Source organism: Fringilla coelebs (genome assembly GCF_963513975.1).
Source record: "Fringilla coelebs genome assembly, chromosome: 11".
In the NCBI taxonomy this organism is placed as follows: Eukaryota; Metazoa; Chordata; class Aves; order Passeriformes; family Fringillidae; genus Fringilla; species Fringilla coelebs.
Window position 1 is genome coordinate 18,062,662 of NC_140037.1, and position 139,018 is coordinate 18,201,679.

A 139,018-nucleotide genomic window follows, 5' to 3' on the forward strand; every position below is an offset into this window, starting at 1 on the left:
CACTTGGGGCTCACCAGCAGCAGATGCTAAAGGAAGAATGGAAAGACTGGGCAACTGGTATCTCTCTAGCTGCAGTCCTGGTTTCCAGTTATCTGTGACAGGAACCTTTAGAAGTGGTATCTCCAAACATGAAAGGCCTGATGTGGTTTTCTTTCCTGACTGACAATTGCTTTTACCAGCACTGGCCCCTTGAGCAATGGGAGGGCAGTCTGAGAGCATCACTGCAGAGCTGCTTTCCCCGTTGTATTCCCATGTGGGAGAGAGCCTGGTGTAGCACAGAGACTGTAGCTGCAGAGCAGGAGTGTGCAGGTTCACCACAGGCCTTTGCCTGCCATGCCTTGTACCCTTCACCAGTGCTCTGTACCCAGGATATTCATTTGGTAGGATCTCCAGAAAGTGGCAGCAGAGAAACTTGGCTGATGTGTGGTTTCTGAAAGTAATATGCAGAGAAAAAAAAATTAGTTACTGCATGTTTAGTGATGAGTGTCAGAAGCACAGTTGCTCTCTGCCTTCATTGTATGTGAAAAAGAATTGGCACAATCTTGTCTTTGACAACTTAAATGCTTGTTAAATTTTTTTAATGAAAAAACCCAATACATTTATGAATCCATTATTGTCTTTTTAGAATTCTAGGGTTGGATTCTGTTCCCAGAAGTAACTATATTGATACCAGCAGTGAATAAAGCAGCTCCATAGCTCATGATTTCTTTAAGAGATAATGTCTATCAAGACCTAGAGTAAGACTTTACTCTTTGTCTAGCCATGTAATAAGATTACTGCAAGAAAAAAGATCGTCCTTTGATGGAGCAAATATGGAAAATGTAGCTTTCTTTTTCAATGATGCATTAGAATTAAGGAAATTAAGGAATTAAAGTGGCTGCAATAGAACTTTATTTTGAAGCAAAACCTCTAGACAAAGTTACTTAGCAGCTATGAACAGAGAACTAGTCTCAACTGAACAGGTATGCCAGACCTGGGGGAAAAAAGGAAGTCTGGTTTTTCTCCACTCATATAAAAATCCAAGTGTACTCATTAAAATTAAATAAGAGTAAGTCAAAGCTACGTGAACTTACTTGACCTCTGGTTGGTGCTATTCTGCTACTTCTTTAGGATTAAATATGAACACTACTACTGTTCCCTAAATGCTATTCTTAACAGTGTATGAGGTACAGGATGTCTTCTGGGTCACTCAGTAGCTGTGACAGTTAGTGGGGTTTTCTTATCTCTCATTGTCCGTCTGAAAACAGCTTTGAACCTCTTGGTTGGTGTCTGCCTTTTTTTTTTCTCTCCCTCTGTCTCTCTTTCTCATTTTTCCCCCCCTTAACCAGAGGTCTAAAACAAGTGTGACAAACACTTAATCAGCCATGAACAGAAATATCCGCTGCTTGCTGGAGCCCAGCCTCTGACTCTTGTTGCTGTGCACCTGCCAGAAAAGAGGGCAGGAAGGGAGGATGGCACTGACAGCAAAACTTGTAGGTCCATGTGGTGTGTTGATTTGTTTTTCTTTCTGAATGAGGTGAAGAATGGAAATGGGAACAAGATGTTCACACAACTCAAAGTTCAGGCTGGCCAGTGAGGCAGGGTTCAGCTAAGTGAGTTTTGCTGACAAGACATGGCAGTTGAGAAGTCTTGTTCTAGAGGCAGGCTGGAGTGAGGATGAAATGTCTCTAACCTTGCTGGCTGAAGAGATCCCTACCCAGATGTAGGGATGAAAGACGTCCCAAGGGAGTTCCTCTATCATGCACAGCTTGGCCTTCAAGGAATAATTGTGATATTTTCCTGCACCATTGCAAGTTCGTTTAGTGCCTGGAACTAAGCTGTCATAATTAGCCATCTTCTGGAGGGAAGGAACTGTGGAAATGCTCACCCTATATTGCTCCCTGGAGAATCCAGCACCATGAGTGCTTCCAGAGGCACAGGGAAGTGATGCAGTGGCAGCCCAGGGCTGCTCCTGGTCTCCCCTTTCCTCCTCACTCACATGGTCACTATGGTTGCTCACATAAACACCTTCTTTTCACCCTTTCCCCATGTGCATCCATGCTGGGCTGTCACTGGGCCTCACAGCTTCTCCCAAGCAGCACCTGTAATGCTGACAAGTGTCAAGGCTCACCCACATCTGGACAAACTGAAAAGGGTGGTGTTATAGCTAACTGGTGGAAGGGTCTCTGCTGGCTTTGTTAGACCCTGGGTCATTAACACCTCACTGCAGGGTAAGGCAGTGCCTGCTGTTCTCACAGATAGGTCAGGAGAGTCTGCTAGCAACTGGCTCTCTGAGATTTAGTCTGAAAGCTCTCCAAGAACTTAGGATGAAGGAAAACAATTGAACAGTTAGCCAGTGCTAACAGTTAGCCAGAGTAAATAATAGTATTCTTCACCTGGGAGGAGAAACTTCAGAAGAGGGGTTTGGTATTTTTGAATTTGATGTATGAATAATTTGTCTTTTCATTCCTTGATATGGTGGCTTCAAAACTGATGGACTTAATTATGGATGCTGCTGGATGGCAGAACTGGATTGACTGAGCAAACTGAAATGGAAGACAGTCATTGATGACTGGAGTTGGGCCTAACGTAGTAATACATAGTTTTAATTCCTCCATCAAAACGAGTATATTGGCTTTGAAGATTGTGCAAGGAGCCATCCCAATGTAAAATCTCCTGGTGTGCTGTGAAGGCAAGCTGACCAAGGGCCAGATTCTGCAATCACCTGGCCTTGGTTAAGTCAGTTTGGATCAGAGAAACATAGAAAGTTAAGGATTGGAAGGAAGCTTAAAGATCATCTAGTCCCAGCTCCCCCTGCCATGAGCAGGGACACCTTGCCCTAGACCAGCTCCCTCGAGGCCTTACTCAACCTGGCCTTGAACTGTGACAGTGTTGGGCCTTTCACAACTTCTCTGGGCAATTTGTTCCAGTATTTCCCCACATTTACAGTAAATAATTTCTTCCTAAAATCCAGCCTAAATTTCCTCTCTTTCAATTTGCATTACGCCTTGTCCTGTCACTACAGTTCCTGATGAAGAGTCCCTCTCCAGCTTCCAGTATCTGTAGGTCTTTCAAATACTGAAGTTGCTGTAAGGTCTCTCTACACACTCTTTTCTTCTCCAGACTGAGCAGCCTCAACTCTTTTCCCTGTCTTTGTCAGGGAGGTGCTCCAGTCCTCTTATCAACTTTGTTGATCTGCTCTGCACTTGCTCCAAGAGTTCCATGTCCTTTTTTGTTTCATGTCTGTGTGGATTGATCTGCACAGAGCAACATAGATATTAAATGAGTCCCAGTTTTTCCATGTCCAGTACAAACCTGCTAATCCTTCATGTCCTACCTTATGACAGGTAAAAAGTACAAGAATTTGAGACTGCAGTGTGAGAGTATTTGCTGCACGCTAATCAAACGGATGCACTTTTTTTCAAGTAATTTTCCAAGAACATTTGGGAGCAGTATGCAGAAGTCTCTGAAACATTATTTGATGGCAGTCCGTGATGCCCACAGCTTCTCTACCTCCTTTCTTTCTCTTCCCAGAGCAAGCTACAGAGCTGTGTGCACTGCAAGTGCACTGAAAACAGTCCCTTCATTGGGAAATGCTGAGTGTGATTCCAAGGCTGTTGCACAGAGTAGGGCAGTGTGGTGACATCTGCAAAGTATAGAGGAAATCAGCTTCCTTGGGTCATTAACCTTGGATGTTACTGTGGGCCCACAGGACTGGGCTGGGGTCAGGTGCAGGCAAAGCGGAGTGTCCTGGCTGGGGGAGGATGCTTGATCTCCCACTGCCCCAGCTGATGAATCTCAGGTTTCTGGTGGCATGTTGGCTAGAAAGCCTTCATGGACTCAAGCTCATGCTGGCTTGCATAAAAAAACTACAGAGACTACATGAACAGCCCTACTCCTTGCAGCCAGTTAAAACCAAAGTAAAAACAGAACAAAACCACCCAGACCTGTCCATTCCTCTTTTACTGTATATTTTAAAACACAGGCAAATGAAAGAGGAACTGGACAGTAACTGTATTCCTCATTATCTGACTTTTCCTCAGGCACAGGGAATGGGTTTGACTGTTGGCAGGCTGGCTGGTCTTACTGTGTCTGCACAGAGTCTCAGGAGTACCTCGTGGGTGCTCCCAGGGGGCTCAGTTACTTGGAGGCATAAATAAGTGCTTTCCAGATTAAGGGTTTGGTCAGAGCTGCAGAAACATAAAGTCTGTGGTTGCAGACCTGGCACGCTGATAATGTAACTGAAAGCTGCTGGACTAGGACAGGCCCCAGCCACCAGCACTGGAGGGTGTCTGTGGGGTTTGGTTGAAGAGCCAGACAGCAGTGGGAAGGCAAAACTGGAAAGGAAGGGCTGCAGCTGAATGCTGGGAGTGGGAAAACCAATCTTACAAGAGGAGTGTCCCTCAAGCATGCATCACACCATCACGGCTAGCTGATGGCAAACATGCTTGGGATGGTGCAGACACAGCAACATATTTTTAATGAATCCTGGCCTTACAAAATGTACTGTGTATCATAGTGGCCTAGAAAGATGAGGAATTCCTCTAAAATTGCTGAGTTTTCTTGCGGGGCCAGCCTGTGCTGCTGGCCTGGGCAAATGTAGATTGCTGGTCTCTGTGTGGGCCAGCTGAGGTTCTGGCCAGGCTGGATGAAAACAGCACTGATTCTAGGTGCCACCTGAGACTGCCTCATACTGAGGGTGGTACAGGGAGGGGACAGGAGAGGAGAAACTCTAGGACTTGCTTTGGTTACAGCTCTGAACTATCCACTGGTGTTTACTTTTCTGTGCAGGCATTGTGGATGCTCCAGGACAGGGACTTCAGTGGACACCAGAGGGTGTGTGGAGAGACCAGCAGGGGCACAGAGGCAAGGCCAGCTCCTTGGTCGGGTGCTGGAATTGGGAAAGCAAATCCTGTCTGCTCATGTGAGTGCGAGGGAACAGAAGACCTGAGGCATGGCCATGAGTTCAAAACCGAGCTGAGCCTTGTGGGGCAGCTTTTGGAACAAAACCTCCTGCAAAGGCTGAGGACAGAACTCTGCTTCCCTGCACCTCACTCAGACTCCTCTCAGGGTAAGAGATCCGCCCCTGGGCATGAGCCTGTGTCCCGAACCAGAGCCCTTCTGGCTGTTTGTGCCTTCACAGTCCCCTGTGTGGCTCCTCAGCAGCCAGGACAGCCTGACCGCTGTGAGATGGAGGTGTCCAGACTGGGGACAGTTGCCACATCCATGTGGCTGCTCACAGCTTCCCCGGTGCCGATCCTGTGCTGCCGGGGGCTGTGTGCTGCAGGCCCTGTGTGCCCAGCCCCTGAGGCGTCGTGGCCGCACCGGGCAAAGGCCGCAGCACTCGCCCTCACCCTCACCCCGCTCGTGAGCCTCGTGCAGGATGGGGAGAGCTGCTTTCACAACCTGGATGTGTTGTCACTCACATCCAGACATTTCCTGTTATCTAACCTCAGCCTTATCTTCCCCATTCGCAGCTTCCTCTTGAAGGAGGAGCAGCCCCTTCAAAACCGAGCTGTGTGCCCCGGCTGAGCCCCCACCGCGCTCCTGCACGACCCCCGCTGAGCCCCCGCCGCCGGCCCGGCCTGCCGCGCCTCTGCACGGCCCCGCCATGGTAGGTGCCAGGTCCCCGTCCTGCCCGCGAAGGGGGCTGGGGACAGGGGAGGAGGTGTCCTTGGGGCTTCATCCCAAAGGCCCGGGGGTGTTGGGACACCGAAAGCTGTGCAGTGTCCGTGTTCCTGGCAGTGAAGAAAGCTGTCCTCCCACCCCGTGTTGCACCTCGAACTTCAAGGGGTCTTAATCCTGTTTGGGTTTGGGCTGCTTCCCTTCGGTGCTGGGCTGTGTCTGCCCAAGCCAGAGGGGCTTTTTGGTGGCTTCTTTCAGGGATGAGGTAGCATTCGGCTGGGTGTGCTTGGGGAGGACAGGCTCGGGGATGGAACGCCACTGGTCCCAGCCAGGGAGCAGTGTGCCCTGGCTCCTTGATGAAGATGAATTATGATTAGCAGTGATATGTAGCCCTACTGAGCAGCAGGGTACATGTGTGTGGGCTCCCTCAGCTCACAGACACACATGCTGCCTGTGAGCTGCTGGCAGTGGGAGATGTTGATCTAAATTAGTCGTAGATGAGGCAGCTCACAATGAGCAGGGGAGGGTGTGGGATGGAGGAGGGTGTAAGCAGGGAGAGACCCTGTCCGAGCCGTGTGCGAGCGTTCTCTTCAGCTCCATTTCTCACTGTCCCCATGGTTTCAGTAGAGCACATGAAAGTTTACTGCACTTACTCTCTTCCCCTCTTTGGGTGTCTGGGGATGGGGACAGAGTCCACTGTGCAGGGACGGGGGCTGCAGGGGGTGCAGGGGCTGTGGGAGCATGTGAGGGTGACCTAAAGGTAATGGGGGATTATCAGGCCGTTCCTGAGGGCTTTGAAGTGAGCCAGTGTTTGTCTGGCAAAGCTCCTTGCAGTGTCCACTGCAGGGCTGGGGGCATAGGAAGGTCATGTATGGAGCAGGACAGCATCCAGTGGAAGCCTGCCATGAGAAAAGCCTTATTTGTCTCTGTTGTGACAAAGGCTTCCAGCTCCTAGGAGAAGCACAAGCCAAGGTTTCAGCTGGCCAGGGGTTCAGCAGACCCTGTTGCCACAGATCTGTGGGGACTCTTGCTTACAATTCAGGCTGTGATTTGTGTTTCACCAAGGGGAGAACAGAGATGCCCTTGATTCCAGTTCAAATCCTGCAAAATGAATGTATGCCTTGAAATGGCTGCAGCCTGCATCCTAGGGCTCTGCTACTCAGCATGTGAAAACCACACAGCCACACTTCCATAAATGCTGTTACTAGGTTTAGAGTTGAATCTATCCAATAATCTTACTTTTCATTTATTTTCATTACAAATTGCAGAACAGTCTGACAGCCCTGTAAAAATACCTGAGCGATGATGTACAGCCTGGAGGGGACTTTTTGTGAATTTGGTAAAGGACTGACTTAAGAATGCAGGAAGAACAATTCTTTCTGTTTGGCCTTCAGAGTATTCAGTAGATTGCCCAGTTTTATAACACTGAGCTTTTACTGCTAATACCCACTTTAGCTTGAAACCAGAAGCTCTGACAATGACAAATCCATTCACATCAGATATGATCTCTATGGGTAGAGTTGCAAGTTCCATTCCCATCTGCTGATAGAATTATCTCCATTGTGTCCCCACCCCTTATCTGTCCCTCACAGCAACATTTTAAGTGGCTGTTTTTCCCCTCAGAAAGCCACAACGGGGGATTATTTTAAGCTTCAATTGCAGAAGCAGTGCTGCCTTGTTTTCTTCTTCCCCTTCCAAGGGCAGATCTGCTCCTGTTAGACATCAGCACTGAGGCTGAAGGCAATCTGGTCACTGATACCCGTGGAAGAGCCTGCTTAGTCTTTCTCTAGTGGCTTCCCCACATTTTGGAATGGCTTAGAATCCTTTGGGGGATCACAGGTTCACATGTACTCCAGCAGGCTGATCTTAAATCAGCTCATTAACATAGTTTTCTTATCTTTATGAAGTGCATATGCTGATTTTATCCATTGCCAGATAGTTTTATCTGCCATGGCTGAACTGCATTTGGAATGAGGAGGCAGAGCACACAACTGGTCACTATCTCCTTGCACCCAAGGCAAAGGTGGAGACAGGGGAATGCCAGAATTGCAAAGCCTGGTAGTGACTCAGTTTAGAAACAGATTTTACCTTTAAAGCTGTTGCTGTTTTCTTGCTCTTAAGTCTTACTCTACTCTCTTCTGGTTTTGGAGAACATGTATTTGCTATGCTTTCACCTGAAAAAACCTTTTCCTTTCAGGTATGTTTCTGTATGTGATATTAGATGGAATCCTATGATCATCTGTGTAAAATAGTCAAGTAAGTTAGAGGTAGAAATGGTTGATGAATTGCCCACTGTATGATACTGTTAATATACTTAATCTAATTCTACTTTAGTGTCTTTAATGGTCTACCTTAAAAATATAATTACAAACATTTCAGTCTTTATTTTGATACTAAAAATAGCATGACTACTTTCTCACAAACTGGTGAAGCTGGTCATGTGAAATTAAAATCCGTGGACTGGTAAGGAAGCTAAAACACCACGCTAAAAACTGAGCTATATCTGGACATGTCCACAAGAAGTATGAATGACATAAACAGTGTTATGCCAAATGGGTGTGTGACTTAGGAGCCAGGATGGATTTTTCTGGGAGAGTTGTACAGTATCAGAATTTCAAATCTGTTTCTAGACTGATTTTCTAAACAGTCAGCATCTGAGAAGGACACAGAACAGAATAATACTGTGCAACATAATCTCTTGTGTATGTTTCGTTATTTAGTTTTCTTTAGGTGCATTTCTGCAGTTCCTGCACACTCCTGTTAAAAGAACAAAGGAATAACAGTATATTTGTGCAAGAAGAGTGTGTGTATGTGTGTGTGAATATGATGTTCACCCTTAAAGGCTGGATTATGCCAGTGTTTGGAGGTGGAAAGCTCCACTTATTGCAGGAAAGGCTTTCTCTGTTTGCTAGAAATGAAGCAGAAGGGGGTTCATTTGTCAACGGAAGAGAAAGTTTCACTTCAGTTCTGAAGAATTCATTGTTTCCATTTGTGGAACTTGGTTTTCTTTCAGCATCATAATCTTTATAGTGTTCTGCCAAATGGATGAGCCTCCAACAGAGTCACTGATGAACGCCTATGTCTATGCCCAGGGGCAAAGCTGTACTTCTTTTTCTGACTTTTGAATTAATAGAGTGGATATTTTCCTCGGCAGAAGGCAGTGTCTGCTGGTGTGGTTCTCTCTCACCCAAAAAAGAATGCAGGAGGGGGATATATGGGAAGTGATGCTTTTTGCTAACTGGAAAAAGCCTGTGAAGTTAACAACAGCTGCTGTGCTTCTTTTCCCTCTGTGTGCTCAGGCTGACATCCAGCGAAGCCACTGTGACCCCGGGAGCTGCAGTGTGGCACTGCGTGTATTTGACAAGCTGAGTCCGACACTCAGTGTGCAGAGTGTCAGTTTGTCAAATACCCCAAGTGAGGCACTGCTGAGCAACGCGATGCCGAGGGTGCAGCCCTTTCCTCCTGCTCTGGCAGGAACCTTCCTCTCCAGGATCGGCATTCCTCCAGAAACCCACCGAGGTACTGAGTAGTCCATCCCATTGCTCCAGAACACCTGAAGGATCCTCTGCTGCCAAGTTTCCATTCCACCCCGGTTTTGGAAGTATCTGTTGGGGTATCCCCCCAACAGTAAATCAGAGCAGAAGTGGTGCTGGTGCAACTTCTCTGCACTGTGAAGACAGGGAATTGTGCCCTGGGTCCTTGTTATTTGCATCCAAATACAATGCTGTTCTCTTACACAGCATTAACTAGCCAGCTGTAAATTAAGCTCAGTTAACAAGGATGCTGGCAACTATAATCACAACATCATGGCTAAAGGCAGCATTATCCATAATAAAGAATCTTGCCTTTGCACATGTAGTAATCATTTTATATGGAGTACAAACTAATGAGGCTGCTCATTAACTTCCCTCTGGCCCATTAGCCTGCATGTTGGTTCAAGCTGTTTTAAATTAGGCCATGGAGTCCATTGCCTCTCCTGGGAGCCTTGCTATTTGGAGAAGACTTCTTGTTTTTGCATGGTTAGGGCAGTCAGCACTTGCAGCAAGGTTGCCTATTCTGCTATTTAATTAAAGTAATTCCCTCTAAATCATCCCACTTGAAGATGTAATGATTGCTAAGTGTTTGCAGTAACTGACTTGTAGCATTTCAGATATGTCAGTGTAGGGGAATGATGGGTGCAGCATCCAGCCCAGTTTTACAAGTCAAACTCTGAAAACATTTGACATGGAAAACTCAAGAATAAAAAAAAAATCTCCAGACTCTACTGACTAGTTTTAGGACAGTACCACCATAAAATTTTGCAATATTAGAGAGTATTAATAAACTTGAATACTAAGCTTTTGGGCTTTTTATTGCAACTATTTCTTAGTAAATATTTTGAAGAAGCTGGAGTTTGTACTAAGCTGGAACCCATGAATGTATATCATTGCCTAAGAAAATTGTGTTCTGCTTTTTGAATAGCTTGTGCACTTCTGGACAAACATGGTCCACAAGTGGTCAGAAATGGCCCTACTCCTTGTGACTCACATTCCCATGGTCTCTCTCAAGCACCTCCTCATGACTCACAGACATCACTCTGATCTTTATCACTGAGGTTAGCTTCAAAAGAGAGCAAGGTCTATGATTTCAGGCTTTGCTTTGTCCCCAGTGGATCCTCCATGAAGCATACAGCCCTGTCAGCCCGAAGCCATGCTGTCACTCAAACCTCAAGGTTTCAACAGACCCAGCCTCCTTTGCACTACAGCTGGCCAAGGGTTTGTTTATGCCTTTCATTCTTGTTTTCTCATGCATTTTCAATATTTGCTTCCAGTAGTTTACCCTGCTTTTTAGATAACTCTTCCCTTCAGCTCCCAGATCCTTCCAGATGACTGGGGTGAAGGGGAAGAAAGTAAAGCCCTTCCTCTCTTACAAGAACAAGCATCAAATTACAGTGGTACAAATTTCTCTGGGATTTCATCTCCCACCTCCCTGCTCTGAAGTATGGTACAAACCCAGCAGTGGTAAAAGCCAGCAGGTCCCCTCCATGGGACAGGCACTGCAAGGGGAACTGCGAGTCTCATGACACTGTGCTGGCCACTTGAGTTAGTGTGTTTTTGAGAGGCAGCGTCCTTTCAGGGCAGAAGCTGAGCTTTTCCTTCCCTTCTGGAGCAGAGCTCAGCAGATGAGCACAGTGCAAGGAAAGGAGAAGTTTTCTGGCTTGATAGTGATGCAACACAGCAGAACCCGCTGTGGCTTTCAGAAGAAAAATGTTCTGTTGCCAACAGGTTTTACTAGAAACATGGAAAACATGTTAAAGTAAAATAAAGAAATAATCACACACTTGTTACCCAGGGAAAAACACCTCAGCACTGGAGACAGGCTTCTAATGTTCCCACTCTTCTGCTACTTGTGACCAAAGTCCTGTTGCTGCCCTAACTAGAGGAGTGACAACATGGAGTACATGGGAGCTGGTCCATCTGGGTCCATCTGCTCCCCTTTCATAACTCCTGTTGCCTTCTTCCTCTGTAGCTTCTCCCAGGCTTCATGTCTTCTGAGGAAGGTGTCCAGACCTTGTCAGAGCAGATCAGTGCTGGGAGGAATCACAAGATGGAAAAACCATGATGTTACATAGTCAATGAGTGAACCTGGAGCTCAGAGCTTTTTACAGCAGGAAAACTTGCACAAAATACCAAGCTAATTAAAAATGAATGAGGATGTTATTTGGGGGGAAAAGGAGAGTGCCATGTCATGTGTTTTGGGCCTAGATTTGCTGAGGTAAGGATGGGGAAGCTGAGAAATTTTCAGTTCCCTTCTCACCCAGTATTGACCCTGCACCATATGCTATTGCCCTGCATGAGCATGGCTGCAGCTCTCCATTCTCCTCAACTCCTTTGTTCTGCACCACTCCTGGAACTGCTGATGCCAGCAGCTTCTGCAGCATGGCGTCTTCAGGGCTGGCTGCCATGAGTCCCACAGGGACAGACTGGATCCTGTCTGCCTCCCTGGAGTGCAGCCTGACAGCCAGCACAGCCCTCCCTGCATGCCTGTCACCGTGCTTGTGAAGCAATCACAATATAGGCAGGAGATTTTTTTTCTCTGATCTTTCCCACCTCACATCCTGCAGTTCAGAGCTGTAAAGGTAAAAGTGTGGCTCTACACAGCACTCAGGCCACAAACAGCAAAGTGACCCTGCTGTTCGCCTGCTGACCCAAAAAGAGATGATTCATGGCAGCAGAGATGAGCCTTGTGGGTGAAGTCAGGGCCAAGCAGGAAGGTGTGTGTGTCTTAAGATCAGCTGCTTCCCCATGATTTCCTTGCTGCACCCACTGATATAAAAAAAGCCAGTAATTCTTACAAATTTGGTTTGCTAAAGCCAAGAGGCATTCCTCCTCCCTGCCAAGTTCCTGGAGGACAAAGGGATACTGGCTGGAGGCACAGACAGAGAGGACAGAACTGACAGCAGCACTGCAGTCCAGGCAAGATGCAAACAATTAACTGTGACAAGGCAAATCAGGCTGCTGAGCAACAGTGTACTGTAGGGAATGCACTGCAGCTGGAGGCAGGAATGGCATCCATGTTGCACAACAGGTCAGCTTTTGTTATCACACAGATTGACTTACATCCCCCAGCGTAAATTGGTGTCAGCCTGTTGTATTCAGAGAGGTCTCTTAATCATTATCCAAATGCCTCATAATTTCCCTTATTTCATCATGCCTCCGGCCCGATACTGTAGAAATTAAATGCCAGCATTTCCTTCAATATCAGTTCTTGTTTTCCAGGAGAAAACCAGTGGGTGACAGTTCAGACACTCATTCCCTCTCTCTCTGAGCACTGAGCTCCATTCCGATAGCAAAAATGGCATTCCTGGGACATCAACCTCCCCTCTGTGGTCCCTTTACCATGCTGTAACCAAAAAAAAAAAAAACAAAAAAACAAAAGACTCAAGCACAGGCAGAATGTACAACCAGTATTTGCTGAGCTGCAAAAGCCAGAGGACCTCCATTTCCAGCACAATCCTGGTTCCTTGCAGCCTGGGATGTCTTAACAGGAACACACATTGGAGAGTAACCCTTGCTAGTGTTACTGACTGGCAGCATTGCTTCAACTACACCTGGATTTACAGGCTAAAGAATTTCATGTTCTCACTCCTTCAGATCTTTCTTCCTGCCCTGGGTCCTTCCGGTTGCTCAGAAACAACTTGCTCTATATGAGTGGGTACACAAACACTTGGCTGGGGGTTTCTGCTCCTACAGGCAGGGCCTGGTCTGCCAAAGACCAAAAGGTTATGCAGCTCCTCTGGGTTAAAGCAAGCAGTGAGAGCAGAACAGAGGGGCAAGAGGAGGAAGAGTTTCCTTCTGCTGAGTTCACTGTTCAGTACATGCAGCCCTGCATGGCTGCTCATGTGGAAAAGCTGGTACTTTACAAAATTCCTTCTATTTCATATTGAGATTCCATTGCAGTCACAAGGTTTTGATACTCAGGGCTTTTCCTGTCTTTCATGGTGGTCTTTTCAGTGCCAGAGCACGTTTCCTCCTGTAGGCACTTAACAGGGACTTCCACCTCAGGGTGCAGCAGGGCGACATCTGCAGTTCTGCGGCTGGGACAGAGAGACATGAGTGAGAGGGATGACTAAAGCAGATGGCACTTCATTTACATCTTAGAGGCAAGATCTACCACATAATCTGTGGAACAGCAAAATTCATACTATTCTAGTGAGAGCCTGGAGGGGCTCTGAAAGACACTAGAAAGTGATGTTAAAAGAATTACACAAAAATAAGCACTGGTTAATACTGGTACTGTAAACTCTCATGGCATTATCATGTTATACTCTAAAGTTACCAGCAGACAGTCCAGCCTTTGGAAAGTAAATACCAGCAATAATTGAGAAAAATTGCTACAGATGGCTGTGGTGTGTCTCTGAGTAGGAAAGCAGTATAAAGGTGTTGAAGATTGAGATGAGGATAGGGCAGAAGATGTGTTTGTATAATCACATGCTAATAGGAAATCTGCAAAGTAATACTTGGCCAAGGACTAAGACATGTTTCTTATAGAGAAAGGCAAGTGTAGAGGGAAATTAAAGGAAGAGCTGAAAATTTCTTTCTTTTGTTTTGCTAAATAATGGCAAGAACTTCCCACAGAGAACAGGCTTCCCATGGCATGTGACAGGCACAGCAAAGCACCCAGAGTATCCTTCAGTTCTTCTACCATATTAAAGAACCGTATGGCTATCTCCTGTGACCATGTGTAAAGTCCTCATGTTGTTAACTAAACTGCCAAGGTGTTCAGCTCCTCTCCCTGTAAGGCAAATAAATCTTTGCTTTTCACTGAGCAAAGAGGCTTTTTAGGAGCAGATACCAGTACAGTGCCCTCAGTCTTAATATCCCAAGTAGAAAATTGCACTCACAAAGCAACTTCATAGAGAGGTTCTGGCAAAAAAAAAAAAAAAAAAGAAAAGAAGAATCTAAGATATGCATCGAATTGTTTTATGCGTCACAGAACAAAACCCAACTTCTGTTCCCACATTTAGGGAATAACCCTCCCACAGGCTTCTCTCTGGAAGGGATCAATCGGGGATGGGAGTGTCCCTCCCTCCCGTCACCTCGGACCGGGCCCTCCACCTCCCGCCCGTCCCCTCCTCCCGGGGCTGCCCCCACCGCCCGGCCCCGCTGGGTTTGTCGCTGCTCACCGTCCTTCCTCCGCCGCCGCCGCCAGCAGCCCAGCGCCGCCGCCAGCAGCGCGCCCAGCGCGGCGCCGCCCAGCGCGGCCGGCAGCCCGTACAGCAGCGGGGACGGTGCGAGCCGCGGGGAACCTGCGGGGGACAGCGCTGTCACCGCGGGGAGCGACACGGGGCCGGGAGCCGCCACTCCCCCCCTGCTTTGGACGGCCTTTAAATCCTAACCGAAAAGGGGCCGAGGCCACTCGGGGGTTCAGCCACTTGCCGGCAGTCACAGAATGCCGGGATGGTTCAGTTTGGAAGGGATCCTAAAGGTATCATCTCGCTCCACGCCCTGCCGTGGGCAGGGACACCTTCCACCAACCAGGCTGCTCCAAGCGCCGTCTAACCCGGCCTTGGACACTTCCAGGGATGGGGCATCCCTGCGTGAAAATAAACAGCAAACCTGAGGCTGCAAACACCTGCACCAAGAGGTGTGTGGGGGGGAGTCAGGAGCGCAGCTCCTGCCTGGATAGTGCCAGGTATTTGGCACTGCAGCCGTATCTGCCACAAGCACAGCAGCCAGATGTGGAGCTGGTCTGGGATGATGTTTGCCACCCTGCCCTTGCCAGTGCAAATCTGGCGTTTTCCAGTATGAGACTCCACTCACCTGTGGCTGCGAAAGGCCCCACTGGAGCAGTATCCATCCTGGAGACCCGTGCTGTTGGTACTGGATCTGTCAGTGGAGAATGGTGGATACATTGCACTTCCACTAGGCATCGGGAAAATGGGGTCTGCTCTGCCAGCCTAGACTCACCTGTTATCCTTTGTGTGTCTTGCCAGCAGGCCTGGGGCAGCATTTGGCACTCATGTTCCCCTCCCTGACCTTTGCCCCACAGGTTCCTGGTAGCCCTGGCTGATATGATGCATCGTGCCTGGCTATGGCATGCCTTGGCTTTGCCCTGCTGGCACTTCCCCAGATTTCCAGAGGACACCTTCACTCTCTCTCCCCTATGGTGACTCCCTGGCTGGCCTGGGGGGCTTTGCCAGCAGCTGCACCATAAACTTCCTGAGGTGTGGAGGCCTCAGGCCTCTTGCCCCAGGCGACCGCCTGCTGAAGCTCTGCAGCCTCAACAGTTCTGGTCCCTGAGGGACACAGAAAACATTTTCTTGTCCCCTCCCATCATCAGGCACATTCCCAAATAGGGGTACCAGCCTCTGGTGTTGCCTCTCTGGGTAATACTCAAGACACAATTCATACTTAGTATAGGCATTTGGTCTGGCTGTGGAAGAGCAAACTCCCTGCCTTGGTCTTCTCCTGCCACAGAGGTGAATAACCCTGGCCTGGGCACTCACCTGTCACTGTGTGCTCCATGTCACTACTGTCTTCCTGACCGGTGGTTGAGTGGTGTCCCCCCGTGGTTCCCACACTCCTCTGCAAGGCTGCTGTCGTGGGCAGATCTGCAAGGTGAGGGGGAGGCTCACACAGGGGTGTGACCACCACGGTGATGCTGCTGTGCTACAGAATTCCCCACTGGTGGGAGCAGGAGGAAGCAGCCCCCTCCCAGCTGACAGGAGGGGGATGCTGTGCCAGCAGCGTGGGGAAGCAGCTGCAGCACTGAGCCCTGTTCCTGTGCTGCTCCCTCCAGGCTGGGACTGCTGGGAAAAGCAGCACAGGGCTTCAGCCAGAGCTCTGTGCCTGGGAGCTCAGCAGGCTCTGCCTCTTTCCCAGGCCACTGGGAGGTGCCTGTGCTTGGCTCTGCCATCAGGGGCTTCACAGCTGTGCTGATCCAGTGAGCAGCCAAGGAGAGCTGCAAGTTTTCCACCAGGCACCCATCATGGAATCGTTTAGATTGAAAAATTCCTCTGAGGCCATTGAGTGCAACCTGTCCCACTGTCCTGCAGAGCCTGGAGGGGTCAAGCCTGGAATGAGGTGCAGTGTGTCTCCCTGAGACACGCAGCTGGTGGGGGAAACAAAGGCCAGCTTGGTTTGTTCTGCCACTGAATTACCACTCACTTGTTCCCGCTTCTCAAAATAAAGCCCCAACTCCTTGTCTGAACTTGCTGAATTGCAGTGGGCAGCATTACAGAGCCAGGCAGAACTTCAAAAAACCCACAGAGGAATAAATAAATGAATGTTTGAAGTAAAAATCCTCTTTTGCATCAGAAAAGAGCAGTTCCTCAAAGAGGAGGAAATTGAACACAGGAAATGCAGAAGGACACAGGCTGGAGCCACGGGCAGAGCTGTGTCAGAGTGCTGAAGGCGTTTGGCATTTCCTTCTTCCCGGGCAGGGCAGGGCAGGGCAGGAGGATGCGGTTCCTTTGCCCCGCGGAGGATTTGTGCTGCCGGCACTCACCTGTGACCGTCAGGTGCACAGCATCGCTGCGCTGCACGGCGCCGGCCCCGACCCTGTTGCTTGCCTCGCAGAAGTACGTGCCGCTGTCCGAGGGCCGCAGGCTGCGCCACGCCAGCTCAGCGCCGCTGCTCAGGAGCCGCGCTGTGCCCGCCGGGCCGCTCCGGAACCAGCGGTAGCTGATGGGAGGGGACCCGCCGGCCTCGCAGCGCAGGCTGGTGCTGGCTCCGGCCGGCAGCGTCAGCCCCGGCTCCGCAGCTCTGATGATGGGCTTGGTGGCGGCCACTGCAACGCAAAGCAGAGGGACTCAGGTCACGGAGCCCTGGCTGTGCTGGGGACGGTCCCCGTGCCGCAGCTGCTGTCGCTCTTGCTGGCGGTGCCTTCCCAGGAGGGAACAGCTCGGCTTGAGCATCGCCTCCCTGCACAGGATGAGCTCAGGTAACCTGTGTGTTAATCCAGGTTACACCAACTGTGCCACCATTGCTGCCACCCTTTCACAGTCCTGCTCTCTGGGGTGGGTAGCGCCCTTGCAGAAGGAAGTTTTTCTAGCACACACTGAGGATGCTTTGGAAGGGGAGAAGACAGACTTGGCTCACACAATAACCACCTGCTACAAGAACCACAGGGATATTGGCTGCCTTCACAGAACCAGACCTGGATATTATCTCAAACATGATGGGTTCAACTGGCCCATCAACAGATCTATCTTGGGCTGTACACTAAGTGGCTCCCTTCCCCAGTTCAGTCCTACATGTCCATGTGTTGAAGGTTAGCCATCAGAGCAAGGGAGGCAGATGCTTCAACTCCCAACCTAGTGTGGTGTGAAAGACTATTCACACCAGCACTGGTCCCCCCTACCTTCTTTGGGTCTAACCTGGCTGCACAAGAGCAGGACTTTACTGCTGGATTTACCTTTGACAACTTTAACTGTAGTGGTCACCTCTCTTGTTATCAAGCTGTTATCTCTCGACCTCCAGATGATTTGACAAGTGTAGTGTCCACTGTCAGGCATTTCAAGATTCTGAATGAGGAGTGAGGCATCCCCTGGGTTGTGCTTTGGGACGCTGACACGGCCTCGGAATTTAGAGAGCAGGATGTGGTCACCGGTGCTGTCCCTCCGGAAGATGGTGGAGGTGCTGGAGTCCCACTCCACGCTCCAGCTGAGCGTTTGCTGTGTGAAATCTTCTGAAGGCACATAGGTACACGGTACAGTGGTGGCTCCCATCCATGTGCCCGTGACCTGGTGGACACTGGACAGATCCAGGAAGGCTGCAGAAACAGCAGTGGGAGGGAAGAAATGAGAATGCAGAAGAGGAGGGAAATGTCCTCCAGACGGACGGGACTCACCGGGCAGTAGGTGCTAGCACGTGGCCAGGTCTCAGATGTGCTGCACACCACAGCACCAAGCCAGCCCACATCATCAGACATGGGGAAGTGAACATCTGCCTTGACCTCATGGCTATTTTTATTGTGTTTCTTTCTGGGCACTTGCCAGTTCTTAATTCTTTCTTGGTACAGACAGTCTCCTTGTGGGCAGGGACATTTAGGGGGTATTCCCTGCAGTACTGAACCTGGATTAGGAATGGTGGATCAAAACCTATCCTTTTGCTTTAGCCTTGGAAAACTTCAGACCTGACCCAGATCAGCACCCTGCCAAGCGTTCAGGTAGGCACAGGAGAAAAGCAGGCAGATTTTCTCCACACATTCTCCCAATTTCTCCAGCTGCCTGCCCATGGATCCCACATCTCCTCTGGAACGGGCCTCTTGTAAGTAGAAAATCACCTGCAAATTTCATTTGACTTGGCTCATCTCTCCCAATATCCCTTATTCTTCTCTCCTTTCCCCTCCCCAGAAAGACATTGGTTATATTAAGCAGCTTTAGCTCGCAAGAAGTTGGTTGAGAGGCAGATCCTAGTAATCTGCAAAGCTGGGTTTTTTTAATGAAGAAATGGAGAATATATTTCAACCCAATTTTCTAAATGTTAGGAGCAATCCTGTGCTTTTGCATACAACATGTAAGAGCACTTTTCTCCTATTTCCCAAAACGATCCTCTGCTGCTGCCAGTGTCATACATGCCCTGAGAAAGGATATATTCACTCAGGGGAATAGGAACTGAAGCCAAGGTCCCAGTCCCAGCTTTCCTGATGCAACCAGAGAGTCACTAGGCAGGAGAGACCGAGGGGAATCAAATGTGCCAGCACCTGGTCTCACAGCTCTTCTTCTTCTTCCCAAGGCCATGCTAACAGAACAATGAGGATGAGTTATTAAATTTAGAATGAATATTCCAGCTTCACCAAGACTGCTTTGAGAGCTGGACACCACTGTGGGTCCCTGCCAAGGGTCCCAAAAAAACTGTATTTTCCTCTTGCCTTGGGGCAGGGAAGCGGACTTTCCCAATACTGCCCCGTTAGCTGCACTCTTGAAAGCACCTCATTGTATCTGATGCCAAAGGAGACTCTCATGAATTCTCAGCCTCTGTGGTTAATACAATAAGCTAAAGACTTCCTAACTGACTTGTCAATTAAAAAAAAAAAAAAAAAAAAAGCTATAATTCAAAAGATTTTTGCTATCCTCTTAGTACCCTGATTTTTTTCCTTATACATGGAAGCATTTACTCACCATTGCAGCTGATGAAAGTCATCACAAACACCACTATCCTCCCACCTTCTCCCATTCTCCCAGAAGTGCAGGTCTGTCCTCCTTTCCCCAAGAGACTCCCACCCTCCTGGGACCAGACTGCAAGTGAAGAACACTTCCTTTTATTCTGTTCTTTGTCATCTAGGATCCTCTTTCTGAAACATCACGAGTCCATTTCACTGCTGAGTTAGGTTATGGGTGAAGGAAGGAGAAAGGCTGTATGGATCTTTCCAGTCCCATTCCCTGTCCCCATCCACTTCTCTTGATGCACCCAGGACCCAGCTGCCTTTCTGAGCTGCAAGTGCCCATTGCCAGGTCATGCTGAGCATCACAGACTCTCTCAGCTCACATTTCTGCTGCAATAGTCCAGTTCATGGGCAAAAGTCATGTTCTGAAAGCACACACTGTGTTTGCCAAGGAGGTGACTTCTGACTGGCAGCCAAGAGACATTCTGAGAGTGCTCTGTAGGGTATCTTTAAAAGTACTTCCAAGAATTATCTAGGTGTGATACACAGGATTGATCTGTGCTTGTTAATTATTACCAGAAGGACTTCTGGATAAGAAACACATATAAAGGGAAATCTACTGACCTAGTGAATTCTGTTATAGGTGTTAATTAGTCAGTAGAGCAGCTTTTTGGGATTTATTCAATAGCCATGCCTTAGCACATGGTTCCAACAGCTGCACCAGGGAAACAGTATCTTTGAGCAGGAGGCAGATGTGTCTGAGAGACAGGGAGCTGTTTTCTACTGAAGCTGGGAGAGAAAGGTAGATGGGATAGTTTTGCTACAGCCTCATCCCATCACAACAAAGACCTGTCTGCTGCGGCTGAAACATTCGCCTTGCAGCTGAACCCATCTCTGGAAGTGCAGCTCCATGTCAGTGACAGTTTACTCCCTCTCTGCTAGGGTAATGAGAGCTGGAGATAATCTTCATTTTCCCAGAGTCAGTAGGGTAATGAGAGCTGGGTGGATCTCATTTCAGTCCCAGGCAGAGGCATGCCCACCCGTGGGGCCCTTGCTGACTGTGATTCCGAGTTCCACCCTGCTGATTGCTGTGGTGGAACTTGTCTGGAGCAAAAAGCTAAATGTTGTGCTGCAAGACCTGGTGTAGCAAATTCATCTAGGGCTCTGAGAGCCACCACCAGCTGCCATCCTGCCGAGGAAGAGGATGGGGGCAGTGACATCCATTCTTTGCCCGTTCTTGCAAAGAATGTCTATGTAAGACATTAAAACTTGATTTTTGCTGATTTTTCTTATTTCTGAAGCTGCCAGTGGGGTAGCAGTGCACATGGCCTGGATCCATCTGCCCATGCTGACCCTGAGAAGATTTTAGCAACATTGCCTGCCTAAAAGCAAGCAAACAAGCAAAAAACCACTTGTTAAAGTTGCTAGCTGTGTCACTCAAAGAGGGAAATGTGTCAGCTTTCACAAAGATGATTAAAGCCCAACCCTTTCCACACCCTGATCTATGGTTGGCAGTAGAGCCTTGTCCCAGACAAACAGTCTCCTACACAAAACATTTTAAGAGAAGCTGGGCTTTGGGGAACATACCCTGAGAGAAGTTGAAAACCCAAGCTAAAACTGCTGATAGGATTATTTTTTGAACTGGACATGCAAGACTTCCTGAGGCTCTAATTATGCAGGATTAAAAAAACCCCAACTATTTAACTAAAGCAGACATGAATAACTGTAGTTCCCCAAATGTGATGTAGATGACATCTTTCTCCCCCTGGACACAGACACAGCCCCCTGAGTCACACAGTCAGCCCATTTCTTCCTTACTGAAAGGACTCCTCATAGCTTTGTATCTGAACACAAGAAGAAAAAGCCTTCAAAGTCTCAGACATGTTGGCTAGCTACCTGGTTTATTAAAATGCAGTATTTTATCCCAGTGTCTCTGCTCTGGGTTGAACTTGCTGCTCTCTCCCACACAGTGCTGCAGGTGAGGCACTGCAGTCTGTCCCCCCAGGTACCCACCTTCCTCCCACACACAGCACAGGATGCTCTCTCAAGTGTCATTTCTTCAAGTACCACAGCTCAGGCACTCTTTGTTCTGCCATTTCTGCTACTCATCTTGGGCTATCTGCAGGTGACACAGTAAAGTCCCCATGTGCCCCCATGGTCACTCAGACCCTGCTCATAGGGACCAGCTCTGCTGAGCCTACATTCTACATTCATCTTCTGACAAAAAAGTGGCCAGAGAGGTGTGCTACCATTTTTTCTGGTGATAAATAAGATTCTTAGCATTCAAGGAGATGAAATTCAGTACCCAACTAAGAGCAAGTGACCAAAAAGTAGATAAACGAAGAAGAAAGGTCTTAAAGTGCTTTTTTTTCAACGATGTGCACTCAAAAAAGAAGCAATTTTTGCTTGAGCCTTTCTTGTTTGGTCCAGCCATAGCTAATTCACAGATCTGACTCAACAGAGTGTATTTTACTAAGTACTTTTTGGATGTCACTCAGAAGCTGATTATGTGATCTCCCCCAGCCATTCACACCAGTGTTCTGTCACATCAGATAATCACACAGTCATCAAAACATAACCTTGTTCCACTTCAAGAAACAGAAATTAGTGAAATTAGATTAGCATTTCCCCTTAAAGCTTGTGTGACGGAAGAAACACGATGTACAAGTGCTCTCTCTCAAAAATTCACTTCCCTTCCCAGCAATTCCCAGGCCAATGACATTAGCTCTGGGTTGCTATTAGCTTGGCCAAATCCTTGTAAACAGCTCCTGATTCCAAGAAAGTGCCCCATGTGTTCAATGTCTTCTGAGTTCTCGTTTCTTTCCTGGTGCTGCAGGTGGGCTGCACCCCCCAGCCATCACAGATGTCCCTTACCTGCAGTCACCACACACCACTGCTGGTGCTCTCTGCAGTCTCACTCAGCACCAGCTGATGCTGGCCTTCTTCAGGCTGCCCAGCTCCTCCTCCCAGGGCTCTGTAGAGGCTGGCTGAGCTCTGGGTTCGGTAAAAATACCTGCTGTGACTTCAGCTCATCCTCTGCCACTGCACAGGGTGCACAGCAGCTGCTCTTCTGCCCAGGTACACCCCAGACCAGGTCAGGACCTGGACCCTGTCCAGCTGTCCCACAGTGCATGCAGATACAAAACACATGGAGACCATAATTCATGGAATTATTTTCAGTTTAATGAGCTTGCCTTACAACAGCTGTATTTAATATCATCAGCTGCTGATGCTGGCTGTCCAGCCAGGATAACACTGCTGTTTAACCACTTTGGGAGGGCTGCATTGCCTGTGCCTTTGCAGTGCAGCTGGAATTGAGTGATTCTGGGGCAAGCTGTGGGATTCCTTGCAGCCCTTACCCATGGAGTTCCAGCAGTGAGAGCTCAGCCCCCAGTGTGACCCTCAGTGGGACACCCTTCATCTCTGCCTTCCCTCAGTGCTCCCTGCTCCTCTGGCTGGAGCTCTGGCCACATCAGCCCCCTCAGATGAAGAGCACTGCAGGTGATTCCAGGTGGCCACATTCCCCCTTCAGTGGCCACAGCAGTCAGGCTCAGCTCAGATGGATGGGCTGTGCTCCAGCACCTGCCACATTTCCTTTCCACCCCCTCTGACCTCACACAGGCAGAACACACACTCACACCTATTTTCTCCACCTCTGCAATAAGCTGCATGTACATGTTGGCAGTTTTCTCCATGACAGCACCAGTAGCTGCTATGTATTCCCTTTTCATTCAGGAATCAAGATTTCTGCCCTTGATTTTTAAGTATACTCTAAACAAAGAGAAATAAAACTTGTAGCACAGGAGAAAGTATAAGGTCACTACGTGCCTGGAAAGTGTGCCTGGTAGTTTGTGCATTCTGAGGAACTTTTAAATCATTAATTCCTCCAATTTCCCATTAGACCTCTGGCTTTTAGCCCTGAGTGACACTGTGTTCCACATTTATTTCTGTGTTGCATACAAAGAAGTACATTTCCTTGCCCTTTGAAGGTGCTACCAGATAATTATCACTAATTTCTGCATCCTTTTCAGAGAAGCTGTAAACAAGCTGTAGCCCCTTCACCTTCTCAGCCCTGATCCCCACAGGCACACTTTGCTAATTTGTTTCTTCTCTTTTTTCCAAGAGACTGCACAGATGTGGTTTTGGACCAATAATTATTCTTTACAATCTTTCTCAGTAACTTTTCTTGCTCTGCTAAACCCAAGATGAGGCCAACATGCACACGTAAGGTAGTGACATTCCATGGGCTTTACAGTACCACAGTCCTGGCTTTTGTCTGGAATACCTCTCCATTAGCACCTCACTCCCTTTGAATTCTGGTGAGTTTTGAACTGATGTTCAGAAGCCTGCAGATGCAGAGCTGTCCTGAGTGTGAGCAGCACAGCTGGAGGCCTGTTAATCCTGTGCCTGTGTTACCAATGTCTTGCTCATCCCTTGGCTCACTCCCTGTTTTAGATCTGCCTGCATGGCCTTCAATGGGACACAGAATTGCCTTGTTCATTATAAAAAGGTTCCTCCATAACTCTGTATAATAGATTTACACAGGCATGAGAAATTATTCATAACTTACACTTCAGGCCTTTTAAGCTGGGAGGAAAGTACTTCTTGAGTATGTGGTGAGGGACTGTGAGTGGCTTGCTGGCATTCCAAAGTGAGCCAGTTGTGCAGGAATGCACACAGCAAAATATGTGAGGCACGTGTAAGCAATCCTACCCCAAACTTATGGAAAAGTATCTAATTCCTTTCAAATATCCATCATGCATTCAAAGAGAGAACAGAGAACATGAGCTCAGAAAGAATGTGCCTGGTAGCAGTGCCAGAAGCAGCCTGAGCTGTGGCCAGTGTGCCTGGACCTCGCTGCAGGGCTGTGGAGGGGGCTCAAGGGCAGCAGGGGACATTCCTGCTTCCTGCACTGCTTCTCCTGGGCTGGCAGGCTCCTGAACTTCTCTTGGCTTTAATCTGCCTTCTAGAAAATCTCTCTCATATTAAATCTGTGCAGCATCAGGTGGGCAGGGGAAGAGCCATCCATTCCCAAGCCAGCCAGATCCTGCTCACCCACGGGGAGGGGGATGCTGAGCAGCCCCTGGTGCTGGCTCCCCTCCCAGCACACAGAGGCTGGAAACACTGGTCCTTTTGGCCAGACACAGCAGTAAGTTCAGTACAGTGCTCCTAGCCTGGGACCTGCATGCTGCAGCACTCAAAGGGCTTTAGTGGATAGAGGTGGTGAAATTGAATCAAGGAAAACAAAATCAGACATTCTGTACAGCATTCTGTAACTGAAGTTCCTGCATTTTCACTGCAGGGACTGTGAAGAGAGAGAAACACTGCTTGTCCAACCTATTTGTCAGGGGCAGAAGGGAAAATAAATATGTATTTTGTCTGGGGGAAGGTGTTCCTCAGGACTGGTATCTGCAGAGCATTGTTGGTTCTCAGGAAGTGTCCCCTACTTCATACTCAGATTCCTGGGGGTTTGCAACACAGCCAGACACATTCTTATTTACTTCTTCAGAGACTTTGTTTTCCCCGAGCTCCATCACATAGTGGTTTTCAGAGGCAGAGATGGGTTCCTCATAGTGACCTGTGCTGGAAGAAGCTGCTGCTCTTGAGTTGTGGCTGAAATCAAAAAGCAAAAATAGCAACCAGAGTAAACAAAGCATCTCCAACCATCAGGATTTTGGCAGTATTATGGTCTGACCCAAACCTGTGTTAACTTGGGCCACTGGACTATGGCAATATTCTGAAAGAGAGAATTTTGTCCTTTGCTTTCTGGTGGCAGAAAAGCCTTGGGCATTGTAGCAGCACCACTTCCAACCCTGAGAAAGTTTCCAGGGAGAGGCAGCAAAGGGTGTGCAAGCAATGAAAGCATTACCACCATTTCTTGCACAATCAGATAACTGCTGAAGAGAAATAAATATTTATAAAAAACACTGGAGGAAGTGTAAACTGAGAACTGAAAACACCCCACATCCACTGTCTGACTTATGGTATCTAATATTTTTTAAATGAAGATAGATGCTCTGAGCAGAAATGTAATCACAGCATGTGTTCCATTGCTCAGGGTTCAAATGTTACTTAAACTGCTGCTTTACACACTGCTGGGGAAGCCTAGCACTGGCATGCTGGCACATCCCACTGTAATACTCAAGTCAGCAGCACTTTATACCTAGAGAAGTGGTTCTCCTGTTATCAGGCTTTTCAGTAAAACTTCCACAGGTTACAAGTAGATCAGGATGTGAAACCTGAGTTTAGAAATAGCTGTAACTTCCTTCCTAGCCATGGTTAGAAGAAAGAAAGTCAGCCAGGGATGTTTTGAGGATAAATCGGAGTATAACCAGTGGTCTCTAGAAGGGGAGATCCTTTCCTTTGCATTTGAAAAAAAAACACTGGGAATTTAGCCTTGGAAAAACACAGAGAATTTAGCCTTGGCAATGATGGTAAGTAGCCCTCCCTGGGCTTAGGAGTCAATAAGCAGCTCCTGCTCACTTCTACAATTCTGATATTGCCATGAAAAGGATCTTTCTTCCCACATTCTGTGTTGCTGTGGAAAGCCCACAAGCCATCCTACAACGTGCTGTTGAGGTAACTGACCCTCTTCACCCAGACTGCTTCAGGGGGTTTCCCTTATGACAGCTAATACCCTAGTGCTTTTTGTTTCTGCTCTGATACATCCCCCCAGGACTCATCAATGTGCCAGATAAAGGGTTATACTTACAATTTTACATCATAGGCTTGAGCTGGAAAAGAAAAATCAGAATTTGTGTCAATAATTTGCATTTATGTTCTTAAAAAAAGAATTGCTTTGTTTTTCTTCTTGGTTTAAGAAAGTGACCTCGCAAGACAGAACAAAAATAACAGCCTAGGATATCATGTCAGGTGGGTGATGACTCAGTTTCCCAGGATTCAGTCCAAGAAAACAAAAACAACCCAGCTATCACACAACTGGGTTATTTTGATCCAATGTCAAAGATAAAGTTGAGGTTAGAAACTAGAAGTCCACAGTTTCCCCAGTTTCCCTATTCATTAGGAGTCAATAAGGAAGAGTTTTGAAAGTGGCTATTCTGGATTCCTTAAAAAAAAAGGAAAGAAAAATAAGAAAATGGCAAAAGAAATATCTGACAATTTTATTATTAATTGGTAGCATGGAGCCATAGGAAGGTCATTAGTGAAACAAAGGAGAAAATGAAGTCTGTGGGATCTCAAACCCCAAAGCACATCTGTGTGCTCCCTGCACAGCTGGTGAGGAGGGGGCTCCAAGGAACTTTGGTCAAGGGGGTTTCTGGTGGCAGTGCAGGAGAGACAGAGCATTCAGTGAATGGATCCAGTGACCAAAGACCAGAGAGGAAACAAATTCATGTGGAATAGGGAGAATGGACAGTGACCTCTTCCTTCTGGGTGCCAACTACAGGAACTGCTGAGCAGCACCTGCTGCCAAAGGCACTTCCCAGCAGCAGGACAGGATGGACCCTCTGCCAGAGACTTTAAAGATTTGGAATCATGAGCCTGGCCAAGCAGGTGAGTCTGAGCCCTGGGATGTCTGTGAGGAGCAGTGGGAAACTGCTGCCATCCCAAGGCTCTGTGGCAGGGCGAGCCACACACCCTGGGATGGGCTGAAGGGCAGGGACAGAGCTGCCCCAGAGCCAGAGCAGGGATGGAAGGTGCAGCTGAGGAGCCCCAGGGCCACAGCTGGTGCTTGGAAGACCCTCCTGGCTGCAAGGACTGCTCTGCCTCATTGGATCTCCACCATCTGTTCATCTACTGCCTGCATGATGCAGAGGCCAGAGCTGCAGCTGGTGGCTGCAAGCTCTGCTCCAGGCCCCAAAATCCATCAAAGGTAAAGGCATGCTGGGCATGAGTAAAACACTCAGGTTTTCCAGAACATTCTACTCACCGTCTTTGGGCTTTCTAATGCAAGCGATAAGAGAGATGATAAGGAAAACCACAGCACCACACACCACAGCAATCAGGATGACCAGGTAGAGGGACAAGCCAGGCCTCTGGAAATCTAAAGCAATACAACAGAGGAATTTCAGACAGGGGAGCCCTCCTGGGTGACTGCAGCAGCAGGGACATGACATTTACCATGTCCCCAAGGACAGCAACAGCCAGCCCTGCCTGAGCACACGGGGCTGTGTCCCCAGAGAGCCTTTGTGGCTCTGGGTGGGTGTTGTGTGACCCAGCACTGTGCACACCTCACCAAGGGACCCCAGCTGTACAGACAGTGTCCATCTCATGCTGAGGTGACTAGGGATGTGAGCTGGGCAGGGTAACTGCACTGCAGGTCATGAAATAAAGCTTGCCATTCAAGGATGCTGCTCGGCTCTGTTTGGAAAGTGTCTAAACCTGCCACAAGGCTGCAAAGCTGGAGGATGTTTAGGTCTGCTCGAGGCACACATTGAGGCTTTTTTGCTGTTTCAGCTTTGGCAGTCCAAGATTAAAAATGGACCGACTGCTCAGGAACACAGCAACAACTCTGTGTGCCCCATATGTCAACTTTTTTTTTTTTTTTGTTCTTCCATAAAAACATCCAGAGCCTTTTAAAAAGAGTCACCATTAATTATTTGGGTCCTTTGAGAACAGCTGTTAATGCAATTTGCAGCTAAAAAGGCAGAATACTAATTTTGACTACAGAGCATCTGGTTTGGGTCCTTAATCTTCTTCTGAGCTTGTTTTTGCTCTTACCATGAATTGTTTCATTTTTCCCTGGATATCCCACACCACTCTCAGAAGTTGCTGCTGTTATGGGCAGATCTGTAAAACAAACATGAGTTAAAATCTGACAGTACATTTCCAGCCCTCACTTTAGCACCAGGATATCTGGGATTTGAGCTGTAGGATCAGAAGAGAATGCCTCCAGCCCCTTTACAAGGCAAACTGCAGAAATGTAAACACTATACTATAGAGAGAGTACCTGTGGTACCACATGGGCACTGGATGGCTACTATATGTAGTATATATACATATTTATATATAACCAAACTGCACACACCCACACCAGGTACCTGAGTGCATTTACATGTCTGTACACACACACCTGCAGTAGTGGTGGGGCCCCATGGAGTCCAGGAGATTCCTGAGGTACCTCCAGATACCAGCTCTGTTTGAGGTTTTTCTGCAAGGACAATCAAGACCTGTCAACACCTTCCCTCAGCCTCTGGTGACCAACACCGGCTTCCACAATCCCCACGTGGTTGCTGGGGCACCATAAATCCAAATCAAACATAATCCAACCATAGAAAGTTTCCACAAGCAGACTTGCTCTAGTCCAGGCAAAAATTCCCACATTCCACAAAAACACATGGGAAACCACAAGCCCTCCCTCAAACTGCTGTCCCTGGTCAAGTACACGGTTTCAGTTGGGTCTGAGGAACCTTGGCAACCTTTGTGTCTGCCACTGGAGACACCAGATCTGCCTCCCCTCAGCAGCTTCTATTAAGGATCTGATAACAAGCAAAAATCCCCAATAGAAAAGATCCAAACCCAGAACACCCCATCCCATATGCACTGCAACTTGGGAAATGACATTTTCAGCATTCCTAAGACACGTACAGTCTCTCCAACAAAGAAAACATATTAGCCCTCCATGGACTGGAAATGGAGGGAAGGAAGATCTACCTTCAAAAACATCCCAGTTCAAAACTGAGGCATAAGGACTGAAGTTGAGTAATGCCAAGACTCTGTTCCCCAGCAATAAAACCCCATCCAAGCACGGGTGACACACAGCCCCAACACCCCACCCGTGCCCTCAGCTGCCACGGCTCTCACCCCAACCGGTGGTTGAGTGGTGTCCCCCCGTGGTTCCCACACTCCTCTGCAAGGCTGCTGTCGTTGTGGGCAGATCTGCAAGGTGAGGGGGAGGGAGAGCCTCACACAGGGGTGTGACCACCACGGTGATGCTGCTGTGCTACAGAATTCCCCACAGGTGGGAGCAGGAGGAAGCAGCCCCCTCCCAGCTGACAGGAGGGGGATGCTGTGCCAGCAGCGTGGGGCAGCAGCTGCAGCACTGAGCCCCGTTCCTGTGCTGCTCCCTCCAGGCTGGGACTGCTGGGAAAAGCAGCACAGGGCTTCAGCCAGAGCTCAGTGCCTGGGAGCTCAGCAGGCTCTGCCTCTTTCCCAGGCCACTGGGAGGTGCCTGTGCTTGGCTCTGCCATCAGGGGCTTCACAGCTGTGCTGATCCAGTGAGCAGCCAAGGAGAGCTGCAAGTTTTCCACAAGGCACCCATCATGGAATCGTTTAGATTGAAAAATTCCTCTGAGGCCATTGAGTGCAACCTGTCCCACTGTCCTGCAGAGCCTGGAGGGGTCAGAGCCTGGAATGAGGTGCAGTGTGTCTCCCTGAGATACACAGCTGCTGGTGGGGAAGCAAAGGCCAGCTTGGTTTGTTCTGCCACTGAATTACCACTCACTTGTTCCCGCTTCTCAAAATAAAGCCCCAGCTCCTTGTCTGAACTTGCTGAATTGCAGTGGGCAGCATTACAGAGCCAGGCAGAACTTCAAAAAACCCACAGAGGAATAAATAAATGAATGTTTGAAGTAAAAACCCTCTTTTGCATCAGAAAAGAGCAGTTCCTCAAAGAGGAGGAAATTGAACACAGGAAATGCAGAAGGACACAGGCTGGAGCCACGGGCAGAGCTGTGTCAGAGTGCTGAAGGCGTTTGGCATTTCCTTCTTCCCGGGCAGGGCAGGGCAGGGCAGGAGGATGCGGTTCCTTTGCCCCGCGGAGGATTTGTGCTGCCGGCACTCACCTGTGACCGTCAGGTGCACAGCATCGCTGCGCTGCACGGCGCCGGCCCCGACCCTGTTTCTTGCCTCGCAGAAGTACGTGCCGCTGTCCGAGGGCCGCAGGCTGCGCCACGCCAGCTCAGCGCCGCTGCTCAGGAGCCGCGCTGTGCCCGCCGGGCCGCTCCGGAACCAGCGGTAGCTGATGGGAGGGGACCCGCCGGCCTCGCAGCGCAGGCTGGTGCTGGCTCCGGCCGGCAGCGTCAGCCCCGGCTCCGCAGCTCTGATGATGGGCTTGGTGGCGGCCACTACAACGCAAAGCAGAGGGACCCAGGTCACGGAGCCCTGGCTGTGCTGGGGACGGTCCCCGTGTCGCAGCAGCTGTCGCTCTTGCTGGCGGTGCCTTTCCAGAGGGAGCAGCTCGGCTTGAGCATCGCCTCCCTGCACAGGATGAGCTCAGCTGTGCCGCACAGGTGTCTGTAGTCTCTGTGCCTCTATAAATGCCCCGCACTGGGCAGAGGGATGGCAAGCACACGCTGGTGAAATTTAGTGAAAAAATGCAATACAGTGTCCCCGGGACTTCCCCACTGCTGCATGCCACTGGGAAGCATCGAGCCGCTGACTACAGATAGAGCCAGGGCTGAATTGGTCCTTGAGGGACCACAGGGCCTCCCTGAGCTGCAGGATGCTGTGTCCTGGGCAGAATTTCTCTCTGACCTATTTGCTATTTCTTGCTTGAGGTTGACACTGATCAGCAAAATGCTTCTGCATGCAAACAGTTACTGCCCACCTGCTCTAATTCCCCAAAGCCTTCCTGAGCCAAGCCTTTCCCTCCTGAACAGCCTCCTTCTTGGATTTACCTTTAACAACCTCCAAATTGGTGGTGATCTCCTTTGCTATCAGGCTGTTGTTGCCGTCTCTCCAGGTGACCTGGCAAGTGTAGGTTCCTTCGTCAGAGATCTCCAGGCTCAGGATGAGAAGAGACACATTTCCTGGGGCATCCTTTGGGATGCTGACTCTGTCCCTGTACTCAGACAGGAGAATGTGGTCCCCAGAGTCATCCCTCCGAATGACGGCACCTGAACCCTTGTCATGCACCACACTCCAGGTGAGGGTTTGCTGCACGAGGTCCTCCACAGGCACATAGGCACAAGGCAGAGTGACAGAGTCCTTCCAGACCCCTTTGATCTCACTGGAGCCACTCAGGTCCAGAAAAGCTGCAGGAAGAAAGGAAGATGAAAATTAAGCCACAGAGCAGCCAGGGGGAAGGCAGCTCCCAGGAGGTAAAGCCATGGCAAGAGCACTGGCAAAGAGAACCCACCAGATGAGAAACACAAGCAGGCAGTGGGGAGTGTGAGGGTTGGGCTGCTGAGGGGTGGGTTAACCAAAAATCAGGGTGGCATGAGGATGGGAGGTGGCTGATGGCCGGGGCACTGACTCCTGCCATGGGCACAGCCCGGCTCTCCTGCTCTGCCCGGTGCTTTCCTGCCACCACCAGCAATGAGTAGAGCACAGGCTCAGAGTTATTGGATAACTTAGGCTTGAGGGAAGGAGTTGGTCTAAAGTCCAGGTTACAGCTCCCTGGTCTCAGCCAGTGTCTGCCCCCAACATCACCCTTGGAGCTTCTGAGGAACAGCAAAGACTTCCCTCCTCCACTGCCTATTTGTATTTCTGAAACACACCATTCTCTCAGCCTAAGCCAAACATGAGAAATGTAAATCACTGGGTAAAGAAACCTAAAACTTTTTTTTTGTAAAAAAGCAGATCATTTCCTTTGTCCCAGTACATTTCTCTCACTCTGAGGACTGAATCTAAGCTCTTCCCAAAACAGAGCTGCCCCTGCCAAGCACACTCAGGGCAGGGCCCCGTGCCCAGCCCAGACTCACCGCTGCAGTGGAGAAGGGAGCTCAGGAGCACAGCTGCTCGCAGCATCATTCCCATCCTTCCTTCAGGGCTGCTCCCTCTCCAGCCAGGCTGATCTGCTCTTCCCAGGCTGGGGTAAATCAGGAACACTTCCCTGCCTGGGCTCACTCTGTCACCGAGCATCCGGGACAACGGCTGCTGGTTTTTCCTTCCTCTTTATCAGAAAAGTGTCTCAGTGACCACCAGAGGCGTGGGCAGAGCGGAAACCCTGAGGAAGGGTGCGAAGAAGAAAGTTGAAAAATTACTTCTATGTCATTTTGGATCTTCTGCTGAGTATGTTTTCCCCCTTCTGTTTTTAGTTTTTTTTCCTTTATTTCTTTTGATTCCTAGGCAACCATTTTTCCCTCTTTTCCTCCTTGTGGTACTTGCTAACAGATGAGCTTTAACACAGAATTACACACACAGGTCTGAGAGAGAAGTCGTGGGGAGCTGAACTTTCTAGGTCCTCACAATTCACTTCTCACCAGCTTCTGTGACACTCACCACTATGCTTTAAGTTCATGAAACTCCTTAAATCTTTACATTACCAGTGCAAGACAGATGATTGTTGTAGGCCTCTTCCAGCTGAAATACTCTACATCACTCTACCACATTTAGGAGAGGACAAATTCAGGTACACAAATCTAAAGCAAAAAAATTCCCAAGAGCTGCAGACATATGAGCTACCAATCCCACTGCATCTCATAGAGGGATCCTCCCTTCTCACAGAGCAATTTAGCTGTTCGGTTTAATTGGTTAATTGTTTTCAATTACAAGCCCTGATTGGGGCCATACATCCCTCCAGTGCCTTCAGACTACTTGGGAAACAGGTGAACATGGAGATGCCCAGAGAGAAAAAGAGGAACTTGTCACAGTAGAATATCTTTGAGACCATGAAGTCATGGTTACTTTACTGTAATGATATATTACTATTCATTAAATGTTATAGTTAATCTCTATAATTCAGTAAGTGAGCACTAGCCCTAAGAGAAGTATCTATTTTCTACTGAAATATCCCTTTCAAGGGATTTCACTGCCTTTTGCTGCCTTCTACTCAATTTTTCTTCTGCTCCAGTATAATAATCTCTTCTGCTTCCTTGCACTTAGCTGAACTGAAATGAGCTTTTGCTGTTGTTACACCCAAATTCAACATCCTGTCCTCAGATACAAGTAATCAGACTAATTCAATGCAGCCAACCAAATCCCAGCCCCTGGAGTGGACACAGCTCTCCTGTAGTGCTAGTGAGACATGGTTTGGGTCTGCAGGGGCACGGTGGGATCCTCCCTTGTGGCCCTGTATTCCTCCATCAGAAATCTCCCATGAGATGCCACTGCAGCCTGAAGCCACTGGGACAGGGAGAAGCAGAAAAAGCTGCTGTGGGCTGCAGTGTTCATGTACTTCTTGGTTTAAGGAAGGAAAAGACCACGTTAAGGTCAAATCATTGCAGCTCCTTTGCAGGGAACAGAGCTTGCTGGAGGAGGGTAGAAGCCTGCATTGTCTTGAACTAAGTCAAAGACAGTGGTTTGGCTGGGGTAGAATTGTCCTCACAGTGGCTAATACGGGGTTATGTTTTGCATTGCTGAGCACAAGGCTGACAATATAGAGATGTTTTTGTTACTGCTTTTTAAACACTAATCGGTGTTTACATAGAGCCAAGGCCTTTTCTGCATTTGGTGAGAGGGCTGGGGGTACAGGGGAGATGGGGAGGGGACACAGGCAGGACAGGTGACCCCAACTGACCCTGCCACATGACATCCCACTCAGTATAGAAAGCTGGGGGAAGAAGGAGGGGGGACACATGGAGTGATGGTGTTTGTCTTCCCAAGTCACCATGACACTTGATGGGGCTCTGCTCTCCTGGAGGTGTCTGAACACCTGTCTGCCCCTGGGAAGCAGTGAATAAATCCTTTGTTTTTCCTTCCTTGTGTGCCAGCTTTTGCTTTCACTATTAATCTGTCTGTATCTCAAACCAAGAGTTTTCCAGCTTCTGCCTTTCCAATTCTCTCCACAAGCTCACTGGTGGGAGAGTGAGCAAGTGGCTGCTGGCTGGGGTGAAAACACAACAAAAATGTATCACTAGCAGGATCTGGACCAACCAGGAAGCTGAAACTCAAACCTGTGTGACTAAAACAGATGTGTAGGTATTTTTTCATGTATTTATATTTACCCTGTTGGTTGGGGGGAACAGTGGCAGAAAAAGTTTTATCCTTTATAAAATGCAGCACCAGGCTCCTGTAGCTAAGGTGACTGTGGCAGCAACCCCTGGCTTCTGCTTTGGGCATCTTTGATACCGTGATGCCGCTTTTCAAAATAAGAATAATGTTTTAGGAAACAGCAAAACATTCTGAGCATGGATGGATGAGGTGGCACCACACAGCCCAGAAGAGACAGAGCAAAATCAGTTTTTTTTGTATTCTGGAAAGCTGTTAGCAAGCACACAGGAGATATGAACTGGTGGCAAGGCTCCCATGGTTGGTGTGGGGAGGGCTGGGTCAGAACAGTGCAAAAGTAGATCTGAAAGGAGCATGCAATAGGAACTTGGCACTCTCTCAGTCTGCACCCGCCACGCCTGGGAGTGTTCTGTGGATTCCCAGCATGTGAACGATAAGGGAGAGCAATCTTTCCTGCCCAGACACAGAGATAAAGCCAAGGAGCCAGGCAGCAGCCACGTGCGCTGGTGCTGGAGAAGGAAGGAAGCTGCTGCTACAGCGAGGCCCCTGCGGTCATGGGTGACAAACTGGTGCCACCTCAGGCTGCAGCGGGCAGTGCCCCACCCAGGCTGGCACAGGGGGGCTGCTGACTCAGTGCCTGGCCACTGGCCCTCGGGCACAGCCTGGGCAGCAGCTGCACTGTGCCGGAGCTGCAGTGGGCTGCAGATTCAGCCAGCTTGTCACAGCAGTGGAGTCTGTCCACAGCTCCACATGCCAACTCCACTGTCGTGTCCTTGTCCTTATCCTGAAGAGCAGCACGTTCTGTATAAAGATCTTTTTTCTTGGCAATGGAAAAGATCAAGCTCCTTACTGCAAGGAAAATCCCACAGAAACTGTAATGCCTGTGGTGCCAGTGACCCTGGGCAGAGTCTGCACAGGGGTGCCAGATCTGGGCTTTGCCTGATGCTACAGATCATCTGGGCTGTTCCATTTCCTCCTGTTATCTCCAGTGAATATTTTAATCCACACCTTATGGGGTGAGGGCCTTTCCAGCTGGGGTCTATGGAGAATATGTGCAGGTGTGCCCTACATCTGGTGTCTTTTTCAGCACACTTGGTATTTTGAGCTTTCACATCAACCCTTTTGAAAAACCAGTCCCAGGTGCTGTTCTCCCACGCTCTGGAAACAGACACCAGGCTTTCCTCATCACCCTGAACCAGCAGCAGCTGCATCATGAGACCACGCCCCAGGAGCATGAAAGGTCTTAATTTTGGAGAAATCAGTAAACAGGTTTGGGAAACATTGGCACAAACAGGAAAACAAACAAAGAATGTACAAGAAACACAGTAACCTTTTTGCAATTCTTGAGTTTAATTACTTCAGCATGTGGGTTTTTTTGTTATTCAGTCTTCCCCTTTCCGTTGCAATCTTTCTTAGGAAAGTTGCACAAATACTTTTCCCGACCTGTAAATAAACCAGACACAAAGATTTACAAACTTTTTTTTTCTTTTTGCAATTTCTGTAAGCCTTGGTTTCTTAGCTTCTTAAGAGAGAAAGTGTATTAAAAACCCATGATGCACTCAGACCCAATACCTGACAGTGAGCTGTGCTGAGGGGAGATGACTCTGAGATAGGAGAACAGGACACTAATCCATCACAGAAGTTACAGTCCAACCAGTGCAGGGAGTCAGAGGCACAGATCAACCTCCCAAAGAACTCTGTTGTCTGCATGGTGCTGTCAAACAGCACACCAGAAAAGCCTGGCTTGCACTGATTCACTCTTGGCAAAACTGTGGCCTTTGGGAAGGAATTAACAAACCAAACCTGACCTGGGACAGATGCAACATGCTCACCTCCCCCCTCTCCCTTCAGCTCATGAAAACTTGAGACTATTCAGCCCTTGACCTCAACAAGCCAGTGAAAGAAAGACTCTGAAGGCTTGAATAAGACAAACTTGACAAAAGGCAATTCAAAAGATGGAAACAAGAAGGGTCACAAGGTAAGAACAGGTACAGAAGCACAGAAATAAAATGACACTGAAGGTGTTATACACTCAAGAGCAGGACCTTCCTCTGCAACTCAGATTTGACAGTGAAGCACAAATCCAATGAAGTTGGGCCAGCACAGGTAACATGCATTATCTAGCAGGCTTCAGAATATCTACCTTGGATTCTTGAATATAAAAGAGCTCAGCACTTATTAGATCAGGAACATTAGAGAGAACAAAGCCTGCAGGTAGCCTGAACTCCTAAAACTGGAAAAAAATTAAAGTAACTGTGCTGGCAGGAAATATCAGGTGGTATTATCCAAGGGGGTTTCTACCTGCATCCAGGCCTCTTGCAGCCCCAGCAGTTTGCTGTCACTTGAGCACAAAGCAGCTTTGAGAGGGCTGGTGAAGCTGTGACATGCTTGGTACCAGCACACAGCTTGCTGCTCCACTGACACTGGGGGTGGGCTCCACAGTGCAGCTGCTCAGAGAACTTGGGAAACAGTGCCAAAAGAAACTTTGGAGAACGACCTTCTGGTGAAGTGGACACTAGTTTATGTAAATCATTGTCAGAAGACTCAGATGCATCTGGTTGATTTGGCTTTAAGATTCCACGGGCAGAAACTGCAGCGTGAAACCTGGAGACCATACAGGGCAGGGAACAGAAGCTGCTGCCAGCAGAGACACCTTAATGTGAGTCAGTGCAAGGCACCCCAGGGCTCCCCTTCTCATTTCAGGGACAGCTGCTGGCCTTTGCTAAACATGAATCAGTCCTACTGACTATCTCCAAGGACACACAACCTGTGAACTGGGGGCAGGTTACCCCGGAACTGCCATGCAATGTGCATGAGAAATCAGCACTACACAGGAGGGCAAGCACTTCCTACCACAACTCCTACAATCCAGGGCAATGGATGTGTGCTAGCATGTTAAAAAATAATACTCCACAGTTAAATGTCATTTTCCATAGGAAAAATGTTCCCTAAACCTAGGAGCAAATCTAGGAGTATGAAAGTAATCTAAGCAGATGCAAACAATCGTAGCCAGTAACTATCAAAAAACAAAATCTCAAATTAAAAACAAAATTTAAAAACAACTTAATTTCAAACAGTAGGCAAGCCACCTATAGAAGCAGGCTCTCCAAAGAGTAAAACCCAGGTTTAAAATATTACACACCACATTACTATCCAGCTAATAAAAACAAACACCACCCCCCAACAAAAAAACCCAGCCAAACTTTACAAACAGGATACAAACAGATTTCCTCTTGCAATAAGAATATTGGATAAAAAGTTATGGAATACACTGTGGTATGTTTACAGGGTTGTTGTTCTTCCCCTCTGTCTGGTGCCTTCACTCCACCAGCTCTTGTTGTTGTTGAGCTTGTGTTCAGTTCTCCCAGATGTGCTCCCTGCTTGCAGCAAGAGAACTTCCCTTTGTCTGTGCAGAGCAGGGTCCCCAGGAAGCAGGTGAGGACCCAGCTCACACTTTTTGCTGCTCCACTCCTTCGTTGGTTATTCCATAGCACTAAGGTGGTTACAGATGTTGTATGAGTTCAAGAAATTTCTATCTCAGAGGCTTCATCTATGAAGTTAGCAACAGGACTGAGAAGCAGGAGTGGAAATAGTTTATATTCTCCATTCCCATCTTCTGGGAGGAGGGGTGGATCACCCATTCCCAGTGTGTCCAGAGGCTCGGCCTGGCTTGCTGGAGCTGCAAGTGGCACCACAGTTCCACTGGCTGATGGAGGCTGGAGAGCAGGTTTCTCCTCCAGGGGAGGCAGCAGAAAGTCTTTCGGATCGTCTGCCTTCCCCGCAGCTTCACCTGAAGGCATCTCTTCAAATAAGGAGAGCAGAGGGTTGGCCCTGTACTGGATCAGCTGCATATCTGAGGGAAAAACAAACAGTTCAAAGTGTTTCACCAACTGAAGGCTCTTATTCAAGGCAAGGAAACCTGGAGAGGTTGCTTCAAACTTGGTGCACTACAGGAAAGCCCAAGCTGGGCTGGGACAAACCCCACACCACCATGGCTGTCACAGGGAAGCCAATGCCCCTGTGCCTGGAAACATCAGTGCCTGAAGCCTACTCCAAGCCCCTGACTCTCACAGCATGCAATGGCAGCACTGCAGTGGACACCTGAGCAGCTTTGCCTCTGGGGGATCACAGCCTGTGTAGGAGATACTGCCACAAGGGCATTTCCAGATCTGCTCCCCACTGTGGCACTCGTGGGACACAGGACGGGACCTGTATTTTCTGTTTGAAAAACCTCAGGGCCTTTAAAGGCTGAGGCACAGCTTCAAGATCAGGAAGCATCACAGTCTTCACAAGCAGCTTAAGCCCAGACCAAAGAAGGAGATATTATAGGCTACAACAATTCCATTTCAGTATACAGTTTTCAAAGAGAGTGGAGCTGCCACAGAGTTCAGCGTTCCATCCTGCCCACCTTTGCTTCCTGCTGTTTCCCTCTCACTTGCTCCCAGACCTTCAGTGCTCTCTGCCAAGTTTGCCATCTGAAACAAAGCAGACAGAGAGCTAAGAGAATGTTTAACAACAACAAAATGGAAATCTTTACTGACTGGTTAACAGAATTAGATGTGAAAGGAGGAGGAAAGAGAGATAGAGCGACTGAGCAGTGATCCTGTCATTGCACACAAAAGCCAGCACACAGCAGCTCTCAGGAGGAGGCACAGTGAAATACAGACAAACTTAACTTATTAAACAAAACAAACTTCTGACTAGCAAATATTTGTTCGACCTTCCAAAACAGAACTTTATTATAATGGGTCTTGTTGGGATAACAGTTAAACATGGTTTCATCATGTAATTGAATTCTGCAGGCACTGCTTAAATATAGCTGCATTTTACATCAGTTGTAGTCAAAGCTCTTACTGGGAAATCTTAGTTTAAATATTATTTCAGGACTACAACAAAAATAACACTTGCAAGGGTACTTTTTTTTAATGGTATGAATCAATTTTAGGAACTGGCCCAAGAGAAGTAAGTTTGTGCTGAACTTCTGTGTATCTTCTCAGGAAAACCCACAGAGCTATGTTCAGAACAACTACAGTATATTGCATTACAATTTTCATTTAGTACTTTTCCTTTAAGTCTTTCTTTAGACAGGCATTCCAAGTGTATGACTGCACTAGGAATGTAGGACTGGAAATTATCTTGAGATCCCTCCTAAATTCTGACATGCCCTGGAGTCGCTGGATGAGATGAACCAGCAGTGTCACCCTGTGCCACCAACCCTGTTCCCACCCTTGAGCTGCATCAACCAAGATTCAACTCCCAGGATCACATTTGTCCTCCCCACCACAGAAGTCAATCTTACTCTTACATTTTCAATACCAGGGGGAGTTTCCATCAAGTTCATATCCAGGGCTGGCAGCTCCGGATTAAATGTCTGAAAATAAAACCAGATCATATGTCAACCAATAAAGTTCTTGAAATAAAACTGCAGAGAGCTCCTGAAAGGACTGCAGGACCCTGAGCTGCTCCTTCCACTGAAGCATGGGGACAGTGGCACCTCCATGGGCCTTCAGCTGGGGCTTCAAGCTGTGGCAGTAAACCAAGCTCACAGGAGGAGAAAAGGTTACCCTGTTTTCAGTGATTCCAGGAATACAGCTAAGTTTCACTCTATATCATCCAAATGGGTCAAATACAAGGATGTATGTCAGGATGTGATGGTATGTGATTAGGCTTGAGAAGCAGAAGTGAGGCAATTCTTCTTCCTTCCCCTCCCCACCCTTCAGTTCTGTAGAACAGGAATCCTGTATGACCTGGAAAGACTCCCAGTACTACCTTGTACACTGTGAATACCTACAAATAATTCTACTTGTAACTATTTGCTTCTCAAGATGTTTCTAACTCTTACCCATTATAACATGAACTAAACTAGCAGCATTTCATGACACAGCCTGAGCAGTATTTCTCAGGATCAGTGAGAAGACACTCACGTCACTGAACGCTTCGGCCCCGAAGTTGTACTGCTTCCCTGACAGCATTGCTTGGAGCTCTTCAAGGCTGGCATCGATGCAGTTCAGAAAATCCTGAATCTCCTCTCTAGAAAGACAGAATTACACAGCACTGTAAGGCACAGCTGGCAGGCAGGGCCTTCTCTTGCCCCACAGGGCAGGTTGCCTACAATCCAGAATAGCTAAATGGATGAAATCACATTCCCATATCACCTTTCACTCCAGTTCTTTGAGGTACAGGTACAAGGGAAGACTTCCTGAACAGCAAGCACAACTACAGCTACCAGGTCAAAATGCAGTTCCTCCTTCCATGCCTACTTCCTCCCTCATTTGGGTGTCTGGTGAATGTTCTCAGATCCCAGCCTGTACACCAGTATCTTTGTTTAAATAAAGGTCTGATGGCTTTGTCCTGGGACAATAAATGACAAGCAAAGGGCTGGAAATAATCTGGGCCTGAAGGAACTCCACCAACTTGTTGCCAAGCTGGACATGCTTCCAGGGACAGTGGGAAGGATATGAGGGACAGTGAAGAACCTGAGAAGGCAGCTGCAGGCACAGTGCCCATACTGCATTCTTGCTATGCCATGAGGTGCTCTTGTACTGAACTCCCTGCACTGAGGAACAGGCAGTTCCAAGGCACTGCCCCACATCCTGCAGTGCCCAGGAGGAAAGTTACAGCAGGGCCTTCAGACATGAGTGCTGGGACATCACCCCAGACCCTCCAACCTGCTGCTGACCACAGCAGAAGAGCTGTAGGAGCAAGGGTTAAAGCTTTGTCCTTGATACAGCTCTCCTGCAGCTACAGTGGGGCAGGAACCCACCGCCTCCACCCCTGATCCAGGCCTGTGTGATCTGACAGGGCACATGGGAAACAGCTTTGTACAAATGAGGGGCAGAGGAGGAAAGGAACAGTGAGACGACCACCAGAACAATCCACATGCAGGTCCCAGGAAGAAAGTACCCACAATGCCAGTCCAAGATCAGTGCCCTGCACCTGCTGCTTGGCAGCACCTGGCAGTGACAGCAGCAGGCTAAGGGGACACACTGACGCACGCACCAGCAGTCAGGCACGTTACCATAAAGGTGACAGGGACACTTGCACTTTCTCAATGTGTGATGCCAACACTTGGCTTTTTCAAGCCCTGGTAAAGGTGTAGAGAATTCACTTTGTCACTGACAATTCAAAAGCTAATTCCCTATGTTCTGCCAAACAACACACCCTCCAGAACTCTGACGGCATCTCACGAGGTGACAACAGCATAACACTTTTCAGAAACAAGCTCATACCTGTCCAGCAAAGGATCACTTTGGCTTCCAGAGCTGCTCTCATTCAAGATGGAGTCAATTACTGACACAGGGTCCTCTGGAGCATTTGGCTGTGCAGTGTGGAGCTCCACAGCAGCTGTGCCTATTTCGCTGGACTTGCTGACATCATTTACAGGAACTGATGGGACAGGTTCTGCACAACTTAACTCACTTGGCTGTGATACTTGACAAAGAGGTAAGCCAGGATCTAGAGCTGCCTGTGGCTCTCTAAAATGTGACCCAAACAGAAACAACACATAGAAGAATTTATCAACTGCATTACTATTCATTTCAGGTTTAGTATCTCAAATCTTAATAAGATTAGGCCAGTCAAGGATTCAAGTAACAAACTGGTCTTTAGAAAAAGCAGCAAAGTGGCAGATGAAGAATCTCTTATTACAGCTTATACAGAAACCATGTATCAGAGCAAAACATCACTTTTTCCCAGGCAAAAAGCAGCAATACAGCATATAGGAATTAGGCAGGAGGGAATCTCCTAACAGACAGACTCTGGAAAGAAAAAGACTCCAAATCAGTCCATATTTTACTCTGGCATTAACAACTAAATAGTTTTCAGTAAAATCTCTTGCCATGCAGAGAATGCCTTCCCATGGCTATGCTTAGTGAGAGCAGTATTGAAATTGGAGCTAAAACTACACATCTTGATTTGTTAGCAATCTATATACATTTTGGATTATTAGAAACCTATATATGCATTCAGGTCCCTGCTCAGTTGAAAAGTCATGTGTTCATTTGTTGAACAGACAGAAAAGCCTCAGCAAATTAAACCTGCAAATGCCCATCAGCCTGACAGGCCTCCAGGGACTCCTGAAGAGACATAAGCTCTGACAATGGCCAATGCTACATGCTGCAGAAGGAAAGCCTACAACAGGCCTGCCATGCACAAATGGACATTCAGAGAGACATTCTGATCCCCAGAATCCAGATGGATCATCAACATTAATAGAACTACCCAGTTATCAACCCAGGCATAAATACTTCATATACTTTGGACATACCTAGCTCTGCCACTTGTGTGTGCCACAGCAAGGAGGCCATTGGTGGCATTTTCCAGGCTGTCAGTGATATCTCGGATTATCAGACCTGTACCATTTCCATCCTCTTCAGCTGCACTATGTTCAGAAAAAGCCATCTGCAGATACAGCACAGAATGAGTAAACCACAGGCTCTAACCTTTCCTTTTCTCATACTGAAGCCCCATTCTCCTTGCAGCCTCTCTTTCCTGCTCACATTTCATCTGTGACCAGCTGCACTGATTTGCACGATTTTACAGCCAGCGTGTTGCTCTAAAGCTGCCCACTACAAAAGGGAGAGCATTTGATTACCAAGTTAGGGTATTTGTAGCTATAAGGAAGACTGATATCACTGTGTATCATCCTGTCCAACCCACTGCCTGTGTCCCCGGGGAGACTTACAGCTTGGCCACTCTCCACAGGGATGCGGACATACTGACGACTGTACTTGGAGGGTGAAGCACCTGCAGCATCCGTGAGAGACCTGAGACAGAGCACAGCTTTAGTTCATCCTGCCTGCCAGGGGGAAGAGCTGCAGCACTGCTAAAGACAGTAATGGTTGTCACTCTTGCCCTCCCAAGAAGCCTGGCTTTTGGGAATGCGTGTTGGGAATGGTACTGCAGGCAGCCTGTCCTACACACACACTGTGGTTTGGAAGAAGTCAGTCACACATGCACGTTTTGAGATGTACCATTTCTGATAACTGTGCTCTTTGGAATTGAAAATGTATAGAATATTCCCTTCCCACCCATTTTAGTGATAAGGAGGAAATACCTATTTTGTGCTTGACTGAACTTCCATCAGCTTTCTCAAGTTTGAATATACAAGTGATAAAAATACCTGTCACACAATAGAAACTGATTTATCCCTACAATTCACATCTGACACTGGTCTGAGACCTATCAAGTAATTACCTTTTTCTTTTGACCCCAACAATATAATTTCCTCGCATCAGACTTAGTATAAATTGAAGAATCTAAAAGGAAAGACAAAAGAAAACCAAAACCAAATGGTCAGCATAGCAATCCTAATATTAAATTCTTAATTCAGATTTTACTATAAAATGATATAGTTACATGACATAAATTAACACGTATTTAAAAAAAAAATTTGCATTTGTATTTTAAAGAACAAAGCAAGAGTTACAAACTGCATAGAAAAATTAGCCCACTTGCACAGTTGGCTTTTTTTTTGAAATGCAATATAGCAGCACAAGTCACTAGAGGATTCCAGACCAGAAACAGCTGAGGAATAAACCAGAGAAATTTTTTTCCAGCGTGCAAACTCCTACAGTTTCTGTGTTCCAAGTTCACTTCTCAAGTGGTCTAAGTGTATCCAGGTCCAAGATCTTTCACAGACTCCATTCCATGTGCCTGCAATCTCTCAAGTTCTGGGCTCCTGTTACCATGCACTGTCTCCACACACTGACATCCTACTATGACTTTTCCTTAGTGCTTTGCTGGTGGTTCTTTACTGTGCTACTTCTGGGACACTCAGGAACTGTGACCATTTTCTTTATGCTGTATTAATACAGCCTGTTCAGCTCTGTGTCATTTGTCATTCTACATAAGCAAAGAATGCCATGAAGTATCACAGAGGCAGGAATAAGGATGGTAGCACTGAAGATGCTGCAATGGTACCTTAGACAGCAGCTTCTGTTGTTGACTGTGCTTCTGCCTTAGAACTGCCACTTCTTTCCACAGGGCCTTATTTTCTCTGCAATGCAGAATAAATCAGAAGACAGAGGATGAACAGAGTTTACTTTATATGCTCTAGTTTTACAGCTTTCAAACTTTTAGAGTACCTTGCAGAACCAATGGCAACATTCCCTCTGTGGATAGCTAACCCTCAGGTAATTCGAGCCACTAACATAAACTCTGGGTTAACTCCATTTTCCATCAGCAGCATGAAACACTCACTTAAAAAGGACACCCTCATCCTCTGCTGCTCCACCAATAATCTCGATCTGAGGTATTCCTTCAAAGCCTCAAAGCTGTACAATAAGGACTTTGTGTTACACTCAGCCTGTTTCCAAACACTGATAGCCTTGGGGCAGACCTAAAGGTGGTGTTCAAGGGGCTTGGCTTTTTTTTTTTTTAAGGAACAGAGAGAGAGAAAGGTATCTCCTGGACTCTGGTTGATATCTGCTGGCACACCAATGACCTGAATGAATTATCAGTGCCTATATGAAGGGGATCTGAGAGAACAGAGATGAGGATGTGCAAAGTCCACTTCCAGTTAGAAAGAAAACAAAACATTAATTGTCCCTCACTGCATCCAACCCTGTTTGTACTCAAAAAGTGAAATGCTTTTATTGACCTAAAAAACTACTACAAGTGCTGGCAACCAGAGCAAAATCTCAAGGCAGCCAACAAACACCCAGTCTAAATCGCCAGTCTGTAACTGAATTACAAAACCAAACAAGATTCAGAATGTTGTGTGGGGTAGAATGGGCATTCCTAGGAAAAAATATAGCTTCACCTGTTTCCAGTTCAAATGAAACCCATATTTAGCCAATCTCCATCAGATATAAGCAACATTCAATGCATAAGCACCCCGAAACAGCCGAGTCTACCTCTTCATGTTAGCCAGCCTGACATCCATGTTGTTCTGCTGCTCTCTCATCTCCTGCACCTCAGACAGGACTTTGTGCAAATCCTCTGTGCAGACCTTGAGATCCTCAGTTCTCACTGCAGACACCTGGAATAGGTACACATGCTTTACTACAAACAGTGCATGCTCCTTGCTGCAGGGAAAGTGCAGCCAGTGCAGGGCAGGACCAAGCCTCATACAAGACTGCAATTCTTACACGGCACAAAACACCACAACTGCTACAGGTGACAATCCTTAGGACAGGCTGCACTGTATGAACAAAACAAGATGCCAATGAAAACATGAGATTAGCACTTTGTACCTGGAGACAGTAGATTCATGACTGTAATTCACAATAAAAACCACTCACTGCAAAGGCCATTCCCTGGGGGTTCCCTGCCAGGCCTGGTGACAGTTTGCCCTCTAGTGTCACAGAGTGAACACCAGCCAAAAAAACCCACAGCTGAGAGTGGAAGAACAACATGATCATATTCCTTCTAGGTGTAGGTAAATCTGCCAGCAAAGGAGTAATAAATTTTCAGTAAGTTACCAGGAGATGAAGGTGTCTAGTTAGATGCATCCTACTCAATCTGAAAATTTATCCCACACCAATTGAATTGCAGAGTCCCCTACTGGCATCTCCTCTGCTACCTCTCTGCTCAGTGACATTCCAAAGTTGTGGAGACTTGTCTGCTGAAGGAAGAGTCCAAACCATTCTTCTTCTCTCAGCACAATCTGTGAATGCTGTTGCTTCAAATGATAGTGGAAAAGCCATCAGAGAGCAAAAAGTTCACCATCTCCTTCCTGCACTTCTATATTAAACATTTTCCAGTTCCTTCAGCAACTCTCTCTGCAGCAGAAGCATTGCTGGCTGCAACACAATTCAGGACTTTGAAAAAGACAGGTTTATAGTGCATCACATGCAGATGTCTGAATGACACATCCAGGTTTTGTGGACATAACTTTGAACATCATTTTGCCAAATACTGACTATAATTGAGCCACATGGAGTCGTACCAGGTGTCCCTCCCAAGCTACAGCCTGCTGGGAGTTTTCTTGTTACTCTGCTAAATTCCAAGGAGGATGTGAAAGCACTCATGTGGATTCCATGGGGGAGATGAAAGCACCAATGTGGTATTGGCCTGCTGAGGTGTGAGGTAACTCTTGGGCAGGTTGGCTCACACATCTTGCCTTCCAAAGGGGAGTGAAATGGTCAGAAATGAACTGATGGTGTTATAAACTAACATCCCATCCCTTTGTGCTGGAACAGAACACAGCTGTTTTGCAATCACTTCTCAGACATGACTAATTACTTTCTTGACACAATTCCATGGTGCAAAGGATGGACTGAAGGGTCTGACAGTTCTCCTCCCTATCTACAGTCTAGATGCTCTGCTGTTTGCTGCAGTTAATAAATTACGCTAATGTACACAGGGTGCATCCCAAATGGAATTCAATGCGGTCTGATTTCTCTTCAGCACATCACCCCTCTTTGGGAAGACAACCAAAACTTGTAGAAGTGGGTGGAAATTCCAAATGCAGCCAGCTAGCCTCCAAAAAAACAAGGGTCAGTATAAATTCTGCCCAAGTAGAAGGAACTTCTCTTTAGAGTCCCCAGCTGGCTAATCAGGGTGTCCAGTCCCTGGGTGCTGAGGCACTGGCACAGGCTGCCCAGGGAAACTTGGCTGTCCCATTCCCATCCCTGGTTGGATGGGGCTTGGAGCAACCTGGCCTAGTGAGAGGTGTCCCTGCTCATGGCACTGGGTGAGCTCTAAGATGCCTTCCAACTCAAACCAGTCTGGTATTCTCTGAAGACACACAGGTATCTGCACACTAGCAGAGCTAAAAGTGAAAGGGAAGAAGTAAAGCAAGTCCTGCATTCAAACCTGCATTCCAGACAGAGGCTTGAAATACAGTTTATAGCCAATACTGGAATATGGCCCCATTCCAGGCAGTAGAAGAGCAAGGAAATTACTGACTGCTTTACAAAAAAAATTATTAAACATTTCCTGCACAACAAAGAATATCTTTCACCAACCTATTCAACACTTCACACGAATATCCTTGGCACTGAGCAGAGCTTTTGTCTTCCCATCTAGAACACTCCACCCAGTGCACCACCCCTGGGACACATGGTGCCACACCTGACGTCAGGGTGCACCTGCCCTGCCAGGCGTGCAGGCTGGGACACGCTGGTCACAGCAGCAGGGGGGGACAGGCCCCAGGCAGTGCCACTCCATCGATCCTGGCTCCCAGCAGGGGCAGCTCAGTGAGGAATCAATCCAAACATCATTGCGGCTCTCCAGCCTACGCTGGGCTTTTATTACCCTGGGCAATGCAGCTACACCTGACAACAGCCTAAAGAAAAGATTCTGCTGTTCAAATGTCAATGTGATGTATCATGATACTCTCTTCCTCAGGATATTATGGGCTGTAATGTGCCAATAGAGGATAAGTATCTGTGCAGAAACAGGTCAGACAAGGCCTGAACGTACAAAAGAAAAGCAGAAAGTGCTCATAAGGATGTAGCTTAGCGGCAACACACTTTTGGAGGAACAATGTAATTTAAGCAAACTCATCCAAATGAACTGGTTACTGATGTCTTTGCTAATTTTTAATGAGTGCCAAATGGGAGTGTATTTTCTTTTGCTTCTTTTACTTTGTGCCTTTCTGGGAGTTGCAGATGCTGACAGAACTGCAGACCATGCTAAGCTGCAATGAGGGATATGAACTCTGTGGAGAAGGGCTGTGGTTTGATGATAATACAGAACATGGTCCTACTCCAGTTCACAACCAAGAGCAGAGCAGGTTTTGTTGAAGCACTGGCACAAGGAGGCCCAGCCAAGCACTGGCCTGGCATTGTGAGGGAGCTACCTTGGTTCCCATGGTATTTGCTGGCTGTGTTTGGAACACCCATATGACCTCCTGATAAGGCACTTTTTGTAAATAAGTGAAGTAAACATGTGCTTAGACTATACCTTGCGCTTGATGTTCTCCAGTAAATGTGCCTTCCCTTGCTTGAAGAAAGGGTGCTGGAACTCAATGACTGAGCTTTTCTCTGCTGTAATGATACCATTCTCCAGAGCAATCACCTTCCTGAAACCATCTGTGGAGAGGAAATCAACAAAGACATTTCTTACAGTTGAAAACTGACTTGGAATACATACAGCTTAAGAAAAGTCAATGCTACCAAAACACCCACTGCACTACAGTTACTGGGAGCAGAAACTATGAAAAATAGCAAAGGTAGCCTTTCCTGGTGCTCAATGGTTTCACTGCTCTGATCTTCTCAGCTAGAGGACGGTACCACTGCCTGCCCTTGGCAGGCTGCACAGGCAGCTGCACAGCAGAGGCCAGCCATGACCAAATCATCACAGCCACATAAAAGCCTTCACAACAGTTAGTTAGAAATAAGATTTATTACAACATCTTGAATAGAATCATGTCCTCCCAGTGAATGCAGAGGAATGGTACACTTTCCCTTTTATCCCTGATAACTACACATCAAAACAAATGCTGTCATGTACCACCATGATCTATAGAATAAAGCAAGGCAGAGAAGTTAATTCCTTGCCTGCCTATGCAAACACCTGCAGCAGAGCACTTTCTTCATACTAGACTGCCTGCACAAAGTAAGATATTGCCAGTTCTAATTCCATCACTGCTCAAACACCACAGGATAGATGCATGATTCAGCTGACAGGCCAATCCATGTCTCTCCTCAGTCAAGGTTTTAACACAATTAATGCACTCCAACTATTATTAGAAAGCCAGGATAGATCCAGCAGGAAAAGGAGGCTGCCACTACATTGTACAGTTACATAGGAGTATTTGCTTTTTTTTCATTTATCCTGGCTACAAGGGAAGAGACAATTATTTCTTTGGATTTTCCTCTGTCACTCAAGTGATGGATCTCACAAACACAAGCACAGGACACAAACAGAAGCATCTACCCTCTGCCCAAAGACTAAACAGATGGGCTACAGGTTATGAAACCTACACAGGCATCAGCTAGAGAGAACAGGCAAACCTGTTGGGAAAGGATAGAGAGCTTCTCCCTCTCAGTCAGAAATTCTAAGGCAGCACCTCCCATGCTGTTTGTCCCTCCACTGGTTCCAGAAGCTTCTGCAGTTACTCCAGTTGGTTGCTGCAGCCCTGCATGCTGCACTGTGCCCTTGAGCCACCCTCACTGCACCCCTCTGCGTGGTCACACCGCACATGTGCTATGCAATGCTGCCACACGATGCTCTCAGGTTGAGCAGAGAAAACATAATGAGAAATGTCGTGCAGCTTGGCCCACCAGCAGGAGTGATCCGGTTCCAACATAGCAAAGTAGGCAAGAGCAGTGGTAGCCCCAAAATCCAGGCAATTTTTTTTCCCTTTCTAGGTGTAAGGGTGCACACACAGCCTCTTCTCCCATGGGTACACACCTGTTTGCTGCAAGAGCAATGCTGGAGCTCAGGGAACCTCACGCTACCTCTAGGCACCAGCACATATTCTTACAGCTGTTATTCAAAAGCACTTGCAGCTAATACACAAAAACCCAACACTAAACCATGCTCTACCATCAGTCTTTTCTTTTGTAAAGCAAACTTAAGGCCAGAGCTCAGGTTTTCAGGGATGAAAAACTTGCCAAGTCCATTTGCTTGTTTAAAGAAATGCAAACCAAAGCCCAGTAGCCATGAACTTGGCAGACAGAGTGCAGAGGAAGCGCTGATGCTTACACATGTTGAGCTGCCGTATGAAGCTGGAGATATTGTTGTGTTTGAAGTACTTGGGGAGCAGCTCCTTGGCAAACCTCTGCTCATCCAGAATGCAGAAATTCTCGCCATTCTAGGAAACAAGCAGAAGTAACAGTCAGTGAATAAGCACAGCTTTTCTAAGGTGTTGCTCTTAAGTGAAGATCATAAATCAGCAAAGATTGTTCTGACAGCAGAGAAAGGCAAAAGACTTCACCAAGTGAACTGTCTGTAGGAACTCTTGGGACTGGACTAAAGAGTTTGCGTTCAAAGACACAATTACATAGAACACTTCTACTGAACTGGGAATTTCCTTAAAGTCCTGACACACTGATCTTGGTCCAAAGCAAAATTTTTCTAAAAACCCGCTCCCTTTGTCCCCAGTAAACATAAGCATTGCACAAGCCCAATGGAATTCATGCCACTAAAGAGATTGCATCTCCTTTCATCAGCCTGCCCAGCTCCTGACAAGATTCTTCCATTGTACGTGCTATGTCATCACTAAAAATAACCACGTAATGTTGCTCAGTTACCGAAAGTTCAGACAACACAACCCAGCGGTGACCAGGGGTAAGTGTGACACCAGCAGTGCCAGATTTATCAGACGCTCAAGACCAAACTTCCTGGAAACAGGAAGAGCTTTTTGCATCACTTTTATATTGTTCATGAAGAGGACAAAAATACTGCCTTTCTTTTCATCTTTGTCTTTGTAAAGGGCAAACGGCTGGGAAAAAAGTGGAGAAAAATCCTACGGATTTAAAACGACAAGGAAGAAAACCAAACACAGTGCGTGTCTGGTCAGTGTGTCCGCGCCCTATGCCCGCGGGGCCCATCCGTCCCCGCTCCAGAAGGAAAACGGACAGTTAATGGCTCCTGACAGCGTCCTTGCACCGCTCGGAGCCGCTGCGCGGGGATTCGGGACTGTCCCCGGGGATGTCCCGCTGCGCCATCCCGCCGCGGGCCGCCCGCGGGGGGGCCGGGCAACGTGGGAGGGCCCGGGCACGGCCCCGCGCACGCCGGTCCGCTCGCACCCCCACAAGCGGGGCGGGGAGGCGGGCTGGGCACGCTCCGGGCAGCCGGGGACCCTCCGCCACCGTCCGCCCGCCGGGCTCCACAGCCCCGGCCCGGCGCCCCCACCACCCTCGAGCCCTTCGCGCGGGCCTCCCCGGGCCGGGCCCGAGCGGCCACCTCACCCTGCTCCAGCAGATGACGTCGTCGCTGTCCGGATCCTCCAGCAAGGCCCAGAGCTTGGCCAGGAAGCCGGGCACGGCCCCGGGGCCGGGCGCGCCGGGGGCGGCGGGGCCGCGGGGCAGCGCGGGCGCCTCCCGCATCCTCGGACCGCGACGGGCCGCGCGAGCGGGGACGGGCCGCGCGGCGCCGCGCGACGCAGCGAGGGGCGGGGCCGGCGCGCGGAGCAGCCGCTGATTGGCGGGAGCCGCCAAACCCCGCCCCTCGCCCCGACGGCCGCGAGCATGACTCTTGTTGTGCTCCCGGGGGAGCGCGCGGCCGCGTGACGTCACCGCAGGCATTTAAAGGGGCCGCAGCCGCCGCCGCCCCGGGAGGTCCCCGGGGCGCGCTCGCCCGGTGCCGGCGCCGGTCCTGCCCAGCAGGTGGGTGCCGCCGGCCGCAGCTCCGCCTGCGCCCCCGCCCGCAGCTCCGCCTGCGCCCCCGCCCGCCTTCCCGGGGCTCCCCGCACCGGGGGCCGAGCCCTGGGCGGGGCGGGCAGGTGCACGCCGCAGACCGGGCTCCGCGTGCGCGGCCGAGGCGCGGCCGGGCAGAGGCGCTCCCGCAGGTGCGGGGCGGAGCAGCCCGGCCCGCCCTGTGGGCGGGGGCGGGCGCGGTCGGCGCTGCGGGCCCGGGCTCGGTCAGCCGGCGGAGGCAGAGCCCCTTTGTCCCTCCCGGGCTGGTCCCCGCCGGCGCTCCCGCGTCCCGCTCCGCAGCCCCGCCGCGCCGCACGTAAGGGATGAGCCGTCTGTCCTCCTGCCTTCCTTCTGTGCTTTCCCCTCGCTCTCGGGCTGTGGTTTCCCTGCAGTCAGGTGTCGGGGAATATCCCTGCATCGTCCGCCTCGGTCAGATAGGAGTTGGATCCCACCAACCCGCCTGAAATCTGATTTCCCTTCATTCGCGATTCCTGTGCTGTCGGGGCCCCTGGGGGAAGATTCTACTGTAAAGTAATAGATTCAGGGATGGATGTAATATGAAACTTGAGTTGGTTTTGGTTTTCTTTCTTTTTGTTTCCTTAATCAAGGCAAAGCTTTAATATCAATGAAAAATTGAATACAAAAACTTTTGAAACTAATTTAGTTACTTTGACATTGCACTAGTCAAGTAAATAAATGGCGATTAGTTACTGTGAAGGGTATGTGAGCACCGACTTTATGACATGTGCTACATCTCCATTCAGGGATATTTTTTGCTGTTCCCTAGCATTACCCCAGAGGTGTGTGCGATGTTGTAGTCAAACGCCGAGCAGAGCCCAGGTGGACTCTTGTAAAGCCTTGGGAAGGCTGTGCCAAAGACCTGTCCTTGGCTCATCCGTGGCAGGGCACAGCACGGAGCGCTGGGGACAGACAGACTGCTGGCTGTGTGTGACGCCGCTTCGGGGCGGCGAGCAGGGCTGTGGCACGGCGGGTTTGTCTCCGTGGGCAGCTTTCCCAGCCAGCCTGGAGAGCCGCCGCTCGGCTGTGCCGTGGTGCTGCCCGGGCGCGGACCCCAGCCCGCCCCGGCTGCCCGGGCCCAGCAGGCCTTGAGGAGGCCGCCCTGGGCGCCGGCAGCTCCCGCGAACTTTGCCCTGAGTTGACACGAAGGCCGCAGCTTGGGCTGAGTCAGGAGCATCCCGCTGCCCTTCCCTCGGGCTGGGTGTTGGCAGGGTAGCAGGCTTCAGGCTGGTGCTGCTGTTTCTTTCCGTATTGTTGTCACCATTGCCTTTTGGTGGTCTGCCGTGTGAAACAGCACAGGTATGGTTTTCCAGACTCCTTCCTTTGAGTCCATGTTGGCGCAGAGTGAGTAAAAAAAAGTGTTGTACCTCCCTGTGAACAGCAACGGGAATAAGTCTGGTTGAGTGGTGTGTAGGGTGGGCATGAGCCGGTGTGCTGCTGCTGTTCCCACACTGCTGAAGCTGCTCTGAAGGGGCTGTTCTGTATCTGAGTTTTATCAGGTGTGTGACCAGGAGCTTCTGAAGGGCACTGGCTGATGGAGCCACTAGAGTAGAGCTCTATTGTGCTGATGGACCCAAAGCATCTCAGATTTAGTGATCCCTACTGCTCCCTTCTGAGAAAGGATGGAAAGAAGATGTCTCTGGACTTTGTCCAATTTATTGACTATTTGGAAACAGCAATACTTGATTATCCTTAGCTTCTGAGAATAGCACAGCATGTTTGAAAATCAAGAAGTGGAGCTTTGAAGGTGTTTAGTCCATTGCCATGTGCTGGGGTTGAATCATGTCTGTTAGGTATCAGATGTTAGAAGAGGTTTCAAAGCAGCTCTGTGTGATTGAAAGCTTACAGAATATCCAGCTTTGCTGCAGACAAACTTTACACATTCATGCTGCTGTTACAAAGACAGTAAGAATGACAGTCTCTTTATGAAAAACCTTTGCCATGGTGTTATGTCACCGTCCATTTCTTCTGAGTTTTCTTGCTAGGTCATGTTCTCATTCTCTTGCTTTCTGTTTCTCTCTGCTATTCTGAGTTGCTGTTGCATGTCTCAGGAGCTGTGTCTCAACAGCTCATTTAGGTGGGGTTTGTTTGCTGGCTACATCCAGCTTTGTTAAGGGTATCGTTGTGTGAGAATTTTTGTAGTAATTTTCATGTGATTTTTAAATGCAGCTTAATCCTTCCTTATCTTCTGGTGTAATTCTACTGCCCATATTACATCAGGTTCTCCTTTCATATAGGTGGTTCTTTGAGCCTTTGTTCAACTGTATTTTGATGATTTCAGACAGTATTCCCAGCTCTCTTTAGTGTATTTCTGATGCTTAGTGCCAACAAGCAATTGGAAGTTTTAAGAGTAAGCTACTTACTGATCAAAATCATGGGGAAAAGAATGGAACAGAAAGGAAAAGCTTTGTGCAGCCTGTTTGAGATATACTCCTGGATTACAGATAGCTGCTCCTTAAGAGCCATCTTTAAAGAAGTTAAAATTTAAAATTACTTCATAGTGACTAAACTATACTTCCTCAGGTGACTTAAAATAGAGGGGTCTTGGTGACAGTTTAAAATATACATATATAAGGACTATTTTGTTGAGCTTTGTATGTGGACCTGTAAAACGATTTGGAATGCGAGCAGTAGTGAAAAAGGGGTTAATTAAACTATTATGAGAGCAGCACATTTGGTATTGGGGACTCATGACCAAGGCATGATCTCCATCCACCTTGTGTGTCAATTTTGTTACAGAGTGATTTCCTTCTTCGATATTTGAGTAATGATCCAAATAATACTTACACCTGATTTCTTTATGCCCTCTCAAAATGTCCAGCACCTTCAAACCAAATGGTCATATCCTGTTTCATTCTTTTTGTCTTTCCAAACAGGTGTAGCTTCCTTCAGGCTGAGATGGGATCAGTCTGGTGGCTGCTGTTCTGCATCCCCATGCTGTCACCCACATCTGCTGGGGGTGTGATCCGAGTTTATTACCTGGGGATCCACGAGGTGGACTGGAACTATGCTCCAACAGGGAGGAATGTGCTTGCTAACCAGAGTATTGCACGTAACAGGTACGTTCCCTTTGAGCAGGACTTAGTCTGGGGCTGGCTTTGAGCTGTCTTTTGATGTGTAATTTAATGCAAGTATTGTGGGGCATCTGAGCAAGCAAGAGACACACTCCCGTAGATTCTGATCTTTATGAGCTTAATGTTTAACTTGTTTTATGCTCCTGTGGTAAAACCTGTGTCAGTGGGAAAAGGGGTGGTTAGTCTGCAGAGTCCAGAGCCCATACACTAGAGAGAAGTGTATGGAAAACAAACACGGAACAGAAAATGGAGCAGATGCAGAACAGATTGTTCTAAAATTGACCAGATTTTGCAATGCTCTACCCTGAAGTTTCATTTTGCTTAGTTCCAGCTGGTGATCAGCTTGTTTATCCTGAAGCATGATGAGTTTTCATCTTTATATAAATGACTTCACAGAGCCAGCTTGTTTTGTTTCAGTGGAATTTCGAGCCTTAGACTTAATGGGACTTCCTGCATGGGATTTTAGGGGCTGTTTGAAAAACATTTTTGTTTCTCTTGCGAAAGTCTATCTGGAAACTGCAATAATTGGTTCCAGTTACTACACAAACAGTGTTTTAGGTTTAGCTTTCAAAACATCAAGCCTTTTTCTTTGGTTGGTGTTTTTTTGTGTGCGTGGTTTGTTTTGTTTTTTAAATGTTTCCATAGTATTTTAAAGGCATTTTTACTTTTTTCCTTGCTCCCATTTTCTGTGGCAAATAGTTGGTATTTTTTGACCTACTGTCTGTCCTTTATCCCTCCAAAATAAGTAACACTCAGGTTCAGACACCTCCTTCACAAACAGCACAGCAGGAACAGGAAGGGTGAGCAGAAACATTAAGGTCTGCCAGTTTAGCATGGAAAAGTCTCTTCTATGGAGATGCTGTGTAGATGTAAATAAGTTCACAGGAAACACCCTAAAATTCAGGGTTAATAAAGATGTTACCACTGACTCCTAAAGTGGTAATGAATGCAATGGATTTTGTTTGGTTTCTCTCATAATAAATGAAGAGAAGGAAATGAAATTCCAGGCCATTTTAGTTAAAAGCAATTTAAAAACTCTTGTCACTGCAAACAGTTAGTTAATGGGACCTATTTGTACGATGATTGTAGAAATGAAACTGGCAATTAGAAAGGGATGAGATGTTGATATGATTGATAGAAGTAGCAAATTATTTCAAGGAGTATTTTTATGTTGGGAAGAAATGGACTGTGTGGAGAAAGAGGCACATCTGTAAAACATCTTAAACTCTTTGCTGATAATGACTGCAGGGATGACTTGGCAAAGGGCTGAACTCTGGGTTGCATAGCTAGAGCCAAGCCCTGCCTGTTTTTGAATGATGAGGCCAATGTTTAGTATTTGGATCTCCAGTGTTCATTCTCTGAGATGTGCATTAAGGTTTACCTCCCTTTCAAGGCTGCTCATGCTGTGAGTGATCAATCCGAAGGGGGAAGTGAGGGGAGTGACCTTGTCTCTCATTTAGGCTGGTTCCAGTAATAGCTGGACTGTGATTCATCTCTTATCTATTAAGAATTACCCATAATGAGCAAATATGCTTGTGAGTTAAACTTTAGTACCTGTTTGAGGTTTTAACTCTGGAAGCTGGTTACGTGCTGGGTATGTACCTGCCTGACTCTTCTGCCACTCTGGAAGGAATTTGGAAACTGTTAAGTAGAAAATCATCTTTCAGACTTCAAATTTTGGCCAGAGAGCTCTGTACTCTACTACCTTGTGATTTAGCTGGAAATGCCACAAAGGAGTCAAAGTGAGTTTTGAAGAGCCCAGTGAAGGCTGAAGGAGGCATGAGAAGGGCTCTCCCTGTGACACCCACATGGGATTGTTTGGGAAGCACTGTCCTTCCCATGTCTTGTTTGTGGGGCACAGTTCAGGGAGCACTTTGTTGGTGAAGAGCTGGGGTTGAGGTTGTGGCCATGCATGGGTGGCTTAGAGCATCCCAGGGTCCTCTGATGCCAAAGCTGTCAGCTGTACCCCAGAAAGTGGCGTGTCACTATCACTCTGCTGCAGTATTGACCAGCTGTTGTGTATAATGATGACTCACGGTGCCTTTCCCTTTGAATTCAACAGCAAGGCCTCAGCATTCCTGCAGTCTGGGAAAGACAGGGTGGGAAGCACCTACAAGAAAGCTGTCTATAAGCAGTACACAGACTCCACGTACACCACTGAGATGCCCAAGCCTGTCTGGCTGGGGTTCCTTGGGCCTGTCATCCGAGCAGAAGTGGGGGATACCATTCAAGTACACCTAAAAAATTTTGCTACTCGACCGTATACAATCCATCCTCATGGTGTTTTCTACAAAAAGGACTCTGAAGGTAAATGAGCTACTGCCATTATGGAGACAGATTTTTCTCACTGGGGATTTAGGAGTATGCATGGAGGAGAACTTCCATAAAGCCTCACCTGGAAAGCAACTGCATTTGGGTGTTTGGTGAAGACACCAGGTGTTGGGTTAGCAGGGTTATGGGGCTGGAGTCCTGACCTGGGCCCAGGTTTCCTGATTTTAGAACCTCCAAAACATTGATCAGCTCTAGAGATTGTAGAGAGACTGACTGTGGGGGCATAGTGCAAAATTGAAGGCAAAGCAGCACTAGGCAGGATGGAAATAATCCTGCTGACTCTGTGCTGTCGTGTTTACTGGGCAAGTTGCCTTACAGTGGCTCTGTGCCTCAGTGCCTCTTTGAGGAAGTGATGATTAAACACTATTTCAGCCTTGGGATGGTGAGTCTCAGCTCAGTATAAGGTTACATGTGTGGGCATCTTGGCTCTTCTTGAATGGATGTTGTGATTGCTCAATTGTTCTAGGATCCCTGTATCCTGATATGTCCCCCCAGGATCAGAAGAAGGATGATGCTGTTTTCCCAGGAAGGAATTACACCTATACTTGGACTGTCCCTGAAGATCACAGTCCAACTGATGATGACCCAAACTGCTTGACCTGGATCTACCACTCTCATATTGATGCACCAAGGGACATTGCATCTGGATTAATTGGGCCTTTACTTACATGTAAAACAGGTAAAAACACCAAGGGAAAGCAGCTGAGGCCTGCAGTTCCATAATGTAAGGGTCTGTGGTACACGAATAAGGATAGGATGTGAGGATACTCTCTGCAGCTCCCAGCTTCAGGGGGAAATGCAGCTTGGTTAGAGGACAGTACCTGGGCTCTATCTGGATTCTGGTCATTGCACTGTTGTTGGAAAAGGGTGAGGTTGCTGCTCTGTGGTGAGCTGTGAGGATGGTGGGAAAGCATCTGTCTCCCAACTCATGTGACAAGACTTTCTCTGCTGCTGTGGTTCTCATCTCTTGCCTGATGTGTGATTTTCTGCATTCATTCCTCTCTCCTTTCACCTCAGGAACGCTGACTGGCAGCTCTCAAAGACGCTGGGATGTGGATGTTGATTTTTTTCTGATGTTCAGTGTTGTGGATGAGAACCTAAGCTGGTACCTGGATGAGAACATTGCATCATTTTGCACAGATCCTGGCTCTGTGGACAAAGAAGATGAGGAATTTCAGGAGAGCAACAAAATGCACGGTCAGTGTCACCTCTGTGAGGCCACTGTGTCTGCTGAGACACTCAGGAGTGTCAGAGCTCCAGGATCTGCTCTGAGATCGTGTGCTTAGCAAGTATCTCAGGGACAGGGCAGTGACTCCAGAAAATGGAAGTATTGTTTTGGTTTTATCTTTGGCTTGAGTGAGCTTTTATACCCTTTGTTTTATGAATGAGCTGTGGAGCTGGGCTCTCCAAAGCAGCAGAGGAAGGAGGAGTTCTACTTAGGTCCATCCTCCTATTGTGTCTGTGCTGTCACCCGCTGGCAGGAGCTCTGAAGGCCCCTTTTCTGCTCTCTAATTTTGGCTTGCTTGTTTTTGCAGCTATTAATGGTTATGTGTTTGGCAACCTCCCTGAGCTGAAGATGTGTGCTGGGGATTCTGTTTCATGGTACCTCTTTGGAATGGGCAATGAAATAGATGTTCACACAGCCTACTTCCATGGAGAGACACTCAAAATCCGGGGCCACAGGACAGACGTGGCCAGCCTCTTCCCAGCCACTTTTGTTACAGCAGATATGATCCCCAGGAACCCTGGGAGATGGCTGCTGAGCTGCCAGGTCAATGATCACATACAAGGTAAGGCAGGGGGTGGAATATGTTATGGACTCTGTGTCCTCTGGTTTTGATCTACGTGATGTACATTGTGGTAGGGAACAGTGTCTTGGGCGTGGAAAAATGTCCCTATGACATTTTTCCCTATCACCCACAAATGAGTGAGTGATGCCTTGGACTTGATGATCTTAGAGGTCTCTTCCAACCTCATGATTCTGTGATTCTGTCTTGTAAAATTGGAGTGGGTTGGTTACTAATGTGCAGGGCAGCTTTGGTGGGGGTGACTTGTTACTGTGGTGTGATGTTTGATGTTGGGTACAGCTGAAAAGCTGAGATGAGGCAATGCCTTAAAAGCTCTGGTCCCTGTAAGAGGAACTTGCATGAGAGATCTGAGCACAGCAGAAGGCTCCAGTCACTCTCAGTCCATGCTTCCATAGCATCCAATATCTATGGTTGGAAGTTCTGCTTACAGCACTCCTTGCTGTGGAGTTACCTTCTCCATCCATGTGCCTTTTGGGGCAGCAGAGGGGAGGTGGGACTGCCCATCAGGCTGGCTGGAGGGGCTAAGTGAGTGTCCACCTTCGTGTTTTGGGCAGCTGGGATGGGGGCACTCTATGAGGTCCGGCCCTGCTCTCGGCAAGCTGCAGCCCCCAGCCTGGGAGGGAGAGTTCGGAGATACTTCATAGCTGCCAAGGAGGTGCAGTGGGACTACGGCCCCTCAGCCCTCGACCAGCTCACTGGGAAGCAGCTCACTGACACTGACAGGTGAGTGAGAGGCTGCTGGGCTTGGGCAGGGTTTGGGGAGTCTGGCCTGTATCAGGAATGCTGCTCAGGAAAATGTGGAATTTCTTTCTTTTCAAAATACATGCCTGCTGCTCACATGGGGTGCATTTCCTGGGAAGTCCAATCAGCCCATTTAGAAAAGGAGGCTGCTGTAGCTGAACTGCACTGTGAGCAGCACAGGTACCTTGGGGCCTTCCCCTGAGAGGGCTGTGTGGCACAGCTGTACCCACAAGCAGCAGAAATCCCAGCAGACGTACAACGTGAGCCGCCACATTTGTCTCTGGGCTTCATTTCTGCTTGCTGTGCCTAACCTAGGAACAGATTGATCTATTAGAGAAATGATTCAAAAAGCCCCTGGTGCAGCAGACACAGGGTGGCATTGCTGGCCTGCAGATGGGCCTCAGGCTGATGTTGCTGCAGGATGCAATTTCTAGGAAATCAGATGCCAGCACTTGGGTGGCAGCCCTCCATCCCATGGTCAGGGATATCAGTTGAGAGACTTCCTGTTCAGTTCTTGGCTAACTGAAAAAGATTCTTCTCCTTCCACAGAGATTACGTCCCTTCCCTAGTAATCTGTTGGAGAGGATGTACCTTATTCAGCTGGAGAAGAGGAAATGTAGAGTAGTTAATTATTTACCCAATGCCATTCAGCAAGCCTTGAGACCTTAGACCTGTGAGCTGGCCTTGTCATGCACTGCCTCTCCCGCAAGGCTTGTTACTTATATTTGGTGAGGGTGGTAGTGGAGGAAATAAATACCTTTACAGCTGTTTATTTTAGTTGGGAATGGAGCTGTCCCCAGCTTCTGAAGAGGTTGGAGTTCTAACACTGACTGCACTGCAGTTTTGTTCATTCCTTCACACATCTTGTGTAGTGATGCTGATCACACCTGGCAGGCTTACCTGGGAGGGGGCTTTGTGCTACAGGTGCTCCCTGGGCACACACACAGGTGGATGAGTCTGTAAAGGCAAAAAAGCTTTGTAGAGTCAAAGCTGTGCTTATTCCAAACTAGAGGTGCTGTTCTTGTCTGAAATACTGCTTGATTTGGAGATGCTGATGGCCTTGCCTGTGGGAGCAGGGGAACAGGGCTCATTTTTCTGTGACATGACCTGACCTTGTTTTTGCATTTAGTCCTGCTGAGCCGTATTTCAAGCGTGGCCTCTACCGCATTGGGGGTGTCTATTGGAAGGCAAAGTATGTGGAATACACTGATGAGAGCTTTCGTGAGGAAAAGCAGCAATCAGAAGAAGAGAAACACCTTGGAATACTTGGTGAGAATGATCCAGGAACACAAATCCTCTGTCAGTGTCTGTGAGAAGGGTGCTGATGCTGGGAGTGCCAGGTGGCTGTACCTGCCTGCTCATTTGGAGGGGCAGGGAGGGGCACAAGAGCTGCTTCACAACGGTCACATCTGAACAGGCCAAGGTGCAGGGTGGTAGAATGGACAGAATCACTTCAGGGGTCATTCTCAAGGTGTTCTAGAGGTGAGAGTGAGGGATACAGTATAGTATGTGTGACTAGAGCTAAACAGATCACAGCAGTAGCTCCTGGTTATGTGTTTTTGACTGAGCCCCCTTCAAGGCATACTGCAAACCCCATGTTCTCACAGAGAGCTTTCTCTCCTGAATGGATGCTTGGGGACAGGCAGGGTAAAGGCTCATAGCTCCTCTCTGGCTGGCTGGGCCGTGGGCTTACAGACTCTGGTGGGCTTGGAGCATCTCACACCTCTGAGGTACATACATGTTTTGGGTGGCTGAGGATGCTTTACATAGGTGGGGGAGAGGCATGGGCCTGTCCTGAGGGCATTCCAGCACATCTTCCTGTTCTGTTACTTCCCTGTATGAAGGTGTGATGCCTCTGAGTTCTCCCAAGCTGCTTTCAGACAATCCTTGCCAGCCCCTGCTCCCATTGAGCTCCCTTAGCAGCAACAAGGCCAGACTATCTGTTACCTCTCATTTTTGGCCCTACAGCTTGGAGGAAGGTTCCCTGTCTGCTTTGGTTTGCCTGATGGCCTGGGGAAGTGCTCTGTTGCTGATGTGCTCTCCCTGCTATATTCTAGGTCCAGTGATCAAAGCTGAAGTTGGAGACACCATCCTGGTGACGTTTTTTAACAAAGCCTCCTGGCCCTTCAGCATCCAGCCACATGGAGTGTCCTATGGGAAGGCATCAGAAGGGATGTGGTACCATGATGGTTGGTGGATCCCTTTTCTTGAGTACCCCCCCATCACCCTTCAGAGGTTCTGGGTGTTTGGTTGACAGGAATGAAGTACAGCCTGCTCTGAAAGTAGCTGGTGAGAAGGTGTGACTGAATTTGTGCAGGGATTTGGGAATAATCCTGTAATCCCTGTTTTAAAGGCCTGTCCCAGAGTGGGGTTTCTGTGGCACCACTGCACAACTTCACCTACCACTGGACCGTGCCAAGGCATGTGGGGCCCACGTCCAGTGACCCTCCCTGCCTCACCTGGCTGTACAGCTCAGCTGCAAATCCTGTCAAAGACTCCAGCTCAGGCTTAGTGGGGCCTCTGCTCATCTGCAAGGCAGGCACTCTGGATGACAACAACAAGCAGGTAAAGGGGTTTTCCTGCCCTGTTCCTACAAGGTTTTTGCTTCCTTTCTCTACATGAAAGCATCAGGAAAACATTAGCATATTAAAAACAATGTGCAGTAGTGTGAGTCCAGGAGAGTCAAATCAAAGCCTTGTTGTTGGCCAAGTTAATGCTGGTACAGCTGGTGCCCAGGTCTCTCCTGGGAGAGGCCAGCAGTGTTCTGGGCTCTCAAGAGCTGCTCTCAAAACAGTTCTTGAGTTCTGCTTTCAATTCACAGATAAACTTGGCTAAACAACTGTGTCTTGGAACAGTTAGCTTATAGGTAACTCTTGTCCCGAGGCTTGTGTAGCAGGCTGCTTTCAGAGAGGCACGTGGAATAGTCCTTGAGTCCCAGAAACACTGAAAAGACATTTTTGCTTACAGGTCTTCTGCTTGGCTGATACAATGCTTTGAGGTTTGGGTGAGCCTCATTTATTCTGCCAGAGAAATTAAAGCTTGCTACAAAAAAGCATGTGAAAATCCATGTCAGTCTTAGGCTTTTGATGGAGAGGTGAAACCTGAAGGGCAGCCAGAACTTCCTTTTGGAATTTCACTCAGAAGTAGTCTATACCTGGCAGTAAATCTAGGGAAGACAGTAAGTTGATATCCCTGGGCAGGTACCAGACAGAGGAGCAGGGCCTTGTTGTAAAAGACAGCAGATGGCAAATCAAACCCCAACTGCTGTCCTGCAGTGTGGCTCAGGGAGTGGTGACAGATCTGGGGACTGCTGTCCTCAGAGCCTTCCTGGGGGGGCTCACAATCAGTGGGGGCACCACATGACTAAATCAGGAGTGCAGAAGAAATCAATGTGCACCCAGGGTGGAAATGTGGATCTGCTGAACAAAGAGGATTGGGAATACATACAGCCCTTGAGGTGAAGGAGCTGTGATAATGATAAACATGAGCAGGTAATTGCAAGCATGTCAGCAGAAGAGACAGACCTTTGTGAATGTAAAACAGGGAGAAATCACCTGGAGTGGCAGTTCTGGCTCCACAGTCTCAGGCAAACCTTTAATGAATGATTAATTGTGGAAGGTGCATGGCCATTCTGTTGTACCCATGTGCTGCAGCCTGGGAATGGCTCACCTTCTCAGCAGGCTGGCTGCCTGTGTGCTGCTGGGGACAGTAACACCAGCAGGAGAGTCTGGACACCATCACAGTTTTCTTTTAGTGGGGAAACACCATGATTTGGAGTGCATTTCTTAGGAGAATTAACACCTTGAAGGATTTAGGGTAATTAAAAAATCCCCAATCCAGGCCTGTGATAGGAGGCAGGAGGGGTGTGGTGTGGTGCAGGTCACCCTGCATTGTGTCTGGGCTCTGGTCATGGGTCTGGTTTGTTCAGACACCTTAGGTGTAGGGGGAGGAAGGGGGCACTGACTTCATGGCCTTGGCTGAGTTTTGTTGGCTTTATTCATGTGAAATATAATGGAAAATGCACAAGTGGTGCCTTTTATGAAATAAAAGAGGAATGTTCAACATGAGTAAAGGGACAGAATCCTGTCCCTCAGTAAGCCATATTTTAAAGTAAAGGGGAATACAAGACCCAAGCAAAAGAGATTTAACTCTAAGGATACTTAATTGTTGCATTTTAAAAGTTAACAACCATCATTGTAATTATAGAAAGGGATCGACAAAGAATTTTATCTTCTCTTCAACGTGTTTGACGAGAACCTCAGCTGGTATTTAAATGCCAACATAAAGTACTACTTGAGGATGGAAGAGACATCTGTGGAAAAGGATGATGACTTTAAAGAATCCAACAGGATGCATGGTATGGTTGGATGCTGCTCTCTGACAGCAGGGGTGAACCTGCAAAGCACAGGCTGATGTTCACCTAAAGGCTGAGCTGGGGGCTGGAAGGGCTGTGTGGTGTTGGCCTGGAATCAAGCCAGGCTGGAGGCACCAGGAGAGACATAGAAGAGCAGCACAGCTGTCTGGAGAAGTGTGCTGTCAGTGTACCCAGGGGTGAATTAAAACAAGTTACCCTTGGGAGTGGCAGGCCTGTCCTACCAGGTGTATGCTCAAAATCTCCTGGCTGACACCTGCCTGCAGAGAGTTAATTGCTTTCTCCTTTCCAGCCATCAATGGACTTATGTTTGGTAACTTGCCTGGGCTGGACATGTGTGAAGGAGACAGAGTGTCCTGGCACCTCCTGGGCTTGGGCAGCGAAGCAGACGTGCACGGAGCTGTGTTTCAGGGAAACACCCTGCAGATCAACGGCATGCGGAGAGACTCAGCCAATCTGTTCCCCCACACATTTGCCACTGCTTTCATGCAGCCTGATAACAGTGGTGAGTGCCTGCACAGCTGACTGGGCAGATGGAGGAGTCTCCCATTGTGAGAATTTGCTCCTCTGGCAGATTCTCTAGCGTGGTGTGAACGCTTACAGGGTCAGCTCTGCTACAGGTGCTTATTGTGTAAGAAAGCTTCCTGAGATGATTTGTGTGTAGGACTTTGTTGTGCCATTCCTGCTTGATTTCTCCAATCACTCCTTTTAACCTTGGCCCGTGGCAACCAAGCCCCTAAGCAGCACAGAGATACACCAAGCGCATACTGACACCGATCTCCTGGAATCTGCAAAAACAACTGATTTCCTTATTCATCCTGCCTCCCTCAGGGACTTTTGAGATCTACTGCCAGACGAGCAATCACTACCAGTCTGGGATGAGGCAGCAGTACAGCGTTTCCAGGTGTGGCAGGACGGGCACTGCCCATCACTACAGGGGCGTGCGGACGTTCTACATCGCGGCCGAGGAGCTGCTCTGGGACTACGCGCCCGACCGCAGCTGGGAGAGGGAGCGGCACAACCACTCTGCACAGAGGTAGAGCCCACCCTCGGGGGGAGCCTCTGCCAGTGGCCCAGCAGAGCCTGGTGGAGTCTGTCGGGTGTCTTGGCCACCCTGTGAGGTGGTGCTGCTGATGGAAGCACAGCCTTCCGCTGTTCTCCTTTGCAGCCCAAGCTGGTTCTGGGGAGCCCCTTCGGCTTGTGAACCCCCTGACACAAGTTAGTTGTTTGCTCCCCGTGAGGTTTTGGTTTATCTCAGCGCTCATTCTGCATTTCCCAGCTATGCTGATGTGTTTCTGAGCAACGAGAATGGACTCCTTGGCTCCAGGTACAAGAAAGCAGTTTACAGGGAGTACACGGATGGCACTTTCCAAACCCCCAAGGCCAGGAGGAGTGGTGACGAGCACCTAGGGATACTGGGTAAGGATTTGTGCACAGGATTCACCTTCCTCTCACACAGAAATGGGTCTGAGGCTCTAAAGCTGCAGTGGCTCACAGCTGTAATCTGAAGGCTCACTGGGTATTTAGGCTTCTGTGTCAGTGCAGAGAAATTGGGACTGTCTCCTACTCACATCTGCCATATTGGAGGCAGCAGTTGGAAGAGTCCTGTGCACAGCTTGTAGGAAAGCCTGGGCTTTTCCACTTGCCTTTGCACCAGTGTTTTCTCATGGCTTGGGCAAAGCATGTTTCACAGCTGCATTTTTCTGACTATGGGACAGAAACAACCACTAACTTCTGGAGAGGGGTCTGAGAAATATGGGGGGCAATCTGTAGCTGTGAGAAATGCTTCTGGGGCAAGAGCAGGCAGCCTTGGGGCGTGGAGGAGCATTTTGCACTGACTAGTGGAGCTCTGTGGAGACAGAACTCTGTGTTATGAACCCAGGGATGTAAGTGGTGTCAGGGCAGCCAGGCTCAGGCAACATCTGCCACTCAAAATAGGCTGCAGCTCTGATTTGTGGCACTGTTGGGCTCAGTTGAATATTACCACATTTTTTGAAACTGATAGCAAGGGATGATCAACATGTGACATTTAGCATAGTACTATTCAGAAATCAAGCCTTAGCTGTGCTGGGCCCAGCTAAGATGTGCAACCACCTTCATTGTCCTCATTGTGAAAATCAGTCTAGTTTCCTAAGATTTGGATTGGGACTGACTTCCAGTTCTCTTTTTGGGAGGTAGCAAAGAGGAAGGGGAACATCATAAATATTGTAAGGTAATATTTCTGGGGAGAAGATGTTGAGAGAGGGGTGGGAATATCCCAGGAGATGTGCTGATGGGTTTTGCTGGTCTCAGAGCTCACTCTTCCTGTCTCAAGGCCCTTTTCTGTGGGCGGAGGTGGGTGATATTCTCAACGTCGTGTTCAAGAACAACGCCTCGCGACCCTACTCCATCCATGCACACGGGGTGCTGGAGCAGCAGGCTGGACATCCCCAAGTGGCAAACCCTGGTAGGTCCCTGTCTCTAGCTGCATTCCTGAGTGGGGTCACTCACACAGCTGATTTTATCCCAGAACCACACTGGTTTCCTTCAGCAGCCTCAGATGTCCTGGTTTTGATACAGTAGAGTGCTGGAACTGGACAGTAACTGGTTTTTCAGGTCCAGCACAGTTTCAGTGGTACAATTTGTGTAGGGATGGCAACGCTCTGGGACATTGTAGGACATTGTTCTGTGTGCAGCCTTATCCCCCCACACTGAGTGTGGTCTGTCTGTGGGAAGGGGAGGGTGATGGCAGGTGGCAGCTCTGCCAGTCCTGAGATGGGGGAGTCTCTTCTTAGGAATGCATGAGCACAAAAGTATGAAAATAGTATGAAATGGGAGAAATGCACAATTGCTTGCTGGCATCTGACTGAAATGGCCACTTTGTCTCATGATCCAGATACCAGTGTATTTAATTTTTGGCCCCCTCCAGCTTGTCCAGACTGTCCAAGCCACAGTCAGGCTGTCAGCCAGATCCTGTCTTTGTGAAATGGGCTGCTAATATGAAAAAAGGGTGATTTTAAACCCCAATTTGAATCAGCATCATCAAAGAGAAGAAAGATTATCTTAAACTCTATCTGAATGAGCTTCCATAGTCGTTTCCATGGTCAGGTCCAGTGTCAAAAGCAGCAGATAAACCTGCATTGTGCTGGTGCCAGAGTGTTTACATCCTGTGACCCCTCAGTCTTGCTCTGAGAGGGGAGCTTCCACCCTGCTTTGTGTTTGGGTGAGGCAGATGCAATATCTGGCTAATACAGAATTGAATCTGGGCTTTGGAGACAGGATTTTCTTTTTCCATTTGGTTTTGCTGCTGTTTAGTGTGTCACGTGGTGTGTGGTGCTGCTCTGTCCCTCAGGTGACATTGTGACATACAGGTGGGAAGTTCCTGAGAGAGCTGGTCCAGGGCCAAATGACTCAGCCTGTGTTCCTTGGATCTACTACTCTGCAGTGGACCCAGTAAAGGTAAAATTAAAGTTATAACCAGAAAAGCCTAATTAGACCTAATGTTTTGCCCCGTTTAGAAAACAATGTGAGTTGGGTACAATTTAGAGATTGGCCCAGCTAAGAGGTGGAAGAATCACCTGGTAACATGTCCAGTCTTCTCCATGGAGAGGAAATCATATGAGTTTGTCCTGATGTCTGTCCTTATTTTTTCCTAACAAGCCTTCATAAAACAATTCTACCATCTCCCCTTGCTACTAACCTTCCTCCAGTAATTTGTAGGCTTTTAGAACATCTTCCAGTTGATCATGATTTGTACTGGTGAGAGCCATAGGGCTAATCTACAAAAGGCAGAAATTGTACAAAATAAACCTCATGAATAAAGCAGGCAGATTTGACCATTGCTAGAAGTGTCATAGCGCTAATTTCACAGGGCAACAACCTGGAGGATCCTGCAGTAAACTATCACATTCAACCTCAAAATAATGGCCTTTTTATCTCAAGTTGCAGATGTTTTTGCAGTCACCAAGTGGAAAATACTTGGATACCATCCATATTTATGACTTTTGGATTTGCATTTATAAGAGCACATACAGTTCCTGTTCCTGTGCTTCAGTGGCTGATGCTCTCTAACAAGAATACTTGTACAGCAGCACTGTTTTTTTTTTAATGGCGTGATGGGGGAGTAGAAACCAATTGCTGAAAGGCAAAGAACTGCATAAAAGAGGGTGAGAAGGTCCCTGCCTCAGAGCTCTCCTTCCTTCTGATCAGGATATGTACAGTGGGCTGATCGGGCCCCTGAAGGTCTGCCGGAGAGGGGCCCTGCGGTCCAGTGGGAGCAGGAAGGATGTAAAGAGGGAGTTTGCTCTGCTCTTCCTGGTTTTTGATGAAAATCAGTCCTGGTACTTGGAGGAGAATGTGGAACGTTTCAGTAAGGGAAATCACAAGGAGATCAACCTGCTGGATGAGAGATTTGTGGAAAGCAACAAAATGCACGGTAATGTTGGTGTTGATTCTGCAAGCTCTCTAAGTAGGGAGCCTGACTTGTGGTGAATGTCCTCATCCTTTCCCATTATCAGTGGCACAGACAGAACCAAACTGTCTGTTCTCAATATTGCAGCACACCTACAACCCTAATCTTTGATCTGCAGTGAAGGCTGATCATTGTGGCTGTCCCTGTAAGGAGGAATAGCAACATCCAAGCCAGAGAGGTTAATCTCTGATGTGTCTGAGTGACTCAGAATAGGAAATAAAATCAAACATGAAATTAACTTGTCAGACAAATTTAATTCTGTTTGTCTCAGGGACCATCAGAGTATGTTAGGCTTCAAATTAATTTTCTGAGCTGTGTGGCTGCGAGATGTGGCTCAGTTCTTTTAGCTGTTTTAGGTTATTTCTGCCATAGAAGAATGAACACATTTGTTTAAATTAGCGTGTTGTTTATGTTAGTTTCTCTCCATATTATATCTAAGATAGCCTCAGCAAAACAGATCCCTTGACAGTTGTGGAGATAAGAATACTGAGCAGGTGCATTTTGTGTACTGTCATTACTGCTGGTTTTGTATGGGAGAGAAAGACTGTCCAAATACACATCCATGAAGGTGTAATTGTTAACCCTGTATTACAGCTAGCAGAACCACCTTGTTGGAGTTGGATACTTGTTTTAGGCTGCACAAATTGCCCAGGGCAAACCTGGGAGTAAAAACCTGGTGCTCTGCCCTCAGATCCTGCCTCTCTCCATCTTATTCCCTCTGTTGTCATCTGAGCACGAAAGTCTCCATGTGTGTGCCATAGCAGTCAGCTCACTCACTGTTTTGATCCCTTTCCTGTATGTGCAGTCACAGCAGGATTCCTTCCAGCTGTGCTACTTGAGAAAGTAGGTAAATCCTACCCACTGGCAGGATTTACTCCTTTTCAATGTTCATCAAGGAAATTGCTCAGACATTGTGCATGTAGGTATATACATGTTTCTCCATCATTGGGCTGGAAATGCTATTTTTATACATTTTGACTTCTAGAAGCAACCACTTCTGCTGGTTTTCAGCAAAGGTAGTTCTTGAGATTTATTTGAGCTGAGCTACAGCATGGGCTTGAGTGCAAGTGACTTGTCTGTGAGCAGAGAGGATAAGTAGCTGAGCTGGGGGACACTAACTGCTGATACACTGGGTGCTGTATGAGCTTTGTAGCCTCTAATTTGCTGCCTTCCTCTGTGGAGGTGCAGCAGCCATACAATTTCACTGACAGCTGACAGCCTTTTCCCCTCTGTGTCATTCCCTCCCAGCAATCAATGGCAGGCTCTATGCCACCTTGCCTGGGCTGACCATGTATGAGGGAGAGAGGGTGAACTGGTACCTGCTGGGAATGGGTCACGAGGTTGATGTCCACACAGTCCATTTTCATGCTGAGACCTTCATATACAAGGTAAGAATGTCTGCTGATGGTAAAGCAGATACTGACCACTGATACCAGCACTTCTGCTTGACTCTGTGTTTGAATGACTCTCTGTTTTTGATGACTCTGCACAAGCTTCACCCAGCTAGGAGAAGGATGTGGTTTTACACATCCCAGTCTGACTCCTTGAGCCTGTGTTGTGCACAGATGTCCAGTTTAATCTTTGTTAGGGTTAGGCATTACCAAACTGCTGCAGGCCTGGAGCTGCTTTTTGGAAGCTTTGGGTTTTTTTGAGCATTAAAAAGCTGAAGTCCCCAGCAACACTGGCAGAACTTTCTTCCTGAGAAGATGCATTGAGCACTGCAGCTAATGGCCTCCCTTTTCTGACAGAATGGCAAGAGCTACAGAGCAGATGTTGTGGATCTGTTCCCTGGGACCTTTGAAATGGTGGAGATGCTGGTTGGGAACCCTGGGACGTGGCTGCTTCACTGTCATGTGTCTGACCATATCCATGCTGGCATGGAGATCCTCTTCACTGTCCTGCCTAGAGGAGGTAAGGAGCTGTCACTGTAAAACATCCAGCACCCTTCCTGCTTGCTGTGAAATTCTGGGTGTTTGTATCTCAGCTCTCTCACATACTATAAAAAACCAGTTAATGGAGCAGATAATTATTTAAGTGTTATTAAATTATGATATTCCCTTTAAATATGGTAATACCTGGAGCTGGAGTTAAAAACAAATTGCTTTCTGGAGTTTACATTACCTGTGTTGTTATTCTGAGTTTGATTTTTAGCTTGTGTCTGAATTGCTGTGTTCAGTTCTCAGCCAGTAACTGCTCTTACTGGGAACTGGGAGGTGCTCAGAGGTGAGGGACGCTCAGTACTGGGTTTGGCTGCAATGGAGCCCACATGGAGATGTGGTTTTAGATGTTTTACCAAAAGAATGAATCCCCAGTGTTTCAGCTGTGGGTCACCAGTGCCTGCCTAGTGTCAGGGCCATCTCTGTTTTTCCCTCAGCACTTTTCCTTCTGAAGGATGGAAAGGGTTGTGCGCTGGAACTGGGGCTGCCTCTGAAGCAGGTGATACAAAAATTCTCATGTCATGTAGAGAGAGAAAACATGGACAGGACAAAGGGCAGCCTGCTAGTGCTGGAAAACCACGCTGCCTCTGGATCTGACCCTTGCCAGATGTGCCTTGTTCTGGGCTTTGCCTGCTCAGCCCAACAACTTCTCACCTTCCTTTTATTTCCTTTCAGAGTCAGAGCTGGAAGACTTGACTGCCACCCCAGGTATGGTGTGTACAGCACTGCCAACCCCTGTCTGGGAAGGGGAGAGGGCAGATCCCTGAGCAACACAGAGGTTTGGGTCTGTGTAAAGAGAGGGAGGAGCACACAGCACCCACAGCCTCTACTCTGCCAGCCTGGCAATTCCTTGGTGTGAGGCCTTGCTGCAGTAGATAACAGGGAGGGCACCACTCTGTCCTCTGGTGATAGAAATAAGGAAGTTGGGCTGGTTAGGTTTGTTTGCCTGTGTTAGGTGGAAGGATTGGTGACCTCACACCCTGTTGTGCCTGCTATGTATAGATTCAGATTCAGAGTCTGAGCTTAGGAACTGTCAGAGATTTGGAGGAGAGTGCCTGGAATGGGTTGTCTTCCCTCTTTGGACTGTCAATAACTCCGTGGTTTAGGGAAGTTTCACAATCATCTCTACAAGCTGAAGGGATGGAGTCAGCATGCAAACAAGCACATCTGCCTTCTGCTCTGATGTTCCCCTGAGAAAAGAGCCCAAGCACGTGCCTGGAGTTTTTTGGGTGTTGTAAAGAACAGATGTGAGAAGGCATTTGGTTGAGCAGCACAGGGAGAAGGGGAGTAGTAGATGCGATCCCCTTGAAATTTTCTCGTAAAAATCTGAGTAATCTTCACTGGTGGTTTATTTTCCTGATTTTTCATCTTTTTCACAACTCCCTTTTTCAGGTGCTGTGAGGAAATTCAGCTGAGCTGATTTGAGAGCCAGTTCAGGCCAGCTACAAATGCAGCCACCTACCTACAACTCAGCAGACTTTCTCCACTGTTATTTCAGTCATTTTCTCCCCAACATTTTTCTTACTCAAAATGGAAAAGCAGAAGAGGAGTAGGAAATAGATGAGAGCAGTAGTGTTAATATTAAATAATTTGGTTTCATACCATATGCAGATATCAGCTTGTGTGTGCTCACCAGGCAGAAACCTTGGCCAGCAGTTGTTGCCTGAGCAGACAGCCCTTTTTGTCAGGAGGTGGCTGCCTCCTCTGTGTGGGGGCACAAGCAAGCTCAGGTGTGTAGGACAGCGGCCATGGGCACTGGGAGTGTGCAGCAGCCCCAGCCTGGACACGTGCTCTCCTCTCTGGGCTGGGCACAGCAGTGGCTGACTGGGCCTGGACACCTGAGACACTGTCAGGTTCTGGGGTGGAGCAGGTTAGGGAAGGAACTATCCATTTGTAATCTCTGTGTGAGCTCAGGGATGAGGGTCTGACAGATGGATGGCACTGGAGCCTCCTTTGAATCATTGAATCATTAAGATTGGAAAAGACCTTCAAAATCATTGAGTACAGCCATGAACTCAACTACCACTGAAGCATGTCTCTGAGCTCCATATCCACACATCTTTTGAACATTTCCAGGGTTGGTGATTCCATTACTTTGCATCATGTTTTTCTTAATGCTCCTTTGCTGCATTTCTTGCAACCTGAAAATACCTTTTTGTTTGTCTCTCAGGGTTGCTGCTTGAGGATGAGGATGAGTCCCAGAAGGTGATGCTGTTTGGATCTAAGGTGACCCAAGGGCAGATAGAGGCCACAGTCATCTCTCTGGCTGTTGTAGGAGTCCTGCTGCTCGTGGCTGCTGGTGTGCTCCTGGGAGCAGTCATCCATCTCGAGAGGCAGAGGAGGTTGCGGCGCAATCGGAGATCCATCCTGGATGACGGATTCAAACTCATGTCTCAAAAGAATTCTGGTCTCTGAAAGCCATGTACAAACACTGGGCTGTGTGCTTGGAGCAGGGGCTGGATCCTTGTCCGCAGCAAAGATTTTGGGGCATCATTTCAATTGAGCACTGTGCTTCTAGAAGCTGAGGAGGGAAAGCTGGAGCCCTGACCTCTTCATATATTCTCCTCAGCTCTCTGTAAGGAAAATCCAGGAGAGATCCAAGGACTCTTTGAACTGACTGAAGACAAATAATGTTTAAAAAAGGTCCTTCTGGAATACTCTCCTTCCCCAAGGAAGAGAGGGGACATTTTCTTCTCTCCAGAACAGCTCCAATTGGTCTTTCCTAGCAGAATAGCTTACGCCAGATTCCAGTCTTGCTCCATTGCCAGAACCGAGTTGGGAATTGTATCCCAAGAAACTGTGAACTATTAATGTAATTAATTTGAAGAAGAGAAAGATGACATTTTCAGTTTTGTGAATCAAAGAATACAGAAAAAAGATTGTTAATTTAGAGTTGGATTGCTGTTTTTGATGAGTAAGTGGGCAGACACAAACCACTGTGAGAACCCCATCAAGGACCATGACGAGCTGTGCCTCACTGTCAGCCTTGCTGTGACACATCCTTTTGCTCTTTGCTGGGGGTGGGTGGTGGAACCAGAGTTCTGTAGCTCACCTGTGAGCTGTGGTAGCCACCTTCCAGCATCAGTGTGCCCACACATCACCATAACATCCTCCTGTGTGTGCCCACACATCCACAGTCTCATCTCCCTGTGGGTCCAGTACTGAGCCCTTCCCTGTGAAATACCCTGAATTTCCTGAAACACCCTGAATTGCCCAGCTCCCTCCCCTGAATCCCCATTATCCAAATGGATGCAGGTTAGTGCCTCCATATTTCTGTGCCTGGTTTTAAAATGGAAAGAGCATAAAAGCAATCTGTTCTGGGTGGCTTTCAGAGGCAATTAAAGCAGCTAAGTGGCTCTAATTACAAGGGCCTGCTGAGGGCTCCTTAGGTATAACAGCACCATTTTCTTCAGAACAGTGGTTATCACATACATAATCATGTTCAATTCATATTAAGCCCCTGCATATTTCCAGCTGCCTTTTCCTTTGGCAGTGAGGACAAAGCTCATTCTTTTTCTTTCATTACACTTCATTAAGTCTGGTGATGGGCTGGAGGGCTGTTGAATACTCTGAATATGGATGAACTTTGCTCAGATTCAAGGCTAGTTCAGTTTCTACTGCAAACCAGAGATTTCCAAACCCATCAGTTGCAGGGAATTTTAGAAGCTATGACATGAGAAATAAGAATGAAGAAAGAAGTCTTTATTTTACTTTTTCCCCCTTGACTTGTTAAAAAACAGATCAAAAATGTTTTGGGCCTGCACTGAGATAAAGGAGTGAGTTTAAATGTATTCCCTTGCTTCAGGGCAGCAGAACAGGGAGATTGCCCTTCCTGCAGCTCTGCAGCCTGGTCTCAGACTGGGCAGCAGAGGGTTAGGAGCTGGATTTTGCACATTCCATAAACAGCAGGCTGCCAAAATTCCTCCAATGTAATGGTTTGGGGGCCAAGTGGAGCACCAGTGGCAGAGGTCTCTCTCCAGCAGGGGTTGTGAGGAACACTGGGGGCAGGCTCTGGAGAAGCCTGTGATGTGAGGGCTGTGTCCTGTGAGCACCAATTCCTCCTCAAACTGAGAAAACTCAAGGGGAAGCTTTGGACAAACCAGATAATTTTTCTAGAATCTTCTGTTGCAGCAAACTGACAAAGCACAGTTTATCAGCAAGTACAAGGATCATGGAGTCTGGTCCTTAGGTGAATGGCCCATACAGGGATTGGACCCTGCAATTATTAGCATCATGCTTGAACCATCTGAGCTAGTCCAATAAACCTGCACCATAAACCCACCCCACTTTAACCCATACTGCCAGGATGAGTTAGAACAGGTTTACTGCCTGGGAGAGGGAGTGTTGCAGCTTTTGTATGGGATAAATGTAAGGAGCAGTTAACACTGCCTGTTGTGGGTGCCTGGTAGTGCTTTCTGCAGTTTTAACCCTGTCCTTCCTTGACCCCTTAGCTGCAATGACATTTTCCAAAGTTGACCCAGATGCTCACCCACCTCTTTGAAGCCTTCCAGGCTCTCTCAGGTAACTGCAAAGCAGAGTTCCTTGTTGCACTGCAGCAGGGCTGGGGTGGGGTCCCTGTGCTGTCACCCTGCTCAGTGATGGGCAGGCAGCCATGCCCCCAGCCATGGCTCAGGGTGGCTCATCCTCCTGCTGACTCTCCCTCTGACTGTGCATGGGAGATGTGTGACTCAAAAACCTTTTGGTTGTGCACATGGAAATAAAAAGTTCTGTCTTTGTACTTTTTTTCTTGAAACACCAAAGTTAATGTGGAATTAACCCGTGTCACTCCATGAAACAACTGAGACTGGTAATTGTCAGCAAAAGGGTTTGCTGGGCTCTCAGCTGTTCTGCAGCTTCTATTTCTGAACTAAATTGCTTGGTGATCCAGACTGGCCATGCAGCCTGTTTGCAATTTTGGTGGTGTAGCAAATGATAGGAGTGATGGCAAGTCTGGAGTGATGTGCTCACAGACTGCCTGGGGAGAGGAATTTTGGCACAACAGCTGCCAAAACAAGGGGATCTGCAAGGTAAAATCAGAGGATGGATCTGAGCAGAAGAGAAGGCTGCATCTGGTGTATTCATGTATGGAGTCTGGGATATGGGATGTGGGAATAAGGCAATGTGCTCACATGAGGGACCAGACCTGCTGCAGCACTCGTCTTGGAAACAATCGATAAATTCAGTCACAGACTGTTCTGGGATGTGAGACAAGCAGGACTGGGCATGTGGTTGATCAAACAGCTGTTGCTGAAATTAACATTTATGGTGTTAAAAATCAAAGACAGACTGTCTTGGAAATCAATTTGTTTGTTAATTTGCTCTTATTTTGGGGAGGTAAATATGTTGCTCACCAGGTGCTTTATAAACCTGATATCCTTTGGTGTTATTGGGAGACAGCCTTCATTGTGCATTCTTTAACTGTGGGAAGGATGGGCGAGATGAAACAGTCACCTACCCCTGAGGAGACACAAGGAAACAGTAAAGGAGGAGTTCAGGCTGTTGGGAGAAGATGTGGGCAGGGACCTTGCTGTGTAAGAGACAGTTCAATGCATGCTCTGCATGTCTGGTAGGCACAGGAGAGAGAAACACTCTGTTATTCAGCGTCAAGTATAACAAAGAAGTTATGTCTTACTTTGTGTATATCAGTATGGGAAGCTTTGCAGTCTGTCACTGTAAGGAGCTGACAGAAATCCAACCTGTAGGACCTTCTTACTGCATCTTTATTTTTCATATTTAGGGGTTTTTTCCTTCCAAGGAAATGTTTCCTTTTTAGAGGCAAGTAAAGAGCAGCCATCTTCTTTGGGTCAGGCTGACCTGCTTTGTGAGAAGCAGACAAGCCCAAAGCAAAGCTGAGGATGGTAGAGAGCACAGTGTGTCCCTGCCTGCCCATGGGCTCCTGCTGCTGCTGGAGGCTGTGCTGGACAGCAGTGGCTGTGTGAGGGAATGGGGTTGGCAGTGAGACAGTTCTATTCCCCATGTCACTGCCAACTGCAGGAAGGTCTTAAGCAAAACATGACATGTGGGAGAGGCCACTGGTGTGGGTGCTTTTGTAGTGTCAGTCCCTCCAGGTTTGGTGTTTCCTCCCATTGTTTTGAAAACTTCCCGGTTGTTGTGCTTTGGAGCCAGTGGGGTAAGAGATGTACAGCCAGGTTTGGATGGGCTCATCAAAACTGAGCCTCTGGTACAAGGCTGAACATGAGAATTGTGACTAGTCCAATTTGCAGACTCTCACTTTGTTAAACATCAAAAGAACCAAAGGAGTGAGGAGGTGGCTGTTCAGCTGGTGAGCACTGCAGTGCTCCAGCAGGGCCAGCAGAGCTTGTTAGAGCTGAAACAATCTTCAACCTCCTTTCATCAATGCCCTGTGAATATACGACTCAGTAGGTTACAGCTGGCATGTGACCCCAGAAAACTTCCCTTCTGCTTCATTTTCTCAATGCAAAAGAAATATTTTTTCTTGGGAAGAGCTGCTGGTTATCTGTTCAATGGCCCAGATGTTTGAGATCCTGCTGCTATAAACGTGCCTACAGGTGTTCCTGGATACATGCCCCTGGGTTTTGCACCAGCCCAGTGCACAATTCCTTATTCCCAGGGCTGTACAGCCACAAGGGAGGGGCCCCATAGGCTGTACAGCTGCACAGGAGGGCCCTGTTGCCCACCACCAGCCCTGGAGCCAGTGGCTGGCTCCTGTCCTGTACCAGGGTCTGGCCACACTCTTAAACATGTAGCTCTTTGCAAAGCTGAGCATTTAAAACCATTTCCCACTGCTGAAGGCATGTCATGCCTTTAAGTAGTAATCTCTTGTTTCATAAAAAAGTCAATGCACGTTTCCTGACTGATTTTGCTTCAACAAAGCTGGAACAGGCATTCCAGCTCTACTTTCTGAATATCTGAGGGAGATTTATGTAAAAACTGTCCCCTTTCTTTCGAAAAGTCTTCACAATGGAAAATGGAAATTATCCTTTCAGTTCACAAAGCTGTTTTGATGTGGCCAGAATGATTAATTAAAGGCATGACTGAAACTATTAAAAAAAAATCGACCTTTTAGGCTGGGACCAGAGCCTACAGTAACTGAAGTTTGAGTTTGTCCCTTTCTCCAGTCATTGGCACAGACACAAGGCAGCTGCCTGGGAAGGGCCAAAGATGGTCCTTAAGTGAAGCTGCCCCCCAAGACCAAGCTGCCCTTTCCTTGTGAGCTCTCCCCTGTGCCTCCCTGCCCATCCTTGCTCCCTCTGAAGGTCTGGCTGCAAGTCTTGTGTCAGAATGGATTGTGGCTCATGGTTCTCTCTCTGCAGCCTTTAGAGATTTTTGGCTTGGGGGTGTTTTGCAGGTTAGCCTGGAAGAACTGACCAGATCCCTTGGCATTGCTAATTGCCAGTCTGAGAAGCGCAGTGGGTGAGGAACCATGGCTTTTATGCCTTTGTTAATATTCCAGGTGCACAGCTCAGAAATGGATCCTCTTGGGTCCTGTTCTGATCCTCAGTGAGTGGAACCTGCAGACTTAAGGCAGAACTGCACATTTTAGGTGTAAAAATACCAGGTTTCACAGCTGCTTTATGAGGACCCTCCTGGGAAATTGATTGCTGGTGCTGTGGCTGAGTTATGTGATTTCCCTTGGGTGAAGCTCTACAAAGATTTGATAGAACTGATAGCAGTGTTTCATTAGCCAGCAAATTCCCAAAAGGCTAATCATCCAGCAGAGCATCAAATTACTGTCTGCAGTGATAGAGGATGGGAGACTAGGCCACAGCTTTTAATGCTTTGAGAAACTCAGATAAATCACTGTCAGGGTAAGTCATCATCTTCAGTCAAGTTGAGAGCCTGAAGACTGGTTACAAGTGGAGAGGCTGGAATCATCAAGCTGAGCCACACTAACACAGTGCTTGAAATGCCCAGGGGCATCACTTAGCATAATGGTTGATGCCTACATGCTGTGACCTCAGGGTCTGTTAGGAAGCAGCTGGCATCTCAAAAGGCTCTGGGAGTAAATTGCTCTGCTCCTTAATTTTCTAAGAATTTGAATAGCAATAGGTGATGTTGGTATTTCACCCCATGTTTCAGACAGCAATTTCATTCTTTACCCAGGGGGATATCAGTATTGCTGAAACACAAACTATATCCTAATTTGTGGGATTTTAATAGTCAAGTGAAATGGAACCAAGATTTAAAATTCTTCTCATTTCAGTTTGCCCAAATATTGCCCAATCAAACCAAACACCTCCTCAGACTTTGCCCATATTTAATCAATACCATCCAATTCTTGAGTCCTGAGCCACGTGGGTCCTGCACTTATCTGTGACCTCTGACAGCTCTTTAGCTACCCAGCCATGCTCTGTCAGGGCTTTCCTGTGGATCCTTTTCCCCAGGCTGCTTTGTGCTGCGTTATTTATCTGCCCTTCCATAACCTCACTGCCTCAGTAGTGCTTCATGACAGCAGCTGCTTCATGGTTTCCCTCCCTGCCTACCCACCAGGATTTGTCCCACTGACCCCCTCTCCCAGGGTCTCCTGGTGCTGCTCTGCACACTCCACTGAGCAGTTCTTGGGCTCTCCTGCAGCACCCAGCTTCACTGCTGCTTCTCCCTAAACGGTGAGTCTCAGAAGAACAGCAAATTCGTTTTACAAGTGTGTTGCCATGGCAATGCCACATCTGGATCTTGTGCCTGTTTGTACCTGGACTGTACAGGTACACCCTGTAACTGAGAGTCTGGCATCAGGGAACAGCTGAGGATTTGATGGAATGGCAATAAGTTGTAAAGCTCATTCTGAACATGCCCTGCACCTTTCTGGGTCTGTCCCTGGCCTGCCAGCTGACAGTCATAACCCAGCTTTCTGTAGGCTAAAGATACATAAATTACTAAACCAAATGGAGGAGAGTCAATGAACCCCTGGATATCTTGTCTTAAGGTGATGGCAAATAAATGTCACAGTGTGGACTGGAAGGGCAACAAACCTTACCTGGATTCATAGCTAGCACAACAAATTCCTGACTGCAGGGCACAATCCCCCACGTGACAGAACTCAGCTGGGCTTCTCTGACACTCTGGTATGTTTTGTGTGATAAGAAAGAATCTTTTCAGCAGGTTGTCTACCTGTTCCATTTGACATTTCGATGCCAAACCTCTGTGAAGACAGAAGTAATTTGTTCTGTTCCTGCTGAGTGAGCCCCTGGCTGGCTCCTGGGTGTGTGTCACAGTGATATTGGCTGTGGCAAACGTGATCAGCCCCCACTGTGGAGCACAGCACAGAGAGGGAATGTGAATTGATTGAGGGGAATCAGAGCTTTGCAAGGAAGGAGGGTCCCAAAGGAGCCTCAGTCAGAAATGTGAACTGCAGTTTGTGTGTGTGGCCGCTGCCCTGGCAGCATCAACCTCCTCTGTTTATCTGGGGTTTGTGGCCAGTGGCCCCAGCCCTTGCCAATGCACTCTCAAAACATCTGTGTTTGTGCTGATGCTCCTCACAAAAGCCTGAGATGTTTTCATTGCTGTCAGAGCATTTAGCACAGACATTAGCACACCTTCCATGTCTTGTGTGTAAGCTCTGGGAATTTGGCTGCACAGAAAACAGGAAAAAAGTCATATTGTCCTAGATCCTGATTAGTAACAGATGGAGCAAGGTGGTGGCCAGAGGTTCAGGGCTGCTTTTGCCTGCATTTCTGTGGCAAAAACACACTACAACAAACAAAACATCCTAAACCAAATGCTTGTGCAGAAGTACCTTCTTTGATTTTTGTTTCACACACATGGGGATGTTTTCAGTGTTCTTGCAAATTTGGCTGGCTGCTTATGCTTACAACTGCTTCACCCTCCAGCAGCTCCAGCTGCTCAGCAGTGGCTCCAGAAGTCCCTGCCCAGCATGGGTCAAAGCAGCACTATGGATCAGAGGACAGAAAGGCATCCTTTGTGTGCAGGACTGCTTGTTTTGCTTCAGGTTGACTCATGCAAATGTTCCAGTGATTCAGAAAGAGACAATATTTGGTTATGGAGACTTGCTGTGCTGGGTCTGAGCTTCAGCAATTCAGGTGCTGTTGTTGATAATTGAACCTTTGTAATTAATAGCCACTTCCACTCAGGGCTCTCAAGGTTTTTGAGTGTTATCCTGTTAAGTTGGCAGCTGAAGAGGTTTGTAAGACTGCCAGGCACAAAATCCTCTGCTCAGCATGGGAGAAGTTTGGATGTAATTCAGGGCCACTTTGCTTCAGATGGACTATAATTAAAATTTCATAATACCTTCTGGAGGTCAGATTTATGTGCAAATCAGGTATACAGGTTCATAAAACCTTTTTGGCCAGTGTTAGAGGTGCTGAAAGGAGACAGCCTGTTCCCAAACAGCTCATTATTTTTGAACATTCATGGGGCTAAGTTCTGGGAAATGTTAGGAAAACACAAACAATAAGAATACCATTCATTTCAAAGGGATCAGGATTAGAGCTAAAGACAGGAATAGCTGTGTAAACTTCTAAGCTACTTTTATAAAATTAAGTGCATTTCTCTGTGTTTTGGGTCAGTCCTCAGCACCTTTGGAGCTGCTGGGATGTCAGGGTTTTTTTTCTCCCTTGTTTCTTTTTTTTCCTCTTGTATTTCTCCCTTGTTACTCAGTGTACCCATTCCAGAGCGATGTGTAATCACCCAAACCAAATCACTAAGAAGTGATTGGAGAGAAACATTTCTAAATTAGATTATTTGGCTCCCAAATTGCATCTTCCCCCTCTTCCCCCACAACTGATTTCAGGACAGATGCAATTGCAGCCATGATCTATTGCTGACCAGAGGAGATGGAGGCCCTCAGAGAAGCTGCCTATGTTTGATTAATGCCCAAGTCTGTCCAGCCTAAGGAGAAAATCCTTAACTTAAGTAAACAGCAGCAGAAAGAAAAAAAAAATAGGAATTTGTAGTCTGTGTTGAAAACCTCTCACACAGGAAACCTATCATCGACTTCTGTATTTCTTTTCAAATTCTGACTGTTAGGAAAGAGGTAATACAGTCTCAAACTTCATTTCTTTTTCAGTTACCTCCTTTCAGGCATTTCTTCCAAGCAGAGAGCCCAGATTCAATGGTAGTCTCTGAAGGAAAGTAGTTATGATGATGACTGCAGCCCTGGTGACATTGTTCCTCCTTGACATTCGCCAGTAGGAAAGAAATGAATGACATTACCTTAGAAAATATGTTCTGGAAGGAGGTGAGGTCTCATCAGGCTGATTCATCAAGCAAAGCCTTTAGGGTAGTTTGATTCAGATACTTTTTTCTTTCCCTAGCACATACTTCCCTGCACCAAGGAACTCCCATTCCCAGTGATTCAGTCCTTTGGAATGGCTTTATCTGTCCTTCAGAAGGTTTTTTTTTCCTTTATTGTTACTTCCAGGACAGTGAATGGTTCAGCACTTGCCAGTGGGTCTGGCTGAGCTGTGTTCCTTCTGCTGAACCGGGAACACATGAAGATGTTCTTGTCTCTTTCTTATTTTAGCTGGGTGAGGTTGACTTTTTTTCTTTTTTTTTTCTTTTTTTCTCCTCCCCCTCCTGTCACTCATGTTGCAGAGAAATAAAGAAGAACAAAGACTGTCTCATTACACTTTCACTGCCAAGTAATTCATCTGGAATGTGTTTGTGTTCCTGTAATGTGGAATGTTGTGTGCTGGGGAGAAAACAAGACCAAATAATTTCTACTCTGCTGATCACTGTCAGTTTACAGTATGGACAAGAACTTTAAAATACCAGTAACTTGGAAATTAAAAAAGTTTCAGGAAAGGTTTTAAAGGCAAAAGTAGTGTACTGGGGAAGAGTTTGAGACTGATTGGTGGTGGTGTTGGGACTGCAGAGGTCCCTGGTGCTGTCACTGCCCTGAGGGTCAGCAGAGCAGTGCTGGGCTCCATGCTGGGGGCAGCAGCAGGGAGGATGTGCTGGCCCTGTGCTCAGGCTGAGCTGCAGGAGGGGTCAGTGCACCCCATTCCTTGGAAGTGTCCTGGTGCCCATGGCTGATGCCCAGGTGAGGAGTGAGTGGGCAGTTCAGGCTGTGGTGCCCCAACTCCCCTGGCTGCCCTGGGCAGGTGCTGGGCAGAGAGCAGGATTCAACCTGGATGTTCCCTCTTCTGTCTTAAAAATCCTTCTACACAGTAATTTTTATAAACCCCCCCTGTAATCCCACACCTTTGCCAAGTCACCTCATCAAATTACTGGTGGTACTTTGAAGAAAGTGCAGTCCCCCCATACAGGGGGCTGTGCCAGGGCAGGGGATGGTGCCCCAGCCATGTGCTTGGTGCCAGCATCACCTGGTCCTCTACACCATCCTGCTCCTCTACAGCAGGACACACACTGAGACCAGAAGCCTGAGGCTGAACAGGAAAAAGGATGCTTCCCAAGGGTTTTGTGTTTTTTCTAATATCTCTTTAGGAACAGCTCAAACAAACATCTCTTCCTGGATACACATTCAGCTTCTTTTCTTTCCAGCTTTCCTTCAAATCCAAATGTTACATGGAGTCCCTCAAGAGCGAGCTGCTGCCACCTGCATTGTGCTCACTTCAGGATGGAGCTGCCAGGTGGGAGCTATGGGACCACCTGGTGCCACAGCAGGAGTCTGGTGGGTGGTTCCTGGCACCTGTCCCCAGCTCCTGCTTTCAGCTGGGAAGAATTGCTCTGAGACCACCTCCTGCTCCATTACCCAAAGCCAAGCCCGAGGCACAGCAGTCTGGGCTCTGATCTGTGCTCCTCCCAAGGCTCTCTGTTTCCCTGAGCTGAGTGCTGTACCACCCACCTGGCTTCCCCCAGCAGCAGGAAACAGGCAAAGAGAAGAAAGGCTGGGATGTTATGGAGAAAGGGTAGCAGCTGTGTAATTTTACATAACAGCACAATTTTGGGAGGTTTCAGCTGATTGTGCCATAATAGCAGCTAGTTTTGTGCACCTGATGGAGCTGCAGTTGGTCTGTGCTCAGAAACGGGTCAGTGAGCTGTGAGAGCCATCACCCTTCTGTCAGGGCAGCAGCAGAGCTGTGCTTTTCACTCTGACTCCTGGTTTCCATCTCTGTGAAGAGGTGCTGAGGCAGGGTTTAGCTGGGAAATGGTCAAAACCCCTTTAACACCAGCTGTGCCCCTGCTGCACACCAAGCAGCACTCAGCAGAAGCCTGCCAAGCTTTCCTCCAGCTGCAGCCCTGGTTTGGAGCTCACTCTGAGCACTGACATCACTCCTGCAGCTTGCCAAGGAGCCTTTGGGAGCCCAGGGAGTCAGGAGGGCTCTCAGGAGGGATGCTGATGTGTCAGTGTGCCAGAGAGAGGTTTGTCTTCAGGGTGTGTGGTGCCTCTGTCCCTGAAGTTTTGCATGTTGAAAAGAGATTTGGGCATTCCTCTGGGAATGTGGCATCTGGCATCTAAAGTACATGTAGATTTTTTTTACCCCTGCAAGCCAGGAATTGTAGTGAGTGCAGCTGGGGCTGTAAGGAGAGAAAATAAAGCAGTGGATAATTCTGCTTTTCCTGGAGCAGTCAGATAAAGGGCAGTTGAAAGGAGAGAAGGGAATGGATGCAAGAAATGTTTTTCATACTAGGAATGCAAACTAACCCAAGCTGGCATCGTCATCAGTGTTTCCAAAACTTAGCCCCTGAAATATCTGAAGAAATAAAAAAAGAAAAAACAAAATCCAAGAAGGAATAAGAGGCACTGAAAAAGGCTGTGAAGGCTTTAAGGGCAAAAGAATCCCAGTGGGAGATGCCCAGACTGTCAAGGATGTGAAGGGCACTGTGGAGTAGATGAGTTCTGGCAGGTGGGAGTGAGAGGTGATCTCTTGGCTGAGCTGCTTCCAGAGCCAAGCTCCCCACACCTGAGACGAGGCCATTTTCTGCTGTCACTGTCACTGCCCACCACTGCCCTCCCTGAGGAACCCCTGCACAGGGCCACGTCCCGTGGAGGCATTTGCCTCCTCCAGCTCTGTACCAAGACTCCAAACTCAGCAACTGAGCTCTGGGCTGAGAGACCAAAGTTGGAAATTTTATTGTTTTCGAGAAGTATTTGCTTCTGAAGTCTAGCAAAGTTGTGGTTTGTTTTTTTTAATTGAATGAGGTAAAATGTATTGTCCATAGCTAAAACTTCAGATGGTTGGTGATGGCATTTATATCCTGGCTTTCACTCAGATTTTCAGTGAAAAAACCAGCATTTTCAGAATACAACCTGCAGAACACCACCTATTCTCCAGTCACTCTCTGAAAAAGAAAGCTGCTGCTTTGGAGTGGGTTTTGGGACTGTATGTTCAGGGCTCATGGCTTCCCTGTCTTCAGAAATGTTTCCTTTCAAATCATACTTTATCTTCAGCATCACTTATTCAAGGACCCTGGCTCTTGACTTCTATCTGAACATTTGTAGCAGCTAGTATAGTCAGACTGACTTTTTTTTTTGTTGTTGTTGTTATTTTTCAAAACTTCAAAGTAGTTTTCCTTCCAGAGGAGTTCCTTTCAAACTAGAGAAAAAAGGCTTGACAGAGGCTTCAGGAGCAACTCCCACCCTGCTCCCTGCCTCCTGTGGCTCAGCTCCCAGCTGGCAGGAGAGGGGATTCTCTCCAAGGCTGGTGGGGGCTCTGGGCATCAACCCTGGGTGTCCTGAGAGCAGACCCAATGCAGAGCAGCACTTTATCTCCAGCAGCTCTCACCTCCTTTCCTGATGACATGGGAAGCCCACACTCAGCATCAGGAGTGGAGCTCAGGGAAGGATGGATGGAGAAGAGCAAGGCAAAAAACCAAAAAATCCACAGTTGGAACATGATAGGAATATCTGCATTAGGAAAAGTTTTAACACAGTGGTCTCGGGTTCACAGGATTTCTCATCTGCCTTCTTGTGAAGTCTTTACATACCTCATAAATATGAAATATAACAATCTGCAGGGACCTGTGGGGACAATTTTATTCAGTTTTTGAGCTCAAGACTCCAGTCACGAAAGCATTTTCTGTACATCTTCATGGGAGCAGACAGGGACAAGAATTTGAATGCATGTACCCCCTGAGCCTATAGTAACAGCCTGCAGAGGAAATCTCCATTGCTATTATGATTTGCCTCATCATTAAATTTTGTCCAGTAGTGGAGATGAATCATGTCTTTAGAATTCATTTCCTTAAAATTAGCTTAAATTCAGGTGCCAGTGCAAGCAGCCTCGACCCTGGATGCTTTTACATGCTGTACAATGAGTGTGACTGCTGAATTATCTCACTTCTCTCTGTCAGGCAGGAAAAAGTCCTGGAGAGAAGTACAGGAAAGGTTCCAGGAATGCACTGAGCTCAGGGACTTGTTCCCAGCAGGCCCCTTGGCCTCCATGAGCAAAGGCAATGAACCATGGCAATGACCTGTGAAAATGCTTGAAATCTGGTGTTTTCATGTTCCCAAGGATCTGAATTTTTATAGTACAGCTCTGATTTCTCTGGCCCTCATCAACATTGATCTGCTGATGAGATCACATTAGACCACATTAGATCTGTTCAGAAGGTGGATATGCATCTCAACTGACATTTCAGCAATCTGACATTTCTTTTCAAAAGGGCACTAACAAGGAGAATGCTAAATAATCTCACAGAAATGAAAATTTCCAATAATTTGTGACTCAAGTAGTGTCAGCATGTGAAAGCAAAAAATCTTCTACAGAAACAAAGGGTGGCACAATCACCTGGATGGATTGATAAAAGTACATTTCTCCCTTGCTTTGTCTGTCTGACTGAGAGGAGCTAGCACCAATGCATGATGAACCCCAAATTCTGAGCTTTGAGCAGCTCAGAATGTTTGCAAGTGAATAATAACTGCAGCAAACCAGCATGTGATTGCTGAAGTGTCTGTACCTGCAAGAGAATAAATCTGTTCTGCAGGGATATGGGATGAGAGTCACCCACCTCTGGCACCTGGGACATCTCACTGCTGTTGGGTTCATGCACGTGCATGTTTCCTCCTCAAATCCCAGTACCTGAAACCTGCACTGTTTTGAGACTCAGGGAACAGAGGGGAGAACTCCAGCTTTTGTGGCAGTGGACAAAACACAAGTGCTGCTGTGCCCCCTCACCCTCCTGAGGCACAGCAGGGAAACGGCAGGAGCATGGCAAAGGGTCCTGTCGGGGCTGTACAGCAAAGGAGCCCGGGGATGGAGCCCTGTGGGTTCCTGCAGCCTCTGCCAGGCTCCTGCAGAGATGCCAGCAGGTGCCTGAGTGCCCCAGGGCTCAGCACAGGACCCAGCCCAGCTGGGATGCAGAGAGTGCAGCTGGCCATCCTGGGTGCACCCCATGCAGGCTGGGCTGCTGCTCCTATTGTCAGATTACATTTCACTTTTCACTCTGTCCTCTGCACCACATGAGAGCAGGAAGGGGCTGGGGCCAAGCACAAGGCCCTCAGATGTTCTCTGCTAAAACTCTGGGATGAAGAGAAAGAGAGGTGCCACAAAGTAGGGAAGGTGCTGTAGCTGTTGTGCTGGGTGTCCAGAGAAGAGCAGAGAGCAGACAGGGGAGATCACAGCACATCCACCCTCCATCTGTGTTTTGCTGCTCTCTGGATCTGCACATGTCAGACTGTGCTGTTGCCCACGTGTGGGTTGTGATACACCTCAGGAAAAACTGGGAAGAGATCTGCCATTGGCTCCTTCCTGTGCAGTGTGTCATCTGGCAGCTGTGTATATCACAGGGAACACAGGGACCATTCTGCTGCTGAGCAAAGCTGCTTCACTGAGTAGTCAGAGATACTTGGAGAGGGAAAAGCAAAGCGAAAGACAGCCCTTGATTTTTTGTTTCTGCCAAGCTCTGAAAACTCTTGGGAAACAGAAACGTGATGGATTAAGGACTGTGTGGAGAACCAGTAAAGCAGATTTCCAAGGATAAGTTGCAGATTGAAGAAGAACAGTGCCCAAAAGGAATTATTCACTAAGATTTCTTCCTTGGTGCAGAGAGAAAGTGTTTGGGGATCTCTGATATTTCAGCCTCTGAATCAGCATCTCTGAGGGGGACATATGGGACTTAAGAAGGACAGCCGACAGGGAGCCTCTGAGGTGAAGCTGATGTGTCCCCAGCACAAGCAGAAGGACCCATTTATCAACCCTTTTTTCTAGTTTACAACCATGGGGCAGATTTTTAAAAGGCAAGTGTGTGTGTTCCCTCCTGCAACCACTGGCTTTAGCAGCTGAGCTGGCAGAAGGCGCTGACGAGTGCGGCTGGACCAGGGCTCTGCTGCCCCAGCCATGAGACAGCACACCTGGTTCCCCTTGCAGTACATGCCCAAGCCCTTCTGGAGAGCAGAGAACCACAACACCACCAGCTTCTTCTCTGCACTGTACGGCTCCCCTAACCAGTCCTTCTTCCACAGTGACTTGAACCTGGAGGACCTGGGGGACTTTGATAGCGGAGCCAAGTATGAGGGCGAGTCCCAGAGCCGGACGGTGAAGGCGCTGCTGATCGTCGCCTACTCTGTGATCATCTGCATCTCTCTCTTTGGCAACATCCTGGTGTGCCACGTGGTCATCAAGAACAAGAGGATGCACTCTGCCACCAACCTCTTCATCGTCAATCTGGCTGTTGCTGATGTGATGATCACCACCCTGAACACGCCCTTCACACTGGTGAGCCCCGTCCAGCCGTGCCTGCCGGTGTCTGTGTGTGCCTGTCAGCTGGGATTGAAGGGCTGGGACCAGGCTGGGATCCAGACTTACTTTTGCCTCCCTTCCCCTTTAGCCTTCTGGAGAGGGTGCAGTAATGGCCCCCATCCCAAACACCCCCCGAGCAAGTGGAGCTGAGGGCTCACACCCCGCCTCGCAGTCCATTGCAGGGGTCACTCTGCTGCAGCTTCCCCCTCTGCCTGGGCAAGGCACAGGTCTGGGAGCCCTTTTTGCCTGTAGATGGGGAAGGAAGTGGGGACAAGTTTGACAAGAAAATCCAACTAATGGCTGGTTTCCTATGGAAACAACATGAACCAGGTCAGTCCCTGTGCAACATCTCAGGGAAGTGCTCAGGCTGCACTGAACAGTGTCGGTGGCATGTCCCTCCCTCAGCCACTACAGACAGTGCTACCTGGGGCTAACAGTCCTCCTTTAATTTTCAGTGACTAAAAATATATATTATATAAAAGACTATTAAATGAATTAGGTGGGAAAAATTAAAGATTAATTTCTTGCCCCACTGTCACAGACTATACATGCCATGTGCACAGGACTCTGCTCCTGGATTTAACCCAGGACTGTTCAAAATCCTCCTGCTTCATCCCTGCCCAGAGCACTCTTCAGCCTTCCAAAAGCAGGTTTTGAATTAGTTATTGGAATTCACCTTTTCTTAAACTGGTGTTGTTTCTTTGGTGGGACTTCCCTGCCTTGCTCTGATGGGATTTGCATCCCGTAATTTGTTCAGGGAGAGCCTGGTGCCCTCTTGTGTGTTCGCACACAAACAGCCACACACTGGGCACGTGTAATTAAATTTCTATCAGCTCTCTCAGGAACGAGCTTTACACCAGCTCCAGAGATCCAGCACACACTGCTCCAGTTCAGTGACAGTGCTGCAAGAGTCACCCCTACAGGGAAATTAATTGGACTAATTGAAAACAGATTAGCTAGTCTAATTTTCTGTGGACAGATGCTTTGTAGTAAATACACTTTACTTCAAATTAGCTTAATCTGCAGCAAAATGAGTGACATTAATTTGTAATTAATATTACACAGTCAGGAATAACAAGGGAATGAGGCAATTTGGCACATTCTCCCCTGCAGAAAAGCCATCATCAGTAAGACCTCCCTGGGAACAGGTGAGATGGATTCCATGGATTTCTCTCACTAAGTTTGGAGACCATGCAGCTTTCAGCATCCACATGTCCAAAGGTATAATGTTTTCTGGGAGGCACCTAGTGTGCCCTGCAGAGCCTTGTTGAGGAGGAGAGCTAAGATTTCTCTATGTGTTGCAGAAGGGCCATGGCAAATGTACAAGTGTACACATGTACACAACATACACAGAGCATTGCTCAAGCCATTGGTTTGCACAGTGCAGTAAGTCTCACCTCACTTTGAGACCCTCTTGCACAGTCACTGTTTCCCTAGGAAAAACTGAGGATAAAGCACCTCCAAAGCCTCAGGAAGCTGTATTAAAGCACCTGGGGAGCCAGTTTGCTTCTCTTCAGGTACTGCTCCTCTTAATCTGATGTTGTCTGTTCTTCAGGTGAGGTTTGTGAGCAGCACCTGGGTTTTTGGAAAGCTGATGTGTCACATCAGCCGGTTTGTTCAGTACTGCTCTGTCCATGTGTCTGTGCTCACCCTTGCTGCCATTGCCCTGGACCGGCACCAGGTATGTTGGAGACACCACTCCTGTGTTTGCTAGAAAATAATGTGCTAAATACATAGTTGTTTCCTCCTCAAATCCCAGTACCTGGAACCTGCACTGTTTTGAGACTCAGGGAACAGATGGGAGAACTCCAGATTTTGCGGCAGTGGACAAAACACCCATGTTTTTTACAGTGAGGGTGACGAAATACTGCAGTGAGCTGTCTAGAGAGGCTGTGGTTAGCAGGAGTCTCTGTCCTCAGAGATACTGAAAACCTCAGGAGATCAGTGCCAGACAGCCCAGTCCAGCCCTGCTCTGCCTGGGCCATTGGGCTCGTGGGCTCCCTGCCCTCCTCAGCCCTGCCTCAGAGCACAGGGTAGGATGAGTGCTGAATTCCCAGCAGGGTGGGATGAGTGCTGAATTCAAACACCAGCCAGCCCACACGGCCTCTCCACACAGATTTATGAGAGTCTGTCTGTTCTGACACTTGCCCCACTCCTTGCCTTAGGCTGGAAACAGTAAGAACTATATGAACTCATCCACTTCAAGGTACGAAATTCTCTCCTCCTCCAGCCCTGATACTTACCAGCCAGGAAAACCTTTCAAGTCAAGCAATCAGTACAGACTGAAGGGTTTCCTTAAGTGAAACAGAGTTTGTAATTTGTTCTTTAGCTGATGAATGCTGAGTGCTGGGAGGCCAGATCCAGCAAGGTGAGCTCTCAGGCAGACTGGATTTCTCACAGTGCTGGAGCCACTGAAACAGTTGCTACAGAAAAGCAACTTCAGGTGATAAATGCCGTGGCTGGATGAACTTCAAGCCAGGAACTGGCTCCACCTGGTGTCAGAGAATCACGGGGACTGCCAAAGCATAAATCAGTCACTCTGTCCTTTTTACCACAAAGAGTTTGACAGTCTGCCCATTTCATGTGCAATATTACAGCTCCTGAAATCAAAGCACTTTGACAGTGATTCATTTTAATCAGTAGATTCTGGGTTGATTGCAAGGCATGGCTAGGTATCAAGAAGTGTTTCATTAAGGGCAAACAATACATGCCCTTAAATTCAGTGGAGGGGGTTCCTCAGGGCTGGAATGAAGTAGCATGGCCCGAGGAGATATAGGCAGAAGTGAGGAGATGTCCTGGACTGAAGAGAAACCAACACTTGCCTCTATAAATAATGCTAATGCTGAGAAATACCGCAGCAGACAGATACTCCGGGGGAGCTGTACAACTTGATTAAGTAGGTATTTATAATGGGGCTAGAAACGACATGCATAAAATACCGAAGACCTCATCAGCCAAGAGATCATCTGGATGGCATGATAGGTCTATTTTTAATTACTGTTTCATTGCCTAAGGTAATCCTCCACAGTGCATATAGCTCAACAGAGATCTCACTTCCATGGTCTCTGGTGTCCTGCTGATGGGTCACACAGAATGTGTTTCTCTGCTCAGGCTCTGGGCCAGCAGGAACATCCAATACATGCCCAACTCCATGCATTTCCCAGCCCTTGTGCTCCCTGAAGTCCTGTAAAGTGAATCTCTCTGCCTTTTAACACTGAAGAGATGTGGAGCTGCTGCTGCATGTCACATGCAACATGGGGCTTAAAGAGTGAACAAGATGCTGTAAACCCTCAGGAGTTGTTGTTCTCTGCAGGTGATCATGCACCCTCTCAAGCCACGCATGTCCATGGTGAAAGGAGGGATTTGCATCATCATCATCTGGGTTATGGCCAGCTGCTTCTCACTGCCCCACGCCATTTATCAGACTCTGACAAGGTTTTATATTGGGTAAGATATTTACATATTTTTTGTTGTATGATATTTGCAAAGCCCCAGAGAAGCCAAGGCCACACACCTCCATCCATGTTATTAGAGCAGAAAGGGTGGTGAAACAGTGAAGTTTTTGCTCCCTTCACATGGGTGCTGTGTCTATCACAAAGGGACAATGACAAATGATGGAATTGCTTCCAGGCTGGTTCATTGGCTGTTTTGGGCTCAGAGGTTCCATATCATTTGGGGCAGGCACAAGGGAGAAGGCCTCCTCATCAGCACAGGACACAAATGACAATATGAATGATTTCTTTCTTTTCCTGGGGATTTGTTTAAAATAACCATCATTGAAGCCAAAGGTCAAACCTAGAGTAAAATTTTCCATTGAAAGTGGCACCTCCCTATGACACCAAATGAGTTCTGCTATCTGTACCTGTACTGAAACTTGTCTGAATGTCTGAGCTGTTTGTCCTCAGATGTGTGCAGCTAGTAGTGGAATTGAGAGCTCTTTCTCTTTGATCTTCAGAGACAGAACCATCCGAATGGTCTGCCTCCCCAGCTTCCCTCCTCCTGCTGATCTTTTCTGGAAGTACTTGGACCTGACCACGTTTGTTCTCTTGTATGTTCTGCCCTTGCTTGTGATCTCCATCACATACACCATAGTGGCCAAAAAGCTCTGGCTGAGGAATGCCATCGGGGACCTCACCATGGAGCAATACTACGCCCATCAGAGGAAGAAGAAGATGACGTTGAAGATGCTGATGGTGGTGGTGGTTGTGTTTGCCGTCTGCTGGTTCCCCCTGAACTGCTACGTGGTGCTGATCTCCTGCAGGGCCATCCACAGCAGCAACGCTCTGTACTTTGCTTTCCACTGGTTCGCCATGAGCAGCACCTGCTACAACCCCTTCATCTACTGCTGGCTGAACGAGAGCTTCCGCGCGGAGCTGCGGTGCCTGCTGTGCGTGTGCCGCCGCAGGAGCGCGGCCCAGGGCCACGCTCTGCAGCCCATCTCCCCCCTGTTCCGCCGGGCCAAGGCTGAGAACTGCCCCTGCAAAAGAAGCAGCACGTGCCAGAAGGCACAGACACCCTCCCAGAGGAACTCTGCAAGGACGGACATATCCAGCGTGCAGCCGATCGTGGCAGAGAGCTGAACCTTTCATCTGACAGCTGGGCAGCATCACGCAGGGATTGCAAAATCATGGGAAAGTGGGTTTGGAAAGGGCTCTGGAGACCATCAAGTCAACTAACAGCATGCAAACTTCAACCTTTGACTGGGTCATTCAGGACCTTGTTCTCTCAGGAATCAAAATTCTCTAGGGATGAATTGCCCACTTGTGGGCTCCAGAATGAGGGGTGTTGAGTGAATTTTTCATTGGAACAGGCAGCAAAAATGAAAAGAATTATTTAACAGTACACAAAGCCTTTCATGGTCTAAGCAAACATGGGGAAGCTACGCTGGTTATACACACACCAGCTGCCCACTGTGGCTTGATGTAAAGCTGTCAGGGCTTTAACTTTGTGAACTGACATTTCTTTGGCACGAAATCTAAATTATTTTCACTTTCAATAATGTTTTGTTTTTTACCAGTCCTCAAGAACTGTGTTCTTTGTAGCTTCCCTGCCAGCCTGGCAGCCCTTCCCCACTGGGTCAGCCTGTCTCTCAGTCCTGTAGTTATACTGTGGGCAGCAGCAGCAACCTTTAAGCAGCTATGGAATTGGGGGTTCTGCCTTTTTCTGAGATGGAACCAGCAAACCAGACCGGCAGGTTTTCAACCCAAAAGGCAGGAGATGGAAGAAGTTTAACCTGTAACATGTAAAGAGTCATGTATTCCCTGCTCAGTTAAACTGAGCATCTGACTGTGCCACAGCATTTGCCTCAAGCACAGATCCTTGTGTTCCAGCTACATTGCTGGTAGCAGGGCATGCCAGCAGTGCTGGTCCTGGTCCAAACAGTGCCTCTGAAATTCAAGAGATAGCTTGGATTCCTGGGGATGTGCGTGCCTGACAGCTGGCACCAGCAGCTGCTGCTCTGGGGGCTCACAGTGGAGCCAGCCACCACGTTTCAGAGCTGGGTTTGGGTCACTGGAGAGAGATGGGAGCACATGGCCAACTTCAGCCTATGGCTATGAAAAGCCACAAAAGTTGTGTTCTCCTCTTTCTCAGAAAGAGTAACAAGATTCTTTGTGTCCATTCTGCACTGGCTCAGCCTTTTGTTGGTAAAGGGTTGAGCTTCAAAAGACAGTGAAAAGGAAATGAGCTTCAGTCTTCCCATGCAAAATACTCTAAATTACACCTCTATAGCTGAGCATTTCCACCCAGACTGGCAGCATGTCACAGCTGCAGACCTGCATGAAAGGCTGCTTCAATTTGGAAATCAAGATGCTTTGATGGGTACAAAAATATGTGACCCGAGAATGTATTTGTATTTCAAAAAGAAACTGTGAAGGGGAGGAAAGAGTAAGAGTTACACTAATCTTGCTTTTCCTTAGTTGTTGTGGGAAGGAGGAGGACAGCTACAGCTGGGACAGGGACCTGGCATGGCTTGGGACACTGCAAATCCCAGTGGCATTGACAGTACTAAGGCTTCAGGTCTGTGCTCCCATCTGAGGCACAGTGATCTCTTTTCCTTCACATCTGCAGGAATTACTTTGCAGAGTATATGCTATGGGGAGGAAATGGAATTAGAAACATCTTCTCAGAGAGCAAATACCCAAGGATCAGGTATTTGCTCTGACCAGGTGAACCTTTGATTTGGTTCCACTGGAGTGGAGTCCTGCCTGGAGCTGGCACCACAGAGGCAGTACCAAAACCTTTAAATCTGTGTTACAAGTAAATTGCAGCATTAACCAGACATCACTCCTAACTAGGCGTTTTACTGTCTGGAAAACTGGGAATCCATGACACTGCTAATGGCATTTCCCTACTATTACTGTCTGGAGGTTTCTATAAACAAGATGTCTCTTCTTAAAAAACCAAACCAATCACAAATGCAAATAAACATTGTTACTGTAACTTAGTAAAACTTATTCAAATGCTCTTTTCTTTACATTGGAAAAAACCAATGAGAATAAATAATGCTGTTTGCATGTATATCCCAACCCACCACCAGAGAACTGTCAAACTCCTTGCTCTGGGCCAAATAAATCACTCTATTCTTGCCCCTCATCCTTCAGCAGGACAGCATGCTGGCTCAGCATCCCTCAGCCTCGTGTGAATGGAAGGATGGTGCAGGCCAAGGTCAAAGGCACAGGCTGCCCATCTGACCATGGCAGCAGGCAGACATCATTCCTCACCTGGCAACATCTCTCCAAGGGACGGTGTGCTCCCGGATGAAAAGCCGGCACTGTTTCCTCAGAGCACATCCCATGCTGATCCTTGCACAGCAGTGCTTTCCTCAGTAGGAGTGTGCAGTCTGGCAGTGTTGAGCTGCCTTAACAAACATCATTTCTTTGAGGTGATTGTTTCTGTAAAAGTCTGGCAAACTTCCTCCTGATTACACACAACCTCCCACCAGATGCTCTTGCTTTAATACGTGCTCGGTTAAAATATCTGTGTGGTTGTAATACAGTAAGATTTGATCCACCAATGTTCTTTGGGGGCTAACAGTCAAATAAAATCCTGGTTCAGCACCCTCTCTCCCCTCTGGGTTTTGTGTAACTTTTGAGTTATGAAAAGGAGACAATATTCCCTCTTACAAGAGGATCAGCAAAAAAGCATAGACTGCTGCTCGTGGCAGACATAAACCCACGACCAAAACTTTTGTCTCCATGTGTCTTGACTTCTTTCAGCATGAAAAGCCCTTTGCACAAAGAAGTGCTGTGGTTACCCAGGTGAGGAGTCAGCCATGGATGTGCCCTGACTGCAAATGCTGTTTCATTGCCATGTGCTTCCCTGCAGCTCATGCAGTCAATGGCTGCTCCCAGCAGCACTTTTTGCCTGGCATGTTGGTCCAGGCAGGAGCATGGGATACTTTGAGGTCTCCTTGAATTTAATTGTTATTCTCCAATAAACACTTCCATGAAGAGAGGTACAGCCTGATCAGTTCCTTGTGCATTTCTCCCCAGTGCTGCTGCTGGGATGCTTCTGCCATCCCCTGGCTCCCCTCCCCTTGCTCTCCCTCACATGACTGCAAGCAAATAGGGCAGGAACCGTGCACAGCAAGTCTGCTACAGCTCTGCCACGCATGAAAACTGATCATCAAAGTCAGATTTGTTTGGAAGGGGCTGCTCAGTAACAACACGTGTGCTGTGACTGCCAGACTCAGGCTCCCTAGGAAGGCTGCAAGTAGGGCAGCAAGAGCTCAGGCAGGTAACTGGTCACCGAAGGCAATACACCAATTTCCAGCTACACATCTACTGAAAACCAGCAATATCCAAATACAGAGCCCTGCAGCTACATTAAAATAACCCTTCAGCATTCAAAGTGTTAAAACCAGGTGACTTCACCAAAAGAGAATATTTCATTGCCCTCTCTGAAGAGCTGTTTCTTATCTCTCCTTTTGAAGAAACTTTCCAAGCAGAATAATGAACCTGCAGCTGTGAATCATTTAACCAGCCCTGATGAGCTTTGTGCAGCTCCACAGAGGGCTCACAGGACTTTTGAGTCATTTCTGAGTGATTAAAATGGAAGCTGTTAGCTGGGCTCACTTCAACATCGCCCAAAGCACTGTGGCACCCTCCAAATCCAGACCAAATGGCTTTAGTTTGAAAAACAGGGAGATGCAGGAATAGGAATGTGTAAGTGAGAGGAATGGGAAAGACATCCCTCCGTGGAGGGTTCCTCTCTCTTTGGCTTTAACTGTGGTAAGAAGACACCTGAGAGTCTTCTCATAGGGTGCTCTGCCCCCCAAAACACAATGCTGAACACACCAGAGGGGTCCCCTGAGCTGACACTCAGTTTGGGATTGTTGCCATTGTCAAAGAGCTCAGTGCTCATTGCACAGGAGTTAAGCTTGCCAGTGAAGTAATTATTAGCTAACTGAATAACTATTAAGCTGGTAAAACCAAGTTACTTGGTCTCACACTTTACTGCTACTGTGGACTTTGGTCATTTAAAAATTTTTTATCTCTGACCCAGGTAGAGGAATTGCTTCTTCTTGATGATTTTTCCACACAAGAGAAGTGTGAACTCACACAGTGCAATTGTTTGGGAAGGCTGAGGACCCGGAGGGTGGCATATGACACAGGTGTGTCCCGTCCCATCTCTCACCCACTGTAAATCCAAAGGCCAGGAAGAGCAGAGTATTGCTCAGCTAGAATGTGTCACACTGAGCTCCTGTCATTGCTGAAGGACTTATGACTCTTTAAGGTCTGCATTGCCAACAGGGCTTTATACAGGTACTTTATATACCTGCGCTGGCTCGGCTGTTTCACTTCTGCCTGTCTGTGAAATGCAGGAATTGATGTCACCAGCGGTTTCCTTATTCCTGGAGGTTTGCTTTGCTGTGTTCCAGAATGTGAGGTGTGGAGAAGGTGCCCCCGCCTCTGCCCGCTCAAACACCGCAGCCGGGATGTGTCCTGCGGGCTTTCCCCGCAGATCCCAGCTCGGCCGCTCCTGTGCCAAAGGAAGGTTTGAGTTCAACGAGCAGGAAAATCCGCACGGGTCTCATGGCCACGGGCGGTCCGGGGAGGCCAGGGCTGAGGTGCCGCTATCTAATGACCGGTACCGGCCGGGAGGGGCCACAGAAGCGTCGTTAAATGGGGAAAATGACCCGGGAGCGGGAACGGCGGGAGCGGAGAGAGGGCACCGGGAGATCGGGGAACGGCAACGGGAGCAGGGAGAGGGCACTGGGAGATCGGGAACGGCGGGAGCGGAGAGAGGGCACCGGGAGATCGGGAACAGCAACGGCAGCCGGGAGAGGGTACCGGGAGATCGGGAACGGCGGCGGGAGCCAGCAGGGGGCGCTGTGTTCCCGCCTTGCACAGCCGCGGGGAGAAGGCTCCGGGACGGTCGGGACCGGGCCGGGAGGGCCCGCGAGGGGTGCCCGTGACCCGGGGAGGGCCCGCGAGGGGTGCCCGTGACCCGGGGAGGGCCCGCGAGGGGTGCCCGTGACCCGGGGGGGGCTGCCAGGTTTGTCCTCAGCCGCTCACCCAGAGAGCGCCCAGGCCTCACTGACTGCCGAGCTCCGAGTGAACGGCGGTTTCTCTGAGAATTTGAAGAATCAAATCAAAATGTAATTCAGGGTTTGAGAAACACCATACAGATCTGGGCACTGGTCTGAGGTTCTCAGTTATCTGCTGCAGGAGAGAAGAATGTGATATGTGATAAAAAGTGTGTGCATGTGCCCGTCTGTCCCTGGGGGTTCAACTGCTGTTCCAGAGGCTCCAGGTGTGATAAACCAGGCACCCTGCTCGTTTGGGATGTGCCACAGGGACACTGCAGGATGTGGCACAAGGATGCTGCACCCTGCTCACTTGGGATGTGTCACAGTGATGTGCCACAGGGACACTGCACCTGGCTCATTTGGGATGTGGCACTGTGACACTGCACCCGGCTCATTTGGGATGTGGCACAGTGACACTGCACCCTTCTCTTGGGATGTGCCACAGTGACACTGCACCCGGCTCATTTGGGATGTGGCACTGTGACACTGCACCCGGCTCATTTGGGATGTGGCACAGGGACTCTGCTCGTACCCATGCCGGTGGTCAGGAGCTGTGCTGCTCCCTTGGCAGGGACCCCCTGAGCCTTGGACACAGCAATGGCCCAGGAGTTTGGTGTCTCGGCTGACAGAACACAGTCAAACAAATGAGACAAGGCAGCCTGAGCTGAAGCTCCAGTCACTGGCCCGAGCCCTGTTGAGAATGGCAGCACAGACCGGCCAAGGAAGGGCAGCAGTTGTGTCCCCAACGCCTCCCTGACAGACCCGAGCTGCCAGCCTGGCAGGGGGCTGGGGGGAATGCAGGGGGACTGTGCCAGGGCTGTGACTCTCACAGCCACATCAGTAGAAGGTGGAACTGCCCAAACACTGGCTGAGCCCCAAGTAAGCACAGACCTCCCCCAGTTGGAACCACTTCCACGGGGAGGCTGTGGGCAGAGGAGATGTGATTCACAGCACACACTGGGATGGAGAGCTCAGAGCTAATGAACAAATCAAACCCTTGCAAACAAGCCCCTTTGAGTGCCACTGCCACATTCCTCTTGAGGCTCAGGACATTTCAGGATCCGCTCCAAAATCCTTCGTTATTCATGTGTCTAAAAATAGGTCTTGACGCCTTGCAGTGGTCAGCCAGAGCAGAGTAGCCAAATACCTCTGATGCATTGAACTTAAATCTTCAGACTCTTCCAAAAAAGACCAGGGAGGTGACAGATTTCCGGTGAAGCTGGACCAAATGTTGGGGGTGTCAGTTTTCGTCCTCTGACATAATGTCTCTCCTTTCCAGCTGATGATTTGTCAGTAATAATATTGCACCTAATATACATGAAAGCCCACAGCTAAAAAACACTTGCCCTGGGAAAGTTAAACAGATGACTCCCACAGATACTTGTCCCAGTCATTGACATCTTCCAGAATATCATCACTGCTCTGAAGGCTGGTTTGAACATGTCATCTTTTTTCTCCATTTCTGCTCATGAGTCAGCATCCTGTCTTTTGTTCACTCTTCTCCTGAGGTAGCAGAATCAGACCATCAATAAACCACTGTAAATCATTACTTGTTTCCATGGCTTTCAGGGAAGCAATAAAACCCTTCCATTGGCTGTGTAACTGAGTTCATTGAGCCAGTGGTACTGCAGCCAAGCACATGTGCTCTGGAGATGCCCCAGGGCCTTGCACAGCAGGTCAGCCTGTGGGACCCAGGCAGAGCAGCAAGTGTCACTCAGTCAGAGGCAGTTTTAACCTGATCCTGTAGAGCATCGTGCACTGAGTAGCCCTGGCTGTGAACTAAAGGTTATTATTGGCTGTGTTACTGCCTACAGCATGTTACCCAGACACTGCCAAGTGGGAGTCCAGGTACACTTGGCAAAGTGAAATTCAAGGACCATTTGCCTTTCCCCATGTCCTCAAGATCTGGGCTTGGCCGTGTTCTGGGAGCCTCTTCCTGGGATTAGGGACGTGCTTTGGTGTTTTGCTTCCAGCTGAGGAGAGCTGGCTGCCATCCCAGGGCCTGCTGCTAGGGCTGGAAGGTAACCTGATAATTTTGCTTCAATTGTCAAATTGTCATGCTTCTTTTGAGCAGAATCCCCTTCAGTCTTGCCCCAGAATATTTATTTCCTGGGAGTTATTTTCAGTCTGTTTTAGCCTTTGCTGTTTGAGTCCTGGCTGTGACTCAGTCACCCTTAGTTGAAATACAGCTTTTCTTTAGTGGATCTCTTGGGCAGCAGTGCCCAAAGTCAGGTACCCAGGACATGCAGTTTGTGACATCTTCAGCCCAGGGAACTCCTCTGATGTGCTCATGTCTCTGTAATTAGTGTGTGTGTATAAATGTCAGCTCAATTTTCTGGGTGATCTAGGTGTTTTAGATGAACTAAATTACCTCATTCTTTCCTGTGATAGCAAATGTCTATCTGTCTGTTAAAACATTTTTTGCCCTCTTTTCCTTGGCAATTTTCACGCTGAACTGCTGGAGACTTCAAAAGTCTGGCATTCAAAATGGAAAGAGCTCTGTTTTTTGTTCCCTGTATGACAATTTTTTTAATGAAGTTGAAAAGAAAGGAAAGCTAGATCTTGGCAGGTGTGTTTAAACAAAGCAAAAATCATTTCAAATCTGAAATTAAGGGTTCCTCTCATTTTCTGAAAACAGACAGTTTTCTTTAGCAGCTGTTCCTGCTATTTCTAGAAACATTTAGTGGAAAACATAAACTTCTGCCTCTGCATAAAGAAAGATTCCAACTGTAAATTTTTTGTGAATTCTTTACCCTCCTGAAACCCAAGCAAGCACACCATAGAGAAGAGCCCCCAGAGGGCCTGGTTGAAAATGAGAACCTGTTCCCTTCAGCAGACTGTTATTGCAGTCTAAAACCATGTGGGGTGAAGGAAGGGATCCCAGGGCTTCTCCTGCTCCTCTGCTGGGAGCTTTTAACCAGTTTCCCAGAATCCGTGAGATAATTCAGACACAAGGAAGGAGATGAAAGGGATAAAAGAAGAGAGTCTGTGATGCCAGTGTGACAGCTGTCAGTCACACAAGACTTCCAAAGTGTTTTATGGAAAAGGCCAATTTCAGAGGAAATCCAGCCAGCAAAAGGATTTGCCAATTGCCACTGGAATAGCAAAATGTTTTAGCTTAAAAGACAAGCTACCACTATCAATCTGAAATTGGAAAAATCTTGGGGGAAAAATATATTTCCGGCAGCATATTAAGAAGTATACTTTTTGCAATATTTTCCTATTGCAGACAACTTTGTGTTTGCATGTTTTTGTATAGAAATCTCCTGATGTTAGCACAGGGCTGGCTGGTTCATTTCTGTCACTGGGACATGGACATCAAAGCAGGGGAACAAAAATGAGCCAGTATTTTCTTTGTTTCCATTCCAACTGCGTGTGCTCAGGCTGCTGCCCAGGGCCCTGTAGTTTGGACCCCCCTGCAGGCTCACATCACCAACCCCACTGAGCCTGGTTCAAAGGTTTCCTCATTAAGTTGATGGGTCCCTGGAGAAAGACCCTCTCCTGTGTCTGGTACTGACCAGACCATGTTCCTGCTCAACAGAGCTGTCCCCTGGGAAGCTGCTTCCCCAGGACTGCCTGAGCACCCTGGCTGGAGCTTGGCCCATCCTCTCCCCATAGCCTGGGCAGTGTTAAAGGTGCTGGATGTATCACAACTTCAGTCATTTTAAGACATTCAATCTTGGTTTTAATGCCTTTGCTGATGATCCTGACAGCCTGTAAGAGTGTGAGTGAGTCTCCTCTTAATTGCTCAGGAGAACTTGGTGACACAGTGGTGACACAGAAAGGTCACAGAAATGTGAAATATATTTTCACATTTTCTTTCTTTCATCAATTCTTTCTTCCCATATATACAATGGGAAGAAAGAATTTTAAAATTCGTGGTGGGGTTTTGCTGGCCTGGAAGTTCAGTGGGAGGGTCCCCACAGCCTTTTACTACTTGATTGTATGTTCTGTGGTTTTAAAGACTATTGGAGCAAATTGCAGTCAGCTCTAGGCTGATCAGGGCTTGCAGGTACCACCCTTTCATGGGGCCTTGCAAATTAGAGCAAATAGTCACTGAGTTGATGCTTCTAGGCATTTTTCCTGCTCAGTCATACCCAGAGGCTCTTCTCTGGTATCACTAACTTTATCTTAAGAGTAATCACAGATTCTCTCAGTTTCTAGAAACTGAGATGTGAAGTCCATGCCATATGAAGGAACTTGTTCCTCAGCAGCTTTATCTGCTGTCATGATCTGTTTGACTGGTGCTCGTCCTGGGTAAATCCCAGCTGGTGGTGAACAGCAGAGGCACTGAACTGAGGCACTCGCTGCAGCACTGCAGGGTACTGGTGAGACAGCAGTGTTCATAGCAATAAGCACAGCTCACTGGAAACTGGGAGGGTGTGTGGCAGCCAGGGAGATCTGTCAGATGAAGCAACAGGAGCCTGCTCAGCTCTGAACTGCTCATGTCTTGGCAGTCCTTTCCCACTCTCTATTTTTTTTTTCCCTGAGGGAGGCAAAAGTTTAGTTGTTTTCTAATTCTTTTAGGTCTGGACGTCTTGTGAGCACTTGCTTCCCATCCCTCCCATCCCTTGAAGTGACTTTCCCATAGAGCCATCTACTGCCCCACATCTTTGGTGGGACCAAATCTTCTGCAGCTCCTCTGCCCTTTCTTCTTTTCTGATGATGCTGAACTAGTCGTCCTGGGCTTAAAGCCATTGGGGGAGGAGGTCACAATGTTCCTGTGCAGTGATTAATGGGAAGTGTTCTTGGAGCAAAGAAGTGAGCTGACTCTTTAAAATAACATTCATCAAAGGCAAGAGCCTGCTGGTTGCTAATTTTTGAGGGATAGTCAGTATCCTCCCTCTGTGGGCTGATAATTCAGAACTGACTCACTGACTAAAGTTGTCTAAACCATCACCATATTTCTAAAGTGTTGCATTTCAGATTGGGGTTTAAAGGGCCAGGAGCAGGGCTGGCTGATACCCTTAGGTATGTGTCACCATCCAGTTTGAGGGAACATTACAACCACAGGAGCAATCTCTAAAAGCTCTAGCCACCAACAGCTGCCTCTCCAATTGCTCCCAATAACCCCCTCTGTTTTCACATGGTAGCCATGTGTTTGGAAAGAAGCAGTGTGCTTGGGAAGCCAGTGACTGGATAGGACACAGAAAATAGATTCTCCCACCAGTGTGTTTGAGGGACTTGGTCAGGCAGACTCTCAGAGGCTGGCACCCTGTCCTGTGTCCCCTCACTGTGCTCCAGCCAGGTGTCCCCAGGACCACCAACAGCCTGAGTGCTTCTGTGTGCTGCTATTCAAGCATGAAAAAATCTTAAAACAATCAAAGAACAATCAGGAAAGCCTGTCTTTCTTGGAGTCTTACCCAGTTTTCTGCAAATTGCTTGACACAAATGAAAGTGTTTTAAAATGATCCCAAAACTGCTATGAATTATATGTTTGGGTTTCTTGGTAGCCCAGGAATGGAAGACTGCTGCAGCCCCATTCTGCTATTATTAATGCTATTTTAACTTTCACCTCTTGAGTGGAAAAAGCATTTTATGTCTTGAATACTTCCTCTTGCCCTGGTCATGCAGGAATCCTGAATATTGGCGGTCTCATTAATTGTGCTTAGCCTTCAGCAATCAGTCCAGCAGCTGACAAGGGCTTTTGGCAGAGGAATTTTTGGTGATAAAGTCATATTTTGGGCTACAGACAAAATGATTCTTTTATTTTACGCATTTATTGGAAAATTCAACACATATTCAGAAGACCAGGAAAACTGCAGTAGAGAAATAGTCTCCTCCAAAATAAAAATCTCCAACCATCAAAGGTGCCTCTGTGGTGACTTCTAATAATGCCCTTTTCCTGGTCTTCCATAAAACCCTCATGCATTTTGCAGGGAAGAGAAAGAGAAAAGAAAATACAGTCTCAGTTAGATAACTGTCCCTTCTTCCAAGCCTCAGTAAATATCTGAGGTATTAGTATCAGGAAAGCGTGTCTCCTGAATGTGTGCTCTGATTTATCTGTTGGTTCTGTCTGGGGCATGCAGGATCCTGTGTGCACAGCAAAATTTATCTTCTACACAAAGATCTTTTCGTAGTAATTGCACTTCACTGACTGAGCTTGTCCAGAACTTCAAAAATATCTTTCCTAACACCTCCCCATGCTGAGATGGAGTGTTGGGCAGTCTGGGATTCTGCTAGCTGAGATAGGAGTTTCCAGTACATGTACCATTTAAAAGGGGGAAGGCTGTTTTGTGCCAGTGTCAAGTGCTGTTGGCACGTTTGCTGTGGCTCAGCCATGCAACAGCTGGGACTAGATCACCCCTCTGTGGGTCAGATGTGTCCCTTGGTAAAAATAAAACCAGCTGAGAAAGCCCTGCCTTCAGGGCTCAGCCAGGTCTGCTGCCCTGTCACAGCCAGGATGCTGTCAGGTGCAGGGTTAGAGTTTCCCCCTGGGCAGATGTGCAGGGTTTGTGCCAGCGTGCTCCCAGAGATGTGGCAGAGCCCCTGTGATGCCCAGGGCTGTGCAGAGCCCCTGTGATGCCCGTGGCACACAGCAGTGGCAGTGCCCGTGGTGCCCGTGGTAAACGTGTTGGTGCCCAGGCTGTCAAATCTGCCCCAGCTGCCCCTGCAGTGGCAGCCAGCGTGAGGACAAAGCCCAGTGACCAGCCCCAGGTGAGGGCCAGGGGTCTTCTCCCTCTGCAGGGCCTTGGTGTCATCTCCAGGCTGAGGAAAAGGGGCACTGAGTGCAGGGACTCTGAAGGGATGCTGCTGCAGGGAGGGAGGGGAGGCAGGGTGGCTGCCCTTGTTGATCTAGGGCCTGGGCAACCCTGGTGTTTATTGAGCAGGTTGTGTGGAATGAAACAGATGTGAATGAAGCATAAATGAAGAAGCCATGCACGTCTCTGCTGGCCACCCAAAAAAGGATGCCTGGCACTGCTCTGCTGAGGAGAGGGGTGGCTCAGAGATGGAGCCTTTGAGCTCTCACTCACACATTAATACCAGTTTTCCCTCTTTGCCATCAGCAAATAGTTTCTCTTTTTCCTTTCCATAAAGTGAGGTTAATGATACCAATTTTTCTGCTTAGCAGGAGGCCTGGTATGAATTAATATTTGTCAAATAATATGAGACATTAAAAACAATATTTATGTGGAATGAAACTTCAGCAGAGGAAATGCAGTTTTGAAATTTTTGGGATCTCAGGAATGAAATAGCTGGACATGATGAGTCTAGACTGAGGAACACAAATTAATGTCAGAAGTATTTGTGAGTTCATGTGATCTGGAATGCCTGTGGCTGGTGTGGTGAGAACACAAGGTTTGTGGAGCAGAGTACTGGTTATCTGCAGAGAAGCCAGAAAAGAGTTCTGTTACTAGGAGTTGAGAGGAGACCCCAAGGGAACAACAGGGATCCTAGTGACGGGCTTCATCTCCCTTTTTGCACCAGCATGTTAGCATTACACGTCAGGATTCTAACATAAACATTCCCAGCAGCTGACAAGCGTCTCCCTTGGAAAGCCTGGTCCAGCATTTATCCCTGTGCCAGCACTGAAGTGGAGAAGATAAATGAAGAATTTGTATTGTTGGATTAGAGTCTGTTCGTCAATAATTCCAAGTAGTTCCTGAATTAGGCTAGTACTAATTATCTATTTTCACCATAATTGGGAGGACAAGGGGTTCTGGCAGGCGGTGCATGAGACATACAGGAGAAAATGATTAAAGCAGTGCCAAAAATATCACCATACTGGAGTCATGACTCAGATCCTGACCTTTCAAATAGCACTGCGGAGAGCCTGAGCTCATTTGGATGGGATCCCAGGGACCCAGGTGAGAGTGACAGCATGGTTCAGCATGGCCAGCTTTGGAGAGAGGGAAGAAACTGGGGATGTCCTGGAGGGGGGATAGAAAACTTAAAGGGCATGAGCAGCTTTAGATGAATTTGTTTCTCCTTCTCTGTCTCTGGTCTTCCTGAAGAAAAGGGTAATTCCACACTCTTGAGCTTAACTGTTTTACCTGTCAGCACTCCTCATCACGCTCTTCAAAGAATGTGCATTCTCTGGCTAATGTGATTATCAGCAGTAATTAATTCCAGCTTCCAGTAATGAATTACAGCTTCTTGATCAGCTTTTTAAAAGCCCTTTAGCTTGTGTCAAGTCGTGTTTGCTCAGAAAGAGGAGTTCTCAATCACTCCTATGGAACTCACGATTCCTTGTGGATTGCTGCAACTGCAAGAGACTCAATTTCAGAGGCAAAGTGCCCAGTGTGAGACTGGCACAGAACTCCAAACCTGGCTCTGAAGGGACAGGTGCAGGTGGGTCCTCATCAGGGCTGAGGATGCTCCATCTCAGGCTTTACAACACTGAGCTACTGTGCAGAGAACGAGAGGAAAAGCTTTATCCTGAGCAGGGATCCGTGGGATCCTCCATCATGCTCTGTCTGAGGATTCTTTTGGGAAAGCTGCTGCAGGGGGAGTACATGGCTCTGACACCAGGAGGGCACCCAGCCCCACACAGAAGTGTCCCCTTGGGGCTCCCTCCCAAGGCAGCTCCACCGACCTCCAGCTGGCACAGGGGGCAAGAGTGTCTGTGCCCTGTGTCAGGGGGAAGCTGTGACCCAGCTGAGCTCTGTCCACCCCCTGCCCTCCCACTCCTAGCATGTGATTCCTGCCAAGCCACACAGATGGCTGCCAGCAGCAGAGGAATATTTGTCTGCGTGCATTCCTTGTTAATAAAAATAAGTCTTTTTTATGGTCGTAGGCAGAGGAGTTGTCATGTCACATCCTGTTCTGTGTCTCCACAGCAACTCCAAACTTCCCAAACACGGAGCAGAGCAGCGATGGTGTGTCTGCAATGCATGAACTCTTGGGCTATCCTGGCTGTGTCACCCACTGCCCCCCTTCCCAGAGTGGGAGCACGCAGAACAGCGTGGGTGGCAAGCTGGCACGGTGCTGCCTCAGTGATGCTCTCTGCTTCACTCCTCTGGGGGACCAAGGAGATGCTGCCTGAGCACCCCAGCAGAGCCCACAATGGCAGGTGAAAAAATGAATATAGCCTCTTAATATTTGGCTCCCATGTCCAGAGTCACTCGCTTTCCCTTGGATATGCAGGTGTTTGACCAGGGATGTTTCACAGGATCATGGGCACTATTTTCTCTCTCCTAAGACAAAATTGCTCAGCCAGATAAAACAAGCAAAAAATGCTGGTTTGTGCTGATTCATAAGGAAACAATTTCCCTTCTATTTTAGCACTGTACAGCAGGAAATTGCAGAGTGATTTGCTGGAGGAGCAAGAAAATCAGGATAGGACAGACTGTACAGCATTTTCTGAGGGTCAGATAATTCTTCACCGCCTTAGAATCTGTGAGCAGGTTTGTGCTGCATGATATGGTGTAGACTAGAGATTCATCCACATCTTCAGTAAGCTCCAGCTTCAGGAGGAGCATAAATGAAGAAGCCTGGAGCTCAGTGGATCTTATTTGTACCACTGGAAAATTATATCTGAGGGGCAGCGAGTCCTGGTGTGCTCCTGGCTGCACTGGCTGTGCTGGGGTTGTGCATGAGCTGTGGGGTATTTTATAAACCTGCAGAGTTGCCCTTGGAGTGGTGGGTTTGGCACCCAAGCCCAGCAGGTCTGTGGAGGTCCTGGCTCTGTGGCTGCAGGGGTCTGGTGGGTCTGTGCCCAGAGCTGATTCCTCTGGGCTGTGGGGAGCTGGGGGGCCCATCAGGGTCTGATTGTATCTGCTCCGTGTTTCTGGCTCCTCCAGCTTGGTTCTTACACTGGGCAGGGGCTCTGCTCCTCACAGGGATGTGGTTGAAGTTCCAGTTCCAGATCTTGAAGTACTTAGGGATTTCAAGAGAAGTTTAGGCTTCACTTTGCACCTAAAAGCCTGAGTTGCTGCCATAGCAGTATAATTGCCTATTCTTGTCTGCTTTTCAGAGTTGTGAAGTGATTTTTCCCTCCAGGGAATCCTTCTATCTCTCTCTCTCCTGTGCTGCTGGTCAGGCTGTTCCACAGCTCTCCTTTTCCTGAGTGTCACTGCACTCCTGTGAGGGTTCAATGGCATCTGATTGTTCTGCCCTATTTTGCTTCTCATAGTCCAAATGATCTGCAGGGAAGATGCAGGAAAGACACTATTTTGTGATGCTTAGAAATGCCAGTTCAGAACTCCTGAAAATTCAGAACTCCTGAGAGTTTGCCCCCCAGTCCTTTTGCACTTTGAACAGCATCTTGATGAAGGATTAGCTCAGCTGTGGTTACCTTCACTTTTTGTTTCTGAGATCATGGTCATCCCTGTCTGTCTGCAGTTTTTCATGCTAAGGGAGCATTGAGCCAAACATGTGCTCAGATATGGAAAAACAAACCCATGGAGGCCAGGGTGTGTTAAAGATCACAGAGAATGAGGCTGTGCTGGGCAGAGGGGATGGAAGGAGCAGCACAGACACCCCCAGAGAGGTGCCTCCTCCCTCCCTGAGTCACTCTGCTCAGGAGGTTGGCACCAGGAGCTGTCCCCCCTGACCATCCTTGCAAACTTTCGCATCGTAATAAATTTATCAAGAAAAGTTTCCTCTGTCTTTCCTGGCTGGGGAAGAAACCCAGTGCAAAAGGGTAGGGGAGTGGGGATGCTGCTTCCTGGCATCTTAATGGAGCAAATCCTACAAGCTATCTAAAGAGGTTCTAGGAAATCTCTGTCCTCACCCAGGGATAAACTGCCTGAGTATCCAGGAAGAGTTTTCTTGAGGCAACTCTAAAGGCACATTCCCAGCCTGTGAAGAGCTGCCCCTTGTCTTCTGGTTCCTCTTATGTTGTTATTGCCAGAGATTAGTGTTAATTGCTGAGCCCTGTAAAAAGGGAGTGCTTGGATGGTTTGGAGTGCCTGCAGAAGGAGTGTCACATATTTCAAAGTGTTTGATAAACAGGGGAGCAAAGGCAGATAACAGCATCAAAGCCCATGCTGGGCTCTCCTGGTGTAGCAGGCAGCTTTTGAGAGAGGGAGCAGACTGCTGAAAGCCATCATATTACTGGGGAACATGAACCTGCTTGACTGGTGACCCCCAGCAGCCCCAGCAGGTGATGGACAGCACAGAGAGAGGCACTAGGAGGACAATTACACTTCACACCTTTTCCTTTAACACACTGACCCCTAGAAAGGAGGTGGGAGAAAACGTGGAGAAAAAACCATTGTTGTATCTAGATTTGGAGTTCTGAATATTCATTGTGCATCTCTAGACCACTCCAGTGTTTCGAGTATGAGAGCTACAGGTTGAGTCAAAGCTTTTATTAGAGAATTAGATTCATTTGAATCAAAATGCCTGTGAAAGAAATTTGCATATTATCCAGCAGAAAGTGTCTGTCTTGTCCCGGCAGCTCATCTTCAGAATGTAGCTGCATCAAACAGACTGCCATCAAACAGACATGTGATCAATCAGGGTTCATGTTGCTCAAGGGATCTTCACCCTGGTCATATCCATTAGTGCTGCTCTGGCTCTGAGCCTTGGTGAGGGCTCTGCTGAGGCACCTGCCCATGGCTGCAGGTGAGTCTGGAACAACCCTGAGCTGGGACAGGATGCTCTGAGCCTGTGGTACCTGTTTGCTGTGCTGCAGGAGCCTGAGCTGCCCTTGCTCCTGCAGCTCCTACAGCTGGAACCCTCTGGACCTAGGGCATGGTTTTTGTTACAGGTACTATTATTTTGCTGTTCCTATTTCCCCACACATACACACAACAGAGTTTTCTGTTTTAAGCCTTTCTTTAAGCTCTTGGTGTGTTTGAGCCCAATCACCTCCTAAGGAGAGAAGAGAGAAGATTGCTCACTGAGCAGCCTGGCAAAGAACCTCACTGCTGAAGGTCCCTCCTTGTCACAGCAACAAAGGCACTGGGGCCTTCCAGTGCTCCATGTCAGTGCTGACTGGCTGGAGTAAAAACACAGGCTGGTGGTCAGGGATGTGGGATTGTAGCTGCCTCCAAAGCCACACTGAGTTTTACCACATCAATGAGCTTCTGGTACATGGGGAATCTGTCATTTTATTGCCACCTGAGCGGCAAGCAAAGCAGAATCCCATCAGCTCATCTTTGTTCACAGCTGCCACACAACTGCAACACTGAGTTCTGTTCTTTCCCTCTTCCCAGGGAATTCAGGATTTTCTCCTGAATCAGAATGGGAGGACTTAGACTGCCAAAATAAGGAGCCAGCCCAAGACCTGTGGAGTACCTCTGCTCTCAAATGAGGTCTTCAGTGCTGACAGCAGGTTGTTTTCTTCACAGGAGTATTTTAAGGTTCAAGTCCACAAATCAGTTTAGGCTGGTCTAAGCCAGCTGTCCCTCCATCCCAGCAAGCCACATCAGGGCCACTGATCTGCACTTACTAGTTTCACTTAGATTATACCCCTGTTGATTAGCACAAATGAGCTGAATAGAAAGTGGAAAATGCCTCTTTGAGCCCAGCACTTGGCATGGAATTCTCTATACAAAAAGGAAATGCCTGTCTCCTGAGTTTCCTTTCAGTTTTTTGTTCACAAATTCTTAAGTGAACAAAGACAGGCTCCTGGTTCTCCTTCTTTGCAGCCATTCATGTGCCTCTGGGAAAGGTTTAGCTTCTGTGCTTGCCAGACTAGTCAAGGAAACAGAAAACACAGAACATTAGTGCATTTAAATCCCAGGCACTCTAAAGTCTTAAGAAAATAGAAAAAATATTTGGCAGATACATCCACCTGATGCCCACGGCCTCAAGGGCCTCGGCTGGGAAAATCTAACAGAAGGGGCTGCTTTGAGGTGAAGCATCCTGAATGAGTTATCATCTAGGGCAGGAAGAAACTGGAAGAAAAAATGAGAGGACCTGAGTCCCAGATTGGATAAGCCTGAAATACAGAGATTAATCAATCACCCAGTGTAATTAAGCATTGTGAACTGGAGAAATCCAGGGAGGATCCGGGCAGGCTTGCTGGAGGTCCCAGCACTGAGGGGCATGGCATTGAACCAAACAAAGGCTTTGAGATCCTTCTCTGTGTTTCCTCCTGGGAAAAGCCTCAGCAGCAGCAGCAGCAGCAGCAACATTTCCCTTGGTCTCCACACTTTTGCCCAGCAGGAGCCCCCTGCCATGTGTGGGTCTCTTTGTGCCACCAAAGCTCTGCAGCCTCATGGTCAGAGTTTCAGGGATTCAGGGATTTGGAGATGTGCTGGGCACTGTGCAGGTGTTGGGGAGGGCAGGCAGGAAGCATGGGCAGCCCCTGCCAGCATTCTCTCCCCATCCCTGCTCCTTCCAGCCCTGGCCCAGTGGTCCCTGCCCCAGCAGCAGCCCGGAGGGGTTTGGGCCTCCTGTCCTGGCTGAACTTCTCAAAAGCAAGAGGAGGTTTCATAATTATTCCTCTTACACCTGGAAAGGGAGGAACCCCACAAGACTGTGATTTAGATCAGTCCCTGGAGCAAGAAAGCTGAGCAGAAGCAAGAAATCAGCATTTCTGAAACCTCTCCTGGTACCTGAGGTACCCTAGCTTTGGAGAAGAGGAACAACCCCTCCTCTGTTCTGACAGGTGTCGAACCCTGAGCAGAGCTCCCTGAATCCAGGAGAAGCCCAGGAATTTCTAAGCTTTGTTTTGGCAAGGAGATATTTCCTGCCATGGCTGGGGAGGGGCCCAGCCCCTGCAGATCCCAAATCCAAGGGGCAGTAACTGGGCTGCAGCAAGCAGCACCAGCTGGGGGGCTGAGATGTGACCTCGCTGCCAGTGTCACAGCCTGGGAGGCTTTATTAGCTGAGCTCTCTGATAGTAAGTTAGTTATTTTTGTGTTTGTTTGTTTGTTTGTGGTTTGTTTTTGTGAAAACCTAATCTTCTGGTTTAATAAATAGCATGTTTTTCCCCTGAGCTGGGCTGGCTCCCTGCAGATGCCCACCCATCACTGCTTGCCTGGTCTCTTTGCTGCAGGAGAGGTTCCAGTGGCTAAGAGCCAAGTGATGCTGGTGGCTGGAAACCAAAGGAACTGGTAAGAAGAAGACACATACCTTCAGGTATGTCCTTTCTGAGTCTGCTGATTCCTGAACTTGTTCTGCAGTCACAGTTCCAGAAGATTTAATACAAAAGTTTTTGATAGAAATAGTGTGTTACTATTGTGAAGTGGAAAAAACCTGCCTTGACCTTACCCAGCAGTGAAATGTACATTGATGGGCCTTGACTTCACCCTGTAGGCCTGTTTCCATTTAAGTTGATCAAAATTCTGCAGATAAACCAGCCAGAGCTGGCACAGGTATCGTGTTTTGCTGGATAATTGCAGCTGGGAGCAGAGGATGATGGCTGGCAGTGTTCTGCAGCCATATGCTGGCTGGGTGTTTTGTGTGTTGATTTCTTGCCTGGGTTGTTTAGAATTCTGCACCAGTAAGTAAAGAAATGGAAAAATACTGCCTTGTCTACAGTTGTTACAGAAATCCAAGTCTCCAAGTGGCCCTGGAAATCTTTGTGCTGCTTGATCCTGGGGCCAGAGCTCACTCCTCAGTGCTCTTGTTTAGCTCCGAACACTGAGCTTTGGAGGCTCCAATTATCTCCAGTGCTACACTTTGGTGAGTCACCCCAGTGCTGTCTGGCTGCTCCAGGGGCAGAGGGGCAGCCTGGGGCTGCATAGGGAGCTGCCTGAGCAATCCCAGCACTCCCCAGTTCTGCACAGCACTGAGAAATGCCCCTTTTATTCTAAGCCTGTTCAGCCATTCCTCTTTGTTGCAGTTCCCTGAAGGTGTCCCACAGCCATCTGTGTGTCCTGTACAGGCAGAGAGGCAGCCAGTCACTCTCTGCCAGGTCTGTCCATCCTCAAGGCTACCCTGTGCCCACCATCCCACCCACATCAGCCTCTTCAAGAGCTTTTGCAGGGGAAACCAGTGGAAATCCTCCTAGGGGTCCAAAGGGAGAAGTTCTCTTTAGCCATGGTGCCTCCTTCCAGCAAGGGGGTAATTTCCCTGACATGTATGTGACTGCATGCTCCAATAAATCACATTTCTCCAGTATGTATTAATCCTTTTTTTTTTTTTTTCAGGCTGCTTGGAAGGGAATTTGGGTGTAAAATAACCAGGATTGCCCCTGGAGCCCCTTTCAAGAAGGATGCCCTACCGGCCATCTTTTGTTCCCTTGGTGGTAAAGTAGTTTAACTTATAATTTAAGAGCAAGATAATCACTACTTTTGTGTTTCAGCTCTTTAGACCTCCCCGGAAAGTGCCAATTGGATTATGCTCTTCAGATTTTATTGCTGCAATTTCACAACCTCTTTTAACTGAATGAGCTGAAAATTAAGTTTTAAATGCTTCATCGCAAGTGTCTGTCAGAACTGCCCCTCCTTTCCTGGCTGTTTGTGCTCCTGCTTCCACGCATTTGCAAACCCAGAATGATGGACTGTGGCAGCCTGCTGGGACCCTGCAGTGCCTGCTGCAGCTCAGCTTTGCGGAGGCTCCTGCCCGCAGTGCCCCTCACCATCAGCTGCTGGTTCCTGTGGTTGTTCTGCTGATCAGGAATCTGGCAGAACCTCAGCACCCTCCATCCTCTGGCTGAGCTGCTCCCGAGTCCTGGCTGCCCTGGGCTGCGTGGCAGAGCTGCACCCCTGGCTGGGACACCCAGGCCCAGGGGTCAGTGCCAGGGGTGACACAGGAAGGCACCTGTCACCAATGCTGCTGGTGGCTGAACCATTCCTCCCAAACCCAGAAACTGGGCAAACACATGGATCCTGGGGCATCCTTCCTGGGATCCATGAGGGATCCATCCAGCTGAGGGAGAGAGCTTTCACCAGGGCTGCACAGCTCAGGGGCTTTCTGAGCTGATACATCCCTCAGCAGCTACACACAGATATTTGCCACACAGTGAGGTCCCTGAATCAGGGCCCTGGTGGGTGACTTGTCCCCAGACAGAGTTCAGCAGGATGCTACAGCTGCCATCAGCCTCTGCACGAGTGTCCCTTGCTGGCTCAGGCAACCTCAGCCTTGGTCACATCTCTGCCTTTGGTCAGAGCTGACAAAGGACAGAGTTTTGAAGTAAATGTATATTGTACCAATACTTTGAAACTCCTTTCTTCATTCCTCCCTTCCTTTGGTGTGTGAGTCATCCCAGCAAACCTATCATGCTTTAAATTAATTGGGTCTTGGAAGGGGACAGAGATAATGAGCCATTCCAGGATGGCATTTCTTAAAAGCCAGGGAATGTACAGCACAGGGGAGAGTGCTGCCTGAGTCTTCCTCACCTTGTCAAACATATCCAGCTCTTTGCTAAGCTTGTGACAGGGTCTGTGCAGTGTCTGGCAGCTGCTGGCCTCCACTCCAGACACCTCTGAAGGGAAGCTGCTCTGACAAAGCCCTGCTTGCAGAGCTGCAGCTCTCTGGCCTCAAACCAGGGATGTGCTCACGCAGGGGCTGGGCTCAGACCCTGGGAGAGGTGTGTGAGTTTTGAACTGTTCAGCAAAGGTGAGAAGGCTCCTTGTGAGCCCAGTGCAGCGGGGGTGTGAGTGTGGGTGCTCCCACCTGGATGTGGGGGTGTCTCTGCTCACTGTTCCTCTGCCTGTGCAGGAGGACTCAAAGAAGCTCTGGCTGGTGCCCCTGCAGAGTGAGCTGCAGGCAGGGATGAGGGAACTAATATCCCTGATAGCAGCCCCCATGCACACCACACACAGAAAGTGACTTACCCCTTCCACTCTTTGCCCTTCCAACTTGCTTTCATTAGCAAAGAGTTTTCTGTTACGGAAAACAGGATTTTATTGGGGTTTTTTTGTTGTTTGTTTATTTGTTTTTCTGTCTTGACTACCACACAGAGGGGGGAGAAGAACCTCCTAAATAGAAAACACCATAAGGAGTGTTCAAGACTCAGAGGCTTCTGAAGCTGAGAGTTCACCCCAGCAAAGGACAATGAAATTGATGGGCTGCACCAAACCAAAGGACAGACTTTGATGGCCCAAGCCATGGCCAGGCTGGAGCACTCAGAGCTGGCAGGACAGCACAGGTAGGGGCTGGCTGTTACTGCTGCCTGCTAGGGTTTCACATCCCACTGAAAATCAGGGGGCCAGCAATCAGCCAGGAATTGGGTGTGCTGTCAGCCATTCTGTGTGACTTTTTTCCAAGGAGAAGGAAAAAAAAAAAAAAAAGAAGCCTGAAGATCCAGCCCCAGTGGGCCACTAGACAAAGCCTATCAGAGTGGGGAGAGGGCACAGTTACAATGGCAGATTGCAATAGATAGATACAATGGTAGTTCTCTTTGTTCTGTCACCCAAACCTTACAGTTGAACCTCAAGGACTATCAAATCCATTATAAAGCTTTTCTTTTCCAACTACCCTGAAGCTGCATTATTAGTAGCTATTATGTAATTGCCATTTGTGTTTTGAATAATGAAATCTAAATTGTAACTGTTCACAGGACATCAATTTCCATTGCTATGGCATTGTTGCTCTTTTCTTATTTCTCCTTTTGAAGCCCATTTTGTAGAAGGTGCCCCTCCACCCTGGCCTGACCTAATGCACATGGAAGCACTGTTCCCATGTCAGTGGCAATTGATGCCAGATCATACTCTGACCCTGGGGAAATTGAGCTTTGGTTATCATGGATGACTATTTGCACTTCCCAGTTCCTGCCCCCTGAATTTTAATTTTATTTAAGCTGGAAGATGAATCTAAAATTTGGTTGCAGTTTCTGGTTTAGATGTGCAATGTCCATTGTTTAGAAATCTATGTTCTTAATGCCAGGTGAGAGGAGCCTGAAAGCCTCTGTGGGGCTGCTGAAAGCTTGGGTGGGAGGAAGGTTCCAGAAGCACTCAGAGAGCCAGGCTCAGGTGCCTGGTCCCAAAGCTTTCACCCTGCTGCCACCTCAGGCAAACCTGAGCTGGGTTGTAATACGTCTGAGCTGTGCACACTGGTAGCACATGCAAGGTAAAGCTTGGTAATTAATATTTCAGGGGCTCAGCTACATCTTCCGTGCCCTAAAATCTAACAGACATCAACGTCTGAGGGCAAAAGGAGGAGTTCTGCAGCTCCTCAGTTCCAAAGCCTCTGGTGCCTATGTATCTGCACTTTTAATAATTCTTCTGTCCAGAGAGAAGCCAGCCCTCCACAAAACAAAAGAACCTTCTGACATTTAAGAGTAAGAGACAAGAACAAAAGGCACTGAATGCCTTTAATACCTCCTGCATTCAGTCTCCTCAGAGACAGGCAGGTAACTGGAATTTTGCTCAAGAAGGACAGGGAGAAAACTCTTAACAATTTTATTCCACAACACAGCCATTCCTGCTCCTGAAGTGTTTTCAGGACCAGAGGAGCATCAACCAGAGACTTGTCTAATGACATGGAACACATGGGCTGGCAGCTCCATCAGGGGCCAAGGCAGGAGAGCTTGGTTGGAATTGTTGCTCTGTGAGGGATCAAGTCTGAACTCCTTAGCCAGTGAGGGCCTGAGTGTTTTGGGAGGCTCTAGCACATACTGTAGTTTGATAATTTGCACCTGGAGAAAGCTAACATGCCTGGGATTTTGCTGGAAATATGATTGGAGTAAACTCATAGCTCTCTTCTACTGAGCTTGCAGCTCTGAAGCCAGTGACGATGTATGCCAGCAAGAACAGCATGGGAGGTAATGAAACAACTCTTTGGATGCACAAAAATCTCACAACCAAAGTGAGAATGGCTTCAGGGGGACTAAAAAATAGCAGAAACCTCTCAGATCATCTTGCTATAGCGGTACTAAACATCCAGAGTGTTCTTTCTGTAGCCCTCAGGCAAGAAACTCCAGAGAGCAGCTGCAAAGCTCATTCTGCTTCTGCTGAAAGCAGCTGGAGCTCTGCCACAGTCAGGAACTGGTGCATCTCTTACACCTGTCAATCCAGAAATACAAAAGTTTGAGCAAAGAACCGGTTCCTTGGAAATACACACCAAATATACAAATCTTTCTTCCTCTCTTCATCTGGACTCTTTTTCTACTATTTGCCAGGAAGATCCTCATTAGTCTCTCCAAGAGTCTGTGGCTGACGCAGTGCAAGATGGGATGCCCAGTTTGCTCCATGGCAAATAGCCCCCAAATCTAGGAAAAATTTAACATTATACCTGTCATCATGGTTTATATGCCCTGATAGAGTTACAAATGCCAGGTACCAGGAGAGACATCAGGCTTGCAAACAACATTGTAAAATGCAGTATTAATTGGATTTAGGAAAAATTAGATAATTTGCAAAATATAAGTGTTCTTGTCATTGGAACACACAGGATGACCGTAGCTGTTTATTGAACCGTACTGGGCTGTTAAACCCCACACTGAGAATGAAAGTGAATTCTTGTCTCCTCGTGTCAGCGTGAGCCCTTTTTACTCAGAAGCAGAATTTGGAGTCTGGGAGGAGGCACATTGTCTATGTCACATGTCCCATGTGTTCCCCATCCTGTAGCTACTCCCTGCCTTAGTCCTTGCATGGCCTGGTCACAGCATGGACATAGAGGAAGGAGATAATGCAGGTGACTGGGAATGGACAGGATAAAAAACCCCTTTAGATATATTTATATAAGGAATAAATTACACATATGGAATGCAAAATGAGAAATATGATACTATCTCGTTTAAAGATATGTTGCTTAAAGTCTTTGAAACCTAATCTATCTTCTGTGTCACCTGTCAAGAGGAACCCAGCCGTGAGAAAAACACGTATCAAAAAACAAGCTCTGAAACTCCACCAGGAGCCTTTCCGCAAAGATTCGGGCCGGAAGAGGTTTGTGAGGATGGTTTTCCCCTTTTCCCGTTAGGGCAGCGCCGGGGACCCTGCAAGCACGGATGCTCCGTGCCCGCTCGCCACTGTGGTGGGCGCTGGCACCGGGGCACCGGGGCACCGGCACCGAGGCACCGGCGGCTGCGTGTGCTCACAGAGACCCGCGGCACCGATTGACCCCCGTAGCGACTCTCGGGGCCCCGCCCGCGCCGATTTATGAATGGAACAGCCCCGCCCCGAGCCCCGCCCCGAGCGGCGGCTCCGGCCCCGCCACCCGCACGTGCGGGCGGGCCGGGGGTGCGCGGGGTGCGCGGTGAGAGGGGTGCGGGGTGTGCGGGGTGTGTGCGGTGAGAGGGGTGCGGGGTGTGCGGGGTGTGTGCGGTGCAGGGGTACGGGGTGTGTGCGGTGAGAGGGGTGCGGGGTGTGTGCGGTGAGAGGGGTGCACGGGGTGTGTGCGGTGCAGGGGTGCGGCGCGGAAGGTGTGCGGCGTGCGGCGGTGAGTGCAGAGCGTGCGGTGCGGGCAGTGTGCGGTGCAGGGTGTGTTGAGAGTGGCGTGTGTGCGGTGCGGAGTGTCCAGCGCAGGAGCCGGAGGAGCCGCTGCTGCCCCTTGGGACGGGCACGGTCGGGGACAAAGACGGCCGGGCAGTGCGAGGTAAGTGAGAGGGGGTAAGGGTGGGACTTAGGGAGGCGGGTAAGGGTGGGGAGTTTGGTTTCTCCTTGAGGTTGGGTGTGCAGGGAACCGGGGTGTAATCATGCTGTAATGTATGCAGTGTCACATACAGACCTGTCTGATCCAGGAAGTGAAGTGTTGGTTTCTATTCCGAATTCAGATCATTGCTGGAAAAACGTCTTTGGATTTGTTTAGAGTGGAAGGTGAAGGTTTCTGCCTTGGGAAGAAGTTCCTGCGACAGCAGCACAGGATGGTCAGGCAGCCTGCGTGAGCCCAGAGCTCACCTGTGAAGTTCTTGCTCCTCCTGCTGTGTGAGAGAGTGTGTGGTCCCAAACCAGCCCCTTTCTGACACACCACTGGTACTGCTCCCCAGCTGGGAAGACTGGGGCTGACCTACCATGCCTCTCTCATTGCTTCAGCCATCCAGGTCACAGGTGGCAGGGTTTCTTGAGGAGTTTGACCATTACTCTTCCCTGGCCAAACTCATGTCCATCTACCACGCAACGAACAGGAGCATCTTCAACTGGACAGAGAGCCGCATTGTTGAGTGGGAGAAATTTGCTGAGCTGGCTAAATATGAGCCAGAATCCCAGAAACCAACAGTGAAAGCACTGCTAATCGTGGCCTACTCGGTCATTATCGTCATGTCTCTCTTTGGGAACATGCTGGTGTGCCACGTGGTGCTGAAGAACAAGAGGATGCACTCAGCCACCAGCCTCTTCATCGTCAACCTGGCAGTGTCAGACATCATGATCACGCTGCTCAACACACCTTTCACCTTGGTAAGTAGCTGATCTTGCTGTCCCTTCAAGCAGGACAGGAGTCTCCCACCCACCAGAGCTCTGCCTGGTGGTCATAGGCTTTCCATGCACTCTCTCCTAGGACTGAGGTGGGAACCCAACACCACCAAGCCTAGCTGATAACTCTTCCAAGCAAGTAAAACACTGTTCAGCAGCCTGTGGGCTCTCTGTTGCTCTGTTAGACTCTGTAACTCCTAGAAACTCCAAATTTTTTCACAATGTGTGCTACCAAACACCAGCAAGAACTTCTTGGGGAATGAGAGCAAGTTCCTGAGTTTTTAATGTTCGTGCAGCAGAGCACTACAGAGTCCCTTAGTGGGTCAGAACAGCTGTACTGGGTGACTGGAAGAAAATAGTCAAGCTTTTCAGAGATGCCAGCTGGATAAAGGCTTCAATGAAAGCGCTCCAAATCTGACAGTGGGGTTGATAGCAAACCTTGGTCCATTTTTTCCAAATATAGTTGTTAGCGTAATAAAAAGTTTTTACCACTGTTCACCATGTCTGTAGAACAGGCCAGGAGGGCTGTGGCATCACCACTTCATAATCAGTGGGACTTGACCCTACAAACTCTCCTGTAAAGGTGTTTCAGAGACCAGGATAGTTGATCTTTCTGTGCATTTCAGGTGAAGCTGCCCAACCAGCCAGACCCCCTGAGCCAGCTCAGGTTCCAGCCATGGGACTTGTTGGAAAACCAACCAAACCCCCACGGATTTGTTCTCAGCACATTTTCTGGCTGATGAGCTGTTGTTTCCTCTCAGGTCCGCTTTGTGAACAGCACGTGGATTTTTGGGAAGGCCATGTGCCACATCAGCCGCTTTGTGCAGTACTGCTCCCTCCATGTGTCCACCCTGACCCTGACGGCCATCGCTCTGGACAGGCACCAGGTGACACTGCCTGCCCCTCTTCTTCCAAGGCTCTGGGAGGAGACTTGAGCTATGAGAAGTCTTTCTGTTTGTGGCCATGACAAACACTGGCTGTGTGTCCTCTGCAAGGACAGCCCAGGCCATGTGCTTGTCCCCAGCAATCACTCTCCTTTCATGTGCTATTGTCAAATAGTAAGTTCCAGACTATCAGATTTTATCAGCTTAAAGATCTACCAAAGACAATTTAATGAAAGGTGAATTTCTGCCTCGGCAGAGGGGAGGAAAGCTCAGCTTCACAGGCTCAGCTGGAACAAGAGACGTTTCTTATGTAGTTCATATAGAATAAAAAACATACCCTTGAGTGAAGACACTTGGGTAGATATCAGAAGATATGTTCTATCAGAAGATATCATTTTTTTTTTGACTAGTGTAACCTCCAGATTAAGGAAAACAGTTCTCACATAACAAGACTGAGGATAAAGTTTGAAAGCTCTTCTGAGCAGACTAAGAAGTTCAACCTTTCCCATTTTCCAGGTCACTCTAATGAACAGGACATTTTCCTATTCATGGCTGTCATTTTCCTATCATTAGCTGTGTTAGGTTATGTCACAAACTGCCCACTCCTTTTGTGGGCTGTGAGGGCTTTTGCTTCCTGTGGGAGAAGAGTCATGACAGTCTCTGTTGCAGGTCATCCTGCACCCGCTGAAGCAGAGGATGTCCCTGACAAAGGGAGCTCTGAGCATCTCTGTTATCTGGCTGATGGCAACCTGTTTCTCCCTGCCCCATGCTGTCTACCAAAAGCTTTTCCAGTATAACTACAGGTGAGTGATCTCCCCTTCCCAGTGAATGTGGGGAGGTCTGGCAGCCCTTGTGCAGTGCCCCTTGCTCAGCAGGGAGGGCACCTGAGCATCCCAGGCATGGGATGGGTGATGTGGGATGAGAGGGAGTTGGTGTATGGGTGACATCCCACGTCCCCCAGCAGAGGCTGGGGCTGTGGAAGAGCTGTCTGGCCTGCACTGTGCCTGGCCTGCTGTCCAGAGTTTACTCTCACCACCTGCTGCCCAGATGAGGCTCTGGGTCCCACTCCCAGCCATGTGCTGGGGCAGTGCCAGCACACACCTCCTCCAGTGCCATGGCCTTGCCAGGAGAGGCTCTGTCCTGAGAAGGTAATTTTCTCCTGAGGCACTTTCCTCTTCCCTCCTTTTGCCTGCTCAGCTCCTCAGACCCAGCAAGACCAAGCCCATCCAACTCACCCAGGCAGGGAGGAGAGAGAGAGTCAAACTGCAGTTTCAAAAAGAAAGAAAATAAACTTCCTGTTGGGAATCCCTGTGCTGACATCACCAAGGCTCTGCAGGGAGCAGGAGCAGGGGACCACCCTGGTTTACTGATCCCTCTTCCCCAGAATTTCCTACATTGAGTCTCAGGTTGGGACTTCCCTGTTTTTCATCCATGTGGATTTACAAAGCAGGACCAATCTTCTCTGAAGCTTGAGATTCTTCTGTCCAGTGTTACACTAATGAGAAAAACATAGACAACATACATTCTTCATGGAGCAGGGCTGTGGGGGACCGGTGTGGGACAGGTGAGGGACCAGTGCTTTGGCAGGAACTGGAGCTGGCCTGGTGTGCCATGGTGCCTCTCCTCAGGAAAGGAAACTCTTTGCTTGGCTGAACACAAATGACAGCAGGTGAAGTGAAATTTCACATCAACATAAGGACTGAAATACCAGAAAAAAAAAAAAAAGGTTCTAATGTAGAGGGAAAGAAAGAAAAAGAAAAAAAAAAATTAAAAGCAGAAGCTTATCTCCCCACAAAAGGCCCAGCAATAGCACTTGTCTCTGCTGTTGCCCTCTGCCAAGGAGAAATACAAAACCCAAACTCTGGGGTTCTTTTCCCTTGCAGTCCTTTCCTCTGTGGTACCCAACCTGTTCTGTCCCTCCTGTCCCCACCAGCCCGTGGCATTGCTGTGACCTCTCTTGTCTAGAAAACAGTCTGTAACAGTACCCAAGTGGGATTTTTGTGGCAGGTGTCATGCTGCTGGTGCTGCCCTTCGCAGGAATGCCAGCCTTGAGGCCAAGGGGATAATCTTACCATGACCTGTATTTTCAGGCTGAGATCAGCATCCCAGGGAGTGGAGCAAGGAGACACTGACAGGCAGCAGGAATGAGATTTCTATTGTAGACATTGACCTTCTGTATAAAGGACAAATCTAATTTCCTGCAGCCCAGCCAGATCCCTCCTGTTGGTGAGGCAGGAGAGCATGAGTGCCTGCCTAAGCTGTCAGAGCTTTTGGTGTCCAAGGGGCTGCAAGTGTTGGAAGTGGGATGGGGGCTTCACAGCCCTCCCCTGCCTGTGCTTGTGCCTGATGTGCCTGACATAGCCAGGGATATCATACCTCTAACTGTGCAGACTGTAAACACAGGGCAGGGTTACTCCGTGCTTGCGCTGCTCCGCAGCTGTGCTTGGGGATTAGGGCACAAATTGCTCATGAATGAAGGAACCCTACGATCTGTTTCGGGGCACCTGTCTCTGCTCATCCTTTGGCATGGCCAGAGGAAACCGAGCCCTGTGTTGGCACGAGGCAGCTCAGCAATATAAGGACTTCCAGGACATGCTATTCCTGTCCCTGCTTTCCATTGAAGAAAAAAAATCACAGTTGTAATATTGCTTGTAATAGCTCCTGCAGGGTCAGGGTTCCTGGGATTTCTACCAGGGAGTGGTTGGGGTTCTGGGGTGGGAAACAGGGGCTCCACCAACATCCATCTCTGGCTGCACTACACAGCAGCCATCTGAGTCCCTGGTCATATCAGAATTCACCAAAACACTCTTCTGTCAGATCCCCTGCGGCAGGTCCCATGTGCCAGTGGTGAGGTCCCCAGATCCAGGGGAGGAAAAGTGAAGACTGCAGTTCAAAAAAGATGATTCTCCCTTCTGCGTCAGTTCCTGTCTTGAGTGGCGTCTCCAGGTCCTCCGTACTCGGTGGACCCATTGTCACTGCTCTGACCTCATCCCCTGCTCCAGCTGCCTGTTCTCAGCAATCTCCTATTTGTGGCACAAAAGGCAGCTCCAGCAGTTGAAAACAGGATATTAAAGATATTAATCAATACTGCAGTGAATAGTACAGCTTGATGGGAGCAAAAATCCGTGCTGAATAGAGGAGAACCGAGGATGCGGAATGAAGAGAGAAGAATAAAATAGATTAAGAGAAAGAAAAAGAGAGGGGAAAAGAAAGAAAAGGAGAAAACATCCACTGGAAATAAATTCCATTACACCAGCTGCAGGGTGTGGAGGGGACACATGGTGCAGTGAAGGGTGATGGGATGAGGGCCACTGCTGGCCAGGCAGTGGGAACACACCCGGATCCTGGGGCTGGATGGGATGGGACAGGTGTGAGCTGTTGTGTAAGGTTACACTTTCTTTTGTTAGTTCACTGTCAGTGGTTCAACTGGAGCCAAGTGAATAATCATCACACCAGTTTTACAAGGTAGCAGGAAGGTTGTAGGAGCTGATGGCAAAGGAATGGTAGGTAGGGAAGGGAAGGGAAGTGAGGTGGGCTTGTCATGCCTTTGAGGCTTTCTTGCAGCCTCCAGCCCTCCAGAGCAGCTTTGACCTAGAGCTGCTGCAGTGGCTCTGGCTGAGGGATCCTGTGCTGGGGGCTACGGCAGGGCAAGGGGGCCTGGCTGCTGGGGGACACAGCAGGGTGAGTGCTCCCATGGAGGGCAGGGGCTGCAGGTCCAGCCTGAGAGAGACATGCCAGAGCTGTGTCTCTGTGTCCTCCCTCTGTCCACGCTACACCTCTGAGCAGGTGGCTGTGGGCAGTGTGAGACCCGCACTGTGGTTTGCCGAGCCAGCAGCACCCATGGGACAGCAATGGCTACACGCCATATCTGTGTTTCCTGTTTTCAAGGGAAGCCACTGTCCGGAGTCTGTGCCTTCCTGACTTCCCCGAGCCTGCAGAGTTGGTCTGGAAGTACCTGGACCTGTCTACCTTTCTCCTTCTTTACCTCCTGCCTCTGCTGATCATCACTGTCACCTACCTGCGCCTGGCCAAGAAGCTGTGGCTGCGCAATGCCATCGGGGACGTCACCACGCAGCAGTACGTCACCCACCACAGGAACAAGAAGAAGAGCATCAAGATGCTGATGCTGGTGGTGGTGGTCTTTGCCGTCTGCTGGTTCCCCCTGAACTGCTACGTGGTGCTGATCTCCAGTCTGGGCATCAAGACGAAGAACTCGCTCTATTTCGCGCTGCACTGGTTCGCCATGAGCAGCACCTGCTACAACCCCTTCATCTACTGCTGGCTGAACGAGAGCTTCCGCGCGGGGCTCCGCTCCCTGCTCTGCATCTGCCACAGGGTGCCGCAGCCTCGGGAGCAGGCGCTGCCCCCCAGGGCCCTGTCCTGCCGCGAGGCGTGGCTGGAGCAGGCCAGGTGCAGGAAGGGACCGGCCTCCCAGGCCAGCTGCCCCACCAGGAACCTCCTGACGGCCAACACGGACCTGTGAGCCACGGGGATGAGGGGAGTTACCTCTCGTGGGAGGCACCAAAGGGCATCTCCCGGGCTCTCCTCAGGAGCCAGTATTGCTGCTCTGTTGTTTTACTGCTGATTTTTGGCTTGTCTTACTATAGCCCCTCCTCTGCTTGGCATGGTGGGCACACAGCCTCTCCAGCACTCTACCAGTAAAACCCACGCTGCAGCTGGCCCAGGGGGCAGGAATATGTACAGGGGACATGGAGCTTCTCAGACGTCGTGATCTGCTTTCAGGTTTTCCCATTTATTGCTATCAGAGGGAGTGGACCCAGGTTTCTGTCACTGGCTGTAGCACGTGCCATAACGTGGGGCTCTGCACAGCAGCAGAAACAATCCATGATGACGGGTGTTTGAAGGAAGGACTTGGACATGCAGGTGAACTCCATCCACAGGGAGCCTCACCAGTTAGTGCATAGCAAAGCCTCCTGCAGAGGTAAGGATTGTTGACAGCAATTTTGCTCTCAGATTCTGCTGCTCCTCCTGCCCTGTCTCTGTCCCACCCACAGCAGCTGGAAGCCAGCCCCAAACAAGGGGAGCAGGGATGCACCCCAGGAGCCATGGCCTTAGGCTTAGATGGCACGATGACAGATGAATGTAGTCCACTGAGAAGTTCTTTTTTTTTGTAAATATATTAATTCAGTAAAGAGAGCTACACTGGCACTTTATAAAAGGCCACAAAATATTTCATCAGGGCTGTAGCATTCACTCACTGAAGAATGGAATCATTCTGCATTGTTACTAGTTGCTGTAAAAGTCTCATTTAAACAACAGGAGGGCAAGAAAGGGCCGGAAGGGATGACCTGTGAGGAGCCACCAAGACTCTGGGGCTGTCTAGTTGCTGCAAACCAGGTGATGGATTTCAGTAGCCCAAGGGCAGCCGTGTCTGCTGGGGGGCTCCTGGTCTGCCCTGGTGATAGCCCAGACAGATCTTCTGCCCAGAGAGGCAGTAGGGGGCCTGGGTGGCTTGAGAGAATAAGAACATACTCCCACTACCTTCCCAGGGGAGAATAAGCCAGACCAAAGAAGGGAAACTAAGGGCTGATTTTTATGAGGGTTTTTTTTTGTTATTTTCCATTTTTGCAGTGGGAAGGAAAAGGACAGAAAGGAGGGGGATCCTAGCTTCAGGCCACTTGACCCCAGATGGGCACCTTGGGTGTGCACTGCAGTGCCTGCACCAGAAGAAAACAGCAGAACACAAGGAGTGGCAGCAGGAATGGGTGAATACTTCGTCCCTGAGGCACTTTGCTTGGAGCTCACAATTATTGAACATGGGAAGTCAAAGCTGTCTGTCCTGGTTGCCAGCACTGTGCTCCCTCAGTGTACAGAAGGGTTTGTTTTCAGTCAAAAAACATCACTGTGAGTTTCTCAAAATGTTAAGATAATCTAATTAATAAGCATCGCCTCATTTAATTAGTTAAAGAAGCTATAATTTGTTTTTTTACCGTTCCTTGCTCCTCACTAGCTTTTGGTGAGCAGCTCTCAAACTGCCATGAATTGTCTTTAATATTTATTAAGTTTGTTTTCCTTCCTTTCTTTCTTTAAATGGCTGAATAACCTTTTTCTGGAGGAGTCCAAGCCCTTACTCCAAAGAAGGGGTCTCTCCACACTCTCTTGATCTTCTGCTAATCCCTGTAGTTATCCATCTCTTGCTGTCAGAAATAACCTGGCTGGTTTTCCTTGGATCTGTCAATCGCAGCATCTCCTCGTTGCTGAATTTTTCTCCCCTAAATGGGCAGGATGTACGAGCTGACTGTATCGAATCTCCGTAATGGCTCAGCTATCTGGACTGATAATTATCAATGCCTGAGCAAGATTCAGAACTTTGCATGCTTTGCCCAATGCTTTGAGGCTCCTGCATCACTTGAGGATGCCCTGACTGCCAGCAGTTCTCAGGCAGACACAGAATGCACAATATATAAAGTAAAAGTATAACCTGAGCGTCGTTTGACCTGGGCATGGACAGTGCCTGGAGGGCAGGAGGCTGCATCTCTGCTGAACTCCAAGCCAGGCTCTGGAAAAGGGAATCTGCGAAACTCGGCTTCTGCTGGGTCTGAGTCAACTCAGCACGTAAATAGCTGCTTAAACATTCCTTACAAACATTCCTTGATCTGTCTCCATCCCGCCGGGCACCTGTGGAAATGTCTTCCCGAGCGGCGCCGGGATCCCAGGGCGAGCTTCCAGAGCCAGGAGCAAGGCTGTGCTCGGCTCCAGCCGGACAGGGCTGCTGGGGCAGCAGCAGCAGCAGCAGCAGCGCACTCTGCTCCCTGCAGACACCAGCCTGGGACCCGACAGGAGTGTGGGCTGCGAGGAGAACCCACCGGGAAACCTCTGCCATCAGGAGACCCCTCCCTATCACAGACCGGCAGGCAAAGCCCCCCGGGAGGCAGAACCGCCAGGGAGAGTTTGGAGGGCAAATTATTGAAACACTGAGTCACCACAAGGCTGCTCCCGGGAAACTATTTGAGCACACACAAATCAGTGTGCAAAGATCCAGCGAGACATGTCTGAGTGATTAACAGCCCGAATTTATTAAGGTTAGCTCATGCCAAATGCAGCAGAGTGCCTTCAGCAGAGTTGCTGATGAAGACGATAACAGGGAACAGTGCAGGGGATACCTGAATTCCAGAGACAAATCCTCTTATATAGCCCCACCACATAATGAACAAAGAAACCACAACATGCCAACTAGATTAACAAAAAGCTAGCAGAAAAACCCCCACAATGAGTCAGAAAATTAGCTCAGGAAGGAGAAACAGAATACAATTATCATCACTTAGCTCTTCAAGTGGAAAACAGTATGGAGGGGCTGGCCAAAGCACGCTGCAGGGGGGAATGTCCTCGGTTAAATCCAGCTTAAGCCCTGGATGTTGGGGTGTAGGTGGGCCAGCGTCAAACCATGATCATCCTGCACTGAGAAGTAACTCAGCATCTTAGGTCAATCGCAGAGCAGGGGAGGAAGAGGGAGGAAGGAGCCTGGCCCTTACCTGGGAGGCTGGATGTGAAGGCACACCCCGAATTCCCGCGTGGGAGATGATGTGCAGCCGCCCTGTGCCCCAGGCAGCAGCAAAGTCTCTCCCTGGAGCCGGGGCACACAGCTCTGCTCTCTCACTGACTGTGGTGACAACCTGCCTGCCCCCACAGAGCCCACCTGCCCCCAAAGAACTCCCCTGTCCCCACTGAGCCCGCCGGCTCTCCCCCTCTGCCTCCTCCCGCACCACCCCTGCAAAGGAACGCGTCTGATCTCCCAGGCTTTGCAGGGAGCCCGGGCAGGAATACTGGCAAGTGAGGACAGGTTTAGCACCAGGCACGGGCTGCAGTCAGCGCTTGGTTTGCAGACTAACAGCATTTCACAAGCTGCCCTGTCCCACCGGTGCTCAGCAGTGATCCCCACCCCAGTTCCAGGGTCTGTTCCCAAACTGCTCCCTTGAGGTGATACCAGAGCACTCCCAGAGCTTGGCTCATCCCAGTCTGAGCTGAGCAGGTACGTTGGAGGTGTCCCCTTGCCCAGATGTGCTGCACATGTTGAGTTTCTGCACTGCAGCAGGACTGATGTTCTTTGGGGTCCCTGAGCAGGCAGGGGCGTGGGCGCTGTGCCTGGGGGTGTGCTGGAGCCAGCCCTCCCTCGGGAGCTCACCTGGAGCCTCCACAGGCAGCAGATCAAAAGCACCTCTTGCCCTGCTCCCCATCCCTGGTGTTTTGTTATTTGCCCTGGTAATAAGGGCTGAATTAATGCACTTGGTCCTTGATTGATGTTTCACTCCCCCAGCAGCCCACACTGGCTGATGCTGCTCAGTTCAGTAGTGCCAAATTGTAGACGTGGAGAGCAGCTGTCACTTAACCAGACGTGAGAGGGCAAAAATAGTAATAAACACCCCACAAGCCACAGGCTGAGCTCTGCAGGAACCAGGTCTGGTTGTGCAACACAATAGTCTGTTGCTTGAAGAGACTTCTCCATGACAGGCCCATAAAAGTCTCCTTGGCAGAGGAGACCAGACTAATTGCTTTATGAAATCAGATGAATGGACCATCTAATGCATCTGCTGGAGACAAACCCAGTTGCTTTATGGGACACTGTAAGGGGCAAGTACAGGGAGTGTCCCCATTAATGGAATTCCTGCTTATTACTTCACAATTAACGGGGCTTCAGAGCATAAAGGTTTATATCCTCTATATCATTCCCACATGCTTTCATTGCATACATCTGCATCCCATCCATGCTGTGTCCTGCAGGCTGTGGGACCTTGGTGGTCTCCTGTTTCCAAAATTTCCACTCTGCAGGGACCTGCAGTTGGTGTAGCTGACAGCAACAACAGGGATTTTCAGCGTCTCATTTTGACCATTTCTTGCTGTTCCTACAGCACTGCAGAAGTCATTTCCATTTCAAGCTCACACTTGGAGCCAAGCTGAACACCCCCATCAATGTGATTCCAGGTGCCCAGACTGTGTGCACTGTTAGGAGATAATTTATGACACCTAACAAAAATGATGGCAGCAAGATTCAGAGCAGCAGATTTTGTTCCTATTTTTGAGACAGACAATGTTTTTTAGCAGCCACATCCTGCCTCAGGCAGTTTCCACAGTAATTAAGCAATCAATTAATCAATGGCCTTAACATTTTGCAGCTTCCTGCTCCTTCCACAGCTTATTTTGACCTTTTAAGGGTGATACATGTCAAACATGGCAGGATTCAGAACACAAGGAGTGCCTGGATCACTTCCATGATGGATTTACCACAGTTCCATCAGTGGGGAGTTGCAGTAGGCTGGGTGGCTCTGGGCTGTTTTGGACAGTTTAATTTGCTTCTGAACTGTGATACACTGTTCAGACCTTTCACATTAAGGTTAATAAACCGAGTCTTTCCTAAAGGCTGGAAAGGAATTGAGTTTTAGTTTTTAGCATTACAGTTTTACATTACAGTACACTGCCATTCCTGAACTCCTCTTCACAGTTCAGTTATTTAAGAGTTTGTCTCCATTTCCCACCCTGTTCTGGAATTAAACCCACCAGTTGCTCGTGCTGAGGAACAGGGACTGATGCCGACTGTTCCCTCACAGAGATGGCAATGGCTGCACTCCAAATAAAATCTTTATTACAGTGTCCCTTTCCTCTTTATGTTCATGTTTCTATGGCAGGATATGAATTTTCCCCCATTATTAAATTTAACACACGCTGTGTTCTGTTTAACAGAATTGCACTGACTTGCCTTCCTTTGCCTTCCATTCAGGAGAACATAAGTATTTTGCTGTCTTGCACAGCTTGCAGGGCAGGATGTAGGGATATTCATTCTCCAGGAGAACTGTTATGATTAGCAGAGCTAATAAAGACCATGGGTATTTAGCAATATGTTCAGGCATTTCAGCTATAAATGGGAACATCTTCACCACTTGACTAATTCTCAGCTTCTTTGTGAAACCAAGTTGACAAATTGTTTGTTTTGCCTTTGTTTGTCCTGGTCACTGTGAAGGAAGGAGGGATTGAGGGGGAAGGTAGCACAAGGGTCCTATTTTCCTGTCTGCAGTGTTGAGCTCTGCTGACCCATTCTCTGCTCCCCCTCCCTGTACCAAGTGAGGACAGAGCCTTTCCCCCATTCCATTTCGGTCTGTATTGACGTGTTTGTGTCCACACACACACTCTGCATGCCAAGCTGCCATTTCCAACGCCTTTCCATGGCACAGGTGGCACAGGGCAGGAGCACAGCCCTGTCTGTGCCCAGGGCAGAGGGTGTGGGGCAGATCTTTGGGAAGACCCTCTGGACAGGACCAGGATAAGACCATGGAGCAGAGCAGCTCACAGCCCACTTGCTCTTGCTGGAGACGTGCTGGGGCTGGGGCAGGATGGGAGCCCCAGCCTGGGGTCGTGTCTGACTTTGGAGGTGCCAGGGCACAGACCTGGGGCACTGCACACTCCTTGCTCTGACATGTGAATATGAACTGTAGGGGGTCAGAAGTGATGGACATTGGCTCTGTTGTTATTGTACTTGATTGGGGTATTTATTTGTAATCCTGTAATTCCTTCAGGCCAACTTGGAGGAGAATGAGGGGGAGTGTGAAGAGGTATTTAAGGGGTTGTAAAAACACTTTATTTTTTTGCTAAAATTCCATCCCTGTTGCTGCTGCATTGGAAGGCAAACCAGCCAGTGCTCAGGCTTTGAGCTCCCATTAATTGTCATGGAGAAACAGCCTGGCCAGGCTCAAAAACCTCATTTACCACCAGGGCTCAGGGCAGGAATATAGCAATTTCATTTGGGATGATAATGTGTTTTTGAAGGATAATAATAATTATTGGCATCAGGTTGTCCCCAAAGACTGGTTTTTTGCCTCCAGCACAGCTCTGGCATTGGAGCTGGATTTGTTTCCCCTTAGAAATGAACATCTGCTGCCAATAAAAAGAATAAGGACTTTTTTTTTTTTTTTTTGTGGGGGATGTTGCTCACAGTTTGGTCCTAGATGAGATGGTTTGCTCTCACTAATGTTCCCCCAAGCATTCTGCCCAGTTCCTCAGAGTCTGGTGGCTCTTTTGCCCAGCGAGGGGGATGGTGGCACTCCCTGCACAGGAACCCTGCAGCCTTGGAGTCGTGCCCCAAACATGCACTGAGCAGTTTTTCAGCTCCTTTTTGAAAGTCCCAGTGAGTGAACTGACAGGTTGAGAAGGTGAGTGCGGAAGGAAGAAGAACAACAGATTTCTGCCTCCTGGCAAACACATCCACTTCAATTATGTGCTGCAAAATGTGTGCTTTCCTTTGCTTGTGATTGCCCTCGTGTCCTGCAGAGACACAATGAGGTAAGAACTGAGTGTGCAGGGGAAGCCTGGGGGAAATAAAGAATGAGAAAATCAGAGAAGAAACAGTGAAAACACCACCTGTGGGGAAGGAAAGTGGAGAAGGAAAGGAACTTGGGTATGGAAATTCATGTCTCTTAACGGATTTTAGTCTTCAATTTTAGCAATGGAAATTTATCTGCCTGTGCAGGGGCCAGGGGCACATGGAGGGCAGGTGTTTAAGGTTTCTTTACTGGTGAGCCTCCTGGTTAGGGCTAGGCAAGCAAATGAAGGGTGAAAGCAGGGAAGCTGTTTACCAGAACACTTCAGAGCTGTCGGTCTCATTCCTGCCCTTTTCTCACTAAATGCTGCAGCTCAGACTCCCCTGAGGACTGTGTGCTTACCCTCTCCTGCACAGAAAAGGGCAGCCATCCTCTCCCTGTAACTACAGAATTTCAATCAGTGTTTTAACAAAACACAGTTCTTCATCCAGGTCATCTCAGCCCAAAGCTTTAGTAAAAAGTGCAACTGTGAACGCTCTTGCTCTGTGCCTCCAGAACCTGCACACGAGGGACATCCTAGAAAGCTCCTCTGACTTCCCTGCCATAGAGCATGCAGTCCTTGTTAACACAGGGCTTGTTAATTAATCTGGTTTCAAGCAGGATCCCACCTGGAACACTTAATTAGTGGGAACACCTTCTCACCCTGGCCAGACCCCTCCAGCAGCTCCCCTTTGCTCATGGGGGGAAGGACCTGCCCTCAGAGTGGGGTGTCCTGTGAGAAGGATGCAAAAGCCTCCTGGGACTGCAATCTCACCCCAGCAGCTCTGAGATAAGCTCTGCTCAGGGGTCCCTGTCCACACAAGGACAGGACCACGGTCCCCACCTCTGCAGGTAATTTCAGGGCACACAGGTGAGGTGCCCACACCCCACTTGGGTTATTCAGAGCAAAACCCCATAGGTCAGGAACATGTGTCTCAGCAGGACAGACATCTGTCTGTCCAAAGACAGCTCAGGAGAGGGCCCAGTGTGTGCCTGGTGGGGCCCAACAGCATTCCCTGGCATTCCCTGTGCAGCTGGAGGCTGGCCAAGCTGTCAGTGCCTGTGCTCTCTCTGCATCCCAGCTGGAGGTGTTCCTGCTGGAGGCAGCTGAGGGGAGGACCGGGGACCTCAGCACCCTGACCTGCTGCCAGCCTTGTCAAGAGTGGCTGAGGTGGCACCAGGACCCAGGGTGGGAGCCAGCCTTGCTCTGACCACCACCAAGGAGAGGGTGCTCAGCCACACACTTGTCTGCTCACATGGAGCACATGTGCTTCTCTGCCAGGAGCTGCCTCTTATCCCAGCATGGAGAATCCCAAGTACTTAAAGGGGAGCATGATTGATTTATCATCGCTCCTTGGGCTCCAGCCAAAAACAAGGCAAGACCAGACAACACAAGCAGTCTGAGGTGAGGAGCAGAGGGGGTGTGAAGCTCTTGATCACTGGGAGTTCCTGCCTTGGATGGGAGCATCTGCTCTGCATGGGAGGGGCAGCCCTGCTCTTCCAGAAGAACAGACCCCAGGTGTGGCCAAACCCACCTCCTTTTGGCTCCTGCAGCGTGTCCAGTCAGCTGAGAATGCAGAGTGGGGATGGGTACAACCCCAGGCCAGGAGTCACTCAAAGGTAAGGCCTGGCATACCTTCAATTCCCATCCCAAAGGTGTGCAGGAAGCTGCTCTCCCAATGGACACTTCTGGCCCTCTCCTCCTGCAGTGACAGTGGCCTCAGCCAAGTGACAGGCACAGGCAGAGCTTTGGGCTCAGCTCACCCAGGGGAGGGCCACAGCACCCTGCCCACACCTTCTGCCCTGGGCTGGTGCAGGCAGGGACTCTGGGATCATCACCCCTTGCAGGCACTGGGTGCCCTGGGAACACCTGGGCTGTGCCCTGAACAACCCCTGTGAAGGCTCCAGGCACCACACCCTCCACAGAAAAGGCTCCTTTGGGAACTGTGGATGCTGAGTGCCTCCACCTCTGCCATGGCTGTGTGTTTGGTGGTGGATGAGAGGTTCTTGTGTGCCCTGAGTGAAGAGGCTGTGCTGTCCTTAGCTGTGGTATGACAGAGGCAGCCAGGGCTGCAGACAGCACTGCATGGGGATCCTCACAGGCAGGGTGAGCTGCAGCACTGCAAGCACTCAGGGAGCCTGCCAGACTTTGGACAAGTATCATAGCTTTAATTAGAACAGAAAACACCCTTGATGCTAATAATTATTTTAAACATTCCAGCAGAAGGGCATGAATAGGCTTAACGAGCCCTGTAATTACCAAGGTTAAACAGCAGCTGCTCCTCAGCAAAGCTTTGGGAATGGGAGTTCCTTGGGCATAGTTGAGGGGTCTCTGCCTCCCCCCGTCCCCAGGCCCTGCAGTGAACCACACCTGAGACTTGGCCACGCTGGGGAATGTGAAACCCATGGAAAAACTGCAGCTGATGCCCGTGCTGGGGGCAGGGACAGAACCACAGCCACCGCACCCTGCACCACCTGCTCAGCCCCTCCTCACACCGGGGCTGAGGCTGATGCCCTCGGCTGCTGCAGCATCTCTGAGCAGCCCTGCCAGGCAGGGCCAGCCCCCTCCCAGCCCCCCCAGCCCCTGCAGCATCAGCCCCCACCAGCAGGTGGGCAGGGGGCCCACAGCAATGCCGAGAGGAATCAAAACTCACCGAGCGTCACCGTGTCTGGCTCCAAAATTTATTGAACTACAAACACACATCACTCAAGAGCACCAGGTCTGGAGGAATGTGAGGGACCAACCCCCTTCCATTAACAGGGGGCAGGAGCTTCAGCTTCTGCTTGATTTGAACACAGACAACACCCCAAACCCAACAGAAATAATGCTACAGCAGAATTACAACGGTAATGGCACAAAATTTACAAAAATATAAATAACGTAACCTTAAAGAAAAATAACATCTACCATAAAAAACAACATGTATTCCCTTGGGTAAACCATGGCTACAGAAATGTAGTGATTTGTTTTTCTGAAAAGCACCGGAGTCTGAAGTATTAAATAATCCAACACAGAGGGGGTATCTCCCCCCAACACTTGCAGACTCTTCCAAGAAGTGTGCCCAGATCAGTAACACCAAGTGTTCTTCAGTATTGCCTATTTCTGTAAAAGAACATCGGAGGGACAGCTCTCATGAGCCCCCTGTTCAGGAACAGCACCCAAGGGATGTTCACCAATTGTTCACCAGAATAAACACTTTAACAACAGTGAAGTATGTGCCTATTTTAAGTCTATGCTTAAGAGCTTCCCAGAACAGGGCTGGATTTAAACTTATCATACAAATTCCTCTGCAAATCAGACTTCCAGGCAAGACTGGTGTGGAAACCAATCACTCGTAAAGAAATAACGCCACTGCACTGGAGTGTTTCCACTCTTCAGTCCTAGCTCAAGTTTGCACAGATTTCAGAGTTATTTGATTTCTTTCTCCTCTCTGTGAGCCATGCCAGCTTGGCACAAATGGCTTCCTGAGGCTGTGACCTGAGATCCAGCACTACAGGAATTTCCCTACCTTACATTCTATGTACTATGTTGAAAATACTATTAAAAAGCAAAAGTCAAGTATCAAGTCCATTGGTTCCCCAGTGAAGCAGTTCCCTGCTCAGGGATCACTGCTGTTCTGATGACTGAGTCACAGCATTATCCCTGTTTTCAAGGCTCTTGTGGTTCCCTGAGGGCTCTGGCTGGGCTCGAGGCAGCCTGGCCAAGGGGTTTTAGGGTGGGCTGAAGGCTACCTGTTGAACTTTTGGCCCTTGTAAACACAGCTGGTTTTGTCACCACAGCTGAAGGAAGGTGCCTGCCACGAGCACAGTGAGAGTGGGGAGCAGCCTTTGGCTGGGAGCTGGGGGAGCCTCACTGCTGAAAAGCCACGTCCTGCAAGGCTCCTGAGCAGTGTCCAGCCCTGCTGGAGCACCAGCCGGTGTGACTTGCACCGACACCACGTGTGAGGCCCTGAGGGGGAACCCAGAACAGTTCAAACACACATAAACCCAGCCCCTGCCAGCCTGTGCTGAGGCAGCACACCGTGGCACAGCCAGGGCCTGAGGGGCAGCACCAGTGGGGCAGGAGCTGTGGCATGGCACACCCCTGTGTGGCACGGCCATACCCACAGCCAGCATGCACACACCCTCTGTGCTGCACCCTCGAGGCAGGGGCTGAGTTTTGAGTATAATATTGCTCAGACATCAAACAACTGAAAAATAAGTTTACCTTAAAAGCTATGAAGAAGATGAGGTTGATTTCTTTATAAAAGTGAGAAAAACCCTTAAGCAAACGAACTAAATTCTCACTTCATTTGTTTGGCCCAGAGCCCCACGCTGGCACACCAGTGGAGCTGCCCAGCATGTGAAGAGATTTGCAGCACACACCTGTGACATGTCCCCATCATCCACAGCTCTAATTTAACAGCCCTTCCTGCCCATCTCCTGCTCCTCACACTGCAATGTGACAGGAGCAGGCTGGCTCTGCCATCCTGCCCGGCTGCCACTGCTCTGTGCACTCCCAGTGACCACACACTGGTGGCACTGGTGACACAGACCATGCAGGACAAGCTGCCCAGTCCACTTCCAACTTCAAAGCCAGGGCCAGCAAGCTGAGCTGCAGGGAGGCTCTTACTCAGAGGCAGTGGGTGAAGTTATTTTCCTTCCCACTGGAAGTGACTATGTCCACAGAGGGATTAAATATTTATTGGATTTTGCGAGGTGATTAAACCCAGCACTCTCCCTGCCACAGAAAAGCCTCAAACAGGAAATCCCTGGCCCCAGGCTGTGTGTGCTATAGCAACACTCCCCAACAGTCCAAGAGTGCAGCAAGAGTCTGACTAATCCTGGCCCCACATGGCTCAAAGTTCAACGCTGTAGGTCTTGGGGAGCAAAGAGCAATAACAAGACCTTGACTGTGGGAGAAACAAGCAGTGAGGGAAAGTGCCAGGTCCAGCTCCAACTGCCCATGCCTTTGTTTATCCGAGCACATCCTGGGTGTGTCCAAGCCCCAACACCTTTAAACGGGGAAAGAAAACACCAGCAGCTATTGCTCCCTGGGCTGTGGGGGAGATCTGCCTTCCTAGAAGGGCATCTGCTTCTTTGAGGCGCCCTGGTCAGATAAAGGAGAATTCTGTGGGCTGGGCCGAGGGGTCTGGGAGGGGGCAGCAGGCAGTGGGGTAACAGTGCCACTTGCTGGTGACCACCAGACCACCGGCTGGTGCTGAGACCCCGGTGACAGGCAGGACAGCAGGGAGCACTCGGCAGGGACAAAGCAAGCACCACCAGCCCAGCCCCAGCGAGGCTGCCTGGGTGACACCTCATCACAGAACACCCTGAGCTGGAAGGGACCACAAAGATCACGGAGTTTAACTCTTCAGTGAATGGCCCACAGAGGGATGGAGCCCTCAGCCCCGGTGCTAACAGCAGCTCTGCTGGGAGCCAGCCCGCCGGCAGCTGCCCTGCCCGTGACCCCCGGCGTGCCCGGCCGCCCCCGCACGGCTCTGCCCCGCTCAGGAACGTGTCCTGCTGCCCCCGCTCCTGGCCAGGGCCACCAGCACAGCCCCGCTGGCCAGGGCACACCGAGAACAGCCCAGCTGCCTGCAGCCCCCAGGCTCAGGCACAACGCTGAAATCAGGGCGACTTGTGACAGCCAGACCGTGGCAAGTTATGACAAATCCCCCAGGATGAAATACCAAGCAGAAGGATGCTCCCCCTTCCCAGTAGCAGCTCCCAGGAATGAGAAATCAGGCCATTTTTAGGCAGGAAAAAAAAAAAAGAAAAATGTTATTTTAAAAGAGGAGGAGCCTCTGAAGGAGCTCCTGCTGTGACCACAGCCACAGCTGCCATGCCCAGTGCAGTGTCCCTGCCCCTGACACTCTGTGCCACCACAGGCAGTCTGCAAAGCCTTGGAGGCAATGGGCAGTGAACAGCCACGGGGCTGGGGTGAGCCAGCACCTGCCCATGGCCAAGAGCCACAGCCCAATGAGGGCTTACATCAGCTCATCCCGGGAATGAGTCTGAAATTCATGGCAGGATGCTACACTGCACCACAAATGGACACGAGAGGAAGGTGCCAGGGGAGCACAGAGGGACAAAGGCTGGAGCCTGGCACATCAGCCATGGTCAGGTCCTCTGCCAAGGAAATCACAGCACAGGAAATCGAGGGAGAGAAGCAACTGAAAAGTAAACTGAGAAAGTGGCAACTGGCACCCGAGAAAGCAGAGCATGGGCCAGAGGAAGGATGGGAAAGCTGGAATGGAAGGGAGGAGTTGGCTGGGCTCATAGGAGGGCATTGCCCACGGACACCGAGCCCCATGGCTGAGGAACCCCATGGCAACAGTGGGGCAGGACAGGGCTCTCTGCAGAGCCGGAGCACCACAGTACGGGCAGCACAGCAACCAACAGGGAAGGGTGTCACAGCTAGAGAAAAAACAGCCTCTGGAGGGGCCTGAGCAAGCCCTCCCCCCCGGAGCAGGGAAAAGGCACAGCTGTGCTTCCTGAACCCCCGTGCAGAGACGCCCCCGTCACGTCCATTCCACGGCGCACAGACCGTCTCCGTGCTCCCGGGCCGTGCACAGCAGGGAGGTTCTGTGCCTGCAGCGCAGGAGCGGCGGCGCATGGAGCCCCTCCTGTGCCCTAGCGCTGGCGGTCGGGCGCGGGGCTGAGCGTGAAGTGGTCGCAGAGCAGCAGCAGGGCGTCGAAGCGCTGGAGCCGCTGCAGCGCCCGTGCCAGCAGCGGCACGGTGACGGCGGCGCCCGCGCAGGTGAAGTGTGCCACCAGCTGCTCGAAGCCCGAAATCCGCCCCAGCAGCTGCGGCATCAGCCCCAGCTCCAGCGCCACGTGGCTGAAGTTCTTCACGCCGTTCGAGGAAGGGTCCAACAGGAAGGCGAGAGACTGCACCAAGGAATGGGGCAGCTCTGCTATTGGGAGACCTGGGGACGGCAACACAGCGAGGCTGGGTCAGGACACATCCCAGCCAAACGGGAAAAGGGCAGAGAGAACAGCCAGCCTCCAGCCTCAGCCCCTGCTGAGCGGGTGAAAGGCCACCCTGCCAGGGCAGGGATCTCCTCCAACATCACTTTGAGAGCTCAGCAACATGGAGCTGGCTCAGTCCTGGGGAAGCTGGTAACTGGTGACAGCTGGGCCACCTGCCTACAGGCCACTCAGGGCAGTACCACAGAAAATATACCCTGTGGACTAGCACCAAAGGCCACAAGTCAGGTGAGTCCCTGGTGGGCCTCTGGAGGAGCTCCCTTCCAAGAACCTGGCTCTGAAATGCCCGTACTTGGAGCACAAAGGTGACACTGGAAGGCCACTTACCATTGGCTGTGCTGCTGATCTGAGTCACCAGGCTCTGGGCATCATCCACCTGGCAAGACAAGGACCCCAAGGTTGGTGGCAGTCTGCTGAGTACAGCAATGCCTAGCTCTGCTCCCAGGGCTTGCACAGGGGCTCAGGGAATGGTGCTCCTTCTCCAGCCCTACCACCCCATATTAACACAACTCGGTCCATATTATTACCCTTATGTCGAGCCCAGCCTCTGTGCCTGAGCCCTGGGCAACTGGCAGCAGTTCTGAGGAGTGATAAGGCAGGAGGAACTCACCTGCTGCTCCCCAGGTGGGATTTCAGCTGTGGGGAAGTGATGAGCCCTCTCCTGCACCCCACCGCTGCTCTCTGCTGGGATCCTCTTCACAGCCCGGCCGGCTGCGTCCTCCAGCCGCTCACCGCCCACGAACTCCGCCTGGCTGGAGAACTTTTGGAGGTCCAGCTCAGTGCACTCCACGGGTGCATGGGGCCACTTGTGCTGCATCTCGGAGGCACAGGAGGAGAGGGGGGCCAGGGCCTCCACCGTGCCCTGCCTGGGGGCGGGGGGCAGCAGGACCCCGTCCAGGCAGTCGCCGTGGCCGGAGGCCCGGATCAGGGGCTGGCTTTCCAGGAGGCTCCTGCCCAGCTGGGCCTTGGAGGCAGTGCTGGCTGCAATGGCTGGTGGCAAGTCCATCTCTGGCTGGAGAGAGGGGAGCTGGACACCCACGGCCTCCCCATCGGAAATGAACTGCACCGCTTCCACGGGGCCTGGAACCAGAAACCAGCACTCATCAGTGAAGCTCAGCATCCAGCTCCATCCTTCCTGCCTCAGGGCATTTCCTGCTGGGACCATGTGAGCTGGAGCCCAGCATCACCCTCCCTTCCCCAGGGAAGGCAGTGAGAGCAGGTACCTTCTGCCTGCCTGTAGCAAGGGCTCAAATTCTTCACACCCAGGCAGCAGGGTCCAGACATCTGCTCCTCACACAGGAACCTGCCAGGTGCTGCTGCAGTTGGGAACGTTGCTCGCTGGCCCGAGAAGTTCTGAGTCCTCAGGAAGACTTGGAGGACAGAGGAGAAACAGCCTGAGCAAAGGTTTGGCTCGCTTCCCTAGCATGTCCTCAGCCCTGTGGTATGTCTGCCAGCGAGGAGCTGGGAGCCCAGCAGCTCCCTGGCACGCTGCTGGATGCCATCCTGCCCCAACCCTGGCCACCACACCTACAGCCCTCTTCATTCTGCAGCGAAGAGCCACCCAAGCAGAAAAACCTCAGAAGGGAGGATTGCCAGGTCTGACAGTGAAATGGCCTCCTCCTCCTCCTGATGGCCCTAAGA

General features: G+C 48.9%; 7 protein-coding genes across 11 annotated transcripts in view; 3 read left to right on the plus strand and 4 right to left on the minus strand.

Annotated features, from left to right (window-relative positions):
* Positions 1-10,786: 10,786 nt before the first annotated feature.
* On the minus strand, positions 10,787-19,336 carry LOC311158050 (V-set and immunoglobulin domain-containing protein 4-like). Of its 2 annotated transcripts, XM_084213169.1 has the most exons (9): positions 19,211-19,336; positions 17,503-17,859; positions 16,594-16,875; positions 15,593-15,697; positions 14,907-14,972; positions 14,270-14,392; positions 13,988-14,009; positions 12,962-13,180; positions 10,787-11,173 (listed from the first exon to the last, which is right to left on the minus strand). In XM_084213169.1, the coding sequence occupies exons 1-8, from the start codon at positions 19,263-19,265 to the stop codon at positions 13,003-13,005; spliced, it is 1,188 nt and encodes a 395-aa protein (XP_084069295.1). In that variant the 5' UTR covers positions 19,266-19,336; the 3' UTR covers positions 10,787-11,173; positions 12,962-13,002. The 2 variants fall into 2 exon arrangements, with proteins under 2 accessions (XP_084069295.1, XP_084069294.1); XM_084213168.1 differs by having other exon boundaries at positions 10,787-13,180.
* A 3,095-nt stretch (positions 19,337-22,431) lies between these two features.
* Positions 22,432-31,921, minus strand: LOC311157995 (V-set and immunoglobulin domain-containing protein 4-like). Of its 2 annotated transcripts, XM_084213084.1 has the most exons (9): positions 31,797-31,921; positions 30,771-31,127; positions 29,937-30,218; positions 28,957-29,031; positions 28,226-28,303; positions 27,874-27,942; positions 27,083-27,196; positions 25,907-25,928; positions 22,432-24,807 (listed from the first exon to the last, which is right to left on the minus strand). In XM_084213084.1, exons 1-9 carry the CDS (start codon positions 31,849-31,851, stop codon positions 24,624-24,626), a joined length of 1,236 nt encoding a protein of 411 aa, XP_084069210.1. In that variant the 5' UTR covers positions 31,852-31,921; the 3' UTR covers positions 22,432-24,623. The 2 variants fall into 2 exon arrangements, with proteins under 2 accessions (XP_084069210.1, XP_084069211.1); XM_084213085.1 differs by lacking the exon at positions 28,957-29,031.
* Positions 31,922-35,320: 3,399 nt separating this feature from the next.
* On the minus strand, positions 35,321-50,961 carry LOC311158079 (heat shock factor protein 3-like). 2 transcript variants are annotated; one of them, XM_084213209.1, is made up of 13 exons: positions 50,790-50,961; positions 49,582-49,690; positions 47,836-47,963; positions 44,841-44,965; positions 43,906-43,981; positions 43,180-43,241; positions 42,668-42,749; positions 42,251-42,384; positions 41,214-41,459; positions 39,909-40,014; positions 39,290-39,355; positions 38,393-38,459; positions 35,321-37,837 (listed from the first exon to the last, which is right to left on the minus strand). In XM_084213209.1, exons 1-13 carry the CDS (start codon positions 50,925-50,927, stop codon positions 37,506-37,508), a joined length of 1,671 nt encoding a protein of 556 aa, XP_084069335.1. In that variant the 5' UTR covers positions 50,928-50,961; the 3' UTR covers positions 35,321-37,505. The 2 variants fall into 2 exon arrangements, with proteins under 2 accessions (XP_084069335.1, XP_084069336.1); XM_084213210.1 differs by lacking the exons at positions 43,906-43,981; positions 44,841-44,965.
* A 206-nt stretch (positions 50,962-51,167) lies between these two features.
* On the plus strand, positions 51,168-74,705 carry HEPH (hephaestin). 2 transcript variants are annotated; one of them, XM_084213194.1, is made up of 21 exons: positions 51,168-51,206; positions 54,131-54,313; positions 56,391-56,635; positions 57,126-57,338; positions 57,677-57,856; positions 58,195-58,449; positions 59,022-59,190; positions 60,338-60,477; positions 61,266-61,397; positions 61,562-61,773; positions 63,415-63,565; positions 63,873-64,085; positions 64,412-64,616; positions 64,860-64,999; positions 65,895-66,026; positions 66,912-67,018; positions 67,769-67,994; positions 69,279-69,418; positions 69,779-69,941; positions 70,643-70,675; positions 72,138-74,705. In XM_084213194.1, exons 2-21 carry the CDS (start codon positions 54,153-54,155, stop codon positions 72,380-72,382), a joined length of 3,462 nt encoding a protein of 1,153 aa, XP_084069320.1. In that variant the 5' UTR covers positions 51,168-51,206; positions 54,131-54,152; the 3' UTR covers positions 72,383-74,705. The 2 variants fall into 2 exon arrangements, with proteins under 2 accessions (XP_084069320.1, XP_084069321.1); XM_084213195.1 differs by lacking the exons at positions 51,168-51,206; positions 54,131-54,313 and having other exon boundaries at positions 56,466-56,635; positions 57,155-57,338.
* Positions 74,706-87,147: 12,442 nt separating this feature from the next.
* Positions 87,148-92,129, plus strand: LOC311157992 (G-protein coupled receptor 83-like; the record flags this gene model as incomplete). The annotated part of the gene is made up of 4 exons (XM_084213081.1): positions 87,148-87,525; positions 89,105-89,230; positions 90,863-90,996; positions 91,505-92,129. 4 exons carry the CDS (start codon positions 87,148-87,150, stop codon positions 92,127-92,129), a joined length of 1,263 nt encoding a protein of 420 aa, XP_084069207.1.
* A 25,104-nt stretch (positions 92,130-117,233) lies between these two features.
* Positions 117,234-123,758, plus strand: LOC311157835 (G-protein coupled receptor 83-like). Its single transcript, XM_084212812.1, has 5 exons — positions 117,234-117,400; positions 117,579-118,200; positions 118,977-119,102; positions 119,769-119,902; positions 122,988-123,758. Exons 2-5 carry the CDS (start codon positions 117,817-117,819, stop codon positions 123,580-123,582), a joined length of 1,239 nt encoding a protein of 412 aa, XP_084068938.1. The 5' UTR covers positions 117,234-117,400; positions 117,579-117,816; the 3' UTR covers positions 123,583-123,758.
* Positions 123,759-133,073: 9,315 nt separating this feature from the next.
* Positions 133,074-139,018, minus strand: part of EDA2R (ectodysplasin A2 receptor) — a 13,167-nt gene continuing 7,222 nt past the window's right edge. Inside the window, 5 exon segments of the mRNA XM_084213257.1 lie at positions 133,074-137,316; positions 137,705-137,790; positions 137,988-138,067; positions 138,069-138,457; positions 138,601-138,747. Of these exon segments, the coding sequence (XP_084069383.1) occupies positions 137,021-137,316; positions 137,705-137,790; positions 137,988-138,067; positions 138,069-138,457; positions 138,601-138,747 (998 nt within the window). The 3' untranslated portion in view covers positions 133,074-137,020.

Bases quoted from the DNA above. Each gene is read 5' to 3' on its own strand.
- LOC311158050 (XM_084213169.1), bottom strand. From the start codon at position 19,265: ATGGGAGAAGGTGGGAGGATAGTGGTGTTTGTGATGACTTTCATCAGC. The intron at 17,860-19,210 runs GTGAGTAAATGC...CTGTTTCTGCAG, and splicing joins GACTTTCATCAGCTGCAATG to CCTTCCTGGATCTGTCCAGT. The intron at 14,393-14,906 runs GTGAGTGGAGTC...TGTCCCCCGCAG, and splicing joins GGGGCCTTTCGCAGCCACAG to GTTCCCCGCGGCTCGCACCG.
- LOC311157995 (XM_084213084.1), bottom strand. From the start codon at position 31,851: ATGGGAATGATGCTGCGAGCAGCTGTGCTCCTGAGCTCCCTTCTCCAC. The intron at 30,219-30,770 runs GTAAATCCAAGA...TTTGCGTTGTAG, and splicing joins CAATTTGGAGGTTGTTAAAG to TGGCCGCCACCAAGCCCATC. The intron at 27,197-27,873 runs GTAAGAGCAAAA...GTATTGCTTTAG, and splicing joins GAAAAATGAAACAATTCATG to ATTTCCAGAGGCCTGGCTTG.
- LOC311158079 (XM_084213209.1), bottom strand. From the start codon at position 50,927: ATGCGGGAGGCGCCCGCGCTGCCCCGCGGCCCCGCCGCCCCCGGCGCG. The intron at 39,356-39,908 runs GTGAGTGTCTTC...TTTTATTTTCAG, and splicing joins GGGCCGAAGCGTTCAGTGAC to ACATTTAATCCGGAGCTGCC. The intron at 38,460-39,289 runs GTAAGAGTAAGA...GCTTTGTTTCAG, and splicing joins CTCCCCCTGGTATTGAAAAT to ATGGCAAACTTGGCAGAGAG.
- HEPH (XM_084213194.1), top strand. From the start codon at position 54,153: ATGGGATCAGTCTGGTGGCTGCTGTTCTGCATCCCCATGCTGTCACCC. The intron at 54,314-56,390 runs GTACGTTCCCTT...TGAATTCAACAG, and splicing joins CAGAGTATTGCACGTAACAG to CAAGGCCTCAGCATTCCTGC. The intron at 63,566-63,872 runs GTATGGTTGGAT...TCTCCTTTCCAG, and splicing joins AGAATCCAACAGGATGCATG to CCATCAATGGACTTATGTTT.
- LOC311157835 (XM_084212812.1), top strand. From the start codon at position 117,817: ATGCCTCTCTCATTGCTTCAGCCATCCAGGTCACAGGTGGCAGGGTTT. The intron at 118,201-118,976 runs GTAAGTAGCTGA...GTTTCCTCTCAG, and splicing joins TCAACACACCTTTCACCTTG to GTCCGCTTTGTGAACAGCAC. The intron at 119,903-122,987 runs GTGAGTGATCTC...CCTGTTTTCAAG, and splicing joins CTTTTCCAGTATAACTACAG to GGAAGCCACTGTCCGGAGTC.